General features: G+C 38.7%; 1 protein-coding gene and 2 long non-coding RNA genes across 3 annotated transcripts; all 3 read left to right on the top strand.

Moving 5' to 3' along the window:
• Positions 1–40,942: 40,942 nt before the first annotated feature.
• On the top strand, positions 40,943–51,683 carry LOC120892708 (uncharacterized). Its single transcript, XR_013423591.1, has 5 exons — positions 40,943–42,782; positions 48,619–48,664; positions 49,428–49,553; positions 51,026–51,366; positions 51,540–51,683. It is a non-coding gene; the product is annotated as an uncharacterized LOC120892708 (long non-coding RNA).
• A 14,181-nt stretch (positions 51,684–65,864) lies between these two features.
• On the top strand, positions 65,865–97,542 carry LOC120892921 (uncharacterized). Its single transcript, XR_013423839.1, has 5 exons — positions 65,865–69,969; positions 73,574–73,633; positions 74,951–75,111; positions 88,193–88,257; positions 96,683–97,542. It is a non-coding gene; the product is annotated as an uncharacterized LOC120892921 (long non-coding RNA).
• Positions 97,543–102,287: 4,745 nt separating this feature from the next.
• Slc30a8 (solute carrier family 30 member 8) lies at positions 102,288–140,397 on the top strand. Its single transcript, XM_005316214.3, has 8 exons — positions 102,288–102,422; positions 113,223–113,422; positions 121,610–121,756; positions 125,777–125,930; positions 130,040–130,190; positions 131,799–131,904; positions 137,902–138,036; positions 139,379–140,397. Exons 1-8 carry the CDS (start codon positions 102,352–102,354, stop codon positions 139,522–139,524), a joined length of 1,110 nt encoding a protein of 369 aa, XP_005316271.1. The 5' UTR covers positions 102,288–102,351; the 3' UTR covers positions 139,525–140,397.
• The last annotated feature ends 3,782 nt before the right edge of the window (positions 140,398–144,179 follow it).

Genomic DNA, 144,179 nt, shown 5'->3' with positions numbered 1-144,179 from the left:
TACATATTGGAAAAATTATATCCCTTGCACACCGAAGCATGATATAAAATACATTTTGAGTGAGTAGGTAATGAATGAATGATCTGCTCATGAGTTAACAGTGCTGTTCTCTCTCCAGTGATAGTAGCTGTGCTGTTGTCCCTCCAGCCAGTCAGAGAGGAGCAGCAGAAGCCCACATACCTTCTCGTTTCATTCATGTTCTCTTGCCCCATATTTTTCTTTGACCCAGGGCTGATTCATCATATGAATCCCAGGCAGAAAATCTTGTTGCCTTCTGTAGGAACCTCAGCTCTTGAAATCTCTCACACAGTCTTCCCTGTAAGGCTTTATGAGCCATTGGTAGCTGCCTGAACTTCTGGTGGTCTTGCAGCTAGTCCAATTTCAGGCAAAGATGCTACTATGCCACATGCCTGATGGATGTTCTTCTTGGGAAAAAAAAATGAATGACCTCAGGATTAAGGTTACACAGATAGCATGAGGCTCTGTGCAGTCTCTGGCCTTTTAGAATCTCCTCCTTTAGGCAAAAGCCATCCAGAATGTTTCCTTTCCTTTGCTGGGTTATGGCACATTTGTTCTTAGCATGGGCTGTACTTAGGAGTTATAATGGCACTGCAGGAGCCGAACGGGGAGAGAACTGCATGTCCCCTTCACAGCACAGAACAAAGTGTTCATTCAGTGAATCTTGTTGATTGCAATCTCCTGGCTGACTTTTGTGGGCTTCAGTTATAATTAACTTCCATATATTTTATTGGGATTAGTGACTTGTCAGCATTTTTTGGAACTTAGTACTAGGCATTGAATGTAATAACACTATTTATCTTCCATGTGGGCACATTTTAGGGTGATAGATAAAGATAAGTCAAGAGCACCCACACAATTTCATGAAACTTCCATTTGTTTTCTGCTTTTAAAAAGCGTGGGGCAGGATTTTTTTTTCTTCTTTTGCGCAGCAGAAATGGCAAAGAGAAATGCTTAATGGAACGCAAGTATGCCCTTAAGAAATTCTTGTGTAAGAGTTTTTAGATCAATGCTCAAAGTAATCCCACGCTCCCAGAAACTGACCTTCCTCTCCCTGTACATGATATCCAATCCCATAGGCAGAACCAGGTTTATTAACTCCTTTCACTTGGCAGTGATTCACTGAAGTACAGAGAGCAAAAACACTGAGATGGAGTAGCACAAGTTTGGTTCTAGGCCCTCCTAAATGTGCAATCTTAAGACAAGTCACTTTATCTCTGATTCTTAGCTCCCTTACCTGCAGGATGAGGGTCGGGAAATGGCTAACACACACACACACACACTCACACACACACACACACACACACACACACACTTGCCACCTGCCAGCCCCATATGCTAGGTGATCTGGATATTCTATCTTGCTTAATCCTCATGGAGTGAATGCAGTGAGATGTTACCATTTAAGAATGAGGAACCAACGTCCCATCTACCTTTCCACGTTAGGGTCTGTAAACAAGTCAGGATGGCGCCTGGCATTTTGCCAGAGGGAGTGGTTTGTGAAGTAACGCCAGAGAGCCATTAAGTGTGGAGATTCCTTATTGGTTGACTGCTGTATCTAGTTTATGTTAATTAAGATACGCTGTGTGTAATGTATATATACCCCTCCTGTCCTACAATAAACGGCTCCCACTCCTGCTGTATCAATGTAACACAAGTTGCTCGTCACCTCCCAGTTATTTTGCTGCAACTGGACTGCGGCATTTCCATACTATTTTCTATCTTCTATCTAGTGCTCAAAAGGCCACCACAACTTATTTTTCAGTTTCTTTCCACAAATCAAGCTCTTTCTTGCCCCAGGCTTTGTATTTGCAATTCTTTCTGCCTAGAAAATTCATCCTGGAGATGTTTGCTTTGGGAATCTATTCAAATGTCAACCTGTCAGAGAAGTCCAGATAAACTAATTATTTTGCTTATGTTTTTGTTTGCTTCTCTGGGAATTGTTTGGCTCTCCCTAAGAGACTTTAGTTTACTGTGATGTACTGGTGACTCACCGAGTGCTACTCTCTTATTAGGTACCCAGTAAATTGATATGGAACAAAGAAATCAATGCTGGAATTTTAAAAAAAGACCCAGAAATCCCGTATAGGTCCTGAGTCAAATACTAACCTTTACATCTCAGTCTCTCTATGATTACTACTGACTCTTGCTATTTAATTATTTTTTTTCCTAGTCCCTGGGATTGAACTCAAAGATGCTTAACCACTGAGCTATATCCTCAGCTCTTTTTTATTTTTTATTTTGGGACAGGGTCTCACTAAGTTGCTTAGAGCCTCCCTAAGTTGCTGAGGATGGCTTTGAATCTGTGATTCTTCTGCCTCAGCCTCCTGAGCTGCTGGGATTACACCACCACACCTGGCTGACTTTGTTTTAAGAACAAGATAAAATTCTCATTTCTTAATTTCTGAATAGGGGTTTCCCTCCATTCTAACATGCACCTGCCACTCTACTCTGCTTGCTACTACTTTTCTTAGGATAAAGTGTAACTACAAAATAGAGTGGGCTCTGTGGAGTTACACAGGACTTGGGTTAAATCCTATTTCTTTCAGGAGCAGTGGGACCTTGGATATGTCACACAAGCTCTCTGAGTCTAAGCTCCTTCATGTAAAAAATACTTTAAAGATTATCCTGAGTTTAGTTAAGATGTTTGAAAAGAAATTAAAACAGTTTGTCAAGCTGGTTTTTTTTTTCCTCCCACAAACTTACCTTTCTTGGAAATCAGTTCCGGTGTCACAGGATGTTAGCTAGTTATCATTTGATTTATTGGTCTTGCAGGAAATAAAAAGTAGAGGAAGAGAAGAAAGAATTTGATTTTAGATAAGACTGTCAGGGTCTCTTTGAGGGCAAGGATTTTTATCTTATTTCATATCACAATCACTGATACTTGGTAGGTTGTTAGTTGGTACAAAAATTAAAATTAAGATGAGAAAGTTATATAACGATACAAAAATCCAGCAGAAAATTTCAGATCTTTTACATAATGAGCCACTTAGGCCACTGCCCTGAAATAGGATTACAACAAATATTTCATGAAATGGTTGGGAAAAAAATGCTCCGAATCACAGACATGGCACAGCTGCCCCCAGTTATCAGGAACAGCCTCTGGATTACAAAGTGTTGCTGGATAGTGAGTGTCTGGAAATCGCAATTAGAAACAAGGGCCTGTTTACTGCTTTCCCAGGTTTCCTGACACCATGGATCTCTGCATTTTCCCAATGGTCAGTTTCTTATTGATGTATATTAGTACCAAATTAGAAAGGCAACTTTGAAGAGGAAGATCTTTTTCTCAAAGTGGAAAAAAATAGTTCTTTCAAAATCGAATGTGCAAAAACATAGTTTCTGATCCTCTCAATCTTTTCCTCTTACTCTAAATCAGCAGATGGAAGCACTACATATGACGTGATATATATATATATATATATATATATGTGTGTGTGTGTGTGTGTGTGTGTGTGTGTATGTGTGTGTGTGTTTTCTTGTACATATATGAAGAAAAATACATATGATGTGTGTCTATAAATAATAACAAATATCATTAATAGACAAAGGCTATCAAATCTTTCCAAACAGCAATAGTAAAGGATATTGTTAAGGACAAGCTTACTGTAAAAACATCAGGACTAGTTTTTATTTGCTATAGTGACAAATTACTTCCCAGTGAGTAAATAATGTCAGGATTATTTTATTTTATACCAGATAGCCTATTGGAGAAGGAATCAGTACTGCTGGTGATCTCAATGCTTAAATGCATTAATTTAGAGGTACTGCATAGCAAGGCCAAGGAAGGGCAAAGTGCTATTTAGCACATTTTCCAGATGGGAATGGTACCCCTTGCCCATGGTCCTGAGATTCCCCTTTTGTACAAGGTGGCTGCATTGGGTCTGCCGGGACTGCTCACACTTTCTCCATTTATTCACAGGTAATGCCATTTCAATGATTCACCTCTCTTAATATCGTGAACTTTCTGTTGGTTAAAGGACAAAGTGTCTACCTTTTAAATTAATTTAAAAAATTATTATCTTAATTGTACATATTTATGGGGTACATTGTAGTAATTCCAGATGTGTACCGGATGTGTAATGGCCAAATCAGGGTAGTTAGCACTGAGATCTCCTTTAACATCTTTGAAAGAATTTTTTTGGATAGCATAATAATCGTTCACATTTATAAAGTGCAGTGTGATATTTTAGTACATGCATATGTTATGTAATGATCAGATTAGGGTAATTAATGTTTCTATCTCTTTATCATTACTCTGTTTGATACTCAGATCTTGCAAGTATCCCAAGAAATGTGGGACTCTAAACTGGTAAACTTTTCACCAACCAGTTGTGGCATTTAAATGCTTTTAATACATAGACTGTTTTTAAAATATATGTATGTATATATTCATTAATGGTAATAAAGATCAAAGCCAGGGCCTTGCTAGGCAAGAACTATACCACTGAGCTATATCTCCAGTCCTTAGCCTTTTAATTTTTCTTTTAAAGGAGAATTACAAATGTGGGTAGAAATTCAATTTCAGCACCAAATCTTCCAGTTTAGAACAATAGAGAAAATCCCTCAAAGGAAAGACAACCACAGGAACTATTTGGTTTAAATAATTTTGACTTGCTCTGAAAACTAAGTGAAAGCTTTTGCATTCAGCAGTCCATAATCCTTGCACCCCCACATCACCCAGGTGCTGTAGTGTGAATCGGTACTTCTACATTTTCTTGGCTCACTGTGATGGCTAATGAAGCAGTTTCTCTCACATAGAAAACAAATAGCTAATGTAATGGAAAGATAATTATAAACAAGTAAATTATTGGAATTGAACAGAAAACCAATTTTAAAACACAGTTTTAGTTCTGTACAAAGTTTTCTTATTTGTTGGGAGTCATCTAACACTGTGAACAGATTTGAAATAATCAAGTCCAATGTCAGTGTATTTGACATTGAAGAAAAAAATCACTCTTTGAGCAGTCACTTGGAAACCAATTACTAGACCAGATAAAGGGAGGATTTTCCAAATGCAGTGCAGGACATAAAGTATAGAGGTTGCTAATGATGGCTCTTGAACTGGAAAACAGGTGCCTCATTTCTAAATTTGATAAAATTGAACACTCATTTTAAAAAAAATTAATAAGGGCAGGTCTTAGGCATTTTCAGAGAACAAGAAGTTCCCTGCAGATTATAGCCCTAAGAATAGCTAGAACAACAGTAGTAATGAATGAAGAAGTGACCCTGAGTCATTCACTTTTTGGTCAGAGGAAATGACACACTAGTAAATTGCTATGACTCTATAGGTTTTTCAAATGTTTGGCAAACCAGAGCCATACAATGCCATCATGGCAGGCACTTTTTGCTTTTGTAAAAACAACAAGACTCTATTCCTAATGAAATAGGAATGTGCAATGTATTTGCTCCGCATGTGCAATGTATTCATGTATTCAGGTATCCAGTGCTCTCTGCTCTTTGTTGTTAACCAGGCATGTCTCCTACTGCTCAATTATGGTTCCCCTGACCTATTTATGTTGCCTCTCATCTTTCTCTTTGTGTCAATTTCATATTATTTCCAATGTTCTTACCAGTTCCCTTTTGAGTGAAGCTAAGGCGCAATCGATATCTGAACTTGATCTCGTTGGTCCATCTTCCTCTGTATCATCCCTTAAGGAATAAACTTCTGCCTGGCAACAGTTGTTAAAGATGACAGATTTTTGAGGAAAAATCTTTAAGCTGTGTCAGAATCATCTTCATTTTTCTAAATTTAAATTCTCCTGAGGATGGAGATTGGTTAAGGTAGGTTTAGCTTTGCCTGAACTATTGAGATGGTCTGGAATGTAAATCTTTGGAAAGTCTGAGGACTTGAATGGCAAACACTGATGTAATATACTTGAAATGCTATGAGCCAATAAGAGACTACCCTTATTAAAAGCCTGAGTTCTGTCTCCTCTTTTCAGGAATATCCCCCAAGAAGTATGGAAGAATATTATTGTAAGGATGTATGTTTATCAACTGAGAACTTCTTAGAAAATTTTCAAGAGAAGTAATCTATTTGAGACTCTATATAGAACCTGAAATCATAGTGTTTTTTTTTTCTTTCCAAACTTACTAACAAAGTTCTAAATCGTCTCAGGATTTTGGTAATAAAGATTTTGAGGAGCAACCCAAGTGTTTTGCAAGAGAAAACGGAACTACTATGTGTAGTTTTTCCTAGGGATCAAATCAGTTTGAAACGTAAGCCTCTTATCAAGAATAATATGCTACATTTATAAATGCTTACTACATGCTTGGTCCTATGTTAATAAATGTACAATAATTACATTTTGGTCATGTAATCCTCTCAAAACCCTACAGGAAAATGTTACCAGGCTCATTTTAAAGGTAAGGACATTGTTGCTTATACAGAAACAGTTGTTACCCAGGGCAATTCCATTTCCAAACTCATATGCTTGCACTCTAAGCTGTAGGGTTCTCTAGGATTTTGACAAATGAACTTTAAATTTAAAGAAATGCCATTCTGAGGCCTTAATATCTTTTAAATGATGCCTCCAGAAGTAAGTCATACATTCCTGCATATGCTTCATGCTGATGCAAAGCCAGTGTGGGCCACTGATACCCCAAATTACCCTCACTGATGAGGAGCAGACTATTCTCCAAGGAGATGCCACATACCAGCAGGTTTCCTTCATTTCTGGTTGGTAATAAAATAAGCATTTCCTTTTCAGTATCACCACCTCATATTTACCTTTACGCTATTTATTATTTCTAGATATACTTAGATACTTAAGAATTCCATAATTAAGTCCTACTACTGTGCACTCTTAAACTTTGATCATAGCACCCTAAGGTCATCTCGTGGATGTATTCATATTTATGATTTGTGATGTAGCTGAAAGTCTCTTTCAAGGTCAGATTTTTTTTGTTTGTTTTATGTTTGATAAACCCCTCTCTCTACTACATGCCATAGCAATTTGTACCCATGCTTCTTAGCACCCTTGATTATTTGCTTACCATCTGTTTTTTCAGCTAGATCTGGAGTTCTCTGATTACTGACATCAGGTTATATAATCAGTGCACACTGCTAAGCACAAGGCAGGAAGTTAATATATTTTTGCCAAAAGAATAGCAAGTCTGATAAAAAAATACTTTATGAAGATGGTGAAATTGTAGTTGTTTTAGTTGCTTCTAAAAACCAGTTGACTTATTTGACCTTACACTATTTCTTACATGTACTAACATATACTAAACACCCAACATATGCATGTGTTTGTCACAGAGCAGCGTTATCAGAGTTTCTAAAACTCCAGAGCTCTTTAGAAAGATGTATTCATCTCCTAGATGTTTATGACAGTCTTGCTCTTGTGGGCTTCCTTCAAAAGAGCATCCTGCTATAGTTAACATTGGAGAAGCCCTTTCACCCAGGATGATATTGGCAGAAAGAGGTCACAGAAAGAGAGGGAGTGGAGCTCCCTGGAGATGTATTAAAATTAAAGGTGGCATGGATCAGCTGCATGAGAAACAATTTGGTACTTTCTCAAAAAGCTAAATATAGAATGATCATGTGACTCAGCGTTTCTATTCCTAGGTGTATATCCAAGAAAACTGAAAACAGGTACTCAAAAAACCATATGGACAAGCATTGTCAAAATAGCCCAAAGATGGAAATAGCCCAAATTTCCGTCAATGACTAAAGCAGAAGTTGTGGTATATTCATGCAATGAACTATTCTTTCCAGCCATGAAAGGGGAGTTAAGTTCTGTTACATTCTAAAACATGGATGAACACCAGAAACATTTTTCCAAGTGAAAGAAATTAGATGCAAAATGTCACATACTCTATGAATTCATTTATAGCCAATATTCAGAATAGGTAACTGTAGAGATAGAAAGATGGTTGGTAGTTGCCAGAGAGTATACAGAGAGTTGAAATGGGGAGCTATAGCTTAATGAGTATGGGGTTTCTTTTAGTGATACTAAAGTGTTTTGGGAATAGATGGAGGTAGTTGTTATACAACATTGTGAATATACTAAATGCAGCCTAATTGTTTGCTTCAAAAAGGTAATTTTATGTTGTATGAATTTTGCATCGATTAAAAGAAATAAAGTGGGGTTGGGGTTAAAACAAAGTATGAGAGGAGGTCAAAGCTATAGGATGGACTTGATGAGCTACCACTGGTCTTGAAGATCTAGGAAAGCCAGAAGCAAAGAATCAGGAAAGCCCCAGACTGGAATAGCCTGGAAGCCAATTGTACCCTAGAGGCTCTAGAAAGGAAGGCAGCTTTGCAACACCTAGAGTTCAGCCTAGTGAGACCATGTTGGACTTCTGTCCTACAGAAATGTAAGTGAACACATTTGTAATTTTCCAAACTAAAACAAGGTAACAAAATATGCATCAGCCCCATTGCTGAAAAGAACTTCAGAAGTCTTCTAGTGCAAATGTGATAAAAATAGGGGTGAGGAGGAGGTCATGACTTTTCATGGTCACACAGCTAGTTGTCCTAAATACTCCAGAAACAGTGTTTCCTTCTGGAAATAAAGACATGAAGGGACAAACATTAAGTGAAGTCATTGTCCTCATTTTATGAAAGAAAGGGTGTATTCAGTGGGATTAAGTAGCTGGACCCACATCTCCACTGTGGATTTTAGTTTTAAAATACTTAAAAGAATCAATATGATGCATGCATGTGAACTACAATTTAAAGATAGCATTGTAGAGGATAGAAGGGTTTATGATAGCGATCATCACTTTCCAATACGCTCCACATCTGGTCCTGCTCCAGAGCATTTTCCATTTCCTTTATAAGCTATTTCTGGTGAAACTTAAATTTTAACAAATACTGTTAATGTAGGTTGATATTTAACAATTGATTATATAGTTCTTTTTAAGATAGGAACTAGTATTTTCCCCAATTTATGGGTGGGGAAACTGAGACATGGAGACATTGGGTTTGCCTAACATAGCTTACCTAGAAGGTGCTGGAGGTAGATTTGAGCCCAAACTGTCAAGCTTTGGTTTCATCTCCTTGACTGCTATACCAGGCTACTCAGGCATTAATTTTGTTTTATAAGAGAGGATATGAAATCTATGGGGCTAAATAATATCCCCAAATTTGCAGCAGAGGTGAGATTTGAGCCTAATTGGCTCTGAGGCCCTAGTGCTTTCTGTTAAATTGTTCTGACTTCAAAAGGAGCTGTCCACGGAATGACTAGAACCCCTCACTGTCTTAATTCTGCTTGGGAAGGGAGAGAGAGGGAGGAGAAGGAAGGAGAGGGGATGGGGAATGAGTGTGTGAGCAGATTGAGAGTAATAACTTACTAGCACATCAAATACGAAAAGTTATTTTTTTAATGTCAGGAAAACAGGCTTTATTTGTATAATCTTTATATAACTTTTTTTTTGCCATCACAAAAACTAAATTTTCTTTTATTCTTCCTTTTAAAAAAATGGTAGGTTTTTTTTGGCAGGCAACAATCTGTTTAGCTGCCCTTTAACTAATATGCTGTGGTTTTCCTGGAAGGCTGATGCACAAAATGTTTCAAGCATTCTTTGTAGCTTTGACTCACAGACCTGAATCCTGGAGCTACAGTTTCCCATCTCCCCATATTAACTTTGCCTCTTTGTGGAAACACTGACTTGAGGCTAAAATTTCCCTTATTGCTAGCCTCCTTGCTATAGATCAAAGACTTTGAGATGTTGTGTCACCCTAGTGATGCTGCAAAATTGTCCATAGGTTGGGGGTAAAATGCAGAGTCAGGGGCAAGTGAGCATGGAACAAAAAGGCCAGCAGGTGTGCCAGCACACCCACCCTAAGCCCCTTTGCCAGTGACCTTGTGGGTATTTCCACAAAAGTTTGTGGGAAGAAAGTATTCTATTGAGAAAAAACTCCTACCATAGGGGACATAGGAGAACAGGTAGGACTGAAGGAATAGGCCTAAGAAGGGAGTGAAATGAAAACACTACATGGAAGAATGAGAACATAAAGCATATGCATTTAAAAGTGTCTAAATGGGATTATTCCTCAGCTGCAGAAAGATTCTAGAAACTGACCACCCATAAAGCTGATGAGGGGAAACTCCATTTTAGCCTGTGCTATTCTGTAGTTGGAGGCAGAACTGTGCTGGTGAGAGTTTGGACGAGAAAGTTAGGAAAGAAAAAGATCAATGGATTAAATAGAATAAAACCAAAGTCTTCCTTTTGGGGAAGTAGCTCCTTAATAATTGAATTCACTGTGGACTCAGGTGAAGTTCCAGAATGCTCAATAGAAATCCAAATTGCATTTTGTCTGGAGCACTGAAGTGACAGCAGAGCTAGACTGCCATCCTGAGGCGGAGAGCTAGGACATCGGGTTGGATTGTCTGTGGAGTTTCTGTAGCCCAATATGGCACCAAATGTGCTATCCAAGTCCCCTTAAGCTGCTTTCGTTTTCTAAACAGTAATTTCATAATTTTTTTCTTGAAAACCAACACAGGTACATGATACAACAACGTGGGCGATCCAGAAGAGTTTACATGACAAATCAGGGCTCTGTTTCAGCCCCTTAATTTCCCTTCCCAGAGGAAATCATCGTTTGTAGTTTGTTGTACATCTTCTAAAGGAGATTCTATGCATTTGCTCTAAGTTTTGTGTGTCTATATTACTCTGTAGCCATGGATGATGTCTCCTGCTCTATGTCTTGATTTCTTTTCAGTGGAGCAGTGGATCTTAGAGATGGTTCCCTTCTTTTTCTTGATTGCATAGTCTTTATTGGATAAACACACTAGAACTCATTTAATCATTCCTATACAAATGCAATTTGCTTTCAGTACTTTGTGATCACAGACGATGCTGCCATGAGGATCTATGTCCATAGATTGTTGTGCACATGGGCATAGCTGGTAAGGAAAATTCTTAGAAGTGGGAAATGTTAAAAGGCACATGAATTTAAATTTGTAATGGGTGTGGCAAAGTTGTGCTATGGAAAGTGGAGTGAAGTGATTCTCCTGTCCCCCCATGCCTGAGAATGTCCGATGCAACCCTTCCTTTGACAACCTAAGCTACTTTGCCCTAATCAACTGGAATGATTTTTCTGCATTTGTCAACACATTTTTTTTTCCTGTGCAGCTGATAAGATAACTTTAAACTACAGGAGGTCTTTGCCTTGGTGGTTTGGAAGGACCTCCAAGGAAGGATTAGAAATCACTCCTCTATTTGAGGACCTCTGTGTGTGATTGTTGAGGGTGAAAGGATGAAGGAAGGGCATCCCAGCTGAAATAGCAGTGGCACATGTACAAGTGCCAAAGCAGGAGAGGGGTGGAGAGTGAAGCAGGAGAGCTCATGGGGGATCTTGCTTCTCACCTGGAGCTCTAAGAATAAAGGGAGATTTATGCTTTTACTATTCAGTCTTGTGCAAATAAGGTGTGCCAGACCAACTGCTCAATACTAGGTTAGAAAAAGCAAGATACATTTCTTTTGGCCCTTATTTTACATTCACATCTTTTAAAATTTATCTTAGGACTTATTTTCTGGACAACAGTGCTGTGCTTTGGTATATCTGAAAGAGAGAAATAGTGGGGGAAGGGAGAGAGAGAGATGGAATTTTCGTAGTATGTATTTTTATTTTTGTTTTTCACATGAGATAAAAATACCCTAGTGGGTAAATATGTGTTATCTGCCCCACGACTCTTTACATCTACACATTCTATGAAGCTCAATTTCCATTTGGCTCATAAATCAATTTTGACACCTAAGGCCATATATACCTTAGACAGACTTGTAATATAATAGTCCTTCCCTTGGACCCCCCAACTGAGCCGTCATCTCCATGAAGACAAGGGAGGGCATTACTGGGACCTTTGTGACGTTGTCTACCCAACTACACCCTGATGATGGTGAGGCTTATATTCCTCAGGGGAGGCTAAAGGACCAAGCCTTTGCTATGCTTTTGCATTTTCTTTGTTTTTTTATGACCAGTATGTAAACAGTAAGTATTTAGTAACCACACATAGCTTTTTAAGTGTCAGAGATGCAGGGCATGGTCTCCAATGCCATTTTGTTTGAATTTTGAATTTTTCTGACCTCTGGAAATTTCTCTGGACCTTTTTCCACACTGGGGAGAATGCTTCCTGTAGGTAATGATGGTAGTGTGTTTATAATGCCATCTGAAATTCAGGGTTTTACTCTTTTCCCCCATCGAATGCAGCTTGTCTATGCATGCTTGCCCAGGGAGATTATCCATACAGATGCAGTGTCCTTTCCAATCACTGTGACATGCGGAGCTTGTGTCTTCAGAGGTCATTTTCCTGAGAGCTGGTGACTAATTCAGAACACAGAGGCGCTCTTAGATATCTTCTTGTACAAGAGAAGGAGGCAATTTGTGACCTAACAAGAGGGTTAACACCAGCTGGTCATAGTTTAGTGAGTTTAATTACTGGAATTTCTATATAATATCACCCCAAATGACATCTGGGTTGGAACTGAACATGAGATTCCTTCTGGGTGAGCAAAATACAACAGGCCATGCCAAGCTCTGCTCTGCCTAATCCCTGTGCTGATGCACACGGGCTGCAGTGACATTTCTGGGACTGATTTGTACTTTGCTAAGATGAGCTTTTTATTAAAATTGCAAGATAAAATTGGCATTAGCTACTTTTAACAAGGAAGCAAAATGTACAGTTGGAATGTAAGAATGAAAAATGCTTAAGTAAAAAGATCAAAGAATTTCTTCTCATTCTCAGGGTTAAGAAATATCTGTTTTACCCTTTAGTAAATACTGGAACAAAATGAAATGAAAGGAGAGAGATTTTCACAAACATGGTGAATCAGGTTAATTTCAGATTTATTTTAATGAAATCAAATGGGAGCACTGACTGAATTGCAGGAAGCCCCTAGGGAAATGAACTCTTGGGGCTTTCTGAAATTCAAGGATTCAAGGGGAATGAGCTCTTTATTTCAAATCGACATCCATGGACCAGCCTCCTCGGCATCATCTGGAAGCTTGTTAGAAATGCAGAGTCTTAGGCCCCATATACACAAGTGCATAATGAGAATCTGCATGCAGCAAGTCCCCCAAGGGACCTCTATGCACAGCAAATTAAGAATTGTCAGCCCATAAGGCTGTATTTCTGTATAAGGTGTTCTCTTGCAGAGTAACCAAGGACCAGAGTTGTCTAAGTGACTTAAACTGAGGGCCAGATTTGAGACGTTTCCAGCCACATAGAGAGGAACGCACAGATGCATGCCAGATTCCACGGTGCCAAACTGAACAGTGTGCCATTTGCTCTGACTGTTTTATTGCCCTGAAACTATGCACTTGGCTTTTTGTGAGGCTTCCAAATCACAGTGGATCCACAGAAAAAATAAATAATATAAAGTTTTCTGAGGCTCCTGGCAGCTGAGGGAATTTCTATCAGGGCTTGGGTTGAGTTGGAAGTGAATGAGAAAGGAATTCTCAGCACTCTTAAAAGCTTCATCACCTTGGCTGGTTGAGAGGAATTTGTATGTGATGGAGTCTAGCATCGGCTCTTAAGAGTTTCTGACTGCCTAATGGATGAGAGCCTAAGTATTTTGAGCAAAGGACTTTGCATATTATTTGCTATCCGTCTTAAATCTTGTGGGTATAGTGAGAATTGAGTTGCTTCTGCCATTTCCAATAAGATGTATTTCAGGTTGTACCTTCATCCTAGCCCCACCCCCACCCTTTTAGTATTTTCATTCTGGTCGTAGACAGCTAAAATATTGGCCAATGAAAGAAAACAGATTTCCCAATGAATTGTTCTACACTATGAAAAAATGAGATTAGAGGGATGCCTAAACTAATTTCAGGTTATTACAGTCTTCATTTCCAGCCTAATTCTCTGTAGTTTCACTCCTGGTTTATGGACAGAAATTTAAAGTCAGTACATTTTATCATCTGTATCATTTAGCCTCCCCCCCGCCCCCCCGCCCCTTTGACTGAAGCATTGCAATGTCCTCTTTAATTTCCATGAGAATGAATTTCACCTTTTATGACATTCAAAGATGATTATTGTGTCTTTATGAAAAATGATGTAACCTGATAGTAGCAATAAAATAACAATATTTTAATGCCAACAAATAGAGAACCATATCAGTCATCTTTCAGCTTTTCTGATTTTGCTTTGGAAACCAGAGTAAACCATAAGGATTTTAATTTGTGAGCTTGGCAGAAGCATAGTCATAGCCCTTTACATCTTCCTTTGGTCGAATGCTCAGGAAATGGAGCATACTTGACTACCCCACTGGTAGGCAGGATTATTTGGCAAATGCCTAAATCAGATGGGATCTTGCAGACTCTCATGCCCCTGTTTGTTGGGTGGGGAATCAAGGGGGAGTGTACTATCAGGTGCTATCTGGTCTGAATCCACAGAATCCAAGGTTGCTTTGCCACTTACTTTTAAAGTCCTATTTTGTCACCTGCTTGGAAACATTAAATCCGTATTAAAATGTTAGCTCAAAGTCCTCTTTGGGTCAAGAAAAGGCCTGGGGCCTCTTGGATGCATAGGTACTTTTTCTTGTGATAAGGCTGCTGAGACTTGGAATAGGCTAAATAACAGATGTTCGGGGTATTAATTCAGGTTAATAATCAGTCAGTTAATAGGAAGGTCTACTCTACGTGAATCCATTTAAAGAATGTTTATTTTATTCCTGGAATCATCAGAAGCCCTGTAGGATATCACAAATTTATAACACAAAGCTTTCTTTGATGAGTTTTTTTTTTGTTTGGGAGAATAAATTTATGCATAGGAAATAACTAAAGAACAAGCAAAGTGTATATTTTATATTTCCAGTTAGCATAGAGTCTGTTTTCTGGGATCCTAGCATGATCCATCTTTTCTAGTCTTGATTTTGATTTCAGAAATCACAGTCACTGGGTACAGACTCTCAGGGCTGTCAGCTTTTAGATGTGGGGCATCTGAATAGGCTTCAGTGGTCTAGGGAAGTGTCTCAACAGAGGACTTGAGTCAGTGTGTGAGACTAAGTGGAAATCGCATGGACATACAGACACCAGGGAGTCACCCTAAGTCAGGAAGTCAGAATGAGTCACGGAAGTGAGAGAAGATTGGCATACATCTGGGAAATTGAAGGACATATGTGACAGAAAAAGAGTACCAACAGGTCATAAAGGCATTGGATTTGCTTAAGGCCAGATTTAAGGATAACTTGACTGCTAAGTAGGGGTATATGCAGTTGGTCCTGTAAGCTTTGATACCCAGACATTTTTTCCTCTACAGAAAGACACGATACAGTTGATGATGTGACACATTCCCATGAGTTACTCAGATACGCACAGTTCTCTCCATTTTCTATTGTGTCTCAAAAATAGTAGATTGAATCCATAGTTTTGTTATATGAAAAGGTAAGCTCACAAATTTCAGTATGTTTACTTAGTTTACCCCCTACCCCATGCTGTGGGTAAACTAAGTCAGATGGACTGCCCTTGGGGGTTTTATATTATTTTGGGGGACATTCATGGCCTGATCAACTGATAGTTATTAAGTAGTGTTGGAAGGACTGAAATGATGAAAGTTTAGGGTATTATGGGAGCCATGTGAGGGCCACTTCAACCGGACTTGTCCTTGGCTGTGGACAAGTCTGTCCAAAAGAAGTGATAGTAGATTGAGAACTGAAGGATGTAGTGCATCTCAGAAGCGAAGAAATAGGCAAGAGTGCTCTTGTCAGGGATGGCAGATGCACTAAGGCCTGGGTACTGTAGGGAGCCTTGGCCAAAGATTCACCCTTGTTTTGGGATTGCTGTCAAAAGCAATAGGGACTAGGTATGGAAAAATGACAGGAAAAGCAATAATCTTGTTTATTTCTTGACCAAATTACTGAATATACATTTGATACAGTTTGTCCTTATTAGGTGACGTTATTACCTAAAAAGGCGTCATTAAGAATCCATACAGTAATGGGATCTGGAAGCCAGAGGACACATTTCTGAGCTTTTTAGATATGCCAACCAGTCCCAAGCTGATGGTAACAACAGATGATTCTTGTTCAATAAACCAACAATTTGGTTTGGAAGAGAAGGCTAGAGCATCCCCAGGGGAGGACTGCGCCCCTGCAGCGAGTCGGCGGGTAAACTAGCACAAGCATTGCTTCTGAGAGCAAATACTGAGAATGGTTTTCAGAGAACAGGTTTGTCTTTGGGGTATAATTATTTGGCCCACTTAATGGAAGACTCAAGCAGTTCAACCCTTGAAAAATAGGACTCTCTCCTCTTTTTAGCAGAGCTTGAACAAAAGGAAACTTAAAATCAATTAGAGGGAAAGAGGAAACCTATTTCTGTACCTTTTGGAGACAAAAGATGAAACACAATTGGTTAAAATTCAGTGGAATAAAAATCTTTTGGTGGGTGGGGGGAAGAACGGCTGCGCTCCAGAGCCTCACCTTCAAACGCAGGCCTGTACTGCCATCTAGTGGTGAGAAGGCTCCCATCGCCCAGGACCAGCTGCTGATTGTGTCTGCCTCATGGTTCCTTGGTTTCAGTGACATGCATTAAATTACTATTTATCATTATCAGTATTGTTGACATTATTATTATTAAACAAATGATTCTTAAATACGAGGATCCAACAGGGAATTAACACTTCGTGATCTGCCAGGAATTAATTTCCCTATTGACAGTATTCAGGATTTTTGTACTCTTCGTCTGCCTCCTATTTGAAAAAGCAAAATTTCATCCTTCTGGCAATATGACTAGGAGCCAGCCTGGCACTGATGGAGCCACAATTTGACCTTTTAAGCATGTTGAGTTGGAGGGTATTTATCTGGGCCATTAAGCTTATTCTTCCCTAAAAGGAAGTACCTTGTGTTTTTATCAGAGGAACTTCCCTCCTTGGGGCAGTTTTTACAGCCCGAATGCAGGAAAATGTAGAATGTTCTAGAAATAAAGTTACATATTCTATTTGTCTTCTGACCGGACTCATGTTTTACTGTCTCCCTCTTATATTTGAAAGTTTTTCAACAATCCAACAAATTGCCTTTATTTAATTAAATAATTAATGGTTTGCCTATTTGATATTAATCAAAGAGGCCCTGAACTGCCAATTCTGATTACTTGGTGAAAAACTCAGCCAGGCTGGGTTTTGCAGCTCAGAGTGGAGAGATGTGATGCGCTGGCACTCAAACAGTCTCTTCATGGGTAAGTACTCAGTGTTTGCTGGTCTTTGCAAATATTGAAAACAGGCCACACCGGCTCCGGCTCCCATCTCTGAAGGACCAACTTGGAGTGTCTGACCTAGATGGGTTGAGTTTAGGTGACTGCAGCGTAGTAAGAGCATGACATACACTCTGCTCTCTGCAGCAGTTATTTTAAAACACATCCAATGCAGAGCTGTGGAACTAATAAACATCCCGAGACAAGCCGTCTGTTTGCTTCACGTTGGGACACTAACGTGAACCTGAACTTACAGACCTCTTCAGACAGCTGCTGGCTCCGCCCCTGCCATCATCTCTTTCTGCCTCTGCTTCTTTCTCCTTCTTCAAGGAGAAAGCTTGGGTGGACTCTCCCACCTCCCCTTGCTCCCTCCCTTCTAAGTTGACAGAGGAAAATAATCCACAGACTTAAAGCTGGCTTATGCCAGGCTGTCAACATCCCTGTGACTGATGATGCTATGTGAGAAAGTCTTAGGAAGGGGCAGAAGGCAAAGGAAGACATTTCCAGAGCTGCACAGGGCAGAATGGCAGGGAGAGGCTATGAAGGTGCCTCTCCAAGTCCTGTCTGAGGCTGAGCAGGTTGAAGAGGAAGAAGCCATTTCAGACTTTAGCTTGCCAGTTTATCCTGGACTCCAGGGCTAATGCTGTCTGGGCAGATGCTGCTCAGAATTAAAGGGGTGACCCCTGGATGAGCTATTTGATGAGTCTTCCATTATTTCTCTAAGTATCTCTTTCACCATTAGGGCCACTCATGATCTCATCTCTTTCTCTAAAGCCTTGATCAATGCACATGTATAATTTGGGAGCATACAAGTTAAGCTCTCATTGCAAAGAGTCCAGATAGGAAGTGCCTAGCACAGGCTAGGTGGTCAATAATTGTTTAACTTAATAAACAAATTAAAGAATGGATGCCTGAATAAGTGGCGGAACAAATCATTGATCATGTTAGTCAATCAGGAGAGAGAATTAACATTTGCCAAGTGCCTTATCAGACTCCTCTGTTTCCATCCAAGTTCTCAATTAAAAACGGGGTATTGTGAGGACCTGCTCTGAGACATGAAATCAGAGCCAAAAGCTCAGGAATTGACAGACAGCAGTGTCCTTCTCTCAAGGTCTTTCTCTTTTCTCAGGTCTGCCGTGTTCTCTTTCTGCAGGAGCCTTTCTCAATCTCCCCTCTTTGTGTTTTCTGCCTGTTCATAAGTTACGCCTGCTGTGATTTTAGCTTGCACAGCACCAAAGCAGCCATTAGCTTCCTGTTACTTTCTCCTATCATTAATTATTCCAGCCTCCCCTTTTTCTAAGTCTACATTACAGATATCCGATTTGGTTCAGTGACTATGTTGGTTTCACTCTTGTGGATGAATGAGAGGTGGGATCCCAGGTCACAAACATGACATTTATGGAGCAGGGACCACAGGGACACAGTTTTCCTTTGGAGGAGATGTGAGAAGATGGGTCTAGAAGCATGTCTGAATGTCAGATTCTGGTAAAAATGCTCTCTGATGACCGCATTTAATCCTCACAATGGTCTTCTGAGGGTAGCAGAGTGCTGTTTGTTTTGTAGGTGAGGAAGCCAAGGTTCAGGTGTGGTGGAGAAACTTGCTTGAGTGGCAGGTCCTGGATTTGATCCAAAGCTCAAATTATATTCCTGATTTCTCTCCAAATTTGGGGGAGTGGGATGTAAATGGTACTAGTAAAAATGCTTTTGGATCCAGCTCCTGATGCAGGAGGTTTGAAAGCTGAGAGTCTCTCTGAGGATTATTATTTGGTACAGTTTCAGGGTGATTGACATCAACTCCCAGGTCCCACATGTTGGATGACCTTGGGCAGTACTCTGTGAGGTCTTTCATTACCATCACAGCTCAGAAGTCAAAAGAGTCAGGATCTGAGAGTGGATCTGCTGGGAACAGATCTTTTTTGACTTTGGTCAGTCATTCTTTTCCCCAAGAATGGTCAAATTGCATTTGTTCAGTGTGATTGACCAGGGTGGAAAGAATTGGATGTGTTTATGAGATTTCAGGTCAACAAACCCAGTCACTGGATGACTATTGGAACAAGGATTGGAGGGTAGGAGACCTGGGCCGTTGAGGAGAGAGGACTAGAATAGTATTAAGATATTTCCTTTGCTCAAATTTCTCTCCTATATCCCTGACATTTTATTTCAAGTGCTTTATTTTCCATAATTGTTCAAAAACGCACCTTTATGTTCTTACAGTGTCAAACACTCTGAGCTTCCCATCTTTTTATTCAGCACCTTCATCTATTACCAGATCTGACTGATTGAGATAATTTTCAACACCTTTAAAACAACCTAACCTCATTTTCCCTAATTTTCTTTATCTGATGGTTAGTTAGATGGTTCAATATATTGCATCTATTTGAAAAACAACATTGACCATTATGTCCCTCCTGCCTGGCAAAGTGCGTGGCCTGTGTGCTCAACAAATATGTGTTGAATGGGAGATACAGTAAGTCTCCGGCTGAAAAATATGATGTTCACTGCTAACAAGAAGATGTCGTGTTAATCAGCCTTGTCCTATTTCCTATCAGATTGAAAGTCTTGGTTCTGATTTCTTTGTGGGGTGGGCATGGGAACAGCAAACAAGGACATATGTTTGATTACAACTAGTTGCCTTCACTGGCCACAAGTAAATTCCCACCAGTGTTGACATAACTGAAATATTTAAAAGGGAGTTTTAGAAGCATATGCCTTAATTTAACATAAGGGAGATTTCTTGTATTAATATTAACTTCATATCATTTTAGGTTGGGTTCAATAAGATTAAAATGAGGGCTTTGTAAACTACCCAAATGTGAGGTGTTAACAATATCAGTAATAAGGACTGCCCCAACGAGGGAGATTTGGGAGTGTGTAGGATTCTTTTTTTGGTAGTCTTCAAAATATGTAGAGACATATTTTTATCCTATCTACCTTGCGTCTGCTTCTAATGGTGTCCTAGTTTTCTTGGTGGTTATTTCATAATTTTACCTACATGGCAGCCACTAGTAACTTATAAACTTCTCTCACTAATGCTGTGAAGCAGGTGCATAAATAGTTATGGAAGCATATCAAAAGCTTGTTTGACTTTCTCAAGGTTGCAGACAGCATGCTCTGCTGCCTCTCAGATGCAAGGCTGCCATCTAGGTGATGATAATATCTGAATACGCTTGCAGTCAAACCTTTCAAAGACTGCTTTTCCATCCAGAGAGGTCCAGCTACAATCGTTGCAATTTGGACGCTACGTAGTCTCACTCATCATTTTTAGAGCCCTCAGGAATACATCAGTCATGTGGAAGCTTTGAAAATGCTTTTACAAGCTGCCATCTTCTCTACCTACGGCCTGACGTGCATTCCCAAGTGGACTCTGTGCCCTTTCCCTTCTGAAAACCCTGAACAAATCCTCTGAACCACTGCACGGAATGATAGATCTCTGTTTCATAATAATCAAGAACCCATCTGCCCTGTTAGAAACCGGTTTCCACAGAAGTGAGAGCTGATGTATAGCTGCTCATGAGAATGGCCCAAGGTGATTAAGAAGAGTCAGGCCATTGTCAATCACAGACGTGGCATTGTGTGGCAGACCCCACAAGCTACCTCCCTTGATCTGAGAAGCAATCTTCATAATATATCAGGATCCCTCATGTGGGATCAATATAAAGTGTTTGAAGTGCTCCTCATATGTGTCCTTTTTATTTTTTATTTTTTTTGGTTCTATATTGTTTTGTTCAGCCTGTCTGAACTAAAAAAGAGTGAAAATGTCAGGACCTTGCACAAATTGCACTGACTTGACCCTCAGAAGGCAACAGCATGCTCTCTTCCACATCATTACTTTTTATTACACTTCCTGCCTCATCTCTGCCAAGGAGTGAGACAGGAAGTACAGTGTAGGGCTTGTCCCCCGACCGAATGACCCTGCTTTGTCATGTCTCTGTGTGTTCATCATCCTCTCAAGTACTTGAGCAGGTTCAATGATGAATTTGCTCTCAAGACAGCAGTGGCCTTGATGGTGGCCAGTGGCTTCTAGGGCCAAGATGCAATGGACCATGCAGATGAAGGACAGAGAGAGCTTGGATTAGTAGAGATCCGTGCAGGATTCTTCTCCTCCACCAATGACTTCTTCCTAAAGGATTAACAAAGAATAAAAATGGGGTTATTTGAGTTTTACTTTCCCTCCCACACACTTCTTAGGAAGTCTAACAAAGCCACAGGTTTAAAAGGGAAATAGAAAGGGGTTTAGTGGACAGGCTTGTAAGACACAAAGCTAGTCCATCTCTGCAGATGGTTGGTGGTATGATCTCAGGTGAGTTGCCTACATTCATTTTTTTTTTCCAGTAAAATGGAACCAACATCACTGCTGATTTGTATTCCAATACCAACTGATAATGGTGTATGAAAGATTCTGAGTCTTAAGAGTCAGAATTCTTTCCGAACACATGACTCTCAATGTGTTCAAGAGTATAATCCAAAAAGACAATGTGATTTAAAATTAGAAAGAGAATATGGCCTAAGATTTCCAGAATGAAGCAGGGATCAAGAAGAATAGGCTGATTATGAAGTTAACTTGATTTTAGTACAGTTTTGTAATTTTCTTAAACATGTACTGACTCATTGGGACAATGGTTCTCTGGGGCATGTTTTTGAAACTTATAGGGGTTGTTTTGGTTATTACAATAGTCAGGGAAGCTTGGTAGATTGGGGCAGGGATGCTAGAAATCCTTTGAGGTGTAGGGTTGTTCTGCCAAAAATGGATTGTTCTATACTTACTTACCTTTTGAATGTCCATCTAGGAATGTTTTGAATGGAAAAGATATATGTATCATTATCTAAGTCCAGAAATGAACTAAATTTGGAGTGAGTATATTACTTTAATATATACTGAATTTTTAAAGAATGCAATTGCTGTTTACCTTGAGAGGTTATCACGTTTTTGTCTAACTCAGAACACCATCAGGGTATGCTCCTCTCAGAAAACAACGTCACCAATAGCAACAACACTCCTGTTGTGTGAGTTGCCAATATTATAGACGTGTGGGTCAGCTGGACTGCAGCCGTGGGACTCTACATGGAGGTACATGCTTCTGCTTATTTCGTTTTATCTCTCAGTATTATCATGGCCCAGCTTTTACTTTGCAAAGTGCAAATGGTTTTTATCACAAATTACTTTCTTTTTTATTTCCTTGTATATTATATATAAGCCATTTTATTGATTTTTTAAAAACATTATGTGTGCAGATAGATTCTAGTGCCTCTGAAGTTCATTTCAGGATAATAAAAGATATGTGAATTCCCTTTTTTTTTTCCTAGTGGGCATTTGTGCTCAGTAGAACTTCTTCTTCACCTACCAGGATTTTGCTCCCTTAAATCAATATTCTTTTCCTATAACCTGGCTTCCTTCTATCCTGATCCATTCAGAGAATCATGTCTGCACACAGTGGTCTTTCCTTTATCTGCATTTTTACTTTCTGTGGTTTCTGTTGCCTGTAGTCAGTTGTGGTCTGAAAACAATGAATAGGAAAGTCGGGACATAAACACTTCATGAGTTTTAAATTACCATTCTGAGTAGCTTGATGAAATCTAAGTGCAATCCTGCTCTGTCCTGCCCTGGATTTGGATCATCCTTTGTCCATGCTGTATATACTACCACTGCAGTTCTTTCATGCAGTTGGGAGAAATAGAGAAACCTGGACAAATTATCAGTACTCAGAGAAGGGAAGGAAATCTTTTAGGGTTTCAGAAGTGTTCAGTGCTAGATCCATAGTTGGAAGCTAAGCCAACATGCTCTTTTCATTATGTTGCACTGAAGATGCACACACACACACACACACACACACATACACATGTATGTGTATATATATAATATTATATATATGATACTATTTAATAAACAGTAATAGCTAACACTGAATGGGCACTTACTGTATACCAGATAGGTGACTACATCTTTTACATATATCATCTAATTTAACTTTGTGGAGTTGGAACCTCATTTTGTTGCTGGGGTAACTGATAAAATCAAATAACAAAAGTTCTTCATAGTGCTTAGTTTGTCTTCATTCATATGCATACAGACAGGAGAACATCAAAATTTCTACCTTGCTGCACTAAACAGCATTTGACAAATTTCTAGCTGTGACTAATGACAATTTTCTCCCTATTTAATCATGGGGAGACTGGAATAACAGTGGGGGAGGGTTAAAATTGCTAGAGATATACAAAATATTATTTGGATGTGAAGTATTCCAGAAAAATGGTAAAAGATTGCAGAGGATAAGGGAAATAGAGTTTTATCCCAGAGCTAACCACAGTCAGAGGAGTCTATTTTCAGTAGTCTGACAGGAAGCTTTAGATACCAAAATCTCATGTGGATTCTGCAAAGCATTTTATCAGAGCCCTGTAACGCAGACTACATTTTTGTGACTTAACTCTCTGATTCTCTCAGAATATTTTGATGAGGCTTCTGGTAATAAAAGGGCAAACCTTGATCTCCAGCTCAAAGACTTTGCAGTTCAGTAGCTGTGAGACTGTGCCAGCTATTGAACCTCACTGGACCTTAATTTGGCCATCTGTGAAATGGGGTGGATAAAATTGAACTATAGAATCACTTTGGCTATAATGAGCTTCAGTCAGCGCTTGGAAATGCCCAGTTACCAGTCCCTCTCCAGGGAGCAGAGCCCAGAAAGCTAACACAGAGGCTCAGAGCTTATAATTTTCAGATAGGGCTGGTGGGTGATCATTTCCTTCTACTTGGTCTGCTCTCTAATTGCAAAAAAGATGACAGAGTAGAAAAACTGTGGGATGAACCCAAAGGTTCTACAATAGGGATAAAAAATCTTGCTTATATGCTTGGGGAGCGACCAGTTTGAATTTGCAATGCCCTTACTCTTACATTACAGCTACTGAGGCAAATCTTAAATTGGGTCCCCTAAAGACACCTGCCATTGTGGGGCCACATAGCATTTCTTCTAATATCAGCAACAGAAATCACAGGACCAGCAGGGTCCCCTCTCCACTCCATTTAGATTGTCATTTTGATTTAGGTTCTAAAAATCACTTAAAATCTGCTTTCATTGTTTGCTATTTTTTTTTCAATTAGTATTTCTTCTGTATATGGTGGGTATTCCCTAAAGCAATCATCAGTATAGTTCCAGTAAAACAAAATCTGTTGGGGTCATTTGAGTACCCACAGGAAATGATGAAATAGTGGAAAAAATGTGAATGATCACTAACAATGAATGTTTGTGTAGAGAATGTCCTTCAGTATACATTTCCTTCAGTAAGAACACATTTTTGGAGGAAGGAACATTAATGTATTAGGAAACAAAGTAGAGGAATCCTACATGTATTTGTTGGTTATTAAACTGTGTATCAGCTAGTGTTATAGAATCCACCTATATAAATTCTAATATCCTCCCATGTTGACTTCCTAGTTGTATCTTAAATTTTCCTTAGGATAGGTAGAAGATCAGATTTTCCTTTTTCCTGTAGGTATTACTTGAAATTTATCAAATGGACTGGAGAATATGAACAAACACAATTCAGTTGAAAGCTTATTTTTATTTACTGCATATTTATAGTTCATGCGTACCTGAAAAGACTGGTGCCTGCCCTTAGGGCCTAACATAATCCAAGTTAGATGGGTAAGAAAGTTCAAGCATAAGATACCCAAAAGGAGGAGGTCATTCAATCTTAGGTGATGTGGAGACAATGAAAGTAATGGACGGAAGGGAAGTCCCTGCAGCCCGTTCAATAGCTGAGGGTGAGGGGTAGGGCTCGAGAAGTACAGGCTTTCAATCCAAGTCTGATTGGAGGCAAATGAAGTTCAAGTACAAATCTCTGGCAAGAGAAAAGATGAAGGATCAAAATGGGAAAAGCAATCTCTTTTAAGGTCTCAGCCAAAAATAGAAGGCTAGGAGATTTTAGCAACCACTCTACTTTTCTCAATGTGTTGATAGCAGTCAGATCATCCAGGGAGACATAGATTAAAGCAATCAAGAGTTTAATTAAAGAATCTCTTGGGCATGAAAAAAGGATCACACCATCTCCATCCTTCCCACTCCCAGAAGCACATGTACACACCTGGCCCTGACACTCAAAATCCATTCATTTAGTTCTAAACATGTTCAAATATTTTTCCTTATTGAAAGAATGTTACTGGTCTCTATGGACTAATAGTGCATTTTCCTTAATAGGTTATTGGATATCGCTAAGGTCTTTATTGGTTAGATCTCCTTTCCTGACTTGACCTTTAGACATTTATATTTATAAAATTGTGCTGTTTATACTCCTTCACACAAACTTTCCATTAATAAGTGGTGTACAGGATTTTCTAGAAGAACTAGAAAATCAGCAGGATATATATTTCTATATGTATGAATACATATATACATATATGTATATGTGACTATAAAGAGGGGATTCATTCGATTTGCTCACATGATCAGAAGCTGGATAGCCCTACAATTGCTATCTGCAGGATGGAGAACTGGAGGAACAAATAAGTGCTAGTCCAAGAAGTTGGAGCCTCAGATGAAAAAGATGGGGCCTCAGTGAAGCACCGAAGGCCTGGACACTCCCTGGGGAATTTCTGGCTAGAGTCCTCTTTGGAAGAGTAGAGAAGCTGGAGTCTGATATCCTCAGGTGATCACAGTGGCCATCCGATTACCTATCTGAGAAAAATGGTACCTGGTGCAGGTTGCCTTCCTGGTTCCTCCACCTGCCCTTCCTCCAGTCCATTAGACAGCACCACACACATTCAGGGTGGGTCTCCTTCCAGTCTTCCTCCCTGTTTATTTTCACATCTCTGAGAGCACCCTCCTTGACACACCTAGAAATTTTTTAATTCACTCAAGGGGATAATCCAGATTAACCATCACATGTGGGTCGATTCCTTATAACACGGCGAGAGCATGGTCTTGGGAAGCCTATTTTTGGAAAACTATCTTGCATACTTGAATGTTTTCTTTGTAAATAAGATCATTCCCCAAAGCTCTGTACATGTCAGGCAGGAACAGCGGGGACCTAAGGAAAAGGAAAAGGACTCACTTCCTGAACAACAACGAACCTTCCACTACACTCTGAAGAGCTACAACTCCAAATGCAAGGTGTGCATAATAAATGGGTCAGAGAAGCTCCCCAATTCTTAGCTTGTGTCAAGAAAAAAGACTCTGAAGGTAAGACCCAAGCAGAGGAAGAGGAAGTTAGAGACTCAGATAATCAGCATGTTCATCACGGTGTTCTGACTGTTCTGACTCAGGGATTCCATGGTAGTGAGCTGGAAAGAAAGCAAGATACGTTTCAAGAAGCGAGTTCTCTCTTGTGAGAAGTTCATTTATCCTACATAGATCCAACCAGCTATATCTATAACTCTGTTCCTTTGGGGGTCGGCTTCAGATTTCTGCTCATACTACAACCATGTTTTCACTTCATGATGTAACATCCGATGAAAGAGAAAAACATTAACACCATTTAGAGGAGACCTTCAGGTCCAAAGTGTTTCTGGAATAATTTCTCCCAATCTCTTCCCCGGCCACTTCACTGTCATCCAGCATGATGGTGTCCAGTGGGCACTCACACTGCTGTTTCTACCAGTGCTGGCTTTCCATCAAGGCACAGGGGGCTCTGAGGAGGAAAGGCTTGTGGACAGTCAGGTTCTGTGTTGGGCTGCCTAACACTTCCAGTCCCTGTTGGAGGGCCCACGCTTATCCTGGGCTTCCCTTCTCTAAGGAGCACTGTCCTGAGTCCAAGGTGCTGGGGAGGTCTCAGGAGCCACAGGCATAGCCTTTTTCTCTCTCTCTCACTCCTTCCTTCTTTGCTCCTTCTTTTCCCTGTCTCCATTTCTCCCTCCCTCTTTCTTTTTCTTTTCCCCGCTTTCTCCTTTATACTAAAACTAAGCTCCACTGTTTTCTCTTACTCTTTTTGCTCACCTGTGAAAAATTACAGTCCAAGGATGAGGCTTAGTAGAGAAGAAAGCCCAGATAGTCAATGTGGACTCGAGTTTCACTATTAACACTGGTGTGTTCTTGTGTGATTTCAAGCACAAGTCATATCAACTTTGAGCTATAGAATCTCACCTGTAGAATTAGGCTGACACATGTCTTAGTCCATTTGAGCTGCTGTAACAAAAATACCAAAAACTGAATAGCTCATGCACAACAGAAGTTAATTGCTCAGAGTTCTGGAGAATGACAAGTCTAAGATGAAAGTGCGGGTGAGGGTCTGCTTCTTATCTCATGCACCGTGCCTCCTCATTGCATCTCCGCATGGTGGAAAGGGAATCAAGTTCTCCTGGGGCTACTTTAAAAAATTATTTATGTTGTTAATTTTTAAATTATTTAAAACCTCTCAATTAACAAACGAAGTTGTCTATTTGAAGTCGGGTGCCATGACAGCTCACTATTCATATACATTGCATAATGGTTATCACAAATCAAGGAACACATCTGCTATCACCTGTGCTGCACATTTGTTAGATCCCCAGAACTTGTTTATCTTATAACTGAAAGTTTGTACCCTTTGATCAACATCTTCCCATTTCACCTACACCTCAGTCCCTGGTGACAATGACAAAACATTACTTCCTGATTCTTTTTAAGATTCCACATCTAAATAAAATCAAACCGTGATGGTCTTTTTGTGCTTACCTTGGTCCACTCACCCTTATATCCTCCTGGTTCATCCATGGTGTAAATGTCAGCACTTATTTCTTTTATGGCCAACTATTATTCCATCATGTGCCCATAAACACTTTATTTTTGATCTATTTATCTATCAACAAACACTTAGGTTGACTCCATATCTTAGTGATTGTGAATAATACTGCAATAAACATGAGAGCACAGATGTCTCTTTGACATATTGATTTCATTTCCTTTGGATCTATACACAGAGGTGGAATTGGTGGATTGAATTGTGATTCTATTTTTAATTATTTGAAGAACCTCCAGACTGTTTTCAACAATGATGATACCAGTTTAGACTCCTAGACTTGTTTTCTCATCTTTTTAATACTAGACATCCTCTCAGATGTGAGGTAGAATCTCATCAAAATAATATCATGATTTTGATTGATAATTCTCCGATGATTTGTGATGTTGACATATCTGTTGTGTTTTCTTGGCAAAAATGTCTCTTCAAGTCCTTTGCTCATTTTAAAAATCAGGTTATTTTTGTTTGTATTTGTTACTGAATTGTGAGTTTCATATACATTTTTGTATATCAACTTATCAGATATATGATTTACAAATTTCTCTCCCATTCTTTACATTGCCCTTTGATTTTGCTGATCTTTTTTGTTTTATTAGACCACTTGTTTATTTTTGCTTTTCCCCCCTTATACTTTTGGTATTATATATATAAAAAATCATTGTCAAGGCCAATGCCAGTTAATCTCATCCATGAGGCCAGACCCAAGAGTCACACCTCCTAAGATGATCCCCTTGGTGTTGGAATTTCAACGTTTGAATGGGGGAGGGGAGAAACACTGAGGCCATGTCAGCACTGTAACAGAAGTTGGCAGACTATGTGCATGGGCCAGTCCAGCCTGCCACCTAGTTATGTATGGCTTATAAAATTGGAACTTTTTTACATTCTTAACTTGTTGAACAAAAAGGCAGAAGAATGATATTTTGTGACACATAAAATTATATGATACATAAATATCAGTGTCCACAAATGCATTTTATCAGAACAGAGACATGTGCATTTTTTTAAAAAAATTGCCTATGGCTGATTTTGTAATATACAATCAGAATTGAGTGGTTAGTACAAAGACTCTATGACACACAGAGTCTAAAACAATTATTTCTTCATCTTTTATAGAAAAGAAAATTGCTAACCTCTCTCTTACACTTTCTTTATTGAACTTAAAAGAAAAATAATAAAGATAAAAGTCTCCAAAATCTGGGAATGACACCTGCACACATCAGAATGTTGTAGTTGTGAGAAATCATTACTATTATTGATATTTTTATATTGGAGTCACGTTTTTGGGAGCCTGAATATCAAATGGTATGACTAGCTCATCCCTAAACAGGTTGAATCTTCAGAACTTTCACTGATTGTATGAAGGCATTATTAATTGAAAGAGGACCAGAGAAAAGGACAGTTGTTATTAACGTAGTTTCAGTGAAATCTGATATTTCTTCTCCATCAAAAATGTAGGTGAGTTCTGGTTTGAGGCATCTTTTTGTAACAGTGCATGTTAACAGAAAGTACAAAATGATAAGCTGCATTGATCAGAAAGGCAAAAGAAAACATCTGCTCATTGACTGAGTTTTGTCCAAACACAAAATCCTGGCTTAAAATACAAAAAAGCAAATTGCTTAGCAAGAATCCATGGACCATCTATGAGTTATATAGTAATGAACTATGGAAAGATAAATGCAATTGGTAGGCCTTATCTTGGAAAATCCTATTTGTTTTGGGGAAATTTATAGTTCTTGTACCCCTTTCCATGAATAACATGTCTGCTTACACTTCCAGCTCTCTTGAATTCTTCTCCATCACATGATTTTGTTGGATGATAGAGAGTAGTGGAGCATACATCTCAGAAGACAGGTTGCAGTTCATTTGGAAACTTACTTGAGTGGCAGGATGAAGAGTTTGTGGTTCATTCCAAAGACAGTGAAGCATTTTAAAGTTTTATAGCTGGGTGGGGGTGGACAGGAAGATTGGGGCTGTGTTCCAGGATGATGAATCTGCTAGTTGTGTGTGGGATGGACTAGGGTGGGTGAAGGAATAGAGATCAAAGGACTGGTTTCCCCAATAGGCTAGGAAAAGAGCTATGGAATTTTGAACTAGTGTGGGGTCAGAGGACTGGGAAGGAGGTCATGGACTTGAGTCAGGAGAAGCAATAGGTGAAATGTGGGAGTTGATGATGTATTTTGAGCCTGAGATGCAGTTAATGGAAGCAGGAAGTTAGGAAGGAGGAGTTGGTTTAGGAAAGAGATGTTGAGTTGAACATGGCCACAGGACATGCAGGTTGGGGGGTTCAAAACCCAGCTGAAGATGCTTTTCCAGACACTAGGAGCTCATAAAGAATATGGAAAAGGAGAAGTAGTTCTACTCTGATGTAGATTAGGGTTCTGTCCTGAGCTGAGAGGCCAATAGCAAGAGAGAAAGAAAGAGGGTTGGAGCCATCTAGAAAGTCAGAGAAATTTTTAGAGTTTCATCTGATTAAACCTGGGAACACGGGAGTGGGGTTAGTAGGAAAGAGAAATAGTGGAGGAAAGGATGGCATGGGAGTGGTGTGAAGACCTCGAGGCCAACGGGATGGTTCAGCAGAGGGACACAGCACAGCCCCAACACAGATGCAGGAAACAAAGCCAATATGTAGTAAATATTGCAATAAAAATTTCATTACCTGGTAGCTTATCAGTGTTCCAGAGAGAAGTAAATAATGTTCTCCCAGTGTGGTCTATAAAAGTGTTTTTCCCCATTTCCCTGCTCCAGAGACAATTTGGCTTTCCTAAATCTGATTAGACTTAAATCCCCTGTCAACTCAGTTAGCTCTTTGTTTAATCACACATGTTTTCTAAGCCACAAAAAAAAGTGTGGAGAGAAGTGCTCTCAAGAAAATATTCTGTTCCCTCTATCAAACTCCCAGGTATTTTATAGCAGGTCTATTTTCCCCAGGTAACTCTGCCTCTCATCTCTTTATATTCTGTCATCTTAGTTCAGAATATAGTTTGGAAACAAACATCTTTCAGTAAACTTCATGTTCACATTTCTTTCTCTACTCTTTCCTTTTTATTTTTCCCTTTCCCTATTTTTGAGCAATAATTGGGGCTTTCTGGGTCTTGAAAGAATTAGAAGCCTTCTTTGGTGTGACTACTTCCCAGAGTTTTACTCAGCAAACCTTCTCTTTTGCTCAGACTCAAAACTAGTGTGTTTTGTTATTAGTCAATAGATGGGCAGCAGAAATTGATGAGCCTTCTGGTCAATTAAATCAGATCATGTTTCCCATGATTGAATTTTCTTTTTCAGTGCTTCTCACTAGAACTGTAGCTTGTTTTTTTTCAGTGATAAAGGTCTGAATAGCAAAATCTGGAACAATCTCACTTTCCATCATTCATTTGCATCTGCATATGTTGAGAGGATTAGGATATGCACCCACGCATGTGTGCCCTCCCGCCCAATGTGCATGTGCTCATGCATGCATGATACAGCTGGCAATATGTGGGCAAACCTAGCAGGATTAGTTTTCTCATAGTTTCCTTATAACTGATAAATGGTGCATTAAAGAAGATTCACAGACTGAGTTTTTGCCTCTTTATGTGTACTCAGAAAACAAGTCCTATAAATACAAACATGTTAAAAATAAAGATCATCATAGACAAAGTAATTGAGCAGTTCATAAAATATATCCAAGGCATTTTCCAATTTTAAGATGGAAATAACTTTTTTTCTATGTTTAAATAATATTAATATATTAAAAAGTCCTATAAACCATTTTCCAGATTATAATGACCAACATAATCCTCTATAAGTTGTAAACTCAAATCTGGGATCTCCAACCTGTGGGTGGCCAGGGGCACAAACAGGCTTGGTAGAGACCTGGGTATGAGTTCAGCCACCAGCTTTGTTTGTGATCATCAACAAGTGGCCTTTAATTTGTGTGATTCTTGAGAGTCATTCCAGGAGGGCTGAGCATGGAATCATGTGAGATAGGCATCTAAGAGGGGCAAGAGGAGACTCAAATGAGGACAAGGCCTGAAGGTGGAGCAGAAAGACCAGATGGATATCACAGACGGGAAGAGGAAAGTCAGACACAGGCTGTCAGGAGGAGTCTGCAGAACCAAACTTCTGGCCCTACCAAGAAGACACAAAGTCCCACTGTACCATGGAGTCTCTAAGGCCATGCCTCTCATAATTGTGAGGCAGCAAAATCAAAGAACACATGAAATTCTTTTATACTGGAGTCACATTTATGGGAGTCTGAAGATCCAAAAGCATGACTAACTTTCCCTAAATGGCTTGAATTTGTAGACATTTCATTGACCGAATGGATGACAGTTAGTTGAAATTTACACCTCCCATCCATACTTCCAAGGTCAGATCTGAGTGCTTGGTATGGAGTACAAGGATGGCATAGAAGGCTGGAGCATCCACCAGCACCTGGTGATGTGATTACTGTGTTAGGGTGTGGCATTGTTAAGAACAGGATCAACTCTCTTTTTCGATCTTGCTCCAATCTGCCTTCGCACTTTCCCCATGTGCTTGAAACTATTAAGATGTGCCCTAGAAATAGCAGTTGATAAAGTGGAAGAGAGAAGGTGGTTTTGGAAAGAGCTGGATCTTCCACAAAGCTATCCAAGCCAGATCAAGCAGGTAGTTTTTGAGCATAAACCTGGGTCTGGATTAATAAACTCAGAGATAGTTGCAGGCTAAGACCAGTAAAAAGCATGGAGTTAGTGGAACGGTGGCGGGAAGAGCATGGAAAAAGAATCTGTGTTCAGAGTGGCCCTATGATGCAGCCATGAGGCCTTGGTCAGAAGTAGGAATCAGTGGAGAGAGGTGAAGCAGCATTCATGTGATGTTCAGAGTCTGGTGAGACATAAGAGGTGACTGGGTAATATTGTCCATCTGTCTAACTCTGGCATAGTCTTTTTGATAGCTATGATCTCTTTCCAGACTTGAAATATGGCTTTTGTTCACAGTGCTGGTGTTTGAGGTAGTTTAAAGCCCCTTTGGCAGAAATAATCTTTTCCTGATTGAGGTCCTCACTTTACACAGATTCCTTCCATTTGCACAGTATGAGACCTCTCTTCTGTAACACCACAAGAGGTCTTCAGGCAGCAGCTGTTCATGACATAATGCTTAATGATTTTATGCCCAATAATGTGAGTTCGTGAGAAGCAGTTAGAGACCACACAATCCAGAAAGTAATCAGGAGTAGAGCTTCCCATCAATAGACAAATCCATAAATATTTATTCTTGGCAGAGATGCTTTGGGCGGCTGCTCACCGTCTTTCCAAAATGCTTCCTTTTCTCAGCTTACTTAATTACATTAGGGAGAAAGTCTCGTTTGTTTTTCTTTAGCAGTTTCTAAATCTCCCTTTTATCAGGAAAGTTATGGTCCAGGCAGAGCTGGATTAAGGGTGGGTCAGCCAAGGGCTTCCCTTTGGCCGCCATTTATAAAGGGATGTGAAAATACCATGGGAATAAATCAGAAATGTATGTGCCTTTTCTATCCAGGACCCCACATGTGACTTCTTATCAAACAGGCAAAATACAAACCAGGCCAACTGCTTCCAAAGAAGGCAACAACTTCCAATGCAAAGCAAAGCCACCCTCGACAGCACCAGCCATTCTTGATGCAAACACAAGGGTAACTGGGAAAATTTATGGGAAATATTAAATAGTGTGTTTCTGATTCCCATTCTCCTGAGCCTTATTCCTTGGAAAACAGTTGACATTACAGAAAGTGGGACAGAAAATTCTACCTTGGAAATAAGAAGAAAATAATATAGAGAAAATTTTGATTTGGAAAAAAAGAGACATTAGGAATCTTACCTCCTTCACCTCATTTCAAAAGCCAAAGGGAATGGAAGTTAGGCCAGACAGGGGTTGAGACACATGTGCCCGACCTCCCCTTCCAGCAGGTCCAAAAGAAGAGCTCTTTCATTTTTTTTTTCATTATAAATGTCAGAGGAGAGACCACTTTTTGTGGTCTCCCACACCAACTGGCATAGGATAAAGCCCTTGATATAGAGTGTTTATGCAGACAGGGCTCCATCTCCACATGCTGGAAGGTGCAGAGACATTCTTGTGTGTTCTTCAGAGGGATGTTGGAAGCAGCTGACAGAGCTTGAGGAGCTTACTAGGAGGGACATCTCTGGGATGTGGTGGTGACCCTCATGCTCAGGAGTACTGAGCAGACCCTTCTGCCTAGGGCTCTTCAGGAGATTATGGTGGGATCTCATGGCATTCACAGTAGCAGCAAGAATGTGAACAGAGAGCCTACAGAATGGGAGAAAATCTTTACCACCAGCACCTCAGATAGAGCATCAAAGTCCAGGATATACAAAGATCTCAAAAAACGTAACAAAAACAAAACAACCCAATAAATAAACAGGCTAAGGAACTGAATGGGCACTTCCCAGAAGAAATACAATCAGTCAATAAATATATGAAAAAAATGTTCAACATCTCTAGCAATTAGAGAATTGCAAATCAAAACTACACTGAGATTCTGTTTCACTCCAGTCAGAATGGCAATCATCAAGAATATAAGCAACAATAAATGTTGACAAGGATGTGGGGGAAAAGGTTCACTAATACATTGCTGGTGGGACTGCAAATTGGTACAAACACTCTGGAAAGCATTATGGAGAGTCCTCAGAAAAACTGGAATGGAACCACCATTTGACTGTGTTATCCCACTCCTTGGTTTATACCCAGAGGACTTAAAATAAGCACACTACAGTGATGGAGCCACATCAATGTTTACAGCAGCTCAGTTTACAAGAGCTAAACTATGGAACCAATGTAGGTACCCTTCAACAGATGAATGGATAAAGAAAATGTGATATATATACACAATAGAATATTACTCAGCCATAAAGAAGTATGAGATTATGGCATTTCCTGGTAAATGCATGGAACTGTAAACTATCATGCTAGGTGAAATAAGCCAAACACAAAAAAAACAAAGACCAAATGTTCTCTCTGATTTGCAGATGCTAACCCACAATAAGGGAAGGGAAAAATAGGAGTTCATTGGACAAGAAAAAAAGGAATGAAGGGAAGGGAGGGGGGATTGGAATAGGAAAGCAGCAAAATGAGTTGGTCATGTCTTTCGAATCCTCATATAGAAATACACAACCAATGTAATTCCACGTCATGTACAACCACAATAATGGGATTCTAATTGGAACAAGTTATACTTATTCTATGTATGTATAATATTTCAAAATCTACTCTACTGTCATATAAAAATTTAAATAAGTGTATATATATTATATATATATGTATATAAATGCAATATTTATGCATGGGATCTGTGGTAGAGGCTGAAGAACAAGTCCCATGGAAAGTAGTGCTTACAATTATCAATACAACTCGGGCTGGCAGAGGATGGCTGGCTAGCCTTCAGGAAAACTGAGATAACTAGGAATTTTGCCACTGACAAGTCCTGTTGCCCTATTCTGCACTGTTCCCTTCCTCCATACTTCACTTGGCTTCCCTTGTGTTAGTGAAACATAGAACGTAGAACACAGGAAGGTTTTATCTTGGGCCTCAGAGGATTATCCCCTCTCCATCTCGCTGACCTGGGGGATTCTCAATCTCAGCCTCAGATTGGATGGAACAGCGCTGTGGGCAAAGACCCAGGCAAACCAAGATGGGGCAGTGACCGAGAAGGCGAGGGCCTTCCGTCTCTGTGCTGTTGCTCTCATAGTCCTGGTCAACGAGGACCTGGAGAAAGCTCTGCTGCTTTTGGGATTGGTCCAATCAGGGCTCTCACTCTATCCATTGTTTGTTGTTTCTCTGTCTTCTCTTCCTCAAAGGTTCAGAGATTTTTGAATTTCCAGGCAAGATGGGTTATAAATCACTCTACCCTGGAACTTGAGATACTGCTAGGTTACTGTTGTAGGCATCTGCCATTTTTACCACCCAACAGCTCCTGGTGACAGAAAGATGACCTCCCCCTGAGAAATCACTCTGACTTCACTTTTGCTCTGCTTTTGTGCGCATGCGCTATAGATGGGGCCCATCCAAATGTCACAACTGGCTGAATACGGGTCACGTGACCTAGTTGCTGACACTGAGGCCCAGTGAAGATCGTGCTAGGGCTTCTAGGAAAGATACACAAGTTGTTGTTGTTTTTACTTTTGGGACTTTTACCAGTAAGGAATATGTTGGTTTGGACTTTTGGGGTCATCCTGTTGAGTCTCAGAGGGAAGACAATGAGTTGGAAAGGCAGAGCTCAGGTACAAAGAGCAACCAGGCCTGGATGACAACTTTTGAGCTCCCATATCCAGTCGTAGCTGGGAATATTCTCTTCTGGATTTTAGTCCTAGGAATCAGTCAGGGCTTTTCTGTCTTTCCTGTTTGGGCCAGTTGTAGAGCTGTTTTTATTCTTTATTTTGTTTTTGAATGATTTCTTATCACCATCTAACCATTTTTCTGTGATTTTGTAAAAAAGATTTAATCTCTCTGGGTCTCAATGTTCATTCATTCCGTACATAAAACTCTCATACACACCAACACACACCACTCACACCACTATGTTCAGGTCACTTGCAATAGGAAGGGGACAGCACGTGTGAGTCCCTCTCAGCTACCCCAGCTTCAGCCTCCACAGGTTTCATTGATTGGGTGGTAGTCTCATCCTCAGATCAGTCACTGTGGCTGGGAGAATGGGATATTCTAATTGAGTGGTCAGATTGTGTGACTTCTACAGGCCATTCTAATTCTATCCCGTCTACACTGGGAAATAAGTTGGATTTCAAGTTTAACAAGAGACCATCCTAACACTACGGATGAGCAAGTCTACAGGATCCAGACTGGCCATGCAATCTGGAGGACTCATGTTTCTTTGGTAACCCTGTGAAAATGGATGGCAGAGAGTAAGGTCTTATTGAAACTCTTCAGTCTTTTGATGATACTTAGAAAATGCTAAGGAATCATTCTCTAACTTTTAGGGACCATAAATGGATAGTAAAATAGTATTATTGAGGACTTTATTCTGAGCTTCTCATTTCTTTCATAACCCATCATAGGAAAGAAAGAAGCTGTACATTGTCCTTGTCATACCAAATGGCCCTTGGAAAATGACGCTTTACTGAGAAGTGAGGGGTTTCACAATTGAAGGCAATTTGAGATTGCTAAATTTCACCAGATAATGGAATATTCTAAATCGAGTACAGTGGTGAAGAGAACGGTAGAAAAATCTACCTACTGTTTTCAAGCAGATCAGAAATATCCTGTACTTATATAAGACTTTGAACAGATTTATTTTTTTATATAGAGGTGAAAAAAGATGTTGAAAGCCATTCCTAATGAAAATCAATCTTTTTGTTCTATTATGCATTGATGAAAGAAGTTTCAGGATCATTAGAATGATTGAAGTCTGAATTCTTTTTAATGAATATTACATTTCTACCCATTAAGAGGAAGCAGCGCAGCAAGGCAGACTCGAACCCAGTTTTCACTCCCTGTAGTGTTTCCATCAGGGGTTCCAGGAATCAACTCCTCTGAGCCTGTCTGCTCTACGAGGATGGATGCTTCACTATCAAAACATAGTGCCGGGCAAAATAAAAGCAAGAGATGCCTTTAGATCCAAATAGACATGCTCAAAGCAAATAAAGGGGGTGACTTATCTTAAACAAGATTGAAGAATCATGCTGTGATGATATGTTTGTCACCACACCTGTTGCCCATGTCAGCATTTTGACACTGAAATGTTGTCTTCATCCTCTCAGTTTTTCGTTCCCACCTCAACCAGGGAAGCTGCCTCCTCCAGGTGTCTATGTCTTTATCCTCCATATGTTCCCATCTCAAGGGGCAAGGTTCCCTCCTCCACATGTCTATGATGTGTTTCCACCACCGCTAGTGACACTACTTTGCTTCCAACTGCTTAGAACAAAGCCTGGTCTTCCTTCTTGGTTCTTCCCCCCACCCCCTCTCTCAACTTTTACCCTCTTTCCAAGATTTATCCAATATTCCTTGGATATATCCTTTATTTACCATTCATTTTGCTAGTTTCCTAGCTCAGCAAATTAGAAAACTTTTATGGTTTTGCATACTGTTTGAATGTCTTTTTACTTTTTTAATTTTATTATAGAGAAATGTGAACTCATTATTTAAAAAAAAAACAAGAGACCATACACAAGAAAACTATGTAGAATAGTTATAATCCCATCTATATTTCAGTTCCTTATAAAAAAGGAATTAGAAGTGAGAGTATAAAAAGCAAACAAAACTGCTTAGAGCTATATAAAGTTTTACAAAATCATCTCATGGTGTACCAAAATTAGATTCTGGGGATATTCTTTCAACTAAAGTGTTATTTCAGCAATTATCAAGCATCACCTTGCAGAACATTCAGCATATTCTAAGAGCTTAGTCAATCCTTGTCTGATTTAAAAACAAATGTTGAAAATGTTATCACCAAAAGTCAATGTGCAATAGAAAAGTATACCTTAGGGCTCTTGAGGTCAATGGACCTCAATTTAGAGGTATACCCCAATTTAGAAACTATATCTAAGGGCTCTTGAGGTCAATGGACCCCATAAAAGTAACATTTATGGAGTTCCAGAGAAGAGTACAGTGGAGACTCAGGTTAACCTATTAAAGTTTTAAATCAATGTTTCTTATCTTCATCTGTTGGCAAATAAATATGATTTCTTTGCAATTTGGAAGGCCAATTTTGAATTTAGCATTCTTAAATTCTTTAAACTTTTCTAGAATATGATAGTGCTCTGGAACCCACAGACCTCCCTCTTTGTCTCCCTAGAGCAGCTGAGTCCTCTGTCCTGGGGTGGGCATTCTGGCAGTGACAGCATATCCCAAAGAAGCCCACACATGCCCTGGAAGTGGGATGTTCTTTAGTTGTGATGTGGTTTCTACTTATGCTGTATTAATTACCCTTTCCTCTCAGAAATGAATACACCTTGACTTTTTATCAACTTTCATATGATTCTTTTACATTAAAATTCATTTTTTTCACTTTTTCTAGGAGGGAAATTTCATGGTCTAGTGTCTCCTACATGAAGCGGAAATCTACTGGCGATACAGATACGTATCTGGTGTGTCTTATGATGTCAGTATTTCTTAATGATTGATGAGAAAACTGCTCCAAAATCTAGTAGCTCAGACAATAAGAACCAACTTTTTCTCATGCATCCATGAATTGCATGTAAAGATTCACTTCTGATTTTGCCTTTGCTTTGTCATGTGGCTTTATTCAGGGAGATGGTGATGGGGTTGGATGGTCCAAGAAGGACCTGGCTGTTGATGCTGATTGCTGAGTGAGGCACAGCACCCCTCCACATGGCCTCAGGACCAGCATACTAGCCCTCAGCTTCCTCAGGGGGCTAGACCAGGGCAGAATCCCAGAGAACAAAATCAGAAGCTGCAACATCTCCTCAATCCAACTCCAACATTTTCATTGCATCACATCCACCACATTCTATTTATTGGTCAAAGACAGCCCAGATTTAAGGTATGGGGAAATAGACTTCACTTCTAAATGGGAGTAATTGCAAAAATCTGTGACCCTGTTTTTCCAATCTGCTATAGGACCTTCGTTTCTTTCTCTGCTCACCCAAAGAGTAGATTATTAAAAAGTATCAATCAGCTAGATGGTTACAGAAAATTAGCTTCTGATCTTCAATCTATATTTCTGTCTTCCTTAAGTTTAAAATAGCTCCTGTCAGATGTCAGTGATGAGTTACGTAAAAATTATAATTTAATAGTTATGAAACAATAAGGACTTCTAAGCTTCTAAATTTTTAAAAATGGAACTCCATCTATAAATTGATGCTTTGAATACTCAAAAAGCATAATGATCGAAAGCAAATTGTGACAAAATGACAACTATACCTACTAGAGAATAAGTTGGTATCATAACATCTTATTTAAAGTATTTCTTCTACAAAAAAGAATCAGGAAAAGGCGTATTTCAATTCCTCAGAGGAGAGATGGTGAAATTTAAAAATATGTTTAACATTACTATTAATGAAAAAAATGCAAAATAAAATATAGGATAGATGGTTTGGGCTATCTAGAGTGAATTCAACTATTTGTCCATAATATACATTTAAAAAAATATTAACACACGATTTTTTTATGGATTGCGATATTTATGGTTGAATTTTATTTTTATTTTTTCACATTTTTATTTGAAGTAAGAACAAATTATAGTACATGATAAAAAATACAAAGATTTTTAAAAAGCAACTCTTTTTTTTACCTGAAATTGAGCTGATAGGCATCTCAGCATTGCTCATACCACATTAACACTTTGTCTATGTTCCTGTACAAGGAAATACATTTTATCATTTGTACTTCATAGTTCTTTGCTGTGCCTGGTTAGTCACTACCATCCTGATTTTACCTATTAAGAAACAGAAGCTCAGAGAATGAAAGTGATTTACCCAACTTCATAGCTGGTATACAAGTCAGGGTTCTCCAGAGAAACAGAAATGATAGGATACATAGAGGAAGAGAGAGAGATTTATTATGAAGACTTGGCTCCCATGATCAGGGAGGCTGTGAAGCTTCCAGTCTGCTGTCTGTAGGTAGGCTGGAGGCCTGGGCAGTGGGCTCCAACAGAAATCCCAAGGCCTGAGAACCAGGGGAACCCCGTGTGAAAGTCCCAGGGTGAGTCTGAGATTCTGAAGCACGAGGTGTCTGAACAGGAGCAGATGGCTATCTCACCTAGCTCAAAATGAGAATTGCCATCCCTCTACCTTTTTGTTCTACATAGGCTCCGAATGGATTGGATGATGCTCACCCACACCGATGAGGGAGATCTTATGTGTTCTACTCACCTCTTCTAGAAACACCTTCACAGACTCACTCAGAGAGAATACTTTACCAGCTAACTGTTCATCTTTTGGCCCAGTCAAGTCAACACATAAAATGGATCATCACGTGAGAATTGGAATCTAGATTTTCTAACTCATGTTCAGTTCTTTTCTGCAGTGTGAATGTTGTATGGATGCTTGAATTTTTATATTTGACTTAAAATATTTAAATTAGAATACTTTCTATCAGAAAAATAAACACACCCATTTAGAAAATGTAGATACAGTGAATGATTTTTTAAAAAGTCTATACCCAATAACACTGATAATTAGAATGTGCTTGTATTTATTTCTTTTTGTATTTTCCAGGGGATAATATTTCTTCCTTAATACTGAACAGTTATTTAATCAAAGATAAAATTCACCAGACCATCATAATCAGATTACCCAACTGATTATGTTCCTCACTTATTGTAAGTTCTTTCCTGACTCTTCTTCACAATGTCCTAATCTTTCTTACACAGTATTTTCCCCAGATGTTTTATTAAACCATCTATATGAGCTATTTTGTCAGTCTCTATATTAAGGGAATATAAAAAAAGAAGCCCCACTGAGAAAATACCAATAAACCAATAGCAATTACCCCCCCCACGAAAGAAAAAAAAAAAAACACTGCTCAAACCTCAAATTCTGCTTTTTGAAGGATACAGAGGTCCTTCTGATAAATTTTTAGGATTAGCAATTCAAATCCTCATTTAATGTATCTGAACTCCAGGGTCCTTGTGCATATAAAATTCCCATTAAATTTAATAGTATCTTTGGATATAAAATATATGGTGTCAGACATTTATGTGTGATGTGAGAGTACTGTTGTGTCTGGAGCTTTATTTCAGTTGCTGAAATTGCTTGATATCTTTTGATTTCTGGATCATTTTGATGCTTTCCAATAGCCACCATTGTGGCTCTACTTGAAAAGTTTCATTTTGCACTTTTAGAAGTGGATACCTTTCTGCACAGTTGAGTGCACACTACTTCCAAGACAGCACTTTTGTTAGTAGCATTGCTTGCATTTCCTTCTCTGGTTCCTGCAATACTTCTTTCTATTCCACAAATAGTTCTATTTTTTTTTTGCCTTTAAATAGGCTACCATTCTTTTAAAAATTTTTTCTGAAGTACTTTTTGTCTCCTTCAAATACCATTTTTTACTTGACATATCCCAAACTCTTTCCCTCTGGAAAATTAACAACCTTTGATTTATAAGTTTGAATCAGTTTCTCATAAGACTTATAAAAAACTTAGCAAATGTCCCTTAGTATTTATAGTCGTTTGGCTCTAGGACCCCACAGGTACCAAAATATGCATATACTCAAACTCTCATATAAAATATAGCATTTTCAAATAACTTATGAACATCCTCATGTATTCTTTAAGCCATCTCTAGATTGCTGTCATACTTCATACAATGTAAATGCTGTGAAAATATTTGTTGTATGTACTGATGAGAGAACAACAAAAAGTAAGTACATGTAATGAGCAGACGTACTGTGTGTGAGTGTGTGTGTGTGTGTGTGTGTGTGTGTGTGTGTGAGTACACCAGGGATTGCACCCAGGGGCGCTTAACCATTGAGCCACATCCCTAGCCCTTTTTAATATTTTATTTAGAGACAGGGTCTTGCTGAATTGCCTAGGATCTTGCTAAATTGCTGAGGCTGGCTTTGGATTTGGGATGCTCCAGCTACAGCATTGCCTGACTAGATGCAATTTTTGTTTTTACTGTTTTTGACCCGTGGTTGGTTAAATCCCTAAATGAGGAGCCCATGGACACGGAGGCCGACTGAGCTCTGGTCTGAGTCACTTGGATCAAAAGCCCCAATGGTACAGCGTATGGTGTTGTTCTTAGGTGATTTTTGGCTGCCCGAGTTTTATGTCAGCCTTCCCTGACCAGCCCCAAGGGTTCATATGTAGGGTCCAGCAGTCGACTCCTCCTGTCTGCTCTGTGTGTTTATGAATTATAAATGGTGATGGACAACTTCATTCTTGCCACAGGAGAGCGGGCAAAGGGCAGCACAGTGCTGGTTAATTGAGAGGCTCGCCTTTTCCCTGTGACAGGAGGTGGGAGATTCTGATGTGAAGCAGGCACATTTCACTGGAAGGTAAGAACCTCCCACAGTACTTTCAGAATAAGGAGCACGCACATTTGTGTGCATCTAAGTTGTGATGTTCTTAGTGAAATGGAGAAAGTGGATTTTGTTTCTGAGAGATAAGGCATTCTCAGATTTGAGAGCACACTATTTCTAAACTCTGTGGCCCTTCTCCTGGACTTTGTATGCAGTGATTTCCTTATGAGTCAACATAAAATAATAGAAAGGACACACTGATTTTGCTGTCTGAGGATCTGAGCTCTAGTGTGGACTCGTGGATTTGGGCAAGTTTTAACCTGCCTGGTCCTTAGTGTTTTTATCTATGAAAATGAAAGTATCCATTTTGAACTGACTACCAATGTAACATTTTTATGGTAAGTGTTCTTTGAAAATGGCTTCTGCTATGCAAATGAGATGGATCATTATTCCAGTGGGCACTGGTGTCAGAGCCATCTCTATCAGTCAGATGGTGGCTATCTTCAGGTCTGTCACACTCTCTTTTGACCTCATGGAACCTGTATTTGCAACTACCCGCTTAACATCTCCAATGTAACTAGAGGCACATTCAATTTGAAATGTCTTAAATGATTCTCATTATCCTCTGAAACTGTTCTTTCTCCTCTCTTATAGTTAATGCCACAGTGATATTCTTCATAGCTTAAGACAGAAATCTGAGGAATCTCCTCTACTCTCATTCATATCCCACAAATGAGTCTCAAGACCCATGTACCTGCTTCTATAACATCCCACAAGACTCCATCTCTTCCTCTCCATTATCATCTGTGTCCTAGGTTAGAGTCCTTGTCATTGTGGAAGAACCCGCTTTATGCTTTAGAATACATATTTTGGAATTATGCATTAGTATTCTTTTCAATGTCTACATTGGAAGAAAATCAACAAGTTTGGCAAGTAATCCATAGATAGTGGAAAAGTTACAGAAAGAAGTCAGTGTGCATTACAAATACAGTGAGTAAACCCAATTTTAAAATAGCAACCCTAATCTAACAAGTGCAAATTCCTATAACAAACATATAATAAGTCAATATATATAAGCACAGGCATGTAAAACAAGCTTGCCATTATCTTGAAATTGAAGATTATGTTCCATAAAAGAAAACTTACAAATCTTTGAATCTAGAAAGCAAAATATTCTTAGAAACCCTTGTCCCACTTTTAGCCAACTTCCCAGACCTCAATTTTTTATAATATCAATTTATGGAATAGTATAGATTTAATTGTTCAGTATACCTGACTAGTTCTCTTTATTTATCATGCTTTTAAGGGAATCGATTGGCAAATGTTTCCAACTGTTTTGTATTTTGATGACAAAACATGATGTCTAGTCTCAGGACTTTGCAATCTCAAGGGCTTTTCCACCAACAGCTTTCCTTCCACTTGAGAGTTCTTACAAAGTGTTATTGTGATATGTGCTCTGAGGTTTCAATGGCAATTTTAATGGAGTTTGAATCAAAGTTTGGTTGGGTTTATGGCTTTCTATTTCTGCATAATCTTTTTAAATAGACTATTAAAATAGCTTTCTTACTGGTTTCCTCATCTTAAGCTTCACCTTCCTTCAAATCATTCCCCATCGTGACACCAGTGGTCTTTCTAATATGCAAATACTATTTAGTCACTTCAGTGCCATCAATTCCCAGGGGCACCCTGGCTTCAGAAATTGTAAACTATGAAAGATGTACATCATACAGGCAATGCTGTAAATGATTTTTCTCCTTAGTTGTTTCCCTTACTCATATTTGTTTGCTTCAAAGACCACAGGACTTACAGTACACCAAAGTGCAAGCATAAAATCTTAGCCTAGTATACGAGTTTTCCAATGAGCTGGTCTCTCTTGTGTCATGTCTATCGACCCTCTTCCCTGATTGTTGGACTGGCCTTTCTTGTGTTCCAGTCTTTTAAACAACCATATGGATTGTGTCTCTGTTCTTTACCTAGAATTCCCTCTTGCACTGCCTTCTCTGATAAACTCCTGCTCCTTCCATCTTTCCTCCTTTTGTTCTTTCTGAATTAAAAACGAAATATTTTGGAATAATTTCAGACTTTAAAAAGTTACAAAATAGTACAAAAAATTTCTGTATCCCCTTCATCTAGAGTGACCTGGCTTTCCAGGTGCTAGTCAATGTTATTGTAAAGGTATGAAAGCACAGTTTATCCCAAGCATTTCCTGTCAAAGCATCCAGTTAACACCATCTTTCGAACATCTCTAGTCAAATGAATGTCTCAAGAGAAGGAATAAGTATTTTTTTTTGTATTTATTGAAAAAGATGAGCTACTTTTTTTTTCTTTTGGAAGGCAAGAAAACCCAAAGTAATCAGATATAAAATTGGTTCCTCTGCGTTTTCTTGGCTTCAAAAGTTTAAACTACAGTGAATTCTGAAAAATGCGGTTACTTATCAAGAGGAGTGAAGAAAATTGCAAAGCCATCTCTCTTAGTCATCATACCACATGAGGTTTCTATTCCTCCAACACACACCTATTTCAGCTCTCAAGTTTGGATTTAGTTACTTCTTCTTTACTTCTCTCTTTCTATCAAACTACTATGTCACACTGTCTTTTAATTATTATTTATTGGTTTCACTAGACTCTGATCTCTTTGAGAAGATTCGTTATTTGTCTTTTTTTGGCAGCACCTATTATGCTGCCTACCAAGTGTAGAAATTTCATGATATTTATTTGGAAGGGACATTTTGGCATTGAAAAAAGAGGGAAGTCTTCTTGTGCCATCTCTTGGTTGGGTAGATTCTGTTGCTCCAAATCTTCTTGGCTGACATAAGTAATTGTAAAAGTTTCAGAGAATTGCTGGGGTGTTTTTGAACTCCATCAAGTGATTAGCACATGTAGCATTAAAAAGAACTTCTGTCCACCCCCCAAAAAATCCTGAAACGCCGGCAGTTGTCTCTGTTGGAGACTGGGACTATCTAAACTATGAACTCTAGGAGGTTAAGGCATAGGTGTGTTTCATCTGTGGTTTTTGAATTCTTTCTGTTTGAGACTTTTTTCTTAATTAATCCCAAATTTTTAACCAGCGAGGCAAACTTTAAAACTCTACATAAAATAATAAATAATTAATAAAAGGAAGTAAAAATTAAGGTTTTTTTTAACAGAAAAATTTTAAAAACTAAATGGGAGAAACAACATGTTTCCTTTTCCATCAACTCTCTCTGAGACTAAGCATCTAGCATGAAGTTCTCTCCCTGGAACACCGTCCCAAGCGGGTCCTGTCTGAAGTCTCACTTGCTTGGCCAAGTATTGGCCACTGGTGGTCTCTTTACTCTGTAAATATCAGGTCTCTGTGTCTCCCAGGGAGCTTGTTAAAAATACCAAGGCCAGGGGCCTGGCTCACAGTGCCAAAGAGAAAACCTTAGATGAACATTTCAGTGCTTCTGCACTCCAGGTTTCTGATTCTTCCCATCTTTCTAAAGAGAAGAAGAAGAATATCTTAGGGTGACTTGATAGTACATCTCTGTGCCTGTTTTCTGTAACCATAGAACATACTTTTTCAACTAAACAGTTTTGGTGTCTCTTTCCTTTCACTTCTTAACTTTCTTAGTAAGTATGAACACAATTTATGTTCAGTTCTTATCAATTTGATTAATGCTCTGTTGCTCTTGGCCTCTGATTTTGGTTATACTATGAGTCTATCGTCTTGAGTGACAGATAACAATAGAAGAATAGAAGAAAACTACTTTATTTCATCATTTTTGAGATGCACAGCTTTTGAATCTTAAGATCTCCAAAGCTGGAATGCATCTTTTCAATTAGTAGCATTTCATAACCTCTTAGGCGTGGCTACAGTAGCACAGTGGTTGGCAAAGCTCAAATACGCATTCAAAGTGTCAGCATAAAACCTGCTGAATGGCTGTCATCAGAATGGGAAAAGCAATCCTGGAGATAGGAGTAGATTCCTCTTTTAACTGCTAAAACCCATTTGTTTTTTTCAGCGTATCTGTGATCTCACAGCCAGAGCCTAAGAAGACTACCTCTACATAATTGTAAAACCATGTTATAAGACCAAAGTACACGTTTTTGTGATATTATAGGTGTTAGGAAATGTTTCATCACCAACTTCCTCATGAGCACTTTTCTGGGTACAAAGAATGATTCCATGTGCAAGAACATGGATATCACTAACTTCAACTGGAAACGTAATGAAGGTTGAGTTTTAAGGAAGTTCTAGAAATACCTTAGTCAATTTATTCCATTTGTATTTTCCTTTTTAAGTTTTTATTGGTGTATTATAATGACCTGTAATAGTGGATTCATCATGCCCTATTCCTACATGCACGCAACAGAGATTGATCCTATCCTTTCCCAGTACCATCCCTTCCCCTCCGTTTCTCTTTTTATGCATACACAAGATAATTGATGAGGACAACTTATGTTTAAGATGTGTATACATCTTTCAATGAATATAAAAATTTCCAGTGATAAGAAGATCTTACGTTAATTAGCCACATTTTTTTTTCTTTCTTTCTTAGTGGTAACAATGTAATGGAGTTTCTTAGCCTGGGTCAACCATGTATTTCTTGGAATGAGTTCTGACAATGCTGGTGTTTACTGCTTGCTCGGTATGTGCCAGACACCCTCCTAAGCAGGTCACGTGTATTAACTCATTTAATTCTCATAAGCCCTATGAGATAAGTGCTTTCTATTCTTATTTTACAGACAATAAATGAAGTTAGAGATGAGACTCTGACTTTGGGCAACTTTACAGATTTTTAACTCCAGGACTTTCTCTTCTGTGACACTTGGTTTCTCATGTGCAAAACGGGCATCATAAAGTCCACCTCAAAGGACTGTTGTGAAGATTAAATTAGTTGTAGCACATGAAAAGGGCTTAAAGAAGACTGCAGTTCAACAAGTTAGAAATTCTCTTTTCTTCATTAATGGAAATAGCAACATAATAGTCAAGTCGCTACACAACTTCTATTATTCTCTTCTACAACAGGATCTTGATTTTGTTCAGATATCTAATACCTCTGCCAGTGGCCTGTGTTCCTTAGGGTCACCTAACTGATCAGAACTCTATCAGTGGTCTTTGATTTATTTTTCAGCTCATGATACTGTTCCTCAGGAACCCAAGGCTCAGCCAATCAGATAACCATAAACCTCTAATGATAAGGAAGTAGCATGGGCATTTGATCCAATAGGATGAAGATAGTTGTGGGAGCTGCTGGGAAAGAATATAGATAAATATATAGCTTCTCTTCTGAATGTTGTGGAGTTTAGCACTGCATCAACCATTTTGCCACCAGCTTGAGGACAAAGCTGGTACATAGTTAGGGACAGAACTAAGAGGGCTACAGAGGAATAGAGAAAAAGTCAACTCTGCAACCCAGTCCTACTTTGATTTCCAGGTGTCAGGCCAATCTAATTCCTTGTTATTTAGATGGCCTTGAGTCAAAATTTCTTTTGTCTGTATCAGAAAGCATCCTACCAGAATAACTAATTCCAATTATTTTGCTCTTTCCTGCTCCCGGTATTGTTCTAGACATCTTTATACATTATATGCATCTTTGCTGCCCTACTATATTTATTTTAAAGCTGAGAAATATAGGTCAAAGGCACAGAATCAGAAAGTGGCACAGACAAAGTGTGAACTTAAAAGTTCCTTTTCTTTTTGTTTTACAGTGAACTTAACCATATATTCTTGTTCCACTGGTACCCGGTACAATTTTATAAAACTTGTTAACATTTTGTTCATTGTAGCCCTATTTTGTGTGAGAAATATCTGCCTGTTTTTGCTTCAATAGTTAATCTAGTTTAAGTATATCTACTTCAACATCTTCCTCCGAACTCACTACTTCTCTCTTCCTTCTGCCCCCAACAGAACTATTTGCATCTCGGTGAAAGTGATTCCTCCTGCACTCAGGCAGGTAAAGAGTGGAATGGTCCAGGGGAGGAGAAATCTCTGAGGTACAGGTCTGGTGCTAACTCTGAGGCACAATGGGAGTGGTAGACAGGGTTGCTTAACAAATGTTGCAGACTGGGTGGCTTAAATAATGGAAATGCATTCTTCATGATTCTCTGGAAGTCCAAGGTTAAAGTATCTGCAAACTTCCTCCCCACCCTCCCCCGCTTGCCCCAGGCCTTTCCTTGGCTTATAAAATGACCATCTTCCCAACTCTGTCCTCTCTTGGCATTTCTCTGTGTGCAGGCATTTTTGCTGTTTCTTTCTCTTCTTGTGAGGACATGAAGATGCCAGTTAGATTGGATTACAGCCCTCCCTAATGGTCTCATTGAACTTTAATTATGTCTCTAAAGGCTCGATCTCCAAATGCCCTCACCTTGGGGTTAGGGGTCTAACATGAATTCTGGGGGAACATAATTCAGTTCATAATAATGGGGCACAGTGGGGCCCTGGTGAACTGGAGACCCATGGCCCACCCTTCTAAAGAGGGCCCCCATGACTGGCCGCAAGGAAGGAGGGCCCAGCATGGTCAGGTCTGACTTTTCAGTTTACACTTGGAATACAGATTTTTAAGTGAAATATTTTACTTTAAAAAAAAATGGTACCTAATTAACAAAATAGATCTGTGGCTGGATGCCCGTCTGTGAACTGGGGATTAAATAGGCAGTAACTCTAGATTTACAATGATGGCTTCTCCTTTTATCATTTTCTTCTCTTGCCACCTCTAGGTACTATTTTGCTGGCTGTACTCAGAGAATATTTGAGTTGGACTCAAGTGGTAGCCTAGCCCCAGTGAGCCATGGGTCAGAGGTCACTCAGTTGTCAAGAGTCGTCTCCAGAGTCCCTGAATTAAAGTGAGTCGAGTTTTAAGAAGTCAGCTGTTCTTCAACAGACTTATAAACTGTAATCAGTTCCACTTAGATGGAAACATATAGTTATATTTAAGGAATCAATAGCCTCAGTCAATTATTAAAGTAGGTTAATAGCTACTGAGTGTCCAAGGACTAATGCCATGTATGCAGTGATCCATACCCTGCCTTAATTATAATTGGTCTAGGTTCTTAAAGCACAGGGCACTGTCTAGATGAAGTATGCAATGACTCCCTAATGATGAAAAGTAATGTGTATATACAGGGACAGTGAGAAAGAGCCAAGTGATTAAAAGAGAAAGAAAAAAATAGCTGACCAGAGAAAACGTACTTTCAAAGAATTTTAAAGATGAAAGTGTATCTGCTTAATTTTATTCCAGTTTAGTGGTCTTGGGCTATAGGGTTTTCAAGTACTAGACATTCAACCAGCTAGGTTTTAGGGAGAACCATCTGGGATATCCAACAAGATGTAGTTTGGCAGGTGTCTTAGGCAAGAATGTTTATTGTGATGTTGTGAAGTATGAGAGTAGGCAATTTAAAAAGAACTGAATGCCATGTAATAGGACCTATTAGAATAATGTGAAGTTTAGGACTATGAATTAATGAGAGAATTGATGAAGGGAACCCTGGGAGACACTATGGTATAAGGTAAGGGCTCCATCAGCAATAGGGGATGAGCCTTTTATGTTTATTTTATTGATTGATTGATCGATTTTTTTGTTTGCTTGTTTCTTTGAACTGGGTCATAAAATGAAAAGAAAATAACTTCCTTTACTTGATGCACAGAGAAGATCTCAGAAGAAAGATCCAGTCTTGCAGTTGGGAGAAAAGGAGCTTCATATATTTTCCAGAAAATCAGAGGCAGAAACCAGATAGGTTATTACGAAGTCACTGGGTACAAAGTACAAAACCTCACGTGTACCAAGACCTGACAGCAGGGTAAACACCACTAGACCTGAAAATGAAAGCAAAAAAAAAAGGCATATGTCTCTCCCACCTGAAGGCAGTAAAATGTATGTACACCTGCCCTGTTCCCTTTGTCGTGGGTGCTGTGTGTGCTACCCAGTCTGCGATTAAGGAGACTGTCATTCCTCTGGCTGCTGGTAGAAGTCTTTGCTGAAAGGTCTCAGCTGAGTTGCTTCCAGGAGTTGTTCTCAGTAGAAGAAAACAACTACCCCAAAGTCATGCCCTCTGTCTGGAGTCAGTTCTGTCAAATGACTGGTTGAAGTTAAGATAATAAAGACATAGGCCTCTTACGTTAAGGTGAAGCAACTGTGAAAAACTACTATGACCCCAGAACACCCTGTCACTCTGGCCAAGACGTTGGTTGTTAGCGCATCACAGTTCAACAATTCTCTGTGCAATTCATTCCGCTCTCTCCCTCGCAGATATCCCTTCTGAGTTCACTTCCCAATAACCTTCCTGCACACAAGCCTTCATCTCCATCTGTTTTCCAGGTAGCCTGATCTGAGACACTCTTCTTCCTGCTGTTTAGAAAGGTAAGTGTTCCAGGCCTTGTAGCTATGAAATGGCAGAGACCATTCATCTGGGTCAGTGAATGGAAAGAGCAGACCTGCAGTCGGCATCTGAACCAGTGAGAAATAAACCTTTACTGTGTGGAGACACTGAGATTTGGAGCACGACCTAATCCACCTGGACTACCAAACGCACCGAGTGTCGCTCATGCTGTTGGTCCCCCTGGGGAGCTGATGCCTGCAGCACGGGTCTCGTCTTCAGGCCACTTTCAAAATGACTCCACTGGGCTTTGTCAGCCCCAAGATAAGAGCTCAGAGATTAAGTAAGACACTCTTTATACACTCAGTTCTGTCCTAAAATGTAATGTGTTTTTGACTGTAGTTTTATCTGAGAATTACATAATGGATCTATTTAATAAATGAGACCACTTAAGGCCAATGGAGTGTAATAGGCCTCCCTTTTTTTTTCTTGTTCTATGCTGTGTTGTGTCCCCAGATCTATTGATGTGGGAGGACAAGAGAAGAAGAGGAGAGGATTAGAAAAATTGGCCTCCTTATGACTCATGCTTGTGGAGTCTGGCACTGAGAGTTTTTCCCCTAAGTAATCTGCAAGGAGACCTCTGGAGCCCTATTTGCCAGATAGGAGATTGTGTAAGTTTTCTCTAAATTTCTTCATAGTACTGAACAGAGATTCCTGAGCAGTACAGGTGGGAATTTGTGATTTTTTAATATCAAATTTGACTATGTATTACATAAGAGAAGAAATAGGAGATATATATATAGTCTTATTAGAGTGTTAGACGGGGATGTATACTTCTCTGCTTTGCCCCAGTAGGTAGCGCTAATCCCCTTTAACAGCCCCTTGCTCACACCAAGCTGCATTCTCTAGAAATTCCATTTCTTCCCCTTTGGAAAGCATTACCTTTTGTAAGTAGAAGTTTTGGCTCCTTTGGTCCTTTGTTCCTCCTTTGTGTTTTTAAACCCCTGAATTTTAGACGTTTTGTAGGTGTGAATGCCCACAGTGGGCAGGTGGGAGGCTCCAGCCCCTAAGCAGATCCTCTGATGCCTGTGCAGTCTCCCCCTGAGAGGCTTATAACTGGCCTCCATGTGAAATGTTTAAAATCAAGCACTTTTTGCACAGGAATAATGATGAAGGCATCGTTCTCCTGTGAGTACAACTTGGACTCCACTCCTTGTGAAATAACAACCCTGGAATTAGGAAGCATTTGATTCTTTTCTGATGACATTGTAAAGGTTTTTTTTTGTTTGTTTGTTTGTTTTTAATCAGGCACAGTGACTGTCAGCTATTGAAGTAAGTGCTCCCAACTCAAGTTGATTATTTTTTTACGCTCAATTTTTTTCCTTTGATGAGATTTGGAGGAATTCATCGTGTTTCAAGAACAGATATGCACAGAGAAAGAGAAACAAATTTGGCTACCCAATCTTCATTTTTCCCTTGGCTCTTTAATAAGTGCAGAAAAAAATTAAGGTCTGTTTACTGAGAAGTTGCAATGTACCAAGGAGTTTATATATCTTCTATTATTAAATGGTAATGACGACCCTGTTTAAAGATGGGGAAAACCCAAAGTTTCATTAATTTTTTTTTAAAGATCACACTGTTATTACTAGTACTCAAAACAGCAGGGATTTAAACTTGGGACTCTCTCTCCTCGTATCCAACCCTTTTCATCATTATACCCATTAGTCTCTCTGTAATGAATTTCAAAATTATCGCAATTGCTCATCCTCTAGAAATTTCCTTGTTGATGTCTACTATAATTAGAATTCCAGGTTGTTTGTGAATGCTAAAATGTATCATTAGAGTTACTCAAATCGGAAGCAACCCACTCTAGAAGAATCTCCAGAATGTCATAAGACAGATGAATGTATATAGACAGTGGTTTGAGAGAAAAAATGTGAACGTTCTACCCAGAAAGATATCAACATCATAATAACTTCCATTTATTAAGCTCTTATTATGTGACTGGGACTGTGCCAAGGAGTTCTGATGAATTTTCTCATTTAATTCTCAAGACAACCCTAGCAGGCAAAAACTATTATCATTTCCATTTTATACATAGTAAACTAAGACTTGCAGCATTTAATTATCTTGTCCAAAGTCATATAGCTAATGAGTGATCTGGTGTCGTCTGATTATCTTCCATTAACCATAGAAACTTGTGTGGAATAACTGTACAAGGAGTTCAAAGGGAATTTAAAAGTTCTTATTGGATACACAAGAAAGAAAATGAAGGTATTTGTTGGACAAGTAAGAAGAACAAAGTAATTCCAGGAGAGTCCAAGTGTTTTGGATAATGGTAGATGGATAAATGGAGCAGTCTGGAACTGCGCTCTCTTCCTTGCACAATGTGCACTATATTTCATGTCAAAAATTAGAAATTAAGTATAAGCAGATGCTCCATTTCATGAACAGAGATTTTTGTTGGATGGATGTGTCTGTTAAAGTTGACTCTTGTCTGTGTGACAACCCAGGCCATCTCAGAATCTCCCTGGGAACTGGTCACTGAAATTGCCCAGCAAGGGTAGACCCTTAGCCCTGGTGAGAGAAGATGAAGGCTCCCCCTAGTGCTCTACTGCACAACATACCCTAGTTCTTAAACAGAGGGTCAGGAGAGGAAATAAGGACTATACTACTTGTAATATTTGTGTCACTGAACTCCATTAATGGGTCTCTGCTTTAAAAGTTTAGGAATGCATAACTTGATCACTTACAATGTGTTAGTCAACTATGGTTAAAATGACATTATATAAAAACCCATCTCAAAATATAACTGCCTTCCAACAATAAACTCCTTATTTCTAGCCCCGGCATCTGTGAATTGGCTGAGGTTTAACTGGTCGAGATTGGGCTAAATTAGGCTGAACTTCAAGTTGTAGATTTGGGTCTAGATTGGCTCCATGGTCCAGAAGCCATCTGAGCATATACTTCCCAATGGAGAAAGGAGGTAGAAGCACAACCAGGACAAGTTAAATGATGCAAACCCACTTTAAATTCCTATTTATGTCACATCTGCTACCATTGTGTTGGCCAAGGCTAGTCACAAGACCCAGTTTAAAGTCCAGCCGTTGGAAAATATATTACCTACCATGAAGGCATGGAAACATTGTGAGAACTTGGAAACCATCTAGTTAAATTTAACATTTAAAAGATGGGTTGGGGAGAAAATAAATTATCAAGATGAGTGCTGAGAGATGTAATTGAAATCTACCTTGGATACAAGTCAGTTGTTCCTACCAACTTTATTTTTTTCTTGACTACTAGCTGGTGTCTACATAGAAGTTTCACAGGCAGTGTGACCCTCAGAGTCAGTATTTAACTTGACAGTATTCGCACCTGTTGGAAAATCTATTCCAATATAGAAACATTGAGTTATAATGGAATTTCTCAGAAGTGCAGTCCATCCAGGGATTAGACAAGAAGGAGAAAAGCATGTAATTGGGCATTTATCCTTGTCCAAAATCTAGGAAGCTGTGTTGTGCTGACTCAAATAGGGAGTCAGCAGTAATAATTCACATTAGGAAGAAATGAGAGCCATTTTGTAGAGAGTCAGAAACTTGAAACTCAAGGATGAATTAAAATAAAAAACAGATGGTAGTCAGCAATAGCATTTGCAAGTGTGGACACTGGTGATCACAAAGGTATACTAGGAAAGCACATTTTCTGTCTTGGGAGATGTTTTTTTCTTCCTTAACCTTAATTTGGGGTGTCTCAAAATCTTTTATTTGTTGGGCCATTCTTCCCTCTTTCTATTCCAAGCAACTCCAGCTAAAACTGCATACTACCTTCCTCATACTACCTTCAAGTTGGTTTTATTTTTTTCTAATCTTCTCTATTTTCTCTGGATTATTCCCACATCTTATTTGTCCTGGTATATTTGATATTCTTCATTGAATTTCTGAAGCTGTGATCATGGAATATTTTCATTCAGGGACTACTGACCTACTTCATTATATGATATACTTTGGAATTAATGTTTAATGATACTTTTCTCTGGCTCAATGTCAACTGCAGTTTCTCAGAGTAAGTAGCTCATCTTCCCACATTTCTTTGGGACACTCTATTCCTCCTTTTTATTGTCTCCTAGTTGCAATTTTAAAAAATGTTTTCTGTGTTTTTTAGTCTTACTTAAAATTTATTAAATTATAACTTCTATTTTCTATTTCTTCCTGTGTACTTAACTCATCCTGATGGGAAAGTGGGGGGAGAGAATTGGGAAGTGGGGGGAGAAAGCGGGGAGAGGGAGAGAGAGAGAGAGAGAGAGGTGAAAAAAGTTAATGTGTAGACATGTAGAATGGGAAAGAAAGGGAGGAAGAACAGGTAAAGGATGGTTGTATGGAAGGAGGGAGAGAGGAGGGGAAGAGGAAAGGAGGGAGAGAGAGAAGGAATGGTGGAAGAAAGAGAAATAAACAGAGAATTATAAGGCAGAGAGGAAGAAAGTCAAGAAAAACTTAGGTATGTGAGAGAAATTGTGTGTGTAAGAGAAACTGCATAGCAGGCCCTGACTACATAGGCCCTTGGTATCTAAAAGATTCCCTGTAGAGACCCCTAGACCCCTTGATTGTCATGTGTGAAACATATAATCGGAAGGGAAATTGTAAGGGGAACAGAAAAAATGAGCCCAGAAATTGGAAGAAATTTTGAAAAATTCACAAATTTTGTGAGCATTGGACATGACATAGTTACCCTAGTTGGTTTTTTCTCCCTTATTCCTTGAATCCAGTATCGTTAGACATCTCCTAAGTTACAACATTCCAATCATGAATATTTATGACTCAAATATCTGCTAAGAGCTACCACTCAGTAAATATTCCATCACTGCCACTCAAGTGCCAACAGTGAAAAACAGTCAACTCTCGCATCTGTAAACTAGATTTGCCAGTTACAGCTGCCACATCACGAGAAGCTTATAAACTCAGATGTCTAAGGCAAATTTTGTTCCTGTCTGCTATCTACTGAAAAGAGAATACAGATATTTGCTTAATAAATTTCAGAATGCTTCCACTATCTCCAGGCAATCCACTCCTTTTTCTAGATGCCCAGTGTGCCTGTAGACCCTACAAATGATTTCACAGGTGGTGTTAGGTCCTGTCCAGGAGTCTGGATGTTGGAAGCAGAGCTCACGTTTATCTTGCCGTAGTAGGTGGATTCCAGCAACTTCGCCCAGCATGGAGGGCAACACATGGATGGATCCGATGCCATCCCAGGTAGTGACTGGGCAGCCTCTCTCCAGGGAGCCATTGGTCTTGCTCCCAAATTCACTGAACATAAACATATTCTTATTTTATTAGTCTTCACCATGTATTTCACCTTATTGCTCTCTTCCTGCAGTTTCTTCCTTGGCTTCTGGGACACAAGTAGACGTCTGTTTCCTTTTTATATTTCTTCATGTTCTCTCAGATTTGCATCCATTCCACTGCATTTGTGGTGTTACTCCATCTTCACTTTACAATATCTGCAGGTGAGTTTCTTCTAATTTTCTGGCATTAACATATATGAAACTACAGCATCTTTATAATTTTCTAGCACAAAATTTCACAGATCACAACTTATGTAATCAATTGACTCATTGGATATCTCAGTGTGGATTTCCCTTAGTAATCTTGCTACCATGTTCCTAACTGAATTTTCCTTCTCTTGTTTCCTCAAGAATGATCCTTTTGTTTGTGATGATGATGATGTGTTAGATTCTTAGATCAGCAAATGTTGCTATTATTGATTAGTTGCCCAGATCTGAATCTGACTCCTATTTGCTTCACATCCTAATACCCAAGCAGCCAGAAATCCTTATATCTCTTCTTTTTAAGTGTCCCTCAAACATTTTCCCTTCTTTCCATTCTCACCACAGCTTCCATAGGAGGCCATTATTTCTGATAAGAATCCGGAGTACAGCAAGGTTCAACTAGCATCTGCATATACTAGCTTTCTGTATTCCATACTCGACTCTGAAGCCAGAATGAGCTTCCTGCTCACTTCCTGCTCAATCAGATCATTTCTCCTTCCTCCTTCCAACCTTTCAAGGGTTGTACATTTCCCTTTATGTAAGGGCCAGTCCCTCTGGTGAGATGTATGCACCTCTACTCTGCCTCACTCCTGCTCACTTCTTGGGGCACATCTTTCACCTCTCTTTTTCTGTACCCACAGGCTGGCCATGCTTCTCTCTCTCTCTCTCTCTCTCTCTCTCTCTCTCTCTCTCTCTCTCTCTCTTCTGGACATGTCTTGTTTCTTTTTGCACTTGGGATTTTGCTCTTGTTCCTTCTGCATGGAATAATCTTGATAACTCCCAATACACATTTTATGACTAAATTTATCAACACCTCTAAGTAGTCTTGTCCTCATTTCTTCATTCATTCACACACTTGCTAAATATTTATTAAGGACTCACACCATGCTAGGAGCTTGTCTTGGTCAGTCTGGGATGCTATAACAACTCACGTAGATTGGGTAGCTTTTAAACAACTCAATCTCTGACAGTTATGGTGGCAAAAAAGTCCTAGCTCAAAGCACTGGCATACTGTGTCTGGTGAGGTCTCACTTTCTAATTCATAGATGGTCATCTTTTTGCTGCATCTTTACAGGATGGAGAGGTCAGAAAGCTCCTGGGGTCTCTTTATAATGACACTAATCCCATTCTCTAGGGCCTTTCTAGGGAGTGTGCATGGAGTGGTGGTGGAGTTCAGGCAATAAAGCTTCCTTTTTGACAAGTGCTTTGTGGCGGCTCAGTGATTTGTGCCCAGCCAGACGGCGGCAGGGCCTGCTCTCATAATCTAATCACACCCAAAACTCTACCTTCTAATTCTATCAGTCACATTCAGAGTTAGGATTTTAATATATGAATTTAGTGATACACAAATAATATTTTTAATAGTAGAGATACTAAATGTCTGAGCACTGGGCTTGGTGGTGGCCCCTAAGATGTCTCATAGCACCCAAACTTAACTGTGTATACTTGTCATGTTGTATTGTATTTGCCCTTTATCTAAATGTTCCCTCTGCCTTGAGTACTCTCCAGAAAAAAACTAATTTCTTTCTTATTTATTATTTTTGTTGCAACACCAAGCTTAGTGCCAAGTAGCTTCTGAAAATATTTCTGTACTGAATGTGAATAGACCATTTCTTCTTCACTCCTAGAACACAGAAACATGTAGAATATGTTCACAATTAATATGAAAATGTATTTTTTTTTCTTTTCTATTTTTTCAGTGAGGCTGTTAGGGGCCTGTTCATCTCAGCATGAGCCTGAACACCTGCCCCTGAGGTAAACTGTGGCAATTCTTCCTGCTCCTCTTGGTGTGACTTCTCTAGCATTGAAGTGTCCAAGACACAGAAAGCCAAAGCCCTCTTCATATACCCCATGTCTTACTGTAGTTGATCTTGAAAGAGGCACGGCCAAAGGCAGCTTCAGGGCGAGGGCATGAGTAATTGTGCCCATCAACAATGGCAATATGGTCTCCTGCACAGAATTTCTCTTATACTTTTCAGAAGCCTTTTATTTGATTTTGCTAAATATCCTGGTTCCCAGGGAAAAAGCCTGATTCACAGCCAGATTTCAGTTTCTATCCTGTCTCCTCGGCTGATCTTGGCATTGTACCAGCAAGCATATGGTAAAACTCAATAAATATTTGTGTATTGAATTATCTTGGTGGTAAGGGAAAGGAACCCTGCAGAGCCACACAAAGCCACATGGGTCAGGAGCTTTGTTCATCTTTAATTGGTTTAGAACCCTTGGGACTAGACATAGGGTGGATACACACTGGCTAAAAAAAATCACCTCTTTCACTTCTGTGTTTCTCTCATTGTCTTTTTTTCCTCTCTACCTCTCACCACACAGACAAATCTTAAAAGTTAATAATATGAAGGTATTTCTATGTGCTATGTGAAACAGTTCAGTTGACTTAGACTTTGGTGGCAGTTTCGGGTGGTTCAGGTGCTCACACACTGTGTGCTGAAGAGTGTGAGTGAATGCACGCAGGGTTCTCACCATGATTCTCAGACAAGCTATGGTGTTCAAAGAAACATGAAAGAGGAAGGAATCCCACCATGTCTTTCCCCATTTACTGTCCTGTATTAGTCAATCGCTTATGGTGAAAATGGTGACATGGAAAGATTGAAGAAGGTGACATGGAAAGATTGAAGAAGAGAGGGTAATTCTTTTTTTTTTTTTTTTTTTTTGTGGTGCTGGGGATTGAACCCGGGGCCTTGTGCATACGAGGTAAGCATTCTACCAACAGAGCTATATCCCCAGCCCATCTTTTTTTTTTTTTTTTTTTAAATTTTCAGTTTCCTTACACATCCTTCATCACCAGTGAGCTGAGGGGAAATGGAATTGCAATAAGAAGTGAAATAAAACATTGAGCTAGTTTGGGGCAGTGTTTTTATTAGTGTAGTAAGAGTGGAATACTTGTATGAGTTATGAAAGAAGAATTGTGTGATTTCAGTGATTCCTCCGATGAGCTAACTGCTCTTCTATTTGCATTTAACTGTCATTGCATGATTTAAATAGTAAAAGTCATGCTAATAATTTCACTGTTTATTTTTCTTTACTTAGAAGACACTGAACAGCAAATTAAAATACACAATGAATGACAAGGTGAAACTGAAGACATGGGAGGAAGAGAGAGCTTTATATCTCTAGACTTTAACTTCTCCCGTTTTTCTTGGTGTTTTAAACAAGAAGAACCATTTTCATTTTGCAGTGGGTCCAGAAAATTAGGTAGTGGGCCCTCACTGCCAGATTGAGGTTGTGAACACTCATTCATTTGATGAATACAAACTTGGTACTCATTAGCACTCAGGTCTAAGGAGATAGGTTAGATAAAGAAGGAAAGATGCAATTACAGTGTAGAAAATATGAAGCTGAACTTGGAGAGGGGCCCTTAAGGTGATATTCTGGTATCTGGGAGGCCCAGAGGTAGGGCTTCCATGGACACTGCCCAAGCATGGCTTCAGTATAACATCTCTAGCATTGAAGTGCATACTCTTTGCTTGAGACTGGGAGGAGAGACAACTTACTGGAACAATCCGCATTTTTCACAAGCTTTGTGGCTTATTCTGGGTTCTTCTCTGCTCTTAGTATTGCTTATATTCCCCTGTGTTAGCTAGAAGAGTTAGCAGCAAGGTTTTGTCCCTTCTGGTTCCTTCTAATCTATCCTTTCCAGAGGCCAATAGAATTAAGCCCTAACAACCAGGGTCTTTAAAAAGACAGACTCTGCTACCTTGAGCTTGTAGACACATTTATCTTTCCAGTTGGTCATGAGATAAGGCGCTCTCACAGCCCAGGTATCCTCCTTCTCTTTGAATGACAGTAGCTCGTGACAACTGTCTGTAACTCCTCTTAGACTATGACTTGACTGGAACTTCAGCAGTTTATTTAAAAGCAAAATCCAGGGAGTTGAGATGGGGTTTGAAGCTTCAACCAAAAAGACAAATGCTCCCACGTTTGCTCCTGGTTCTTGTCAACTCTTTCTCTTCCCTTCTTCTCAGTGGTCTCTACCTGCCAAAGTAGCTGCATCACATAAAGGAACTTGTATCCTATTGCCTTATATACTTCTGAGGTGTGGTCATTGCTGGTGGTGGTGGGGGGAGTCTATTTTTTATTTGTTCAACTATTCTCTCATTAAAATAATGGTTAGTAACACTAGGAACTAAAATTTGAGGACTGTATTTTTTTTATTAGAAAAAATGTTTTTATTTTTTTCTGAAAATGGCACTTTATGGCATATATTTATTATTCATTCTGCCCTCCTCATCTCCCAAACCCTGTTAATCACAAAGTGAATTAAACAAAAAGCAACATGAACCTTGTACAAATGCCATTCCTTGGGATAGTGAGATGATCAAAGCTTCTCAATAAGGCTTTTATAAAACCCAGGGCCTCATTCATTCATTTAGTCACATAGGCAGTATTTACTGGGGGTCCTCGACTTGCTAGGCAGGAAGGAGGGTACTTGATGTGAAGTTGCAACAGGTTTGGGTTTCATGGAGCTCCAGCTCAGAGTCTAGAGGGAGAAGCACGATTTTTCAACTGATCATGAACTCATACATTTGCAACCTGAGCTTGTTCCTATGAGATAAAACCCTGTATGTATCATCAAAAGAACAGGAAGTCGGACACAGTTTGAAAAAGAGTTTGGGGACATCTTTTTCCTGAGTCTGCTGAGCTGAAGTGCCGAGCTGTTGTAGAGAGAGCAAGCGCTCCTGTGTTCACGTTTCCTTGCTGGTGTTCTTGGCCTCACTCTTTCATTAGCTCCGTCAGCCAGTTCCTGTGGGCAGAGTGGTGGCAAGGGAATCTGAAAAGGAGAAAGGGCTGTCTTGTTGCCATAGTCTCTCTTTTGCACTGTTGGGTTGGGCTTTTCCTCTCTGGGGGTGTGACTGAGGAGTACTCACCTGCCCTGCAGCAGTGGTAGGTTTAGGGGAGGCATCCCATGCCGTCATCCATGTGTGTGACAGACATTACAATTCAATAGAGGTCTGTGTTCTTGTTGCACTTAGACAAATGAGTCGTACAGAATGTCTAGGTTGCTTCTAAATGGTTGGTATCTTGCCATCCCATCTTTCATATTTCTGCCTTGCTTGGTAAGTGGAACACAATTGGTTCCATCTCAGATTATATAAATTTAAAAATTATATAATATATAGGTTTGGGACAAACGAATACTTCTGATGCTTTGGTGCTGATCCTGATTCAAGATTTTTACTTTTAAATTAAGGAAGTTTCTTCTCCCAGATTTGCACATCAGGCTAAGCCACAATTCTGACCTTCTTGGAGCTCATTCACAAATAAGTTGCTAAATGAATAGTGTCAACTATTTAGAGTACTATTTGGCACATACTTGGTAAAGAAATAACAACTACCATTTTGAACCCTCTTCACTATTGTAGCATTATTATAAAAGAAAGGTCATCACTGTCAGGAAGTCTAGTGGGGACCATGGGTGGAAGGGCTGTGCAAGATGAGGGAGGGGTACATTGCGCTGTGAGTACTGTCAGGTGTTTCTGAGGATTATTTCAACTCCATATTCCACTTGTCCTTGAAGCTTGTAGTTCTCTTACCTCATTCTCATACACAGACCCACAGAGTCCTGAGTCATCTGTCCCTCTTTGCTTTATTAGTGTGCCTTTGGGAGCTGGAAATGCTAAGAAGTCTGATGGTTCCTGTCTCTTGGGAGCTCATATGGTAATAAGGAGGCAGAGAAGTTAAAAAAAAAATGAACAGAGTCAACCCCACACTTCCCTTCATGAATTCTCAGTCTACAAAAGGAAGGAAACTATTAAATAATACTTAATAATAAAAGTATTAAATTTAAAAATTATATAATATTGATGAAGCAAAGTAAAAGAGAGGAAGAGAGGGAAAAATATTGAGATCTAATTTAAAATTAGGGAATCTGGTCCACAATGACCTCTCTGGAAAAGAAGGATTTAAGTTGAGAATGGCCTAATCTTTGTATAAACATGCTTTGTGGGAAGAGGTTTTTTAATCCAGATATTTCAATAATTTTACCAAATATAAGGCTATAAATATGCTTGCTGATCAATCAGGACAACTCAGAAAACCCATGTTACAGTTTAAATATGAGCTGTCCCCACAAAAATCTCATGTGTTAGACAATTAAAGAATTTTCAGAAATGATTAGATTTTTGAGAGTTGTAGCCTAACCAGAGAGTTGTAACCTAATCTGGGCAGTAACTAGGACTAACTGTAGGTGTAAGGTGTAGTTGGAGGAAGTAGGTCACTAGGGATATGCCTTTGGGGTTTATATTTTGTCCTTGATGAGTGGAGTTCTCTCTGCTTCCTGACTCTTGTGTCCTGAGATGCTTTCCTCTACCATGCCCTTCTACCATCATGTTCTGCCTCATCTTTGGCCCAGAGCCATGAAGTTGGCCAACCTCTGAATCTGTGAGCCCCAGGTAAACTTTACCTCCTCTAGTTGATCTTGTCAGGTATTTTGGTCACAGTGATTGTCCAGCTAGGTGGAAGAATGGGAATGTTGAAACACTCCACTCAAAACCTCTGATATAGTATCATTTCTTCTGTCCTACTTTAACCAGACTGTCCAGAGAGAGTGTGACTTCCTGCTCTCTGCAAATGTGTGTCAGGGATAGACTGCTGCCGGATATACTACAGGAATGTTAAATGCTCAATAACACTCTTTGAGAAGAGTTAATGGCATATAATAACCAAAAAAGAAATAGAGTGGCTATGTATTTGATATATAATTTTGATTTTATGTCCCAACTTCTGTTGGGATCCACATATATCTTCAATTGCTGAAGGCTTTTATTGTCACCTCTAAGTCTCATTGCTTGGATATAATAGATGTTCAATTATGGCTCATCTCTTTTAATTCTGCTTTTTATTCATTTCCACACATTTCTCTTCCTACCTTCAAATGATCACTTAGAGATCTGGTGAGTGGCGAGGAACCTACAGAGCCATCCAGCCCAAGGTGTTATGAATTGTGTTTTGAGCCTTCTCAGGGATCCATGGAGGACCATCAAGGGGATGAGTAGATAGATGGATGGACTGAGTAATCCTCAACTGCAAAGCCCAGTGGTGCCATTTTTGTACAATGAATTCATCTGAGGGTATAAATGTTTTTTTAAAATGTCCCCTGATAATTATGTTTAAATACCACAAAGAGTTCTCTTTGTTTTCTGGAAGAACAAGCTGATCACCGGAGAGTACTGTTGGGCTCAGGGCTGCATGGAATGCAGAGTCACACCTGCGTGTGGGTCTCTAGGCTCACAGTCCAACACCCGTGGAGCTCTGTTCTCAAAATGTTCTGCCTCTGGCTTTCACTTCTTCTCAGGGAAAGCTACCTTTCTAGTGAAATTTTGCCCTGGGAACATCACGGTTAAGAATTTCTGATTCTATTCATTTAGGATTAGATGCTCACAGTTGGCTGGATTCCCTAAAACACTGCTGAACACAGAAATAATTGAGAAATGCTTCCAGACATAAAATGACAAAGTATGGGCCAAGTTGAAGTTGAGATTCGGCTCAGAAAAAGTGCAGCACACAACCTGGGGAGAGGATATCTACAACAGACACTAAGTGGGTGAGACAAATCCTGGAAAGCTCCCTGCAAGACTGGTAGGGGAGGAGTGGGCAGAAAAGCAGATTTGATTTTGTAATGGTATCTAGTAACAGAAAATAAACAGACTGCTTGGGATGGGGCACAAAAATTATGGAGTCACAGCATGTGGAGAAGATTGTCCTTCTGTTCTTTGGTAATACTGTTTTTAGAGAAAAACCGATTCCATTTTGTAGCTCAGCAGCAGAAGGATAGAGATGAATTGAAGGAGGCTCTGAGCAGAGGAATGAATGAGATAGATAATTGGCTTCTGGGGGAAGAGGTGATAACGGATAATGCTGTTGAGGGACTATCATAATAGTTTCCCATTACAATGCTAGAAACCAGAGACACCAAGTGGGGAGTGAAATTACTTGGGTGCACAGAGATTTAGTGGGAAACCATTGCATATGGTTAAGGATATCAGAAAATACATAAAACTGGAGGGAAACTTCTAGCAGAGAATCAATTTATCAGCAAACTGAGTCACAATGCTAGAAGCAGGAGCAACTTAATATAAAGTATAAGATATGTATCTTTTCTCATAAACTTTCAGCTATGGAATGCTGACAGCCAAATACCACCCCCTCTTCTTGAACAATCTTTGTTCTCTCCTGCCGGTCTTTGCCCCCGCTGTTCCTTTTTCTAGATTAGTCATTATTCATCTCCCCCCCCTCCAGTATCTTTGAATGGCTGGCTTCATATTATTCAGGTCTCCTGTTTTCCCTACAATGTCACCTCCCCCTGTTTCAAAATGAGGCTTTTTTTTTTTTATTTATTGAATTTTAGAGGTCTTGCTAAGGAAGTTGGTGCCTTTGCCAATATGTTGGAGTTTTAACCCCACATTTTCTTCTAGCAGTTGCAAAGTTTATGGTCTAATTCCTAGTCAATGGGTGGGATGGCATCCTATTAAAAAGTTTCTGCACAACAAAGGAAACAATTAAGATAGTGAAGAGAGAGCCTATAGAACGGGAGAGAATCTTTGCCAGCTACACCTCCAACAGTGGATTAATATCCAGAAATATATAAAGAACTCAAAAAACCTTATCCCAATAAAACAAATGACCCAATTAATAACGGGCAGAAGACCCTAAATAGTCATTCCCCCAAAGAAGAAATACAAATGGCCAACAAATATACAAAAAAATGTTCGACATCTCTAGTAATTAGGGAAATGCAAATCAAAGCTACATTGAGATTTTATCTCATTCTAATTAGAATAGCAATCATCAAGAATCCAAATAATAAAAGCTGGAGAGGACATGGGTAAAAAGGTAGATCATATATTGTTGGTGGGATGGCAAATTAGTACAACCACTTTGGAAAGCATCATGGAGATTCCTCAAAAGACTAGGAATGGAACCACCCAGCTACCCCACTCTTGGTACTTACCCAAGAACTAAAATCAGTGTACTATAGAGATACAGGCTCATCCGTGTTTATAGCTGTGCATTCACAATTGAAATGTTATGAACCAGCCCAGGTGCTTGTGAACAGATGAAATGGATAAAGAAAATGTGACACATACACACAATGAGGTTTTATGCACTCATATAGAAGAATAAAATTATGGCATTTTCTGGCAAATGGATGGAACTAGAGAACATCATGCCAAGTGAAATAAAACTCAGAAATTTAAGGGTTGGATGTTTTCTCTCATAATGTAGAAGCTATAGCAAAATGACGGGAAAGGGAGGGAGGGAGGGAGGGAGGAATTCTACAAAAAGAGAAAAGAGATCGGTAGAGTAGAGGAAAGGGAACAGGAGAAGGGGAAAGGGAGAAAAAAAAGGAAGTACTGGGAATTGAAATGGAACAAATTATAATCCATAAATATATATTATGTTAAAATGAACCACACTATTATGTATACCTATAATTCCCTAGTAAAAACATTTTTAAAAATTCTGAAACAAATACGGCATTTGAATGTTTAGTAATTTGAGAAATCACACCATTCCTTGCTGTAGAATCCAAGCCCCCAGTTTCTAAACTGCTTTACTCAATAAGAAATAGACCTTTCAATTAAAGAAAATATAGTTTACTTGATATCATAGCAGGGGGAGAAATAATAACTTCCCATTTTAAGTCTAGGAAAAGTCAAACAAGATGTAAGAGAAGACCTGGTGACCACAGTGATTATTTGGACTGTCTTAAAGAAGGCTTCATGATGAAAATAGATGGAAACTCATAAGAGAATGTAAGATAGACAGACTTTGTATAAACTTTGCAAAATAATTGTAAATAGGATTCCTGCTAGCTAGTTATCATCACTTTTTTCCAGCTTTTGTTTTATGTTTTATTTGTTCTTTTTACATATACATGACAGTAGAGTATTTTGACATACATACACAGGGAGTATAACTTATTCTAATTAGGATCCCTTTCTTGATGTGGATTTTCACTGATGGTGTATTCATATGTGAACACAGGAAAGTTATGTCATATTCATTCTGTCTTTCCTATTCCCTTTCCCTCCTTCTCCTTCATTCTGCTTTGTCTAATCCAGTGAACTTCTATTCTTCTCCTCCCCACTCGTGTTGTGTGTTAGCATCCACATATTAAAGAGAACATTTGATCTTGGTTTTTTTTTAGGTTGGCTGATTTCACTTACCAACAAATGTCATAATTTCATTATTCTATAGGGATGAGTAATATTACATTGTGTATATACATCACATTTTCTTTATCCATTTATCTGTTGAAGGGCACTAGAAAACTTTTAGAATCATAAATGAATTCAGCAAAGTAGCAGGATGTAAAATCAACACCCATAAATCAATTGCATTTCTATACACCAATGATCAATCAGCTGAAAGAGAAATTAGAAAAACTATCCCATTCACAACAGCCTCAAAAAAAATAGTTGAGAATCAATTTAACTAAAGGTGTTAAAGATCTCTATGATGAAACTTTAGAACACTATAGAAAGAAATTGAAGAAAACCTTAGAAGATGGAAAGGTCTCCCATGTTCTTGGATAGGCAGAAATAATATTATCAAAATGGCCATACTACCAAAAGTCCTATATATATTGAATGTAATTCCTATTAAAATCCCAATGATATTTTTCATAGAAATAGTAAAAGCAGTCCTAAAATTCATTTGGAAGGATAAAAGGATCAGAATAGCCAAAGCAATTCTTAATGAGAAAAGTGATGCAGGAGGCATCACAAAACCAGACCTTAAATTATACTACAGAGCTATAATAACAACAACCACAAAAAAAGCATGGCATTCACATCAAAATAGACATAAAGACCAATAGTAGACCTTAAATTCAATACATTGCTATACTAACAAACAAAAGCATGGTATTCACACCAAAACAGATATGAAGATAAATGGAATTGAATAGAAAACATAGAGGAAAAACCCACATAAATACAGGTATCTCATTCTAAACAAAGGCACTATAAACATACATTGGAGGAAAGATAGTCTCATCAACAAATGGTGCTGGGAAAACTGGAAATCCATATGTAGCAGAATGAAATTTAATTATCATCAATCTTATGAGTAATGAATCTTACTTCCCAACTAAAGCTCCTATTAATAAACTAATAAATCAGAATACTGTATCATCAAAGGAGATTATTTTTATTATTTGGTTTGGAACCAACATTGAAGTAAGTGCTTTCATGCTTAGTCTCATCTAATCTTGACTGCAACCTCGTACTGTTTTTATATGTCCATTTTATAGATGAGAGGGGGCTGTGGTTTGGAGAGATTGAATGGCTTCCTGAAGGTCACACTCCTAGTAAATAATGGAAACAAGATATGATTTGGTCAATGTAAAGGCAATATACTCATCAGAAAAACCCTACAGGCTTTCAGTGCATATTGGCAATCATTTTGTAAGAATATAAAATAATTATTATTTATTATTTGCTTACTCTATCTGAGCTATTCTACTATAGATTTTTATGTACTTATGGGATTCTTTATACAGACATTATCTATACTTGCATAGTTTTAGTGGGTGGGTATTGTCACCAGTTAATAGATAAGGAATTAAAGGATGTAGGCTGAGTGTCTTAGTGGGAAAGATACAGGTGAGTTGTGCTCTTTCAATTGTCTCTCCTTCCCTCATAAACAATATTTTTAGCATCTTTCTGCAGGTGGAGGGAGTCCAGATCTTATTCTCTAAGCACATTCTCACTTTCTTCCCCAACTCCTCTTTGAAGCTTTCAGTCCTCAACATAGAAATGCCCTCACCCTAGAGTTTCATGCTTTCCTCCGACTGTCCCACCAGGCAGGCAATGGGACATTTATTTGTACTGGAAGCAAGAAGCTGTTTTGGGCACTGGGGGCACTTGGGGATACTCTATGGTGAGCATATAAGTGGGTCCTGAAATAGTGTTGCTTCTGTTCTTATAATTGTGAAGTCCATTTCTTCTGCTTTAGAGTTTAGTCAAATCTCTAAAATCTAAAACTGCTCATGCCTTTTCATGGTAGATGCGCACTATCAAGATTTGTATAAGGAATGATTGAAGAAACCTAACCCAGATTAGGCTTGTTTTTCTATTTCTCTAGATGGAGTAATTTAGGTAATTTCATTAAATTGTTACAGGTGCCATTTTACAGTCTTCTAATGCATCAATGATAACTGTCTTCTGAGCCCCTCTTAATGGCTATTAGGTTATTTTGTGTAATTTCCCAGAATGAGGCTAATCCTTTATATATATCAAAAAACTGAAAGAGTGGATAATCAAAGAGTGCATAGAAGAATGGTGAGTGAAAGGTAAGTATTGCTGTAAGTTCTTGAATATTAGACTTTAAATAAACTCTCCTTTAAATTAAAAGATATTATTTTAACCTCCTTCCCTACCTTCAAACTCATATGCTTATAGGACAGAAAGATATGAAAAATGTGTGCTTACTTTGGTGGACACTTCGAGTAGAGGGTATACATCTTTCTAAAGCTTCATAATTGAATTTGATCTCACAGACCAAAATATGATCCACGAATTAGGGGTTCAGCAGAGAAATAATTTGGGGTTCTTGCACACAATATCTCCCTCTGAGAGCATCTCAGGGTGCATTAATACAAATTTAAGTCCAATAGAAAAGTCAAGAAAGCCACTCAACTCAAAATTATCTCAGGTATATTTACAAAATTCCCATTACCAGCCATTGAACACACTTAGGAAAAATGCAATTTTAGAGTGATAGATTTTGAAAAAAACATTTCCCTTTATTTGGATATATGCTATCTGTGAACACAGGCTTGCTATATTGTGTCCTACCTAGATACTACGTCATGGTTGAGTTGTGGGATTTCAGACTGGATCCCAATTTAAGATTAAATCATTAACATTAAAAAAAAATTCTTCTAACTATTGTAGTCATATGTATACCTGTCTCCAAAGGATTCATGCAAACCCCTTCAGCCTGTGTCTCTTGTTGACTCTGTTTTCATATCCCATGGTATGAAATGATTTTTTATTTTAATTCATTTGTTTTAAATTTATCTGTTTGTGTCTAAGGAGCATTTTTTTAAATAAAATAAACGAGTTGCCTAAATAATCTATCATTATTTAAATTTTCATTATGGAATACATTTATTTCTTTTATTGATTTTTTGCCTTATAAGAAAGATGGATTATTAGGCTTTTATTTAGCTCTTTCCCTTTTACCACCCAGGTAACTTTAGGTGCTGTATTAGTTTTCCAGATTTACTATAGAAGATCAGTACAAATAGGGTGGCTTAAAGTAACAGACACTTATTTTGTCACAGTTCTGGAATTCAGAAGCCTGAAGTCCAGCTGTTAGCAGAACCATGCTCCAGCTGAAAACTGAAGAATCCTTCCTTGCTCCTTCCAGCTTCTGAAGGTTACTGGCTTCCTTGCATTCCTTTGTCTGTGGCAACCTCGTTCCTATTTCACCTCCATGTTTGCATGGTCATTTTCTGTGTGTGTCTGGATGTCCTCATGTCCAAATAGCGGTAAAAATTCCATTTCCACACAGGATGCATTTTCAGTTCCAAGTCGATCTGAATTTTGGAGACACACCATTTAATCAAGCATAGTCTACTATCTGGCTCCCAAAAGTTCATGTTCCTGTGTGCAAAATACATTCACTCCAACATGACATTCTGAAGTCCTAACCATTCCAACATCAATTGTAAAATAAACAAAAATCATTAAACAGCATTAACCAAAAAAGTTCAAAATTTCATCTAAATCAAATATGGGGGAGACTTTGGGTATGGTCTCTCCTGGGATAAAATTTCTCTCAATTTTTTTACAGAAAACAAATGATCTGCTTCTAGAATATAATTATAGGACAAGCATAGGGTAGAAATTATCAATTCAAAAAAGAGAATTTGGAAGGAAAAAAGAAGTCATGAATCCCCAGCACGTTTGCAACCCAAAAGGCAGGTTCCATTTGTTGGTTAATGCTCTTCTGCTGGGGTTGAGGCATCAGCTGTTTCTTCTTGGCCCACAAGAGTGGCAGCTCTAGCCCCTCAGGCTATGTCTCTGCTCAAAAAGTCTTCTTTAGTTTTGCTTGAAATGTGTCACACTTAGGAGCTTGATTAGCGTTTTCTGCCTGTGGAATCCCAGAAGTCCCATAGCCTTCCCTTCTCTCCATTCCATCTAAGCTGCAGTTTTGAGCAGTGTAACCTTGCCCATCTCTGGGGATATCAAAGAGACTGTGCCATTAGATATAAAGTCTTTCCACAGACCTTCCCTGGATAACCCATCTCTATTTCTGAATTTTGCTGAGATCATTGATGGGATGCATAAATCATATGCTGAAATGCTCCAGCTAAAGGTTGGCTAGCCGTAGCCTGGGTGTTCTTTTTAGAACATGCTGTCTCATGCTTTGCAATATGGAGAGGCTGAGAATGTTCCCCACCATCAAGTTCTGCTTCCTTTTTTTGTTTAAAAATTCCTTTTAAAATTCATCTGTTTTCTTTCCCAATTTACTAGGAGAAACAAGACCACACCTCCTACACCTAGCTTGGAAATCTCATTGAAATATTCAACTTCATTGCTTACAAGTTGTACTTTCCACCCAATAGCAGAACAAAATTTTGTCAGGTTTCCTGCAACTTCATAACAAAGTTCTTCTTTTCTCTAGTTTCCAACAACATGTTCTTCATGTCTGTCTGAGACCTCACCAGTAGCATTTCATGTTCATATTTCTAAAAATATTCTATTCACGACAATACATATGTTCTCTAATACAATAGAAGCTTTATTGTCCTCACTTCTTTCTGACTTCTCATTAGAGTCATCTTGGAAGTCCTGATTTCTACCATGTTTCATCAAAGATCTTGGATCTATCAGAGCCTAGTTTTCCACCTCAAACCTCTTCCACCCTCCTCCCATGACTCAATTCCAAAGTCATTTCCACATTTTTAGCTTTTTTTGTTTTGTTTTGCTTTGTTTTGGTGTAGCACCTCACTTCCTAGTACCCAAATCTCTTAATCAGTGAAGATTCTCGAGAGAAACAAAACGAATAGAACATACACACACATACACATACATACACACATACATATATGGATATGTATTTTTTTAAATTTATTTTAAGGATTTAGTTTATGTGATTGTGAAGTGTGGCAAATCTGGAATCTACAGGGCAGGCCAGTAAGTTGGAAATAGGCAGGAGTTCTATGTTGTAGTTTTGAGGCAGAATTTCATCTTGTCTGATAAATCAGCTTTTTGATCTTAAGGCCTTTCAAATGATTGGATAAGGCCTATCCAATGTTATTGAGGTAATTTTCTTCACTTAATAGATGTTAACACATGTACAAAACACATTCACAGCAACTCCTAGGTTACTGTTTGATTTAATAGCTGGGTGCTATAGTCTATTCAGGTTGACACATTAAATTGACCATTACAGCTGTTTGTCTCTACTTCTTTTCCACTTTCAACTTACTTCTCAAGAAACTGCAGAGTCAATTATACGTAATAGTCCATGTGTAACTTCACAACATTGCCAAGAATAGAAGAGAATTTTCATTCTCAATACTGAACATAATTTTTCAGATTGTTTTTTGGTTGTAGCTCTTTGTTGGACTGGTATTAGTAATAAGTTTTTTTTTTTAATCTCTTATTTTATCACTTAACTCATCTAACAAACATTTATATACTTCTAGAGAGTGACAATAGTCTTTAAAAATCAGTGCTTTCTGCAAAAAATAGAAATGTTCTGTAATCTGCCCTGCTGATTAGCCACATGTGCATATTAAACACTAGAAGTATGGCTAGAGAGACTGAGGAATTATATATTCATTTTCACTTAATTTTAATTAATTTAGATTTACATTTAAATACCCAAATGAGACTATATGGGTCAATGTAGCTCTGAATTATTGAATTTCTTTTACTAACATAGAAAAAAAAATTAATTCTGATTTAGTGAATGTTAGAGAGAGAGGAGATTTTATCAGCTGAGTTCTTTTGTAGATGAGAGTTAGAGATAAGCTGAGTTCTTAAAGGTCAGAGCCATGAGCAGAGTGCAGGATGCAGAACTTGGATTGGCTGACTCTCAATCCAGTCTTATTCTCTCAGCCTGTACTACATCCCCATCTAATTAGATCATTTGATTTTCCACTTGAAATCCCCAGCTCACTACAATTGACTGTAATTAACAAATGCCTCTAAAAATTGAACTCAACCATGCACGTGGTTTCAGAATGATTACATGTTGCCTGCGCCATGGCAGAAGGATCTGGCACTTTCTCCTTCAGAAGTCAGTTGACTTATGACACACCTGTCAGCCCCGTTTGGTGCCAACATTTCCAGTCATGCACAATCCCCCACAGGCAGGAAGAAGACCAATTTATCTGCATAGCACTTAGTCATCAGGATTGATGGAAAATGTCACCCAGACCACAAGAGGCAATTTTTACCGTAGCACCTTTCTTGATCAATCTCTAAGTGAGAGAAACAGCGAGAAGAGCATCCTATGAGTTTCTCACAGAGCCATTGATCTACTCTCTTATACTATGAATTTCTCTCTGTTCATTTCCACTGTGCAAAACAAACAGATTTCTATTGGCAATACACTTTTGCCAGGAAGCTGTCCTTGTCAAAAGGAGCTTAAGACTATTTTGCAGTTAGCAAACATAGGATGCCATATCGACTTTCATTTAATTTAATATCAACATATAAAATATAGACCATGAAGCCCTCAGAGGGAAGTTTGCCTTTGCTCTTTTTAGATAAAGCAAATTTAAGAAATAAGGGCAATCAGTTGCTGTATGAAATGGAGCTGTGTCTTGCAATGCACATTGAATTTGAGGAGCAGATGGAAAGTGTCTGAGATGAGAACGATGGAATAATATAATTTCAAACATGCTTCACCAACAACAGATTTTCTGTCACACTGATCAATTATTGAAGATGAAATTCTTATACCCGCTAGAAATGAAGATTGTTATTTAATGGAAGGGGATGATACTATCTATCTCTTGGTGCAGACGTTCAATCCACTCTCCGTGATTGACACAACGATCCAACTTCCATCGCTCCTATGAGAGGTGAGTCATCCACCCATTGCTATCAGAGAATCAAATTTAGATGGGATATTTGAGCCATCAGCACAACTCTCCCAAATCTGCTCAGCTGAAAAAATGCCAATAACTAACATTGAAAAATCTGTGGGATAAAGATAAGCCATTATAAAATCAACTCCAATTCAAAGACAGTAATTTGAGGTTGGGATAATTATTTTTACTTTGCTCTTATGGAAAACTTTCTTACGTTATAACAAGTGCAGCAAAATCAAATCAATCCAAACATCATCTCCGTCATTCTCATCATGTCTGCCATTCTCTCATAAATCAGCTTGCTCTGAGACATATAATTAGTGATGCATAAGGTCCCTAGTTTGGGGGGAAAGCACTTCTAGGGGAGTCTATTCTTCACTCTGTATCAGCTTGTTTTACATTTGTGGAATTTTGATGAATAAATAGTATTTTCCCCATAATCAGCCATAGGGTACCAGTGGGGGTAATTAAAACATTTAAAATAATCATCAGCTGTATGAATAAAATATCAGCCATCTCCTAACAACTTTTCATATTTTAAATTTTTATTAAAGCTAATAAGAGTTCTGCCTGTGCAAGAACTGCTGGATGAGAAATCTGTGGGAGAAGCCAATATGTATTTAAACAAGTAACTAAAGTCGCATGTTCCCAGCTGGCAGAATAAGCAGGATGGTGTTTAGTGATATCTAACAGTGACCATAGCAGGTCTAGTATACTATATTCGGACTCTCTCAGTTTAATTTGTACACAAACTCTTTCCAGAAATGACTCCAAAGAGTAAATTTCTAGTGCTGCTCTCCAGACACATCTCAAAGAAGATGACTTTAGCGTCCAACTTGAACTGACGAATGGAAAATGGTCTCTTTCTTATTGTCTCATGACATTCTCACAACCAGGTCAAAACAAGTCCCTTAGACTTCAAAACAAGTCACCCTTATCCCTCTTTCATAAAAGATGAAGCCAAACTATGTTGCCTGTCTTACCCACATAGCTTCCTAGTGACAGAGATAGGATTCCAAAAATTGCTGGGACCACTGGGGTCTGATGGATAAGCCTGGAGCTCTGGGCTTTTGTTCTGATGGTCCACTCTACAAGAAGGCCAGCCAATTCCCAGGAGACAGAACAGCATTTCTAAGAGTTGAGCAGCATGGAATCTACAGCATCCTCTTCTATTCTGCTAACATATCATTATCGAGGACCTCCTGTGTATGATCCTATGGGCTGCCGTTTTATTTGAGGATCTCACAAACCTAAATTTCTGTTTTCAGTGTTATTATATAATTGAAAATTTTGTTTTTACTTTTTCAGTTTTGCTCCTGGGCAGGCCCTGTCCACGAGGTGGCATCCTGTGGCTCTAGCCTTCATTACCCTTAAGAGAAGATGGCTCCACTCATGGCTCCTGCAAAAGTCCTGAGGTTGAGTTCTCCTGGACTGATGTGCATCATGTGGACACATTTGAACCAGTCTTGGTGATCAGAGGGATTGAACACACGGGCGGGCCAGGCCTCTGGCGTGTGCCTCACCTTAAAGGCAGGGTGGGTGGGAACAGTCCCAGGAAGAGTTCATTAGAATAGGGAAGGAATGATTTCTCCAAAAAGGAAGGTGTTATTATGATAAAGATGGAAGTAACATGGGCAGGCAATAGCCATCCTTAGAGGTAAGTGACAATGATTGGTATTTCATGAATGAGAAAACTGAGGCCCAGAGAGCTAAGTAACTCCAGAAGAAGGAAGTGATAATTGTGGGGACAAAGCCCTTAACTTATAGCTCCCGAGAACATTCTCCCAGACATCCATCACATCCCTGATCACAGGTGAGAAAGGAGCATTCCCGTCTCCTTTTAAACCTGTCCACTGCAAATAGGAGAAAGCAAAAGCATTATGCAACTAGATTTTGTAAACTCCCAGAGGTACTGAATATTTTGGCTAGAGAGTTGTTTGTTCACTGGTGTCTAATGAATGCACCTTACCTGACAATGCTGAAACACTATTTAAATACAGCATTTGCATTTTATGTGTGCTGAGGATGCACTGGCGCTAAGCTGAAGAATTGCTATCTTAAAAGACTTCCTGGGCTTTTTTCAGTTTTATCTCTCAAGGTAAAAACGCCTTAACAAATAGCCTTACTGCTGTTAAGGACAAATCCCAAGAATTCTAAGAAACTCTGTTTAGGGAATGATCTAAGAGAAATGATCACCCTGGAAGCAGGAAATGGCTTCTGAGAAGAGCCAGCTCAGCACTTGGAGTGATGAAGACACTTAGGATTACCTTTCTTCTCTGACTCTCCCAAGCCCTCTCTGTGTTGAAAAATGAAACTGAAATGCTAAGCAGAATTTCAGAATTGTTTTTTTTTAAAATCTCCATTACACCTTGTAAAATAGGTTTAACTGGTAAGATTATTAGAATTAAACCGTGTTGATTTGCACCCTCCCTAAGAAAATGACAGATGATAAGACTGCTATGGACATTTGGAGTGGGCTCCTGACAGAGATGTGGAGGCATGTGCAAATTCTTTTCACTCCTCTGAATTTTATGATTTGGCAACTTTGTTTCTTTTTACAATTTCCATCAAATAGGTGAAAATGGTAGTCTCACCTCCATGCATTCTGTCACTTTTAAAAATTCTGATTGACAGAGCTGAAGACTTCTTTCCAGTCCCGTGGGTATGAGTGCCAAAGAGATAAAATAAGCAGGGACAGTGACTTAAGGTTCCCATGTGTCATGGTGCCCTGGGTGGGGAATTCTGACCCAGAGAAGATCCTCTAAGGGGTGGCCACCAGACTTGCAGAGCAAGACTGTAAAAAATTGACTGGACGACAGGGCAGGTGTAGGGCATGTGTAGGGCACACAATGAAGCTTTGCTCTTAGGGGAAGAAGGTACACTGAGGTCCAGGGTGTCTGAGAGGATTGGGAAACTGGCAGAATATGGCGTCCATTCTTGGCAGAGCGGGAAGCAAGTAACTATGGGCACTGGTGTTGCATGTGTGTTTCTATATCCAAGTGCATTTCTGTATCTATCTCTCCGTCACTTTGCTTGATTATATGAGGAATAATCACAACCATAATGCTACTTCATACACCACCTCATTTAATCCTCACGGTAGCACTGGGGAATGATATAGGCAGATGCAGCAGGTCATTTTTCTCACTTTACAGATGAGGATGCTAAAGTTAGAAGATGTGAGGTGATTTGCCTGAAAACAGGCAAGCATTAATTGGAGGCAAGTCCTTGAAAATGTAGCCAGACCACACAGCACTGTGATTAATGGCTTAGACTCAGAAATCAAACCGGCATTTAATCCTGGTTCTTCCATAACTGTCATGTTATCCTGGGAAGCTACTTAATGCTGAGCCCCAGTTCAACTAAAAATGGAGTTGTGATAAAATGCACACTTCTAGTTGCTTATGATGATAAAATAGATAATGTATATAGTACAAATCCTGACAAAGTATTTTTTTTAGTTTTTTTGTTCTTTTTAGACATACATGACTGTAGAGTGTATTTTGTTATATTACACATACATAGAGTATAACTTATCCTAGTTAGAATCCCATTCTTGTATTTGTATATGATGTGGAATTTCACTGGTTATGTACTCATTTATAAACATAGGAAACTTATGTCCTATTCATTTTACTGTCTTTCATACTCTCATCCCTCTTCCCTTCCTTTCATTTCTCTTTGTCTAATCCAATGAACTTCTATCCACCCCTTATTGGATGTTAACTTCTACATATCAGAGAGAACATTTGGCTGTTGTTTTATTTGGGACTGGCTTATTCCACTTAACATGAGAGTCTCCTGTTCCATCCATTTATTGACAAATGCCATAATTTCATTCTTCTTTATGGCTAATATTCCATTGTACATATATACCACGTTTTCCTTATCCATTCATCTGTTGAAGGGCACCTAGGTTGGTTTCATAGCTTAGCTATTGTGAATTGAGCTGCTATAAACATTGAGGTGGCTGTGTCACTGTAGCATGCTGATTTTAAGTCTTTTGGGTATTTACCGAGAAGTGGGATAATTGGGTGAAATGGTGGTTCCATTCTTAGTTTTCTGAGGAATCTCCATACCACTTTCCAGAGTGGTTGTACTGATTTGCAGCCCCACCAGCAATGTGTGAGCCTACCTTTTCCCCCACGTCCTCGACAACACTTATTGTTACGTCTATTCTTGATAATTTCCATCGTGACTGGAGTGAGATGGAATCTCAGTGTAATTTTAATTTTCATTTCTCTGACTGCTAGAGATGTTGAACATTTTTTCATATATTTGTTAAACAAAGTGTTTATGCTAAACACTAGTAGCTAACATTATTGTTGTTAACCAGGCAGGTTACAAATAGAAGACCCACATTTAGGAAAGAGAGGGAACCAGTTGACAGAAATGGTGTTTCGGTTAGGATCTGAGTTTTGGAAACAAGAAGAAACCTTGATATCAGAATTCTGACAAAATGTAAGGTCAGATATTAGAAGCAGGTACCTCTTACTTGTCTGTTCATGGTCCCTTTCTTTTTGTAGTAATAGAAGCCCAAGTTTCCTTTGGGGAACTACTCTTCCAAACTGAATTCTTGGTTGCTATGTTTCAGTGGGGATCTGCTTTCCAGCGCAGGAGGAGGTGACCTACAGGCCTGGCTATTTAGAGCACCCTATTCCCTGCCTAATGTGATTAGCTGAGCTTCCAGCAAGTGGACTAAGCTAATCTAGAAGTGTTTGGGGACTTTTTAACAAATACTAGTCAAGGAGGCTCCGCCTTCCCATTGAGGCAGCTGAGCTACAACCACGTCAGTGTGGGGGACTGGAGGCCATCCTGCTGTCCCAAGAAGGCACCTTCCTGATGGTGAAGTTCATCTGGAAGAATGGGGACCCGAAGGAATGGGGGCCAGAGAGATGGAGGGAACCACGTAACCATTACATGGCTTGAGGCAGCTGAGTAGCAAACCAGCTTTGCTCCTGGTAGGAGTTTTTTTTTTTTTTTTTTTCTTCTTCCTCTTTATAACGAGAGAGTTTTATTCTCAAGTCTACAACATCTTTCTTGTTTCACAACTGGAAATGTCTAGATAACGAGGCCAAACTGTGTCTCTGGTGTGAGTCAAGTGGCCCCAGGAGGGTAAGACGAAGGCTGCAGAGATGAGAAAATAAGCAGCGGCCTCTGGTGTGTGTAAAGAAGGGAACGACTCCCCGTGCCTCTCTGCTTTTGCTATTATTTCCTCCCTCCCGAAGCTCACTTCCTGAAAGATTCAATGGCTGCTAGGAACAGGTCATGGTACCACCTCATGGGTTAGTTTATAAATGAGAGGAGACTTTATGTTTCCCAGAGACAGAGTCACAGTGCCAGGATGACTTACACTGGGGACCTCGTGGGATGGGATTCCTGGAAAATGAGTGGTTTTAATGTGGGTTACATTTTTCTATTTACCAACTGTTTAGATAATTTTAACTAAATTCTGTTGTACTCATTTCTTACTCTTAAGAAAGCCATGACTCAGTTCAGAATAATAAATATTTTGTTTAGATAAAACCCTTCATCCACTGCACAGTAGTGATGTGCAGACATAGGAGTTGATTTATATGAAAGAACCCTTGAGATTCAGCTGAGTGTCAAGGTCTTTACTGCGAGGAAGAAATCCCAGGCTCTAATTGCAGCAATGCTGGAGAAAACAGGAAAACTCAGACATCTTTTCCCAGAGCAAAAGCCAGAAAGTGGAGATTGGTTTACTTCACTGAGTTGGGTAAGAAACATTAGGGAGGCAAAGTCTCCAAAGCATAAAAAAGTATCTTGAAAACACTCATCATTTTACATATAGAGGCAAGAGTGTATTCTGATGGATGCAGTCACAAATAAAACATGTTATTATGGACTTAACAGATAGAACGGGGGGCCTCTGGGCTATGTCTCAAGGGCTCTCCGCTCCCCCGGTCCTTGGTTTTCATGAGTGTGAGCACAGGCCAATCTGTCTTTGTTTCATTGACTGCTGATTAGGTCATTAATTTGCTACTTGTTCACTGCAAATTTTACTATTTTATCAGCACTAGAGATACAAAGAGTGGGTCAAGCATGGTTGGTCTTTCATTAAGTCAACACATACTTTTTGAGCACCTACTATGTGCCAAGCTGTGGGATATAAAGATGGATTAGTTATGGTCAGTGCCCCCTATGGTCTTTTAAAAAATTGCTCTTTTATTGGCACCTAGTAATTCTACAGAATGGTGGGTTTCAGTGTAGCATACACTTAAAAACATAAACTGATGGGTTTCACTTCCAATACCTCCCCTCCTCTCGCCTCTTGGTCGCCTGCTTCCACCCTAATGATCTCCATTGTATTTTCATGACATCACTTTCCTCTTATTTTCTGCCTCTAGCCTCCGTATAGGAAAAAAAAAAAGATGCAATATTTTTCTTTCTGAGTGTGACTTATTTTGCTTAAAATTATGGTCTCTAGTTCCATCTATTTTTCTGCAAATGACAACATTTCATTCTTCTTTATGGCTGAATAAACTCTGTGTGGTATAAACACCACATTTTCCTTATCTATTCATCTCTTTATGGATTACTAGGCTAATTACATAACTTGGCTATTGTGAATTGCGCTGCTGTAGACATGGGTGTGAATGTCTCTCTAAAGAATGTTGATTTTAATCCTTTTAGATAATAAATACCAAGGAGTGGGAGAGCTGGGTCATATGGTGGTTCTATTTTGAGGTTTTTGAGGAGCCACCATAACTGACTTCCATAGGGACTGCACCAATTTACATTCCCACTAATGGTGTATAAGGGTTCATTTTCTTGCTATTCAAATTATGCAGTCACAAATAAAACATGTTATTATGTTATGCAAGGTGTTTGCTCCTGTAACAGGACCAGAAGCAAGGGGCATTTCCCACACACGGAATTGAAGACCCCACCCCAGCTGAATCAGAATTTCTATATAACAGGGATCTCCAGGCAATTTTTAGGCACATAAAAGTCCAAGAAGCCCAGCTCTAGGAAGCCTGATGTCATAGTGTGGTTTAGTAGAAAAGAAGGAAGTAATGTCCTAAAAGCCTGGCTGCTACAGGTGGCCAACTTTTATTCTGTTGCTTGGATGGAACTGAGGCAACTTACTTATCTACGTTGTGACTCGAGGTACTATCTTCAAAATACAGATCATAACATCTAACACTCCCTTTTCATGTGCTTTTGTGAAGCTCAGATGAGAAAATACCTGTAAAAGCATTCCAAGAGCAAGGTGTTTGCTCCTGTAACAGGTTTGGAGAAGTCTCTGTGCATCAGGCCTGGCTGCAGTGCCCAGGAATAGGGACTTGATTCTAACTGAAAAAATTTCCTGCATGTGTTTCTCTGTCACAGCATTCTTATCTCTACCATTCAGAGATGAAAATAACAGGCTTGTGAAGTACCAGCCTGCAATGAGACTCTTATGCTTTCTAGCTGTAGTATTCAGAAATTGTTGTAATCAGCACTTTATGTATTCATCTAATTTCAGTAAAACTCACAGAGGGCTTGACCACAGGGAAAACCTACTGGGTATAGCAGGCTTGGTTTCTGCCCTCCAGTAGAGCTTAATTTAGGATGGGATGGCACAGACAAAGTGATTATTCATGGTATAGTAATGTAGGTGCTCTGAGCTTGGTGCAGACAAAAGGCAAAAATATGGATAGATTTATAAAACAGAAAACCTGTATGTAAAACGAGAACATGACAGATTACTTAGAGACTACATTTTTTTTTTTTAAATCACTGCCCCTTTAGCAAACTTGCAGGGTAGGTGCAGGAGAAAACTCTCAGTAGGTCACTGGGAAAGTGACGACTGAACTCCAGATAGGAACAGATACCTCCTCTTAGCCAGGAAGGCAGAGAATTCAGACACATAGCAAGACTTAGGATCAGGAGTTCTTTTTCTCTCCCATGGTTTATAAGGTTTCTCCAGGAATATGCTAATTAGCTTATTTTAAAGCTCATTAAAATTTTTCCTACACCTAGGAAAAACTGTGAGATGTAGTTAGATTTGGGTTTGGGTGAGAAAAGCAGTGCCAATGTCCATCTGACAAGACTCATAGCTCAACCCAACATTGCTGTCTCATGCCCACCCTGCCCATCTTGCCCCTCTGAGTTGCTGTTCAGATTCTGCAACCCAGAGTTCAAACCTCAAGTGGGTATGCTCAGTGGGAAGCAATAATTTGGTGATGTCAGAGAGAGCAGAAATCAATCTGGAGGAATTAAGTTTTATTACTGAACACTTAAGCAGTGGGGTAGTCACCAGATTGAATTCCCCCATCAAAGGTTAAGTTGACCCTTGTCAGCTTTAAATCCCTAGCCCTCCCATTACACAGTGTTTTATTTAAAAAGTGAATTAATTGGCTTCTTAATGAGCTGGAGGCTTGCAATTTCCTCCTCATGCGGCAGATTCTCAGATATGTGAGACCTAGACACAGGTGGGGATGTGACAGAAAGCTGTCCTGTTGAGTACTGTGCTTTTTCAACCATAGAATATTTCACAGCTGTGCAAAAATGACCCTACTGGTCCCCAGGATGGTGGCCACAGAGGCCAGGGGGCAGCTCAGAAGTGAAAATGAGGAGATCTGAATTACATTTCAGGCTCTACAGGATAATTACCTTCTTTGTTTTTCTACAAGGAAAACCAACAAGTGGAGCTGCTCCAGTTAACATGTGATTAGGCAAAGTTGTAACTCGCTAAAGACGACCTTTTCTTCCCATCAGCCTCTGTTCCAATTCCCTTTGTTCCTTCTTGAGGTCCCAGCTCTGCCCCACATGACCTCTACCCTGGCTTGTCCTTGTGACATCCCCAAGTCCTTCACCAGGTTTGCATCTTATGCAATAGCAATAAGTATCCTCATTCCAATCACCCTTTCATAATTGGAGTGTTATGTCCCTCTAGAAGTAGTCTAGAGTAGGCAACCATGCTCTGTACTAGAATACAGACAAAAATGTTCCTTTCTTTGCCAGAGATTCGTTTTTTGGTGAGAGACACAGATGCCAAATGAATAAATGAATGAAACGGGTTTATTTACAGATGGTAATGGTTCAAGCAATTTGGGATTGAAGGTGGGGTAAAAGTTTGGAGCCAAAGTCTCTAGATACGTTGGGTAAATGCTTTTTGAGGCCACAGCATGGGAGCTGGGGCCTAATCAGTGGGACATGGCCAGCAGCAATGCAGAGATTTGACATTCGGGCAAATGAGTCCAAACAGGGGAGTCTTAGGTGCTAAGCCCTTGGTGGTCCCAGACTTTTAATACAGGAGGCGTTGGAGGGTAAACTGATAGAAAGGGGGTTTCAGAATTCGTCTGGTGACTGCATTTGCAGAGCAAGGACCATTGTTTTGTTTCTATTATGTGCTGATCATGGGCTTGTATTTTGAGCAGCTTGAGGAAAGTTTGTAGAGATTTTTAAGGAGGGGATTAAGAAATTGTTAACCAACTTTCCATATATTTCTTCTTGTAGAATTTGGTAAGAATTGGATGAAAATAAGGGCTACTGTTGTTGGAATTTGTTGTGCGAGGGGAGAGGTTCGGGATGCTCTGGGACCTGAAGAGTCCAGAAGCACTTACGTATACATGATGGCAAGAGTTTGCATTTTGTTCTGAGTAATGGGATGGAACTCAAGGGCTTTCATCAGAAGTGACATACTGATGAGTTCATCTTTTACTCAGATAAGGCACCTGGTTTATAGGTATCATCAGATTACAATTAAACTGGACTAGAATACTAATGTCCCATTTCCAACACTGATATCACAGACAACTGAAGTTCTGTATAATTACTTACAATTGCTGCAACTGCAAAAGGCATATGGGTAACTCCTGCCCACCAGGGCAATGGCTTAGATACAATGCAAAATAGAATAAAGGTCATTCCATGTGTCCTAACCGTAAATGCACCCTTTTCTAATTCTGTTCCCCCAAACCATACAGAGAATGCATGAGTTGCATAGTAGTAGGTGTTACTTTTAAGTCTGCCTTGATTTTTATTTAAAAGTTAGAAGTAGAATGTTTAATTACATTTTCTCCCAGTTGCCTCACAGGTAGGTAACCTCCAGGTCATTCTCTTTCTTCTTACCAACATTAAAATTCTCTTCTCAGTAACCATTGCAGTGAAACTGGAAATGTTCTGATGGTTTAATTTACATTCAAGTGTTCATTAGAGACAATGGCTTGCTGTTTATTTTCCAAGGAGCATTTGAACAGGAGCAGTGGTTTCAGCAGGAGGAACTCTTGGGACATGAGCAAGTTCAAGCAAAGGTCAGGACTGTGGGAAACCCAGGTTCAGTTGCCTTCCTAGGAACCTGAAGCCTCCATGTAGATCTTCATCTTCACAGTATTGTTTGCAGTCTTGATGTCTTAGGACACTGCTTTCTCTTCCTACCAGCATATGGCATCCATCTTCTTGCAAAGGAATGCCATGACATCCTAGAAAGGTTTCAGATGCAAAAAGCAAGGGCAAATCTTTTGTAGTTACCCCCATTTCTGTAATTCTAGAAAGGACCTATCTACCAAAGACTTTTTCACTCATATGAAGCCAAAGGGCTCCTCTACGTAACCCAGACACAACAACAACAATAAGAGCAGGTGTGTGTAGTGCTTTCTGACTCTGTTTCCATCACGTTATTCATATTAACTCATCTAATCTTTGAATCAAGCCTGTGTAGCAGGTACTATTACCATCTCCACCAATTTCATAAACCATAAAAAGAAAAATATAAAGGGAGTCATTTATGGTAAACTGACATACTTGTAAATATGTGGATAATTTGGAAGATCTGAATATGCAGAATCACCCCCAAAATAGCCTTAGCCGGATCCCATAGCATACAATGTATTAATCATTCAGCTCATTTTGCAAAATGTGCCAAAGGCTTCTACTGTTGGGGAGGAGGATGCCTTATCAGAAAAATTTATTCTTGTTTGAAAATGGAATAAAACTACAAAGAAGTTTTGACTTTTAATTACTGAACAGTGAAATAGAATTTCAGATGGGTCTTCCATATGCAATTTATTTTATCATGTTTTATGTTGCTTTATATATAGATGTCAGGAACCATGTCTCTAAATGAATTTGGTAGAACTTAAGGGAAGACTCACAGTCCTGGCCCCAAAGATGAAGGTCTGTCTTCATCTCAGCTGAAAACCAGTAGCATCTCAAGGACCAGTGTGATGAAAATTTCACTGAAACCTGAAATGATCAGAGATAGAAAGGCTTCTCAGACTCAGTATTTGTCCTCTGTGGTAAAATTACGAGTTAATGCTAATGGTGGGGTTTGTCTCTTCTTTCCCTTCTTGTGATATTAGCCTTTTGCTTATGAACATGACCAAGAATTCATTTGCTAGAAGCCACCAAAATTATATAATTGTTTTTAATCCCAACTTCGTAAAAACTTTAAATGGTTGCAAATTTAATTCAGAAACATTTTAGGTGATTTTTCCAGTTCAGATGCTAAACCCTTTCCTTTCTCTCTCTCTCTCTCTCTCTCTCTCTCTCTCTCTCTCTCTCTCTCTCTCTCTCCAAAAGTGGCGGGGGGGGGGGGAGAAAAACCTTACAAAACAACAGTTGTTCACAGATAAAATAAAAGCTACTGCCCATCTGTCATCATTGGTCTTTTAAAACCACAAATTGTCTTTTTAATTTCTCTTTAACTTTTGACATACAACTCAAAACAACTTTTCACAAGCAGGTTATATGTTTTTTTTTCTTTAATACTGTCTACAAACTCTAGAAGGAGATTGGATTAAATTGGAAGCACAGATGATGGATACTCTTAAAATAATTGCTGCCTTAGTAGTTCAACATGTGAGCTTTGCCATTTTATTTTACACTTTTAAGTGAACTAATCTAAATTAAAATCTTTGAAGATCAATAGCTCATTTTTTCTACACCACAGAGCATTCTTAATGCATTACCAGGGCAGATAAGTCATATTTTCAGAAACTGAAAGTCTATAGCAGCCTGATGTACATGTAGTGGAATATTTCACAGCAGTATATTTTTTTTGCACACATACATTGAAAAATACCAGCTATGCTAGGTGTAAATGTCTCATAACATAACTAATTCTTTCTCTCAGCACTCTTGAAAGATATCATTTTCTTTCAATGTGTAAAACTAATTCATCTACCTGGACTTTTATTATCTGAAGGACAATTTGAGTCATTTATCTTTTCATTGCTGTCAAGTGATGTTAAAATTTTGGTGACTTATAGAAAGAAAATAGCATAAACATTTCAGTGAATCTTGAGACTCAGGTAAAGTGTGGCATTGGAATTAAGGCAAATGTCCATGAACCTATGGGACAGACATAAAATCCATGGGGGTTTAGATTTGGTGGAAGTTAATCATAGGCAGTCCTCTTATTTGGCTTCCATGGCAAAGAATATAGAAGTTATAATTTCAAAAGAACAACTCCAAGTTTTGATTACCTATATCAGAAAGATATGGGGTCTAGGAAACTTTGCAGGTTGGTCCTACTTAAAGGCTAACAGAATCTTGAATATGATTTTGATAAACTATGAGAATAGCAGTTGAGAGTATTTCCTAAAGATAATCTGAAAGTTCCCCTGTATTCACAAAGCAACTCATAGCTTGAATTGTTGTTTCATACACCCATGTTTCATCCACTTGTAAGATATATGAGATCTGCTTGGGGCTGGAATTCTGTAGGGAATCTGCTTCTTTCCATCTTCATAATTTACACTGAATTTGGAAAGGAGAAAGAAAAGGAGAATCCTGGATGGTGCAGGGTTCTGGCTGCTTATGTATCCCTTCCATTGCCACATCCATTTTAGTCAAAGAGGAAACTGAGGGGAGAAGAAAAATACATTCTCTTAAAAATTATTCTGTCACCTTACTGTGACCGCCCATTATGGCCATTCTTCCTTTGCAATATCCAACTCTCCCAATCCTATGTCACACCATCTGGTCATAAGCATGGTAATTAAGTCCCAGTTTTATTCTGTGTGACTTCTACCATATAATCTTCCATATTGAAAATGCTTGAGTTTTGGGACATGGAAGAAGCTATAGTCTTGAAAAGGTACAGTATTAGGTTAAGATAAAATGTAGGTGTTTTAAATAAATGAATCCAGTAAAGTGCAGGACATAAAATCAATATGCAAAATCAGTTGCATTTTTATACACTAAAAATGACTATATGAGAAGGAAATTAGAAAAATATCTCATTTATAATAGCATTAAAAAATACAATGGGAATAAACTTAATGAAGAATGTAAAGGACATACTAAAAACAACAAAGCATTGAAAAAAGTAAATAAGACATAAATAAATGGGAAGACAACCTGTGGTCATGAATTGGCTGACTTAATATTGTTCAAATGTCCATATTACCTGAAGCAATCCCTCTGGAAATTCTACTGGTATTTTTTAATATATATAGAAAATTTAAAAAATCCTAAAATTCATATGGAACACAAAGGACCCAAATAACTAAAACAATCTTGAGGGAAAGAAAAACAAGAAGATGGAGGCATCAGAATTCCTGATTTCAAAACATGTTTTATAGCCAAAGTAATAAAAACAGTATGTACTGGCAAAAAGCAGACATCTATAATAATGAAACAGAAGAGAAATCCCAGAAATGAAGCCATGCACATACAGTAACCTATATTTGAAAGGATACAAAGAATACATCATGGGAAAAGGATACACTCTTCAATAAATAGAGTTGGGAAAAATTGATGAGCACATACAGAATAATGAAATTGGACCTTTATCTTATACACAAAATCCAACTCAAAATATATTCAAGGCCTAAATATAAGAATTGAAGCTGTAGATTACTAGAAGAAAATACAAGGGAAACTCTTCGTAATATTGATCTTGGCATTGATTTCTTGAATATGACACCAAAGGCATAGGCAACAAAACAAAAATTGAACAAACTAAACCACACAAATTGAAAATCCTCTGAATAATAAAGGACAATAGTCAACAGAATGAAAAGCGCACCTATGGTACTCCCTACTATCATCACATTGTTGATTGGGTTTGCAGATACGAACTTTGGGAAGAAACAGTCAAACTTGTAACACCTATTATATCCTACAATATAGATAAGTCTTAAGAACATCATGTTAAGTGAAATAACCTGGTCTCAAAATGACAACTACTGCATCATTCCACTTATATGATTTATCTAAAATAGATCCATAGAAGCAGAAAGTAGAGTAAGTTGCTAGGAGCTATGATTGGGGGGAAATGGTGCTATGGTTTGATTGGATGTTGTTTGTTCCTCAAAGGTTCTTCTATTGGAAACCAGGTCTCCTGGCTGGTGATGTTGAGAGGTGTTGGGAGCTTCAAGAGGTGGGGCCTAGTGGGGCTTGTTATTGTATCATTAGGAGTGTTGTCCTTGGAAGAGATTAAGGGAGTTTCTTATGGGGCTGTGAGTTTATTCCTGTGAGAGGTTGCTATGAAAGAGCAAAGTCCTGGACTTTGGCTTTGTGTCTCATCACATGATCCCTTTTCCACATGTGCCTCCACCATGATGTCACCCACCATGATGTCACCCACCATGATAGAAGCAGCTAGGGGGCCCCTCACCAGAGCTGGCAACATCCTGTTTGGACTATCAATCTCTAAAACAGTGAGTTAAATAGAATTTTTCTCTTCATAATTTATCTAGCCTCAGGTTTTTGTTATAGCAAATAGAAAACAGAGTAATACAAATTTCCATTTAAACTTAAACTTCCATTTAAGTAAAATGAATAAGTTCTAGAAGTCTGGTGTCCAATATTGTGCTTATACTTATCAATACTATCCACTTAAAAAACTTAAGGAGGTAGATATCATGTTATGTGTTCTTGCCAAAATGAAACAAAAAGATGAAATGTAAGGTGTTCTTAAAGTATCATCTATGATGTGTAGAATTTTACTGAAATCAAAACCAGGATATTAGAGTGATAATTTACAATTGACACTGTTTTACTGGATATTTACAGTCAAGCTAATTACTTATTAGTAACTAGAGCTTAGAAGCAATGATAACGGTGGATTTTGCATGGCCTATAGAAACTTACTGTAATTAGTTTACAGTAGGAATTTATATTAAGAGATCTACTTGCAGCTGTAATGGTTAGGCCTGACATCCTTAGTGATGTTAACATGTCTTGACAGCTTGTGGAGTGTTAAGCAATATTCTAGGCATGGTTCATATGTTGCATGTAATAATTACAACAATCCAGTACATTAGATATTATTACAATTGTCTACCTTTTGTACATCAGGAAATTAAACAAGACACTTTCCAAAGTTACCTACTCATAAATAGCAGAGTTCAGATTCAAGCCCAGGCCATCTTTCCCCAAGGTTTGTACTCTTAACCACAAGCATATGTCTCATTATTTAAACTCTACAGTTTCCAACAGCTGAACTCACCATCTAATGTGGCCTCAGACGATCCCATAGTTGAAGCAGACAATTTTAAACATGTTCACACTCTCATTTGGTTTTACCTGGGAATGGGCTCTACACCATACAGAAGATCTCCCTCATTGAGATCTGTTTCTTTTCTTGCAAGTAAGGATCTTATGGCCTCTTTTGTTTCCTTGTTGATCACCATGTGCTTTCTTTATTCTACAGAGTATGTCAGTCTCTGCTTTGCTTTCTGTTTTTGCTCCTCGTTTTAGAAATCCTTGAGTCAGTTGCTCCCCAAGTCACGGTAGAGCTTGTTGTGGTCTGTGACACTGAACTGGACATTCCCTGTACCATTAGACTATATACCCCAGTGGAAGGAATCCTGTTAGACTTATCAACCATTGCTGCTTCAGCACCAAGCATGTTGCTCAGCACAGAGTAGCATTCAGCCAATGTGCACTGAGTGAATTAATCCAAAGTTTCTCCACCCTAAGGAGGGCAGACCTCAGGCCAGTCTTCATTTCCCTCACCTACACTATTTGCTCTTTGCCACTGGGAAATTAAACAGCCTCTTCTGGGTCCAAGTTTTAATATATAACAACAGACAGGCTGTGCCAACATTTAAACTTTCTCATTTACTCAGATGACACAGACTAAAGGTGTATTCCCTGACCAGAAGAGTTCATGTTTTAAAAATGTGACCTCGCTGATTTGATGCAATGCATAAAGAGACTTCAGAATAAGACTGATGGATGACATTTGCATAAACAGGCTATCAATATTAAAATAACATGATGGAAACTTTAAATGTAACATTAATTAGAAACCTGAACTAATTTCATTATTAGCCATTTATACCCTTGGAACATGATCACATTTCTTGAAGTACTGAAATGAAAGTTTATTTGGCATTCTTTTGTGTGCAGCATAATGTGACGATTTCAAAACATAAAGCAATATTTTATTTTAAAATTTGTACTTTGTTTTTAAAACACATTTCACATTGCCATTTTTATAGCTTTATTCAGGTATAATTTACATACAACAAAAGTTCCCTTGTTTTAAGGGTACAATCCAATGATTTTTAGTAAATTCACAGAATTGTGCAGTATCACCACATTATAATTTTAGAACATAAGGCTTCACATACAAGGTTCTTACTTACCTTAATTTCTCAATTCATTAATGGGCCACAGAAAGGACCCTGAGATATTAGGTATCACTGATGAGGAAATTGAACAAAGAACTTTCATTTGGTATTGGCTGGTACAACTAGCTGTGAAACCTCCAATCTCACACCTGTTGGGTGCACATCTTCATTATATTCTTGACAAGCAAGTGCCTGGTTAATTTCAACTTGATAGAAAATGTTCAAGGTAGAGGCAAAGCCATGGAAGGATAGGGATGGGTGTAAGACCAACTGGTTCTCATGAGCACATTTCCCCACAATGGTGTCTTTGCAGGCACTGAGACTCACAGAGAACGTTGTCAGAGGATAGACCTGATTTGAATACTCACTTCCCTTACAGTAAGGTCTGGTCTAAGAGGGAATTGCCACAAGATGAGCAGAGAAAAGGATTATGCTAATCTTTTACCATAAAAATATCATATTAGTTAGGAGAGGCTAGTTTATGATGCAAAAAACAAACAAGCCACAGATCTCAGATGCTTACATCAATAAAGATTTGCTCTCTCTCATGTTAGGTCAGTGGAGAGACTGATGATTCATTGATATCATTCAGGTACCCAGGCTGATGCTGACTCAGTTTCTACTTATAGCAAGGGGGTCTCAAATTGATATTTAAATACCTCAACCAGAAAGTAATTTATGTGACTTTCATTTCTAAAACCACTGGGCAGAATTAGCACCATGATCATATCCAATTTCCAATCTCAAGGAGGCAGAAAATTTTTCCTGTGTTCATAAAGAAAAGAAAAAAAAAAGAATTGACAATCAGTAAATAATTGTAAAGATTTCCATATATGTAGCACTATTTAATGAAACGAGAAAAATAATAAATCGGGATAACAACATTCTAATGTCAGAATTGTTTTTAGTGAGAGAATTCTTCATTTGAGAAACTACCTTGATAGACATCTCAATGAGAGTTTTGAGAACTAACACACAGGGCCACAGAAGATTATCAAGAAATTATTCCAAGGATCTAAGTTTAAAATTTTGTTATGGCTTTTAGAGGGAGAAAAGAGAAGAAAATAAAAAGAATGAAGGAGTAGAAGTTGGCAAGATGGCAAGACTAAGATAAGCTGAGTGTGAACCTTAAATGTATTAATAAAAATGACTGAAATGCTTTTCCAAAATAGTGATGTCACATGGTTGCAATCTTACCCCTCATTGGTTTTTGCTCCCAGCCTTTGGTAAGTCAGCTTCATTCACCAACACACTGTGTGCATAGACTTCTGTTGTGAAGATATGAAGAAGAGTTTCTTTCTGGCACAATCTAATGCTAAATGAAGGTAACTTACATAGAATTGGACCCTGGAAGCAGGCAAATTCCTTCCTCTTCTGCCCCTTTTTATTCTCCATGAAAATTGCAAAGATATAGGAAAAGCAAGATTTCCACAGGCTCTGGAATTTAAGGTTAAAACCTGGTGTCTTGAGGAGCTAGGAGATCATTAAATGGTTTAATAAGACTACATCCAGGATTTTTATGAATTTTTTTTCTTTTCTTTTTAACTTCCCTGTGCTTTTTAAATTTTTTTACCATTCTTTCTATATTCATATGAATAGACAGCAGCCCAAATTTGCATGACTCTAATGTTGTCAGTGGAGGAGGAATCAGGCAATGATGCCACCAATTTCTATTTCTACTTTTGGAACCTCAGACAACGTGTGAATTTTGGGAATATTCTTTCAGTTTAAGGAAAAAAATCTATGAAATGCTTTGAATGGAAGTGTGCATGGGAAATATGCTATCATTGGGAGTGGCACTGGGGAGAATAAAGCTCTTTATCAGCAACTGTTCTTGAGGCTTAGAAAATCAATGTGGCCAGGCTGCTGGGAAATGAAAGCCCTCCCACTCCAGATTTTGCCAGGTGATTGTGCACTTTTTACTAATTTCAACTGCAATTATAAGGACGATAAAATGGAAAAATAAATATTTGTGCAATGACTGAGAAAAGACAATTAGTTTTGCACCAATGAGGAAAACTGCAGAACTTCTCGTGTCCTATAATATTGGCTTTCTCCACACGTATATTAAAATGTATGCTTACTGCACAAATGTACTTAGAAATTAAAGCAGCACAGTGTAAAGTAACAGAAATGAGACCACAAAACATCAGTATTTCAAGAAGAAAATAAATAAATAAGATCTGGTGTGTAATAATTTCTCTAGTAAATATCAGAGTTGTTGTTTTTGTTTTCCCAAAATTCATCCACTTCAACTATCTTCTCTCCTGAGCTGTCTCTTTCCTGCCTCAAGGTGAGCATGACTTTTGAGTAGGCAGTGCAATTTCAGGCTTAATATCCCTGACACTTCCAAATATTATTACTTTTTCAGAGACATGAAAGTCCTGTCTGGGTAGCCTTTTTCCCATGTTACTGGTCTTGACAACTGGAGCTGAAAGTACCTTTGATGATGATGATGATGATGATGATTACTTTGATATAACAGACCACTTGATGTATTAATTTTAATAGCTTTTATTTATTGATAAATGACTATGAGTTTTATATGTGATATTTACTTTGTCTAAATTATAGCATTTAATTTTTATAACAGAGAAATTAGGGTCAGAGAAAAATCTACTTATCCCCATTTTGCCGATAAAAAAAAAAAAAACAGGTTCAGAAAAATGACAATTCAGCTGGTGATGCTAAGTCAACCTGACTTCTTGGAAGTCTTTACTCTCAATCACCATGTAATACATTCTTAGCAGTATATTCCCTCCATCCATCATCAATCCATTCATTGATTCCTAAATATATATATATAAATACTATTCCCCCACGGTGTGCTAGATACTCTACAGGTACCAAGAACAGGTGATAACTAGTATGAAAAGAGCCCAAACTCTTGCCCATCAAGAGCTTAATTTTATATAGGGTAGATGAGAGACAAACAAGCAGACAAACAGAACCAGAGAAGACCTCAGAAAGAGCAATGAGGGCTCTGAAAAGAAGCAAAGTACAGAATGAGACAGAAATAGGGAGGTGGCCGAGATCCCGCTGCCCTTCACAGGGAGATCTGAGAAGGGTTCTGTGAGGAAGTGCTGTCTGGCAGGATGAGAAGACACCATCCAAGTGCACAGAAAGGCAACTGGTCCAGGCAGAGAAGGCATTCAGGGTCTAACAGGACCATTTATACATAACTAAAGCTCACTCTTTGGAGTGCTAATTTTAAAAACAAGGCAACCAATAGAAATCATCTACAATTAATGATACATTATATATATATATATCCTTTAGAAGCAAGGCCACTGGGGATGGGGCTGTAGCTTGGTGGTAGGGCACTTATCTAGCATGTACAAGGCATTGAACATGGGTTCAATCCCCAGCACCACAAATAAATAAATAAATAAATAAGAGGCTACCAGACATGTCCTTGGGTTTTTGTTAAATACACTGAGGTCACTGTTATATCCACACGTGCCATTTTAGCTCGGTAACTCTGAAGTCTAATTACTACATGCAACATATTTGTTTTTGAAACTTAAGAAAGCAAATCTCATGCAAAAGTTCTTTCTGGGAAAGTGATGGGCAACCCATACATCTAAGGAGTCTTTTCACATTTTTTAATGTCTTAGTTAAGTTTCTCTTTTGGTAGCCTTCCCATTTCCTCTCATCTGCTGAATAATAAGTTGCTGAGTGTTTGTAAACACCATGCTGAAGAGTAATAACTGAAACTCTGTATGCAAAAGAATCTGCAATGCAGAGCGACAGGATAATTTTGCCCTTAGGGTGTTGGAAGAGATATTATTTTTTTGTGCACTGTCATTACTCCCACAATTAAACTAATCCAGAAAGATTCACCTTCTTGTGACATTTCTCAGCAAGACAGGAAAATATTTGCATGCAAGTGACAAAGTAAATGATTCATTTAAAACATCTAACTGTTCAGAACAATAAGTTTCACTGTCTGTAATTCGGGGTCTAGAGAATGAGTTTTTATTTTAAACCACGAGAAACTACAAGATCATATGTGATGTGTAATATTGTTTTTGACTGACAGAGTCAGACCCAATAATCCAAGAAGAATCCTTTTCCTAATTTTCATTGTTGACACTGAGGGTGACTGGGAGAACAATATTCACTTTTGTTCTTCCTTATTTTTTGTCCAGGCTTTGCTAATAAATATTACAGAATTTAAGGATAAACTATTGGCAGTGCTGGTTTGCGGGTTTGTTATTGCTATGGCCTATCACCCACTACCAAGAGTATTGGTCTTCAAGGGCAGTTCTTTCTTGCATTATAAATTCTCAGAGAGCAGAAGTTACAGCTGTCTAAATTGCAAAAGCTCAGCATGGACTTGGAGCTTCATCATGAGACGTGGGGGTTGGGAGGAAGAGGAGGATGGAGCTGAGGTGGTAGTCATTGGGAGAGCACTGAGCTCAGTTGTCTCCCAAGGCTCCTTGCTCTCACCCTTTGCTTTTGTCCAGTGAAAAGCAACTTCTGTGCACTTCAGTCTTTTCCTTTGCTAGTAAACAAGATAGGAGGTGGGAAGTAGGGTTGTCCTTGCTAATTCACGGGGTGTTATGGAATAGCAGCCACAAGCATCAAACCTCCTTGTCCCAGGGGGTAGAGGACAGACCTGGAAGTCTCTCAGAAACAGCCACAGGAAAGAACATAACTTCATTATTGATGTTCCCTCAGCAGTCACAAGATAGTGGCCTTACCAAAAATCTGGCAAATTTGGTTTAAAAACATCTGTGTGTGTGTGTGTCCATAAATATACAAAGAATTTTGTAAAGATATTCAGAACAGTCTTTAAAAATTGACTTATTCCTGGATCCCAGGAAGAATCTTAAGAGGAGGACTTAATGTTCCTTGTCTACTTTCTTGAATTTTGAATATACTTTACCAAGCCTGCATTTTACTTGAAAAAATGTTCTTTAGCTAATATTTTTTTACTGACAGCATATTTTATTTATTTTATCAATAAATGGCTTATCAATCTTTAATGCAATAAAATATGTGGAAAGTGTTTTGCTTAGTCAGAAGGAGAAAGGAGATATTTTCTTGACGAGAGTCTTATTAGGATTTGACTTAGTAGCTAATGACCACGAGGACTAGAGTGGGATGTTCTGAAGCTTTTATTCTGCCCAGTCAGTCATGCAAGGGATGTATTTGGGCAGACAGTGAATCCATTATATCCAAACTTTAGGACTAAACAGCTTACCACTTTAAATAGAGGCCTGGTCTTTACCAAAAAGTTGAAGAAATGATGATTTACTAAAATGTGGATTAAAACAACTGTTCCTCATTTGTTGACAGCAACATCTTTAATAGTAAAGAATCACTGGGCTTGGTGGTGCATGCCTGTAATCCCAGTGGCTTGGGAGGCTAAGGCAGGAGGATTGCAAGTTCAAAACCAGCCTCAGAAAAATCAAGGCACTAAGCAACTCAGTGAGATCCTGTCTCTAAATAAAATACAAAATAGGGCTGGGGATATGACTTAGTGGTTGAGTGCTCCTGAGTCCAATCCCCAGTACCTCCCTTTCCCAAAATAGTGAAGATTCTAAGAATTGATGAAATTTTAGTATTCATTGAGATATTAAATTAACCATAGAATTGATTTCTATGTATGTTTCCTTCAACAGAAAAAGTTCAAGGGACCTCTGAGTTTACTATGTGAGCTTTCTTGGAAACTAACCTGTGACAAGGAAAGGCAGGTTATGCCAAATCCCATTCTAACCAACTCTATCATAAACTGCTTATGTTGGCTGTACTAATTTGCATTCCCTCCAACAACAGCAAAACTCACAATAGTCAAGTTGTGGAACCCACCTAGGTGTCGTCAACAGATAGATGGGTAAAGAACACAGTGGAGTTTTATTCAGCCATAAAAATGAATGAAATTATGTCGTTTGCAGGTAAATGGATAGAACTGGAGAACATCATGTTAATCTAAATAAGTCAGTCTGAGAAAGAGAAGCATCATATGTTTTCTCGCATATGGAGAAACTATAGGGAAAAAAGAAAGAAAAAAAGATCTCATTAAAGTGGAAAGTAGACCATTAGGGTAGAGAAAAAGGATGGGGGAAGGGAGGAGAGGAGGAAAGGGAGATACTGATGAGTGAAATAGGTCAAACTGAGTTGTATGTATATGTGAATGTGCCACAATGAAATCCTTTATTCTGTATAATTAATATGCACCAATAAAAGCTGTTCAAATTGTTTATCACATTGACTTATTTTGCATAAATAACACTTAAAATAGGATAACATTGTCATTGTGTCTTGGGGATTTTTTGTGGTAGCTTAATATGAACATTCATAATGATTAAAATGAAACTTTCATTTCTTGAATGATGAAGTATCCCATCTCTGGTGAAGACACAGAATAATATGACTCTGGATGTTCAAAGGGAATGTTATTCTAGGCACATGAAGCTTTTAAGAAATCTATTGCTAAATACAATATTTTCAACGAAGTTTTGTGTTTGCTCATGATTAAATATTTGTTCTCTTTCAGAGTTAACTGACTGCAAAGAAAACGCAAGCCCTGTCATCTGTTGCCTGGCCAACATCTGGGTGATTGGGTGGAGAGCTTAGGTTTGCACTAGGTAATATAACGCCTCACTTGTCTTCGTTGGATGCAAACTCAAAGAATCATGCTTTGCTGATGGTGGTGATTTACTACAATTGGATTAACAGCATTTTCAAATGTACACTCACTGGAAGCAAATTCACTAATATCAAAAGAAGACATGAATTAGTTGCAATGCCTTATGGTTGTGCTTCCAAGCAGAAAAGACAGCTGCTGTCCCTTGCTGCATTTTGGATTCCATGTGACAAGCAATGGCTCAGTCTTTCAAGGGGAAAACTCTGAGGAAGCTTTTGTCTTGTCTCAGGGACTATCTCTTGAGAGGCAGTCCTGTCAGCCAGGAGTCAAATAAATTCAGGCTTCGAGACTCAGAGGAGGAGATGAGCTGTGCATTTGCTCTCTTGGCATGCATCCTGGGCTCTCTGTGAAGATCTTTCTCCTTAAGACAAATTATGGGTCCCTAAGACCTTTCACTAAAGGAAACATTACTCATGCAAATTAAATAGTGCATTCTAGATGGGGTGAGAGGTCTCTATTACTAGTATTTTTTTTTTTTTAATTTAGGAACTTAGGCCTTGAGTTTTCAGTGAAGCTCTGTGCTATTTATAGACCATAGAGCTGGAATATTAGACACTATGCATTTGTCTACCTTTTGCATTCCAATGCTTTGTAATCACGGTTTAGGTCTTTGTAATCCTTGCCTGCTGATATAAATAAGAGAGACAGACGTTGTTATGAGATTGTGAACAAAACACTTTGTTGCATTAAAGTTTGTAAGACATATTCAACCATGTCTAGCCTGATGAGTGATTTTAAGGGTTAATTAGTTCAAATTTACAGAGTGCTTGGAAAAGAAAGTGTGGTATACAGAAACTAATTAATAAAATATACACTTCATAAACATGTCAACCATCTCACCCTAATCTTCCCCTCTCCAAAATATTGCTAGTTTATTTTTGTATTATGTATTTGCCTTTATGAGACCCAATAAAATATTTCTCTTATTGTTTCAATATCAATATTTTATCAAGTATTTCTTTTCTCAATAAATACAAATTGCATTTTTCTTGGAATATTTCTACAGCTCAATCTCTTTAAAAATAAAAATGGTAAAATGAAAGGTTATATAGTCCTCATTAATCAAGAAGAAAATAAAATCCGATGGCTTTCAGTCCATTTTCCAGTAATGTATGAAATATTGGAAATGGTTGGTGTTTTATATATGTTTACTTTAGATTTAAATGAAATTTTTATAATGCTGTCTAAAATACAACCCAATTAAATTTTCAATGTCTTTGTTTTCATATGTCTGAATAAAACATTTGAAAAACTTATTCTGTAGTAATACAACCACCTTGCTAAGGAAATTCTGCAGGAGTTGGAAATGGTATCTTTCTTGTCTGTATGGGGGTACATAAGTCTAGACTCTTTAGTAGAGGGTTGCTCTAGTTGAGTTTGAAATTCTTCCCCTGTTCTCCCAATGGCACTCTACTGGTAAGGGGGTGTTATGGACAGGCATAGAGCTATCATTTGAGAAAGTTGAATCCAGAGAATTTGAGAGAGCTACTTAAACCATGCAGCCAATGGCAGGTTAAAGTTCCCAGGACTTAGTTCCATTCATGGGTAATTATGGGTAATTCTTAGGTTTTTTGCCAAGACTGGGGACAATTTCTCAGAAGCAGCCAAGATAATTTACTTAGACATAGCAACACAGCTATGTAAAGGTGACTACAGGAGAGACTAGACTAAGACCAGTTTGTACATATCACCTCCTTTCTCTTCACAGGAACTCTGGAAGATGCTGTTACAGCTTCCATTTTATAGATGGGAAACTGAATAACTCAGAGGTCACTTCACTTATATCTAGGAAGTTGTCAAACCACAAAAATGGGAAAGAAGTAAATGGGATGAAAGTCCACATTGTTATTTTAAAACAGGCATACTTTGTGTCTCTTTTGATAAGAGTCGTGGGCAAACAGTGGCATCAAGAAACATTTTTGAAATGTGGGTTTAAGTTTTGGGAGCATGAATAGTAAGAACTTGGCACTCATGTCTAGGGATGATCACAGTCGCTTTGCATAAATACATACATCCTTTCTGCCAGTGAAATATAGAACAATGCTTAAGACACTTAGGCAAATCATTTTCACCCAAGTATTAGCTACTGTTTATAAAATCCTGTGAAGACACCGTTGCTGACAAGAGTTAGCACTGGGGAGCCAAACCGGTCCTTCCCTTATGTCAGTGATGTTCTTGTGGCTGACAGAATACTTATTCCTGGAGGTAACTGTTCTAAATTGTGCTTTTCCCCTTCCATTATTACAAACTTGTTATGGAGAGTGGGTGGGAAGGACAACCTGTAATTCAGGGTGGTTTGGAAACCAGTTGCCTAGGAAACTGAGATGAGCAGCATAATGCTCACCCAAACCAACTGTCAACAAGAGAGGGGATTTTCTGATTTGATCCAAGCTGCTTTCCAAATATATATATACCTTGTGCCTCTTGTGGAGCCTATAGTGTCGTTGGCCCTTGGTGAGCATGCGGGAGTGGGCCACAAGCTAGTGGATAGGAAATTTTTCATCAACTGTGCTGACAAAATATTTGGGAGGGGGCATTATGCTGCCCTTAAAATGAGTTTGTAAGAGGATAAGGTGATCAAGTGAAGAAGAATTTACATAGCATAACATACAGGCAGTTGGTGATCATAACTTATGTGCATCCACATTTATAGCAGCAATGCTTACCTTTTTTTTAACATAAAAGTTTCATTTGCTGCAATCCACTACTCCCTGCTCTTTCGCTACGCACACCAGATGCTTTGGTTTATAGTAATTATCTTCAAGAGTAGCACTTAGAGATTCATAAATCCTTGATGAAAATGGTATCTAATTTCTCAAAATTTTAAATGAAGCATATTTAATTTTTAATTTGGAATGCTATCATACATGTTCACACATATATTTTGTAAGTCTGTGTGTACATATTTTAGTTGAACCATTTTAAATTGCTGATATTAGAGACTGTGACAATAATAGCAATTTTGCATAGTTCAACTCATAAATACATAGAAGAAGTTATAGAAATAAGATTTTTAAAAGTTTTTTCCCCCAATTTTTCATGGATCTCCTAATCCCTCTTTCCCTTCTCTACTTCATACTTCCCTATATCCTGTCCTATCCTACCCTCACTCTCTTTTTGCCCCCCAGACAATCCACATTATGACCAACTATATAACTTCTACACTCATTGTTATAATTTGGGTCTGGAATGTTCCCCAAAGGCTAATGTGTTTAAGACTTTGATGCCCAATGCAACATTACTCAGAGATGGGGCTTTGGGTATGAGAGCTCTGATCTCATCAGTGGATTAATCCACTCAAGGATTCATAACTGAATGGATTATTGGGAGGCAGTGGAACCTACCTGGAGGGAGTAGGTCCTCGAGGGCTTACTCTTGGTGACTATGCTCGTCCCTGGCCCCTTCCTTTCTCTCTGTTTCTCTGCTATGTGAAGTGAACAGCCTTCTTCAGCCATGCCCTTCCACCATGATGTTCTGCCTCACTCAGGCTCAAAGCAATGAAGTCAGCCAACCATGAACTGAAGCCTCTGAAACTGAGCCAAATAAGGCTTTCCTTCTTTAAGTTGTTTTGTCAGGTACTTTTCACACTGATGGAAAGCTGATTCACACACTCACAGACTCAGATAAATATATGTCTATGTATCCATGTTCATACTAGTGACAAAAGCAGTGGTATGGAATCTCTGATTCCCAGATTGATTTGGGGGTTGGTTTGTTTTGCCTGTTATCTATAGCTAGATATTCTTTTTCCTACATATGAATATTGCTCCTCTTTCCTCTTTCCTCCTATCATTAATGGACTTCAGCCTGTTTTTTAAATATTCCCCTTATTGTTTTTTAACATTAATTCTCTTGAATTCTAATTCTCTTATATGTGCTAAAAACTACTTACAAATGTACCATTTCACACAAGTGGGTTCATTCTTATTTTCTGGTTTCCTAATTTTGCCTCCACAGCGTAACCTATTATTTTGCAAAGTTAAGGATAAGCACTTTGAGAAGGAAGTACTTTGGTTGGTCTTCTGTAAAAGACCCAAAATTTCATGCCATTTCCCTCAAGGACAGATGGCCTCCCCAGAGTTATTTCTCTGGTTCCCCACCATCAACAGAACGTTAAAAGTCAGTTAGGCAATAGGGCCATAGGATTACACCTGGTGATTTAGGTCACATGTGATGGTCTCTGAAGCCTTATGATTGGTAAGAGGTGCAGTTCCACCACAGAAGTGACAGGAGCTCTTACGTTCTTCCTCTTAGCCCAGGGCAGCTTCTCTTCTCACTGCCAACTTCCATTACGATTGAGCCCCATTCTTCTGATAGGGGATGCTATTTATCTTCTTAGGCCATGGTGAGAGATCTTCACTCAACAAGATGGGAAGTTTTCTGTGACACTGGGCCATAGGGTTATTCTGGGACTAAACCACTGTTTTCAACAGAGGGAGAAGGCAAGGAGGGCTCAGGGTCAGGGGCTCACTGCTTTTTCCATTCCGCCCTAACTTACCTCTCTATGCATCTGTGCAAGTCTGTGGTCACATACAAATACCTGCTGTTGACCTAGCGCTTGTCAGTGGGTTATAGCTCCCTCTCCTGTGTGGAAACGAAGTGTTTTGCAATGAAGTAGAATGTCCATTACCAGGAGCTGTGAATTGAAGGTCTCTTGGGAGCAGCTCAGAAAGCTCCGTTCCTGAGAGCTGTGACTGGTATGCCTGATAGGGTTTCCTGGGTGAGTCATTTATCCTCAGTAGCGTGGACCCTGGCCAGGGAGAACACGATTCACTCCAGTTCTCCTGTGAGTGAGGGATGTTATTTACTTGGAAGCAGAGTCTACCCTTCTTCTGCCTGTCAAAGGGTTTCAAAGCTGCCGTACCAGGAACAGGTTCAGCACACAGACTTCAGTAACTAGTGACCCTTGTCCTCCCCTTCAGTAGAAAAATTCCTAAATAGTCCTAGGGGAAAAGAAGCAAATCCTGACAACTGCTTGCAGATCATCTTAGAACTCAATCCCAGAAGAAGTGTTTTTAGGTAGGAGGAAAGAGTGAGGCAAAAAAAAAAAAAAAAAAAGGAAAATAAAACAAAAAAATCCCAGAGACTGGTGTACAGAAGGGTAGCTATTTGTAGCTCACTCAGGTGTGCTCTGAAGGTCAAATCCCTACATCAGCATTTAGCAGGAAACCCTTAAGCTTCTCTACCTTTTAGAAAGCACAATTTAATCTCTCCCTCCTCTCTCTCTCAAACACACACACACACACACACACACACACACACACACACACACTTCATATGATGCCACCTGCAAGTCTCCCAGGGAGGCAGTTTGTAGGGCCAGGTGATGTTCCAAGGAGGCTGTAATTTCATAAACCTACTAAGAAGATTGACGTGGGAGGCTCCTTAATTTAAGTCCTGGAAGGCTTTTTCTATTTTCTTTGGGAATTGTGTGAATAACTGCAGTGCGGCTTTGCGTCCAAAACTGGACAGTGAATCAAACAACAACGTCGACAACAACAGCTCTTATCCGGGCCACCATGGAGTTTCTTGAAAGAACTTCCCTGGTGAATGACAAAGCCCCTAAGATGTACGCCTTCACACTAGACAGGTAACAGACATCTCTGTCTGCTTCCTCACTTTCCATGCCTTAAATATTCAACAAATGCCCTGATGCTGTTGCTTCTGAGTGTTTTGCAACTTGGGGGCAATTGGGAACATTTAGAAGCAACTGATTGACTCATATAATACATACTCTGAAAAGTGCAATACTCTATATAGTTGATTTGATTCCTTAAATATCCATTAAGTGAATGAAGAAAACATTTTTAGTAAAGCATTTTTTTCTCTAGATTTTTTATTCTACAGAAAATAGACGTACAATCTAATATGTTTGATTTTCCTTCTCTCAATTACTCTCCAATTTTAGATCATAAAATGTATTAGTTATATTTAGAAACAATTAAGTCTTTACTACAATGGGGGAAATTATGGTTATATTGGTCATAAAATTAATTATTTTATATCAATAGATATGTTATAGCAAACATTGCAAAATTTAATGTTCTACAGTTTCAACTCCTTTTATTGACTCCCACAGAACTATATGCAATATATTTGTTCATTTTTTATACATATTCAACAAATATTGATTGGATATACCTGTGCTAAATTTTGGATGTATGATAGAAAAGAAAATATTCCTGGTCCTAGGTTTCTGTCCCCTTGAAACTTTAGAGTCTATTGTAGAATACACATAATAAAGGGTAAATTAAAAATAGCATGCTGGGGGCATTTGATGAGACTACATCAAGACAACCTAGGTCTTGGTTGAACTTCGGTTTCAGAGAACTTTTTTTTCCTCCAGAAGTTAACAGTCTAAATATTAGACAATAAAATGGAATTGGAGTAAGTTTGGGGGGCCCTGCATAGAATGCAGGATCAGAGAATGTATATCAGATTGAGACCATGGCACAGTAAAGAGAGAAACATATAAGAAAGAGATCTTGGTGTGTTTGGGAAGATCAATCAGAATGGGGACTTACGAGAAACACTCAGTATATACAAATAAATGAATTAACGTCTGAAATGAATTCACCTTGGGAACAGAATTTAAGAGAATACTTATTCATAAATAACATATGTAAACATGTAATGCTTTTGTTTGTTTCCTGGAACCAAATTAATATTATAAAGAATAGCAATATTTTGATAGCATCAAATATTTTAGTAACTGCAAAGCAATTTTTTTCTAAAGGACATTTATAAGTTTGCTTTTTAAAAAACTATATAACAAAGAATCTAGCACCTGTATTATCTCATATTGGAAGAGCTATTTCTTAGACAATAAGATGAGATGTAATTTATTTTGGTCATGAACACCAAAAACAAAGTCTTACGTTAAGTCAGGTAGAAATTTTGGGTGACAAATTTTTAACACTAAGGACATTGCTAACAGAGCATCTCTCTGTCATTGAAACCACAGTATTTCTTTTCTTGTTAAAATAGACTATTAGCACTCTGTGGCATGCACGTGCGCACACATACATACACACACACTCACACAGCCATTTATTGTTATAGTTCTCATTCACCTCATCAATGGGCATGGTTTTCAAGACATAGTATTTTTTGAAGTCATCTTTATTTGCTGGTCAAATAAAAAGATTAAATCTGGAGATGATTTACCCTGCTCCTTTTTTTTACTAGGTAGGCAATGAGTACCAGAGATAGCAAATGCTTTGTTTAAGGTCAGATGGTTCAGTCTGGCACAGCTGAGATGCAGACCCAGGCCTTCTGTTTGTCAGCCCAGGACTCCCCTTTCATCTGCACCTGCCCTCTGCATCCTTCACCTAGCTCCTCCTGAGGTCATGTACACCTCAGTTCCTCTGCTCATTTCCTTTCTATACCTCCTCCATTTCCTTTGTCATGTATTTTGCCCTGTCTCTATTTCATAAATGACTTTGTTCCTTCATATTCCTTCTCTTTTCTCCTCCCTTTCTTTTCTTCTACTCCTCACTAGATTGCTATTTAAAGTTTTACCTACTGTTAATTAATCTGGAGGAAACCTTGCCCTGTAATTCCACAAAGGGAGTGTTTCATGTATCTGTTGTTATCCAACAAACGATTCCCAAACATCGTGGCTTGAGCAACATTTCATTTTACTACTCATCATTCTGTAGTTTGGAATCTGTGTGGGACTCCATGTGGAATCTCTTGGCTTTGCCCGGGAGGCTGCATTCTACTGGTGTCTGAGCTGGGCAGCAAAGTCCAAGATGGCTCCACCTGCATGCCTGGGGTCTAGGTACTGGCCTTTGCCTATGGTCTTGTTCTTCTTCCCATGGCTTCTTTCTCTTTATGGTGACTCATTTTATCAGGTTAGCCTGGAATTCTTTATATGGCAGTGCAGGGTAGCAAGAAAGCAGCTGTGGACACTGATAGCTCTCAGATAGGCTAGGCCCAACCCTGGCAGAGCATCATTTTTGCCACCCTTAATGGATTAGAGCAAGTCTCAAGATTCAGATTCCAGAGGTGGGGCAAAAGATTCCAACTATTAATGGCATGTATAGATAGGATTAAAAGTCATTGGAGTTCATTTTATACACATTTTTACTACAAGAAATCTTAATAGTGGGCCCTGTAGGTACCATGACCACTATTGGGCACTCTTCACTTTCTTCTCAATTCCTGTTTCAGTAATGGGATTCATGGTAGCAAAATGATATTTGTGTAAAATTGACATACACAATTGATATGTTTTCTTGGCCCTGGGTGCCAAGAAAGCAATGCAGGGAAGCTAGGGCAGGGACAGCTGGTAGGGATAAACTGCTGGAATCTTTTCAACAATGATTTAACTGGTAAATATTCACATCATTTATCTGTCTTATTTATCTATCTTAAAGACATGCAGAAAATTGAATATTACTTATTCAAGAAAACCCACCAAGTCTCAGTGAGAAGTGAGTTAGGGCCATTTAAGTTGAGACCTGTCTATTACCTCCTCCCTTCCAAAAGTGCATGTGATGGTAGCTGTGCTTTGAATAGTTGTAGCCAAAAGACAGAGATACCTCTCCTCCCAGCTTCTAATTAAAGGCTATAGTTCATTCTTGCTGGAAAAAGCATTTTGAATCACTTATTGCTCCAGATTCATGTTTCAGAACCTCTATGCAACATGTACGTGGCAAAAAGGAAGAAGCTTCCCTTTCTTCACCCAACCCACACTCATAGGGTAAAATGTCTACTCAGTAAGGTTCAGAATACTCCTGTCCCAGCTTGCTCATAAAATAGAAATTCTGTTTTAGGCAGAACAAGCAAAGAACACCAGGGGTTAACATCTTCATTTAGCACTCTACTTACAGAGTTAAGTGTCACTCCAGGAGAACGAGGTCACTCTCCAACCCATCTGCTCTTGGTGAATGATGCAAAAATAAGGCACAAGAATAAAGAGCCATGTATCTTTCCATTAGATGATTGATGGTACACAAGTTGAAATAATATTGGAACAAAGAATAGGGATTTTCAAGCATAAGAGTGCTGCTATTGAAAACAACAAAGACTTTTCTGGTGAGCAATTATGAATAGGCTGATTGCTCCATTATAGTAACAATTAAAGGTAGAAGAGAGATATTTAACAGAAGTAGATAAGGTAGGACAAAGGTAAGAAGAGCCCTTCTGGACTTGGTGCTAACCTCAAAAGTTAGCCTCAAACACCCCTAAAATAGTCTGTTATTAACTAAATGTTTAAGTTCTCCCTAAATTCATATGTTTAAGCCTGAATGACCAATGGGGCTAAATTGGAGATGGGGCTCCTAAAGAATGGATTAAGGTTAAATAAGGTTGTAAGAGTGGGGCCTTCATCTGAGAAGATTAGTGTTCTTATAAGAAGAGAAACCAGAGAGATCATTTTTTTTCTCTCTGTGCATGTATACTGAGGAAAATCTCTGTTGAGAAGATAATCAAAAAGTAGATATCTATAAGCTATCAAGAGATACCTTCTGCAGAAATTGAATTTGCTAGTACCTTGATAATGAGGTTTCAGCATCCAGAACTTTGAGAAAATAAAATAAGTCACCCAATCTATGGTATTTTATTATAGAAGCTCAGGCTGACTAATGCAGGGCACAAATTTATTGGAACATTTTGTGTCTCAAGGCATTGTTGAAAACTGTGGAGTAGTCATCAAGCAATTAAAGAGGCCAAAATCTTAGAATAATACCAATATAGGCAGAGTAATCAGAAGCTTAATATTGAGGCCATAAAAAGAAGCAGTCAAAATGAACACAACCAAAATAGTTTTCATCCCCAAGGGATGAAAGAAGGATAAGTATGACCGCATGTGGCCAACAATGTATCTAAGAGGCATGACAACAGAGTCTGCACATAGAATAAAGCCAGATAAAATAGAGTCCACTATACTAGACAAGCCAAGTCACTAAACAAATAAACAAGTAAACAATAATAAAAAGTCAACAAGGAGGCTGGGATTGTGGCTCAGTGGTAGAGTACTTGCCTAGCATGTGAGAGGCACTGGGTTTGCTTCTCAGCACCACATATAAATAAATAAAATAAAGGTTCATTGACAACTAAAGAAAATGTTTTAAAAAAGCCAACAAGGAATCAGTATTCAGAATTACCACAACGTACTATATAAAATTTCCAGTTTTCAACAAAATTTCATGAGATGCAAAAAACAGGAAAGAACAACCTATATTTGGTAAAAAGCTAAGCAATAGAAACTGCCTTTAAGGAGACCCAGATATTAGACTTGGAATTCAATGATTTAAAACAAATATTATAAATACACTAAAACCATTAAAGGAAATGTTTAAGGAATTAAAGATAGATGTGATTACAATGTTACATCAAATGGAGGATATCAATTCATAGAATATATTAATTTAAAAAAATATATAAAAATGTAAATTCTAGGATTTACATGTATAATAAACGAAATTTTATAAAATTGATGAAGGGGCCTAACAGTAGAACTCTTCTACTGGCAGGATGCAACAGAGAAAAAGAATCAATAATCTTGAAAAAAGAGCAATAGATACTATGCAACAAAGAGAACAAAGAATAAAGATTGCAAAAAAGTTAGTATAAACTCAGGGAAATGTGGTATGGAATCTAACACATTAACATAAGCATAATAGGAATGCAAAAAGGAAAGTGAGAAAGGAAAAGAAAAATATTCAAAGAAATAATGGCTGAAAGCTTTTAAAATTGGGTTATGTCATAGTTTCTTACTACAAATCCAAACCATAGGTAACAACATAAAATTTATACAAATAGGAAAGCATTGAAATAAAATATTTCATTCTACAAATAATACCATCAAGAAAAATAATCCATGGGTTAGGAGAAAATATTTGTTAATTATCAGATTAAGGCTGTGTATCAGAATAAATAAAAGATTATTATAATTTAATATTTTAAAGATAAATAAATGAACTTAAAAATGTGTGAAGAATTCATATAGATATTATACATTTATTAAATAAATAAATGTATAATAAGCATGTTAAAATACATTAAATATGCTCAACATCAGTAGTCATCAGGGAAATAATAATCAAAATCACAGTGAGATAACTACTTCATAACCACTAGGATGTTTACACTAAAGAAAAAATAAAATAAAACAATAACAAGTGTTGGCAAGGATATGAAAAAATAGGAGTTCTCATATGTTGTGTGTGGGAATATAAAATGGTACAGTGCTTTGAAAGACAGTCTGGTAGTTTCACAAGGCGTTCAACATAGTTATGTTATGACACAAGAATTCCATCCCTAGGTATTTATTCAAGAGAAATAAATAACTTTCATAAAAATTTCATAGAAGTATTATTCATAATTATTCCCCTGAACCACCAAAGGAAACAATTAACAAATATATGAAATATTATATATACATTCCAGGGAGTATTACTTGGAAATAAAAATAACGAAATATTGATGTAGTGATTTGCTATATCATGGATGAACCATGAACACATTATGCTGAATGAAAGAAGCAATTCACTCCATTTATGTAAAATGCAAATGTATAAAGACAGAATGTAATTAGTGGTTGCCTGAAGAGATGAATGTCAGGAGACTGGAAAATTACTGCTAATGGATAAAGCGTTTCTTCTTTTGGGTGCTGACCATCCAACTCTGAATATGCTAAAAATCATCATGTTATATATATTAAATGGGTCAGTCCTTTGCATGGTAGGTGAATTTTATCTTAATAAAACTGCTAAAAGGTGGATGATTGGTTAATTTCCAGGATAAGAAGTTACATCTAATTATGTGAACATGTCTGTCCCCCTGTTTCCCCTAAACTACTACTTTCTCTCCTCAAACTTCTTCTTTCACATCACTCATTTATTTCACAAACATTAAGTGAGATAGAATCCCAACACATACGTAATGGACATCTACTATGTTTGAGAAAGGATTCTATGCTCTGAAAGTGCAGGATTATCTCAGGGCAGACAAGGAGAGTAGTTAAACAGGAGAGACAGAAACCAAGATACACTAAGGAATTATAGAAATGTTCTCTCCCACTGTGACATTTATTCTTCTTTAGGAATAGAGAGTCCATCTCCAATCTTGTTGTCACTGGAGTAAGCTAGAATAAAGAGTGCAGTCAAAGGGACAACCAAAAAAGTTTTGTTTTCTGATTATTCAAGGCTGTTTGAGCCAGCTTTTTCACTGCTGTGACTGAAAGAATTGTAGAGGAGGAAAAGTTTACTTGGAGACTCACGGTTTCAGAGGTCCCAGTCCATTGACAACCACCTCCATCCTTAGAGGCTTGAAGTGAGGCAGACAGAACATCACTACAGAAGAGTGTGGTGGAGAGAAGCAGCTCACATGATGATCAGAAAGCAGAGAGATCCCACTTTCCAGATATAAACTATGTACCCCAAAGGCTCGCCCCCAGTGCTCCACCTCCTCCAGCTGCATACTTCCTGCCTTCAGTTCCCACTCAGTTAATCCTATCATGGGATTAATTTGTTGATCAGATTAAGGTTCTCATAGCCCAAACACTTCACTTCTAAGTTTTTATGCTTTGACTCATACATGAGCTTTTGGGGGACCCCTCACATCCAAACTGTAATAAAGGCTTAATTATAAAAGTGCTTATTCCGAAAGTTGTTTTCAAATATACTTTATTCTTTTGGAAGAACAATGGCAATAATAAAATGCAGTTCCATTATTTAAGAACAACTTTAAAAAAATGTGCACTTATCTTGTTCCAGACACATTTGAAGTATTTATATGAACTAACTACATATCACAGCCACCCTAGATATGCTATCATGAAGAAATTAAAGCACAGAGAGGTTAAGTAATTATCCTACAGTTATAAGATTAGTGAATGGTAAGACTGGATGGGAGTTCATCTTAGGTGATGGGATGCCAGCACCCAAGTCCTCAGCCTCCACACTCCTGCCATCTACTTAACCCCATCTCAGGAATCTGTATGCCCATCTTCTTGATGCTCTAAATAGAAACTTATGAGACATCTTTAAGTCCCTCCCTTCTCTTGTTCCCTTTAACTGACATTGTAGATTAGCAAGACCTAAATATCTCCTAAATATCACTCAACTATGTATATTTTGAATTTTCATTGTCACCACATGGTCTGAACTGCCAGTGTCTGGACTGTAGTCATCTCCTAAAGGATCTTCATGGTTTGCCCCTCTATACTCCAGCCACCCAAGAAGTACCCTAAAGTGCTTTAGAAATGCAAACCACATAAAGGTACTTCCCTGCTCAAAATTTTCCATTTGGCCTCTTCCCACTTCCCTCTCTCTGCTTCCTGACCACCACAAGCAGAAAAGCATCATTCCATAACACCCTTCTGCCATGATTTTCTTCTTCATCTTGGGCCCAGAGCAAAGATGTTGGCTGAACATGACTGAATCTCTGAAACTATGAGCCAAAATAAACTTTTTCTTCTCTATGTTGTTCTTGATAGGTATTTTGGTCATAGTGATACAAAGGTGACCAATACAATGCTGTAGGAGTCAATGGTGTCTTTTCCTTTCTGTTCAAGCTAATCTTTTGAGCAAGAGAGTATCTTTCTTGCCTTTGTGCATCTGTACCAATGATACCCTCTTCTGGTGATATTTTTTGTTCACATAAATCTTCTGATCATCCTGTAACTTGCTGATAAGACATCACCTCTATAGAGGGGCCTTTCTTTACCTCTTCCTGTTGAGTAGCTATTGCATGGCAGTTGACCACAGATAACAACCGATAAAAACTGTGTAATATATTTCTAAAAGCTATTAGAAAGGATTTTGAATGTTTTCAACATAAAGAAATAATAAAAGTTTGAGGAGATAGTTATATTTAACCTGATTTAAACATTATGAAATGTATTCAAGTATCAAAATATCATGTTGGCCCAATAATATGAATAATTTTTTGTTTTAATTATAAGTTAAAATATATATTTAATTAAAAAACCAAGTGTCTTCCTCTTCACTCTCCCAGTCTCTGTCCATTATACATAGCCTCTGTTACCATTGATGCAGTTGCTGTTTGTCTCTATTTTCTGGATATAAACTCTTACATCAGAATCTTTGCTTGTTTCATAGGATACAGTATCATTAATCCCTCTGAGAGTGAGGGTGCATCTTAAGCATGCAACAAGAGTCATTGAATGAATGAATGAAGTGTTAGGAAATGCATGGTGAGATCAAGGCCTTTGTTGCCTCTTCTAACAGGAATAGTGATTTGAGGTTCTTGGGAGAAGTATTATGAAAATTAAAAAGCAGGTGTAGTTATATCGCATAGTCTCCATATATGGAATGAGAGAGTAAAACATAACATTGCCAACTCCATTTCAGAGATATAAAAGCAAAGGGCTTAACTTCTATCACCAAACAAAATAAAATAAAAAATAAAAATAAAAACATACCTAAGAGTATACAAATAAAGCTTCATTTTCTAAATCCTATTTAAACAGATTAATTCAGTTCAAGACTACTTGCATAAAATTTCTAATGTTTCTTTTATCTTTGCTCCTCTCTCTATCTTTTCTTCTTGATGCACTTCGGCCTATTATTCCTACTCTTCAAAGTTTTGACCACATTTGAATGCATGAGAATCTATTGGGTTTTATTCATTAATAGCAAATTCATATTTCATTTTTTGATGCCTCAGAGCATTTACTATTTTTATAACCCTTTAAAATAATACTTCTTAGAATTCCCATTGTTTTTTAGATCCAGAGCCTGTTCTGCATCTAGAGACATTTAGATCATGTTGCTTTAATGAAGTGATGAGGAATGTATTTTACCTTTGTTTTTTAACTTCTTGTGGGGTCATGGACCCTTTTGGGAACCACTGAAGACTGTGAGCTAGTGTCCCCCAATGAATACACACACAGACACATAGAAATATCATATCCAATGCTAAATCCAACCAGGCTGACTCCGATAGCTGAGAATAGGGTAAATTCTACCCAAAACCACGTGATTGCAACTCAGTGGATATGAATGACAGGATCACAGCAGGATCCTAACAGAGGATCCTGATTCCTAGTTCTACATAGTTACAATCTTATCAGTGTTAAATCTTCCATATCATTACTTTTAACTTTATATTTAATACAGAGTGTCATGTAAACTAAGTTCCTCCTTTCCTTCTCACTCCTACAGTTAGAGACCATGAATTCAAATCTAACCTACTGGTATGATTACCAGCAATTTTTCTCTTGGTTTTGTGCTTTTTTTGTGAGTCTAGATTTTCTATAATGAATATGTCTGCCTATCTATCTATCTATCTATCTATCTATCTATCTATTGCTTATTCATTCCAAAAATATGATATAATGTTAGAGACCACATAATAATAATCAGCTAAACTCAAACCATCAGGTTTTTAATGGTAATAAGCCAAATGAAATCACTTCTCAAGCAGAAGCTAATTTATTGCCCTGTTCTTTCTTTCTTTTTTCTTTCTCCTTCCTTCCTTCCTTCACTGACCCCCCTTCTTTTTTTCCTTTCAGATCTAGAACTGTGAGGTTCTTAATTCCAATAATCTCATTAATATTTTCAAATAAGTTTATTTTAAAATTTAAAAATCTTATTGGTTTAAGATCCTTAGACACTGACATCTTCATGAGTAAAAATGGGTTTTAGGCATACCGATACTGAGATAGGGAAGCAGCACATGGAATGGTAGAAGGACAATGGGTTGGCCTTTCTGCCCTATCGTTTCCTCACCATTGAACCTCCGCCAGTCACTTAACCTTTCTGAACCTTAGTTACTTCAGCTGAGAAATTCTGCAGTTGGATTAAATGCTCTCTACAATCTTTCTATTTATGAAATTCTAGGATTCCATGAGTGGCTCTAAGTCACACTTTATGCTCTGGCAGAACTGATACTCACTGCCTACTTTGAGAAGGGTGAGCAGGTTTCACTCTCAGCATGACGTTGATTGGTAGAGTTTGTCTACCAAATAGTGGTGGTAAGAAAGTTTTTGAAGGTCCCTACTACGGACTCAGAAGGACAAATAGTAACCCGGGCTGTCACGTGCCTGAATCCTCAGTCAAGCTCACATACACATAGCATGCAATGTCCCCTGGTAGATTTTATTATCGCCCAGTTCCAAGTGAAATAACTGGAGAAGTCTTGCATTAAAGTCGATCTTCCTCTTTTTTCTGCTCTTTGATGTCTCTTAATCATTGGTTGATATGGATAAGAAAATGTTTTCGCTGAAACATTGTGGATACAGAAGGGAATGCCTTGCTTGCTCCGAACCCTCGATACTTTCTTGTAGCGGGATCTGTGAACTAAAACTTCAGGGCTGGTTAGCAAACGTCCTAACAGCAGCTCTGAGAACAGCAGGGCTGCCTGCGAGGGGTTTGCAATGATGCTCACTTCTTGCTTCTGTCAAACCCAACCACAGTGCAGAACTCCAACAGAAACCTGTGAATAAAGATCAATGTCCTGGAGAGAAGCCAGAGGCACCTGAGGCAGGAGGCATTTATCACTGCCACAGCAACTCCAAGGCCACCGAGAGCAGGGTGAAGGAGCAAGCGCACGCCAAGTGGAAACTCTGCGCGGCCTCGGCGATATGCTTCATCTTCATGATTGCGGAGGTCGTGGGTGAGTACTGCCCGGGAATGCTCCCCCGGCTAACCCAGCAAACAAACGGAGTCCTGCATCATTAGGGGAGGGTTGCCTAAGTTCTTCCTTAAGGGTAAGATTTAATATTTTCTGCAAGAATAAACTAACAATATGCTTAGCACAGATAAGTTGGAAAATAGAAGAAGGCAAAACAAAATCATTATTTTAACCCATTTGAGTGTTAACCTCAATAACATTACCGAATATTTTGTGCAATATATTTTTTTATGCCTGGCTCACAGGTTGTTTCTTTTACATAATGGAGAGCATATTGAACGCCTTTCACTATGCTTTCACATACTGCTCCAACACATTTTTATGCCTGAACAATATTCTATAATATGCTCACTGTAATTTACATAACCATTTCTCTGTTGTTAGACACTTAGGGAGTTTTTTTCTTCCTTGTGGACAAGACTGCAATGAAAAATCTTGAATAAACTCTGCCTGCCTTTCTGTTAATCCTTTCAAAGCCGTTTCTTGAAGTAGAAATCATTTGTTGAAGGCCATTGTTTTAAATCAGCTTTTTCACTGCTGTGGCCAAAAGACCTGACAAGAATAGTGTAGAGGAGGGAAAGTTTATTTGGGGCCCATGGTTTCAGAGGTCTCAGACCACAGATGTTCAATTCATGGTCACTTGGAGCCATCCTTTCGTGGCTTTTCATGAGGCAGAACATCATGGAGGAGAGCACACTGCTTACCTCATGGCAGCTGGGAAGGAGAGAGGAGAGAAAGAGAGAGAATATGAATATGAACAAAATCCACTCTTCAAGGGCTTGCCTCCTGGGATCTATTTCCTCCATCTAGACTCCTCCCCACCAAAATTCTACCACCTCCCAACAGTCCATCAAATTATGAATTACTAATCCACTGATAAGGTTAGAACCCTCATGTTCCAATCACTGCCCAAAGGTACCCCCTTTGAACTTTACTGCCTGGGGAACTAAGCCTTCCACACATTAGCTCCTGGAATCAACATGAGATTCCAGATCCAAAGCATAGGTGTCTTTTACCTTTTAATTTTTGCTTTGCCTTCTTAAAGTTTTAAATTTTACATAGGTAGTATATAAAACTTCTCATTCTGATTTCTTTTACTATATTGATGTTTAATAGCCCTTCCCCTTTGATTGAGAAGATAAATGACATGTTTTAATAGTTGTTCAAATTTTAGCATTTAATTTTTAAATCAATGTGAAAGTAAAGTGGATTGAAAATTCTTTTTTTAAAATAACTAACAGTTCTTAGCCTAACTTATAGTAAAATAATTTTCCTCATTCATATTTGATTGTTTATTATCTATCAAACTTTTATAAATAATAAAGTATATATCTAAGGTCATTCGTTTCTAAGTTCCTATTCTCTCAATAACATAATTGATGTAGAATTTTTATATTATAAGATCTGTTGTATCCTCCTATTCTTAAGAGGAAAAAATAACAGCTATTTATTCCTGTTTGTTATTCTAATTAAACATGCATCATTTCTTTCAGTTCTCCCACAAATCTAATTATGATTTTATTGAATATAAGTTAATTTAAGAATACAAATATTAGTTGAATAATTAAAATTTAACTGTAGTTTTCTCTTTGTTGTTCTTTTCCTAGGTTTTTAAATTTTAAAATTATGTGTGCTAAAATGGAAAACAATTTTAATAATTTTCCATCCATAAAGAAACCAAACAACTTACAAAATATTATGGTTATCTCTTTCTTTTTAGATAACACCATATATATATGTATATATAAATATATGTATTTCATAACTGTGGACAATATTCAATTGCTCATGTAAGAAATGACAAAATGTAAATTAAGCTCCTCCTTTCCTTCTCACTCCTACAGTTAGAGACCATGAATTCAAATCTAACCTACCTAGAGTCAGAAGTATGTCAGTAGGGGAATGACACGGGTACTGACAATTATCTGGATTTTGAAGGTATTGATATTAAGCTAATTGTCCTAAAACATTGCTCTTATCATGTTATTACTGTCTTCAAAATTTTCCACGTGGCTTCGCTTCATCTAGTTCAGTGGTTCAGACTTTTCCCTGTTTCCGCAAACAGAGGGAATTTTGCTGAACACTGGCCTAAACTGATAAGGGTGCTTATAGCTGGAACAGACTGGTTTACAAGCTGCCACTGCGTTAGATCTTACTTGGCATACCCAAGTAAAAAGAAATCAATATATTGGAAAGCTCTGGCATCTAGAACAAAATGAAAAATTCTTTCTTTGGTTTCTCAGACATTCTACAATCTTTCTGCCAAACTGAAATATTAATTCTTACCCCATCCTTACCTGACTACTCTGTTTTAGTCAGGGCACGTATTCATTCTCTTCAAAATACCTATAGTACCTTGGAGTCCCAATAGCTTTTACTTTACTTGTTGTTGAATGCAAAAATCCTATTCTTATTCGCTACAGTAGTTAAAATCCTGGTCATAATTCAGGACTTCGATCCGCAGTTCACCTCCCCTCCAAAGCTGTTCTTGACCCTATTCGAGAAAGTAATTATTACTTTTCAGACCACTTTTGGGAATCCAGGAAGTCTTTCTGCAGGATGTAAGCTTTGAGAAAGCCCTGGGTAGAGACTGAAATGTGGACAAACAGAAGATAAGAAGTGTTTTCCAGATGGAAAGGCCTGAATAAACAGTACCCTATTTACTACTGTAGTCTAAGAGGTGATAAATATGAGGCCTTACCTTGAAAGATTTCTAGTGGATAGGTGGGAAAGAGGACAGGGAATGATGTGTTAGAAATGTGGGTGCCATTGTTTGAAGTGGACCAGCATTTCCAGTTTATCAAGCCTTCTCATCCCCTTTATTCTGGTTGTAATTCTGGTCCCTTTGGCTTGAGTACTTCTTGCTCACAGGAAGGACTGTGGGATGCCGAACTGGCTTAGTCAATCTCTGGGGCTTCATAAAGGAAGGCTGAGTAAAAACTCTCTGCCTTTCTTCTATGACCACTAAGCTAAAGATATAGAGACCTGGAGCTTCCAGAGACCCACCTTTCCCATGGAAAGGGAGAAAGTCTGTCCATTTTAGCACAGTTAAAGGTAACAACTGGAGACAGGGCAGAGTCCTAATGACATATTTTGAATCTTAAGAGATGGCTATATCTGATCTGATCCCACACAGATTTTTTTTCTCATTTAGGTGAGCCAATAATTATGATATCACTGTTGTTTAAGCGTGTTTGGATTAGCACCTATCTAAAGGCAGGGTTAAGTGCAGTAGTTACTGGAGGGTATAAACAGAATGGTAGTTGGAGGGTCAAGAAAAATTGAGGCCCAGCTAGGGAATGAAATTTATCCTATAAGCCTCAGGGAGACATTGACATTTAGAACCAGGAGAAGTAAGTCATTGAGCTGTGTTTAGGAAGATCACTTTCACAGGGTATAAAGCAGAAGGAAGAAAGAACTAAGAAGGGAAGGATTTGAGCATAATATGTCCACTCTTCATGGGCCTTTGAACTTTTTGAGTCAGGGCTGTTTTTGGTGACTTGTAAAATTCCTCACTGTAGAAAAGCCATAAGGAGGAGTTATGCTGCAGATGGAAACTCATATCTCTGAAAAGATGCACACCCAGACACTGAGAACTCAGAAAAAATAAGCTCAAGTATGTCATTGCTGGAAAAAAATGAGGATGGTCAGGGAGAGGCCTCAGAAGCAGGCCTATTCAGGGCTGAACAGGGTAGAGAAAACAAGAGATAACATGACAGGAATACAGAGCTGAGCGCATGCTGGGGAAGTTGATAAGTATCTGAGAGCAAAAAAATTTCTCACTTACTAAGAGAAAGATATAGCTGGGTGGGATGAGAAACAACATGCTTTTGGATAAGGGTACAGCCAGGGTGTCTCAGTGGCTCAGGTCACAAATATTTTTCAAGGTTCTTAAAAACTTAAGAAATGTTAAAACCTGGCTATAAAATCTGTGGTAGATTTTAAATACTTGTTAAACAATAACTCAATGAGATTTTGACATAGTATATTATATAGTACAGTAGAATACTTCTATCCATAAGATAATTAAGATAGATTTTAAAATGTCAATTAATAGTATGCAATGGTGTAGCCCAGTAATGGGACACAAGTTTAATGTTGTCAGATAAATAGTCACCTTTTACAGTCCTGTCAGTCCTTTTACAGTCACCTTTTACAGTCCTCTGTTCTCCATGGAAAATACTATGGGGACTATTATTAAGAGATTATCTATATTTTTCCCATGTACTGAGGCTTTATGTGAGGCTGAACTTAAAAGCAATAAACTTCTCAACTTGGCATAAGAAATTTCTAGGTAGCATAGCATTCAGACAGTAGCATGGATATTGCTGGCAGTTTTTAGTGACGTTTACTGTGCTAATCAGGAGCAGAAACAGCAGAAAGATTTGGAAAACTTGCAGTTTGGCTAGAAAACTGTGAGTACAACTGGCGTTAAAGAAGCTGTGATAATTAAAAAAAAGAAAAGAAAAAGAAAAGAATATAGCCACTAAAGAGATGCTGCTAAGTACTCTACCCAGAAAAAATAGAAAAGATGGCATGAGAGCATCTCAGGAATTGGGAAGACCACACCCTTCTCTGGATCAATAGTATAAAAGTAAAAGTTCCTTTGAGAAGAGACCAGTGGGACATACTGCTTATACAGGAGGGCCTAGGAAGGTGTATCACCCTGCTCAGCCATCCAGGCACCCAAAGGCTGCTGCAGAGGCTGCTGTAGCCAGACCAGGGGTTGGCTACTTCTCAAGGTGGCAGCAGACCTTGGCATCAACCAGGTGGTAGTGGTTCTTCAGGAATATAGGGTGCTGGACTTTGGGGGTCATGGAAATTTCCACCAAGATTTCAAAGGAAGGCTTGGGAGGCCAGGCAAAGTGTAGCAGAGTTGGAGTTCCTGCAGGATGCACCTGAGAGCAATGGGTGAAGTGAGAAGGATGCTGATGCTACAGTGGATACCGCTGAGATTAGGAGATGCCAGTACCATGGGATGTCTGCTGAGGATAACTGCAGGAATTGAGCAGAAATAAGCTGGGAAGGATACCACTGTGGGCCACAGCCAGCAAGACTATAGGAGAGAGCTATTCAAGCTCTGTGAAGAGAACATCATGATGCCACGTGCCCCAGATGCTGGATAAGGAACTATAGGCTTTGCTTTCCCAGCTAGATTTCAATCTTGTTTTGGTCCCATCTTTTCTTTTGATGCTCCTATTTCTCCCTTTTTGAATGGAAATGTTTATTCTGTGCTTTTATATATTGGATATATGTAACTTGCTTTTAATTTTTACAGGGACTCACACTGTCTCAGTGGAGGTGTTGGACTTGGACTTTGGGGAAATACAGAAACTGTTAGACTTTGAGGGAAAATGGACTAAATGTATTTTGTGTTGTGAGGTGGGCATAAGATTTGGGGGCCAAGGGCAAAATGTTGTGGTTTACATATGAGGTGAGACAATGCAAGAAAATTCAGAGGTAAAATTCCTCCCTTGCCTTGTTATAAGTGCACTGTTCTGCATGTCTTACTAAGAATTCCATAAATATGACTGCTACAGCCTTAGTTTATGCCTTTACCCTATTTTTCTGTGGCTTTTCCTGTAGCATTTTAACCTCTAGCTCATATCTCTGAAAAGTCTCTCCAGTCGAGAAGTTTAACCTAATCAGTGCATTAATTTCATTGATAGGGATTGACTGGGTGATCACTGCAGGTAGGTAGGGTATGGCTGGAGGAGGTATGTCATTGCGAGTGTGCCTTTGAGGTTTATATTTGGTCCCTGATGAGTGGGTATTCTCTGTTTCCTGATTGTTATGTCCTGATCTGCTTTCTTCTGTCATGCATTCTGCCTTGATGTTCTGCCTCAGGTTGGGCCCAGAGCAATGGAGCTGGCCATCTGTGGACTGAGACCTATGAAATCATGAATGACAAATAAACTTTTTCTCTTCTAAAATTGTTCTTTTCAAGTGTTTGATTCATAGTGGTAAAAACAAACAAACAAACAACAACAACAAAAAAAACAGACTAAAACATGTCTTGTCAAGAATTCCATAAATATGATTGCGACAGCCTTAGTTCATGCCTTTATCATATTTTTCTGTGGCTATTACTTTAACTTTTTAACCTCCTGCTCCTTAGCCCTTCAGTCATCTTCCATATTCCATATTTGTTGCAAAGATCTCTCCCAAATTTCAAGTGCAATCATGTAACAACCTTGGCTCAAAATCTGAAGTAGATCCTATTATCCCATTGAATAACATTCAACTTCTTTAGCATGACATATAGTACCCCACACAAGTATCCCTAACCTGCCTTTCAAGTCCCATTTATAGTCTTGCCAATACTTCATATCAACTAATTTCCACAAATATACCACATTCTTTCATCTCTGTATCTGTGTCCCTGTTCTTGTCTCTTCCTGAAAAATGCTTTTCTTCTTGCTAATGCTTATTTCTCTCTTCTGTCTAAAGTTCCTCAATATTTCAAGTGCTCTCTCATCTCCTGACTCTTTAGAAGGTCTTCAGTGCAATGTTAGATCACTGAAGGGAGGTGATTTATTTATCTTTGTGTACTCTGTCCCTGGTATCGTGCACAGTAAGGCCCAATAAATACTGGCTGGAAGATTGAATTAATTGTCAATAACCTCCCATGCTTTCAGGAGCAAGTGCAAGTGCACTCATAAACTTCGTCTTGCAAACAATTTGCTCTATTGGATTCAGCACTGGTTGTCCAGTTTTCTGGATGGTTCTCATAAGCAGCTCTGATTGTTGCAAAATGGTTCTCATTCCCAGGCTTTCATATTAACATGCTTCTTCCAAAGCAACACTTCTTTCTCATTGTCTCCTGACTCCGCACAGCCTGTTGAAGAATTCCTATAGGACCATCTCCTTGACTTAGACTACAATTTCTGTGCAGCACACAGAATCATCATCATTCATTGCTGAGATTGCAGCATGCTGCTTATCTGCATGGAGTCATTCTCCAGGCAAGAAATAATGCATTATTAACACAGCTTTATTATCAGGACCAAGTTTGGCAGATAGAGCAACATTAGAGGATAATTGGAAGGACAGCTGATTTGTTAGCAAAATGTTGCCTTTTGGCTAATGAATCATTCCGATTTTTGCACTGACAGCTCAGTAACAAGCTTGAAGACTACTTTGCTTCAGACCATTAAACTTTGACAAACCAGTTATTAAGTACAGCTAGAGCCAACGGTCTGTGGGGATTATTGCAATTATGAGCTATCTCTGTAATTTTTTTTAATCATTAGGCAAGACAAGGTGAGTCTGATGAGGGAGGGCCTGATGACTGACAGTCCCTTGCTTTGTAGTACACAAGGCAATAAACAGCTGCAGGAGGACTAATCAGTCAGCAAAAGCTCTTTGCTGGGAAGATGTAGTAAGAGCAATAAAGGTTATTGCTCTCAAATGACAAATCCTGTTCAGGAAGAGAAGGACAAGGCTTTCCTTTAATTTCTAGTTTGGAGGCTGAGGTCTTTTCAAAGGAGAATTAGAGGGGTAAAGAGGAAACATCCCAAATGGAGAGAAAAATCAAGGCTGGACTCGTGCTGGGAGTCTTGCTGGGCTCAATTCCTATGCTATTTTGAACTCTTGTGGCATTCAACATGCCCATTGGACAGTACCCGACCTTTTCCCATTCTGGTCCTCCCTATGTGTGAAAGGGATCTTGAACTCAGGTGGATAATAAAAAAACCATTTGAACAAAAAGAAGTGGCAAGGACTATGGTAAAACTACAAGTCGATTAATTATACATCTGTGGGCCAGATGGCAGCATCTGGTCTGCAGATAGAGGTCCAGGTCCTCAGCGGGCACTTTGAGACCCTTTGAATCTGCCTATACCCCACAAGCATCACCTTTCCATATTCCCCTTTTTAGAATCTGTATGCTCCAGTCTAACTGGGATGTTCTCCACATGTGCCCTACACTTCCCAATCTCAAATACTTTAATTTTCCCTTGAAATTCATTTTTTATGTAGTTGAATCGTATTGACTTTATGGGTCCATTTCTTTATCTGTCAAATTATGAAAAAGGAATAAATTAAAACAAGAGAAGATGCCTCTCTCTTCTAAAGTTGGGTGAGTCAGTAACATTTTTCATCAGCTATGGTTAGAACTGCTGTGAATCTAGCTGCATTCTGGGCCTTATGATGTTTTGCATTCCTTAGGTGGGCACATTGCTGGGAGTCTTGCTGTCGTCACGGATGCTGCCCACCTCTTAATTGACCTGACCAGTTTCCTGCTCAGTCTCTTTTCCTTGTGGTTGTCATCAAGGCCTCCCTCTAAGCGGCTGACGTTTGGGTGGCACCGAGCAGGTATAGTTCTTCACTTGAAAAAATAATAACCAAGTGGTGCTGCAGAGTCAAACTCAGGGTTAAAATGGAAGGTAAAGAGTGAAGCCTTGTTCAAAAGTCTCTTAGGGATACACATCTTTGTGCCCAGGATAAAATAGATATGGGAATGCATGCTGCTAATAGTAATTCAACTAACAACCAGATGAATGGTGCTACCTCTTGTTTTATGGGACAGTTGGAACACATGTGTCATTTTAGGAGCCACCCCAACACTAGGATCTCAGTGTATGTGACAATGATAATGCTATTCATTTAACTACTTGTATTCCTGGAAGAGAGGATTAAGCTAAAGTTTCTGCCATATTGCAGAACAAGACTCAGAGAGCCTAAGAGAGTTGCAGAGATTGAAGAATTTCTCCCTAGGAAGTCAGGAACACATCATGGGCCTTCCTGCTCACAGAAAGCATTGCTATGGTTTGAATGCTGCCTCCAAAATTCATGTTGCATTGTAATTGTCATTGTGACATTGTTAATAGGTGGAATCTTAAAGAGACGATTACGTCATGAGGGTTCTGCTCTTAGTAGTGGATTAATGCCTCAATTGCAGGAGAGGGTTCCTGATGTAAGGATGCGTTTGGCCCATTCTCTCTGTCTTGTGCCTGCTCTCTTGCCCTTCTGTTATCCTGTGATGCAGCATGGAGGCCCTTGCCTGATGCTGACACCTTGCTCTTTGGACTTCCCAGCCTCCAGAACTGTGAGAAATAAATCTCCTCTCATGATAAATCACCCAGTGCTTTTTGTTAGCAGGAAAAAAAATGCACTAAGACAGTCATCAGAGAATGCCTGAATATATTGCTCAGTCAGTCATCACCCACACAACAGAAGTAAAAAGAGGAGGAGGAGCAAGAAATGAAATTTCACTTTGGGGAGCTTTTTCTTCCACTGAGAGTAATTGCTTCCTTTTAGTGAGGAACTGGCCCGGCTCATGGCAAAGGTTTACTTTCTGGGACCTTCTAATTTTGGCTCATTTTTATAAATTCACCTACCATTTCTTTCTCCCCAACAACTGCAATTCTACTTCTCCTCCTCTGTCCTGGGAACCAAAAGTTACAGCTCCATGTTTTTTACATTGCTTGAGAAAATCAATATAAAGGAGAAGAGGGCAGAGCAAGGACACCCATGTTGCTAGCCTTCGCTGAAGTGTGCCGGTGGATGAGGACCACAACTCCTAGACTACAGACTACAGGTTTTCAAGTTTAGAGTGATAGGAAGTTCTAATTTCATATTAAACAATTTACCATTGCAGATATTTTGGGATTGCTTTCCCTTTATATTCAGAGAGAGATGAGATAATAAAAGCAATAAAGAGTTTGTCACCGTATGATCTGAGAATGCTTCCACCGTTCCTGGACAGAGCCACACTTGAAAACCATGAACCCATCATTTGTCTATATAATTTTTTGCATGTATTTCATTCTTACCAATTCCATTGATCAGAGCTGTTTTGTAAATGTAGGTTAGTTTGTAAACACAGGATGGACTCAGAAATTAGGTCATTAATGCCCTTTGTCAACGTGGCCATGGAAATCCATGAACGTTGATATGCCAGAAGACCAAGGCTGTTCAAAAGAACCCTCTGCTACGAGAGAAAATATTTAATCATTGAGTATAATATGGCTGTTGAGGACTTTAAATGTGGTGGTACAACTGAAGAATAAGAGTGGTTTTTATTTTAAACATTTTCATTTAAGTAGCCACACATGATGGATGGCTATCATGCTAAGTAGACATATTGGTGAGCCCATCCTAGTCCACCCACAAACTGGTCTGACCAACCTGATGGCCTTACTCATCTCATGGTTTTCTTAGCAATCATAGTACCATTTGTCAGTGGTTCCTGAGGTGCTTTTTAATTTAGTTTTATTTTAACTCGTTTCTTTTGGATTTCTGTCCTGTTGAGACCTGACTCTTGTTTCTTGATGTTTGGGCTTTACCATCCCAGCTCCTTGTCTCACTGTACCTCTCTGTTCCTGGCTTTAGAGTGAGACGTGCTCTATTTCCATATCCTGATTTGGATTCTTACAGATAGGATGTTTGCGACTTGATATCTCTGAATCCAATCTCTGTTTCTAGATAACCATAAATTCTTGAGTGTGGTCCTTATTAATTTCTGCAAAGGGAGTTTTAAATAGTCTGAGCCGACTAATAAAATAATAAATATCTTTTGAGTGTTTGCTATATGTCATATTGGTTTCTCAGAGTTCCCTTATCAAAGTGCTTCAAACTGGATGGCACAAATAAAAATTTTTCATCTCACAGTTCTGGAAAACAGAAAGCAAGGATCAAGACATCAGCAAGATTGGTTCCTTCCGACTGTGAGTGAAATCTTTTTCTCTGAGCTGCTGGGGTTCCTGGGTTTGTAGATCCCTGCTTTAATCTTTACATGTTATTTGTCCTGTGAGCATGTCTGTATCTAGATTTCCTCTTAGAATAGATATAACAGTCATATAGGATTATGGGACTACAATATGGCCTCATCTTAACTAATTATATCTCAAGGACCCTATTTCTAAGTTCACAGTATGAGGTACTAATAGTTAGCACTTCAATAGATGAGTTTTGGGGGGACACAATTCAACCCATAGCATATATGGCATTATGTTTTTAATATTTATTTTTTAGTTTAGGTGGATACAATATCTTTATTTTAATGCTATGTGGTGCTGAGGATCAAACGCAGTGCCTCATGCATGCTACCTGAATACTCTACCACTGAGTCACAACCCCAGCCCCATATATGGCATTATTTATAGATAAGGAAACTCAGGCTCAAATAGGTCAAGTGACTTGTACAAAGTCACATGGTCAGTCACTGACAGACCATCTGCATCTGATACTTGAACTCATGCCCTAAATACCTGCACCAGCATTCCCCATAGTATGAGAAAATATTACATGGATGGATGGATAGTAGATGATTTTTAACTGTCATATGGACAGTAATTACACATCCTAATATGCATCAGAAAACAAACCAGCACATCAAATTCATAATTTCATGGATAAATTTGTTTAGGAAGAAGCTGAGGGTGCAAAGTTGAATTTATTTGAAGAAAACGTGAAGTGACTAATGAGGCAGGTGGCATGTGAATATGGAAAAAGCCATAAAGGTTGTATGTAAATGACAGAGGTCTGGGAAATAATAGCTGCACACTGGGTAGCAGTGCTTTACCTCACCCAGACTACAGGGAACTGACATCTGAGATTAGTTTAAAGCAGGTAAGGATGACAGTATGGAATGTACCTGACCAGTGATTCACAGAATATTTCTAGACCCCAGTGGGTCTTTGGAATCCACTGAAGAGGCTGAGTTAAAGATCAGGGTAGGTGTGAAGCCATGCCTAAGTAAGCAAAGGTACTTTCCTCCGTGGGTAGATTGAACACTATCTTACCTTTAATATTAATGTAACTGTCTCCATTCTGATGCTTCTTTTCCTTGCAGTAGCTCTTAAAAGGCAGTTAGGGTGTTGATAAGGCTCTGAGCTCGCCTTTGTGTTTACAATATGTCGGGTTGGCAAATGAAACTCATTTTCATCAAGTACGATTTTATTTCACTAAAGGTGCCGGTACTGGCAAGTTGTAAATGTTTTATGGTAAAATTAAGAGTTTCTAAACACATTTTACTCGTTGTGTCTCATTATTTCATCCCCTAATAAGTTTCGATCATTTTAGCACCTGTTTAAATGAAAATCCCTGAGGAAAACAGTGAGGGCAGGCAGCAATTAATACGTTCTAAAGATGCTAAAATTGCTTAGAAATGTGGCTCATGATGAACTCAGACACTGGTGTTTTACGAATGCAACATTATAGTGCCTCATGTCAGCTCTAAAATCCACCCACACTTTTGCTTCATGAATCACTGAGTGAACTAGTTTGAAGCTTCTTTCTCTAGGGAGAAAAGCAATCTTATGACTCGAGTGTAAGTAGGTATTTTTTTGTGGGTCATTTGTGAGGAGTGTCCTTGTGTGTTTACATCCCTAGAGATCCTTGGTGCCCTGCTGTCCATCCTTTGCATCTGGGTGGTGACTGGTGTGCTGGTGTACCTAGCCTGTGAGCGCCTGCTGCACACCGACTACCAGATCCAGGCAACCGTGATGATCCTCGTTGCAGGCTGCGCAGTGGTGGCCAATATTATGTAAGTCGCCCCCATGCTAAGAGCCCATATGGTTTATCCTCAACCCTGTCTAGTTGAGGACTCTTTTGGAAACGCATCTACTTGTGAAGGTGATAACAGATCTGTCACCGTGTTCCAATGGCTCTAAAAGTGACATTAAGGCTATAGACTAAAAGAGATTTTAAATATTGGCTTCTATGACCTACCCATTTTGAAAGTTTCCACTGCACCGGAGACAGAGCCAGGATCTTTTGATACACATTATCTGGCTTAGGATTCACAGCACCCCAACTTCACTGATTAGGAAATTGCACTTCAGTGGATGAAATAGAGTGCCAGTTATGGAGAGTCAGTGTTTGAATCCAGAACCACAGACCCAGAATTGAGCTCCAAGCCATTCCGGGCATGTTGATAGTTCCATTGGGGATAATACTTTCTCCTCTTTAATTTTATTTTTTTTTGGCTGAAACAGATTATGAGTTCCCAGAAAGTTGAGTTAAAAGGCATCTTAGAGTTTATTCACTTCAATTATCCTTCTACTTTTTAATGCTCTTTTCCAATATCTCCATAAAATTGCCATTAGTTTTGTATATTATCACAGAACTAATAACAGGGAAGTTATTTTCCTCAAAACCAATATTTTTATCTTTGCTTCACTGTGCCTGCATGAAAATTCTTCAAGATAACGTTAGCTAGACTCTCCCTTTAGTTTCTACCCATTCTCTCATCCAGGCAACCTTAAATCAATCTTATCAGAAATGATGATTGAAAATCTCTTGCATATAGGTTTGCTCTTCCCAAAGTTGACTACTGGATTACACACAACAGTGGAGTTTGGATCCCAGGGTTTTGATACTTTTGAGTTAATTTCCCCCTTCTTACTTGATGATCTAATTCTAAAACTATCTATCCATCCATCCATCCATCCATTTATCTATCTACCAACAATCCACTACCTATCTACCTATCACCTGTAGAAGACAGAAAAATGACACTCCAAATATGCCCACATCCAAATCCCTGGAATTTCTGAACATGTCAATTTACATAGCAAAAATAATTCTGTAAATGTGAGTAGGACTCTGAGATGAGGAGATCATACTGAGTTTTCCACATGGTCGCATGTTGCCATGTGGGTCCTAAAATGAGGAAGGTAGAAGTTCAGAGAGAAGAGCAGATGCTACACTGCTACACTACTGGTGCTGACACCGAAGCTGGAGGGAGAGATCTGGGACCATGGGATAGAAGTGGCCTCTAGAAAACGGACAAGGCAAGAAAATAAATTCCTTCCCACAAATCTATCAGGAAGAATGCAGTCCTGCAACCCCACGTTAGACTTCTGATTCCCAGAACTAGAAGATAATAAATTTACATTGGTTTAAGGCATTAAGGGTTTGTGGGAATGTTACAGCATTAATAGAGGACTCATATACGGGTTGAACGTCCTAATCCCAAAACCCCAAATCTGAAATGTTCTAAATGCAGAAACTTCTTGAACACCAACATCTGCTCAAAGTTTCAGATTTTTGAGCATTTTGGATTTTCAGATTAGAGATGCTTAATTCATAAAGTGTATGCAAATATCCTAAGATATGACAAACTCAAAAAATCCAAAACGCTACTGGTGCCAAACATTTCTGGTATTCAACCACGACTACCTACTTGTCATCTAGCCATCTTGCAGTGCAGCTTGATACATGTCATGAGGTCAGTTTTTACATGGGAGTGAAGAAGACAGCGATGGAAGAATGGTGCTTTGAACAGAGGATTGTAAGAGAGGGCACAATGGAATCTCTGGAATTCAGGGACAAGCTGAGCACTTTAAGTTCGCAAATACTGCCTTGTGTCCCTAAGTCTTACATCCTGGGGCTGCGGTCCCCCACCTCTCAGTTCATGAACTATTGTTCGTCTCAGAGCTAAACGATCAACAGAATAATGTTTAATCTGCCATCACTAGCTAGATCCTCTCTCCTACCAGCTAACCTGAAACTGCATTTCACATTGGCACTGGAAGAAAGAGTGTGGGCAGATCAATTCAAATCTATCATTTTGAGGAGATAAATGCTCTAGAGCACATGTACTGCTGCCTGGGGGTCAATAACATCATCTTTGCATAAGGAGAACAATATGTCCTCAAGGCAGCAGGAAGAATGAAAGTATTAATAATTTCCCAAGAGTCATATGTCACATAGGTTGTGTCAATGCTACACAAAGATGAAGGATATTCCTAGCCAACTGCCACATCAATCTGGGACTTTAATGATGGAGTTCTACTTTCAAAATAGATACCATCCAAGTTTTCTTTTTTACTGTGACTGCTTTTGAACATTGACCTTAACCTTGCAAGTACTTTTCATTCTTAGAAAGACAAGGGAATTGAAAAGCCCTGCCTTCTTTGTGCAAACAGATAGTTATTTATGGATAAAGGTGCTGAGTGACTGTAATGTTTTCTCCAAGAACTGAGATCGCAGTTTGCAAATTCTGCAAGATATTGTAGTGATTGCATATGGAGAAATCAGAATTGCAATTTGCAAATAAATTTGGAATAAATCTATTCCTTGGGGACCCAAAATCCGGACAGAAAATTCTAGTAGAAGTGGTGAAGGGGTTCTGTGATGAAGGGTGTAGACAGAGCTTTAAGGCTATTGCAGGCTAATTTTTTTCTGCCTAAAATATTCCTTCCTTTCATAACCTTTTAAATTCAGCTCACTTGCTATATCTCTCTAAGTCAGGCTCCTCTGTTGGCATTATCCAAAGCAGCAATTCTTAGTAACCATATTATAATTAGAAATTTCCATTTGTGTTAGTTTGTGTGTGCAGGCACGTGTGTGTGTGTGTGTGTGTGTGTGTGTATGTGTGTAAAATCTTTGCTGTCTCTAACACAGTTAAAGCTGCACTAGGGAGGGACTGCATATATTTTTATTCACTATATAACTGAAGTATTTAATAGCACTTGGGGCATGAGTTCTTAAGAAAGTTTTACCTTTTTAAATAAAACAAGTAAAAGGGTGAATGACACTGTGATGATCATATATGGTAAATCTGGAAGAGTGTCTGTTAGCTGCCAGTCACATTGGGCTGTCTGACTTTGAATTGTAACTCATAGCTAAGATGTTTCTATCCAAACACAACAATCTGAAAACTGTGCCTTCTGTAATGATCACATTTTTGGCACACAGCAGTCATTCCACCTTGTGGTGATGGCTTAAGACTTAACAAACACTTTTACCTGCAAAAGACTATATATGTAGTGTCCCAAGCAATAAGAGATTTTTAAAAAGTCTTTATTCCAAAATGTTCCAAAAGGGTATTTGGCAAAACATTCCTTGTTGACCATCAGTGAAACAATTCTCTTTTTATTTCTAGTATAAACTTTGTGAATGTTATAGATAAATAGAATCAGTTGCATAATTTTTAGTGACTACTACTTTATCACCTTGACTTGGACAAGAGATGCTAACTTTGCAATACATTGTATATGTATGTGTGTGTGCACGCGTGATGTACATAACAAGTACTTTTACAATATATTAATGTATCTTTGCTTCTAGATAAATAACTGTATATACATACACAAAACACTCTCACCATATGCCATTAAGAAATTATTCAAATTTTAAATGCTCATAGAAATGAACAAAATTAAGTAAAATAAAAGTTTAAAAAAATCCCATGATGAGATTCATTCACTATTATTTTGTTTTATCCCTTTCCATTGCTTTTTGCATTTGAAACCAGTACATTAAATCAAGCTCTCCCAAGCTGAGCTTTAAGTATAAATCAGTGGCTGACATTTAGTAGATAATGAAATTTTTCCTTTTTATTGTAAAATGTTTGATTTTTATCAAAGAAATGTTGCTTTCCCATTTTAATGTGAAAGAGAATAACATTAGGTGGATGAATGAGAAAACTGAGGTAAATTTTTATAGTTTGTCCTTGAGTGAAAAATTTAAAACTCTTGTGATACACCTGTATTCAAACATAACTCCAAAATGATACATTGTAAAGCGTACTGTTTTTTTAACTACCTGCCATTTTGAATAATGCGTGCTATTGCCAGCTCCTTTGTTCTGCTGCCTAGGTTTGTAAGGGCTAATCTCACCTGTGCCAAGAACATTGTTGTCTTTCAGACTAGCTGTGGTTTTGCACCAGAGACACCTTGTCCACAATCACAACGAAGTACAAGCTAACGCCAGTGTCAGAGCAGCTTTTGTGCATGCCCTTGGAGATGTATTTCAGAGCATCAGTGTGTTAATCAGCGCTCTTATTATCTACTTTAAGGTGAGTGCATGTGCATGTACCCATATTGTAGTAATTACATGCATTAGCACAGAGGCTGACCCTCCAATATTGCAAATACCAACAACCTTATCTGAGTTTACGATACAAACTGCTTTGTGAGATTAAAACAAACACTCAAAGCCTGAAACCTGAGTCTTTCCCAAATTTCTAAGAACTATGTCTTTAACTATTGGGCTGCCAATCTTTCAAAAAAGCAGTTCCTTTCGCCATGCCATTAAGGTAGACAACAATGAAACTATTAATACCTTAGAGTTCTTAGGTCGTAAGCAACAGAAAAGATCTCTGACTCATTTAAGAAAAAATAAATAAATAAACACGTGTATTGGCTGAGATCTATTGACCGTATTTCAGGACGGAAATCAAGGTAGAAATATGGGCAAGTTTTGGTATCTAAATTTCATAAATAATAATAACTTCTGTCTCAGGCACCATGCTAAAATAAATGTGACTTGACCAAGTTTTTTCTTCCTGCTCTTGTCGCTGCTGAGGATTTATATTTCTTGGAAGGTGAGTCCAGTCGACCCTAGTTTGGGTCCTGTGCCTGCCACCTGGTTGGGGAAGATTAAGCACCTGATGATTCACCTGTCCTACCAATATTGCTCATAAGCAGAAGGGTTTGGTTCCCCCAAAGCAGGATTCTAATTCAAGAACCCTCTCACCCTGAACAAATAAATATGCTCTGCAGATTGCTATCTGTTAATATCAAGAATGAACAGGGGTGGGTAAGGGAGGGTGGGGAGGGAAAAAGAAGGAAGGAAGCTTTTAGCTCTTACCTTTTGCATCATGATGGTCCAATTTGCAGGGACTCTTTACTGTCTTTCCTAAGATATAAAAATATGTAAGCAAAATCACAGACATATATGAATTTGAGAAAATGTTCCTTGAAAACTTCAAGACTAAGGCAGAAATATTTTAAACTTGGAAGAATTAGTTGAGTTTGAGAGACCCTTTACAAAGGTTAGGTTGATGCTGAGTTTCTTAGAGAGTGGAGCCTGGACTTGCCTGTGGCATTGAATTTCATCAAGGGAAGAACAGTAGGTGTTTTACTCCGAAGTTATGGGATCCAGTAGAGAGAGAGAGAGAGAGCAGGAGTGACACCTTTGCTTAGACCCTTAGGGCTGTGACACAGATACCTATCTCAGAGTATGTGTAATAGAGGAGAAGGAAAGAAAGAGTCTAACCCCAGGACACCAAGACCAAGGGCTGGTTGCACTTGGGACAAATGCAACCTCTCAGTAAATGATATCCTTTCTTGTCCTCATCATAATTAAGGCTGAACAGTCATTGCACATTGTGGGCATCTTTGTGCTTGTTTTTACACATATAGAGAATTTAAATCAGACCTCATAAGAATGTCTTTCACTTTCATTTTCGAATAGTCTCTACTCTTTGGTCACTGGTAATTTAGAGCTGAAAGGACAGATTGAGTCTTCAGGAAGGACATCTTGCCTTTGTGTTGGATGTCAAGTGTCAGGGGGACAAATGTGTGACTGGGAAAGACGGGAACAGGGAACTGCAGCTATTTTATTAATCAAGCTTTCTCCAAGAGAAATATGAATTCAGTTAACCAAAATTGCTGTTTTTTAGCCAGACTACAAAGTAGCTGACCCAATCTGCACATTTATCTTCTCCATTCTGGTGCTGGCCAGCACTGTCATGATCTTAAAGGACTTCTTCATCTTACTTATGGAAGGTAGGAGAGATCTCATGATTATTCCTAAGATCAATGCTTTTGTCCCCTATGATCACACAAGGGGATGGCTGCAAGGTGTGCTCACTATTAATTTGTATTATGGAAAAATTTATAAAGCTGATAAGGAATTTTTTGTGAACATGAACATTTGATTTTTATTTATATGGGAACAGATAAAAAGTGGCTTCTACTTGTATCTCGAGCAACTGTTAAATATCCCACATCATAAATATGGTCAGTGTTTTCGCTGCTGTGACTAACAGATCTGACCAGAACAACTTATAGAGAAGGAAAGTTTATTTGAGGGCTCATGGGTTCAGAGGTCTTAGTCCATAGAAGGCCGGCTCCATTCCTCTGGGCTCTAAGAGAGGCTGAACATCATGGCAGAAAAGGGTGGCAGAGGGAGGCAGCTCACATTGTAATCAGAAAGTAGACAGACTCCACTTGCCAGATAAAAATATATATACCCCAAAGCCACACCCCAATTCCCACCTCCTCCAGCCACACCCTACCACTTCAGTTACCACTCAGTTAATCCCTACCAAGGGATTAAATCACTGATTGGGTTAAGACTCTTACAACCCAATTCTTTTGCCTCTGAACCTTTTTGTACTGTCTGTCTCACATGTGAGCTTTTGGGAGACACCTCACATCCAAACCATAACAGTAAGTATAAACATTACCAGTGGAGAAAGATATTGCCAAAATATAATTATATTCCTAATGATACCTGGAGAAGACTTAAGAAAGACAATAAAAATCTACCTCTCAGGCAACATTATATCTGAACATTTATGTCTGATTGTGGTTTGAAGTACAAGAACACCAGGGTGACTTATTTGTCAAGTGCTTACTGAGCTCTGACTGCTGGATCATGTGCTCAAAACTAGAGCTACAGAGATGAGCTGAGATGAGACTTGTTTCTGTCTTCAAGAGTGAAACTTTAGTGAGAGGAGAAAGAGATAATTCAAATAATTACTCAGAAATGGAATTGAAGTGCTACTGAGAAATGACGTGGGAATTTGAACAGCTGGGGGAGAGAGACAGGGGGTCCCCGGGGTGTGCTGAAGAGGTGATGTTTTTTGACTTGCTCTCCCCCTGGTAGGATCTCATGCTAATTAACCTCATTCAACATAGCCAGAGTCTAGTCCTGATGACTCTTCTGGCTGGTCTAGCTCCTGGGGTCTTCTAATTAGTCAGGAAGTGATGAAATGCCTTCACTGTCAAGAAATTTTTCGTATGACTAAAGCTTACTGGCCACCTCTCCTGACATTATGCATTTTGCTGATTTTCTTTTCCTTTGGCAAAAGTAGTTGAAGAACTGCTAGTTTTCGCCCTTTCCAGGCTACATCTTTACTGGCAGTTAGGTTGGAGAGAGATTGTGCAATTGAAAAGGTAGAATTGCAGAGACCTCAGTTCAAATTCTAGCCATGAAAGTTTCGAGCACTTAAGTTCAGGCTTAATTCTGAACTTCAGTTTTCACTTTGTAGTGTTGTTGAGAGGATTAGATGGATCTATGGCATCATTTCTGGAACACAGTGGGAACTGGATATGTACAACCTCTTAGCTAGCTTTTTAGTTTGACTAGAATATAGGAACTATAAAGCTAGGTTGTGGAAATGAACCCTATACTGCATATTATTCTCACATCAAGAAAGTCCCAATTCTTGGCCACAAGCTGTGTCCATAGACCTGGTCAGTCATTGATACTAATGACCTCCAAAGAGCTAGAAAAGAGAGTCTTGATCAGAATAAATTTACCTTTGTCACTGGAAAAACTATTTGATACTAGGTGAAATGGGGAGAGCTACTGACTCACAGTGATGTTATCTTAGTGTACAAGTTGAGTAGCCATTATCCAAAATACTTGGGACTAAAGTGTTTCAGGCTTTAGAATTTATTTTTAACATTTGCATAATGAGAATATCTTGGAGATGGAACTCAAGTCTAAATGTAAAATTCACTAATGTTTCACACACACCTTGTGCACACAGCCTGAGGTAATCCTATGCAATAGTTTTAGTGCTCCTGCATTTTGACTGAGACCCATTCTTGTGACCTCATGTTGGTTCTGAAAAAATTTTGGATTTTGGAGGATTTCAGGTTTTGGGTTTTAGTTAGGGAAGTTCAATGTACTAAAGTAAATTAGAGGCATAAGTTTCTTGATTATATTTGCAAGGTGATTTATCATCATTACATTGACAGTTTGTAATGAACATAGATGATGTCATATTTTCTATTCTACTTATTAGAAAAACAGACATTACAGAGGATTTTGCTTAAAAAATCTTGATAGACTGAGCCAGCAGTTATCAAACTTTGGAGGCATCAAAATTACTTAGAGGTGTTATTGAAGTGCAGATCACTGGGCCCAAACCCACAGCTCTTGGGTCAGTAGGTCTTGTGTGTGAGAAGGGGCTGAAAGAGCAAGAATATGAATTTCTGCCAAGATGTTGATGCTACTGGTCCCAGCACCATACTTTGAGATTCCTCCATGAGGAGAAGGATGATGATAGCTCTGGGAATTATCTGGAAATCTCAATCAGATCTGGAGGTTTGCATCATATCAACTATCCGGATAATTAAAAGTATCCAAAACAAAAAGAACTTTTCTTTTTGTCCAGCTCATTTTGAGTCATGGTAGACCAAGTCCCAGAGTGCAGTCACCTTCAGTAACACTATTGAGTGCACATTTAAGAATTCTACTTGGGGCTGGGGATGTGGCTCAAGTGGTAGCGCGCTCACCTGGCATGCGTGCGGCCTGGGTTCGATCCTCAGCACCACATACCAACAAAGATGTTGTGTCCGCCAAATACTAAAAAATAAATATTGAAATTCTCTCTTTCTCTCTCTCTCTCACTCTCTCTTTAAAAAAAAAAAAAAAGAATTCTACTCCTAGTGGGCACCGTCATTATTGGCAGATAGTGCTATGACACTAAAATGGATAATGGAGATGAACATTCACTACCCATTTTCTAAACTGAGTAACAAATGAACTTTTTGGCTTTGAACTTGAGAATATTTGGTCTGTCAAATCACAGGTGCCTCTATTTTCGTTCCTGAGGGCCAAGTACTAAGCTTCAGCAATTGTCACTATTATGGAAATTACTGACTTACAGAAAGATCAGAGAAAAACTGAAGTACAGTTTAAGATGATTGTTTTCCACCCCTCCTATCTCAGAAAAACTCTTCCCTGGAAATTATCTCTCTTAAATTTTTAAAGGAACAGTACAGAGTCTGGGCTAACTTAGCTAATTAATGAAAATGGCAGGTAACTCTTTACTGGAAGACACCTAATTTTTTAGATTAGTTCAATATAAAATAATTCCATACCTGGTAAAATTTTAAAATAATACAGAAAAGTATAAAATAATAAATTGTTTCCCCATATTTCCACCTCTAAATTCTCAATCCTGTGCTTCAGGGGTCACTTCTATTAATAAGTAAACATACATTCATACATCTTTCCCAAAACATTCATTCATTTGCTTGCCTTTTTTAAAAATAAAATATGAGATTAAATGATGTTATTTATTTGTTCTATATCTTGCCCTCCTTCACTTGGAGATATTTCATATTACCACATAAACAATACCCCATTTTTTTCATATCTGCAATTACTCCACTGTATGAATGAATGTTTTTCCTTACAGTCGGCATTACAAACAATGTTGTGGTTACCACTACTATATGTGCATGTTTTTAACACTTTGTATCAGTGGAATAGTTCACAGAACTAGTATTTTTGTTTCAAAGTTATATGTATTTTAAAATTGGATAGATTGGCTACTTTTACCCAAGATACCACATCAATTTCTTTGCTATTAACAGCATGTGCAAACACCTTTTCACATCCTCATCATCACTGAGTATTATCAAACTAGTGATTCTTTTCTCATTTGACAATTGAAGCATTATATATTATTTATTTCATATGTAATTCTTTAATTATTATGGCATTGAATGTTATTTTCAGTTATTTGTTAACTGAAATAATAGAAAGCCATGGAAGTTATCTTTTTAACATCTGTTTTGGATGTTTTCCTAGATACATTAATATTTTTTCAGACTTTTCCTCAATGAAAGAAGTTTCTAGGCTGTGCTGGAGCATCTGCATCATGAGGGATATGCCTTCTGCTTGACAACCTTATATCTTAGTATAAAATAAGTAATGGTGGCCTTTTGTTCTCCATAAAAGAAAAAAAGTAAATGTCAAATTATAATGACATCCTGACTTCAAGGGTCCTAGATGACAACAGGTCTTCACAGAGTCACCTGAAACTCCCCCAAAAAGATGACACACACTAGTTCTAAGAATGAAATTTTTGATTCCTTTGCCTAAACTCTTACCTTCGCTTGACATGTCAATGCTCAGAGATTCTTAAATCTTGAAAAAGGTAGGTTAGGATTCCTTATTTGTTTAAAGAGGTGGGTTTGGGCTCTAAATGCTCATGATAATTGTCTGATAAGTATTTTAAGAGACTTATATCCAGGCTCCAGAGAACTAGATTTAATTGTCTGGGGAGCCTTGATATATTTTAACATACAGCAAGACTGAAAAACATGTGAGGTCATGCTACTCAGGGACTCACAGGTGTTAGTGTCATGGTTCTTAATCTCACCTGTGTAAAAGACTCACCTGATGAGCACTGAGGTTGGGTCTCCTCCCCAGAGAGCTGATTTCATGGGTCTTGGGAGTAACCTTGTCATCAGGATTTCTAAACCGTGCCAGCAATTTTGATGTGCACACAAGGTTCAGAACCACCCGAAGATCTGGGGGTTTCAGAACCTCACCCATGGAGCTTTCCATTAGGGGGCCCAGAACAGAGCCAAATCTTTATTATTTTTAACAAACACCTCAGGTGTTTGCATTGTGCATTATATAGAGTTGAAATAGAGGCTACAAATGAATCATTCTTAGACATATATTCTACAGATCCTCTTTGAGTCATCTTTAGCTGACAGGGATTTTACTTAACATAAGATTTTACCATTGTTGTGCTGGTTGAATTGGTATTTTTCCAAAAATTTTTTTTGGGGGAGAAAGTTTTTCCAGAAATTTTTTTTTCAAAAAAAAAAAAATTCTTACATTGAGTTGATTTCTGTTTTCCTATTCCAACCAACCATCATTTCTGTTTCTCTCTCTGAAGTTAGCCAGAGAAACTGTCCTTACAGATTCATGTTCTGTCACCTTCTATATGACAGGTCTTGCAACATTTGAAAAAAGTGATCACACATCTCTTGGCCTTCTCTTCTCCAAATTAGAGACACCCAGTTCCTTTGCCCAAAAGAAGAGCTGATTGACTGCCAGATTTCCCACCTTCCTGTATTCCCCACGTGGTTTCTTTAGACACAAAGATGACAGTCAAACTATTCCATTTTCTGACCCAGCCATTGAATGCAGACTAATGTAGTAAACTAATGGAAACTTTACAAATCAAATAATAAGATGGTATTACAATGTTAGGTTCCTCTATTAGCACAGTCCATTGAGTGACCTGGTAGATAACCAATATTTTTATAGTTTTACAATTTACAAAGACCCGATATCTCTTGAAGGGTTCTTCAGAGAACTCTGTGATCTATAAATTGTTCTTATCATCCCTATTTTACTACAAATATGCTGAGGATCAGAGAAGCTTCATAATTGGAGTAAATTCACAATAGTTGTAGGCAGGATGCTAACTCAGGATTCATTGAATATCAAATCCCACGTCGCTTCATTTTGCTTTCCAGAGTGCACAAGGATAATTAGGAAAAGCACAATTAGTTTAATAATATACTAAGGATGATTACTGTTGTTGATTGTTGCATAGTAAATCCTGCAAGGATTCTGCCTGTGAACTTCTGATTGATGGTAAACCTTTGGAAATAGTCGTATTTGTAAACATTTGAAGTAGGAAGCCAGAAAAGGGGAGGGCAAGTTGGCGAGAGCTTGGCAGCACAGTTAGCCATCTCCACCAGTTGAGTAACGACGCCTCCCGCTCCTTCCATCAGGTGTACCAAAGGGCCTGAATTACAATGTTGTGAAAGAGCTCATCCTGGCAGTCGATGGCGTTGTCTCTGTGCACAGCCTGCACATCTGGTCTCTAACAACGAACCAAGTGATCCTCTCTGTTCATGTTGCCACAGGTCAGTGAGTTTTGTAAACTCCCCTAGGCAAGATTCCATCCTTGTCCTGAAAAGTCAGTAATTTCTCTTCTTTTCTGAGGGCTGACCTTAGTATCCATGGCCTGTCAAAACAGCTGTTGAGTGGTTTGTACTTTGAAAACCCATCCGTTTATAGTGGTTGTCACAGCAACCATGATACCAATGGCATTCTCCAGGCTGATTGCAGTGCAATACAAAGACCCAAAATGCCTGCCCAACTTCAAGGCCTTGGACTCTGAAAACTCCATTTCCACCTGTTTGGCTTGGTGTCTGACCACGAAAAATACAGAAAAGAATTTAGCAGTAAATCTTGATCGAATCTCTGCTGTGTGTAAGATGCTCTGCTCAGTGCAGATGTTAGAGGAAGAGACTGAGGCCCCAACCATAAAATTCAAACAAGCTAACAGATGTGCTGGGAGAATTAGGGAAGGTCCTTCCCTGGATGGTTGGAGATTCTGTGACCATGTGAGACGATTCTCAGGACATTATACTAACAGCTACTTTTCTTTTTTAAAGCAGAAGGTGATTGTGTCTCTGAAATGTCTCAGAGCTGGGAGAAATAGGAAGTGGGAGGTCTTTCACTGCCTCAGGAGAGAGCTTAGGCCAAGGATGATGAGTTAGGCTGCTAAAATATAGCTCAAGAAGTTACTTAGTGGCAGAGGGACAGGGACACCAGTGACCGTCATTTGAGGGCTATACTTCTCAGCCCTTCTCATCTTCTCTGAGGGGCTCAGATCTGGCTTCGGGGAATTTACAGCATTCTCTACACCCATATTTCACTGCAAATGAAAGAATATAGTAAACAATCAGGTTACCGGGGAAGGGACTTTATAGCCTCCTGATACCATTTGGGACAGGAAAAAAGATGGCAGTGGGGGTAGCTGCTCTAAGAGAGGTCTGTGGGGAGCTCTGAATGCTTCCTGCTTCCTGTCACTTGCCTTGATATAAATTCTAATTAAATCCAAAACTGCAACTCAGAGATCCCTGGGGGCTGGTGAGCAGGACTGTGTAAGAAATCACAGTTCTATCTTGGCTCTTGCAGGGTTTGTCTCCCCTCCATACTCAGTTCCTGGGAGTGCCAGGCTCCAGAGGTAACTATGGGCAGGAAGAGTTCCCATAGTGACAGGGCACTTTGCTGCACTTGAATGTCCCCTGCCTTGTCTGTGTGAACATAGCAGAGTCAAAGTGGCTTCCTCTGAGTGCTCTGCCTATGCTGCCCAGCTCCCCACCCCCCAGGCCCAAGACAAAGCATTTGAAGCTGAAGTCTTAGCCATGGCTCCTGTGTGTAATCAATGCTAATCTCACCCTGGTTCTTTATCAACAGCAGCCAGCCGGGACAGCCAGATTGTCCGGAGAGGAATTGCTAGAGCTCTCAGCAATAGCTTTCCTGTGCATGCACTCACGATTCAGGTGGAGTCTCCAGTCGACCAGGACCCTGCCTGCCTTTTCTGTGAAGACCCCCGGGACTAGTTCAGTCACACTGTCAGCTTCCTCTGTTTGATAGACCACAACATGCTGCTAGGCAACTTCTGAAACATCAGAAATAAGCAACCAAAGGAAGAATTTTGAGAAAGTCATGATACAGTGTAATGCACGTTTTATTCTGAAGATGCATATAGATCCATCCGTCAATTGGCTTATATACTCACCAGTAGCAGAGTTCAATTATAGGAAGGGTGTAAAGGTTATTCTTAACTGGCACCAAGATAACAGCTGTTTGTAACCATCGGCAATAAAAGTTTTACCTCCCTCCAATAAAGCATCCTGAAAATGAGTAGGTAAATATGAATTGAAGAAAGTCTTATCTCTTCAGTGGAAGAGACAAATAGCCACAAAATTCCCCCCAAACCTCAGGGGTAAAAGGGAATCTAGAGTCATTAGAATTTGATTTGTCCACCATCCTTAGCTAAGGTGACCTGGGCAAACATCTTCTTCTCCCATCAACATCACAACTAAATGGGGTAGAAATTCCCTCTGTTAGTCTTGGATACAAATTATGTCGTTATGTGTCTGAAAATGTTGAATTGTATTTTACTTTTCTGCATAGAAGTCCTGGGCAAAAGAAAAATTGTGAAATTACTGCTTTTTGAATGTTTTCATGTAGTATGACTTAATAATGCAAGAAAATGAGGAGACACAGAGAGGGAGAGTACTTGCCCAGGTCACATGGAAGGTAATTTGGTTAAGAATTAAGATCATAACTTTGAGATTTTGAAAAATATTGATGGAGTGCTAACTATCATTCAATTATTATATGAACTATTTAGATATATATGTCCATTGTTAATTTTTTCCTAACAATAACTTCGACAAATTGGAATAAATGCCATTATTGTATTAAAAAGACACAAGACTCAAAAATGTTAAGCAACTTGCCAATGTTATTTATGCATTCATTCAAAAAATAGTTTTTCTATGCTTGCTATGAACTGAGACATTGGTGAATGTCTTAGTCTGTTTGCTATTGCTATAACTAAATTACACAGACTGGGTAGTTTATAAAGATAAGAGGTATATATGATTCATGGCTCTGAAGGCAGGGAAGTTTGAAGTCGGGTGAGTACATATGGTGAGATCCTTCTGCTGGCAGGAGCTCTCTGCAGAGTCCCAAGCCAATAGAGGGCATCCACAAGGGAGAGGTGATGAGCCTCCTAGCTCAGCTCTCTTCTCCTCTTAAAAAGTCATAGTCCCATTAGATTAGGGTTCCACATGTCTGGTCTCATTTTAACCTTAATTATCTCCCAAAAGTTTCACCTCTAAATACCACGGTTGGATTAAGATCTCACAAGAAGGATTCAACTTCAACAAGAGTTTTGTGGGGACTGTTCAAACATAGCTGTGACTTTTGCCCTCAAAGAATTCTTTTTCTTTTGTGGGGGAGATAGTCATTGCATGGATAAACACACCCAGGAGCATATTACAGGGAGCAGCGATGATATGAAAGAAGAGAGAATTATGTAGATGGAGGAAAGTCAACAGTTTCTCTGAGGAAATAGCATCTAAATTGAGAGCTGAATAAAAAATGTAGGTACTATTAAAGTCAATTATAAGAGGAAACAAGTTCTAGAAGAAGAAATATATGAATAGACCCCCTGAAGAACTTGGTGCATTTGTGTACCTGAGAAAGGCCCTTGTAGCCAAGGGTACACTAGAGAAGTAGAGTGAGTTAAAAAAACATGAAGGACATGAAGCAGGAGAGATAAGTAAGGCCAGGTCAGAAAGTGGCTGGATCTATTTTGTCCTAAAGCCCATCCATACTTTCTTCGAACACTTTTTTTCTGTTTTTGTTTTGTTTTGTTTCTGACCTATAAATCAATGCCAACAATTAGTCATCGCTTCAGAAGTGGGTGAAAAAATGTGTATGATTGTACATTCTTCAAAAGGATGGGATAAATACAATGTTAAATGTACAAGCAAAGGGATGACAATGTTTCCTTTATGTGTCCTGTCCATCACTGAATGTGATTCACAGGTAGCACTGGACTTGACCCTGTGCTGTTCACAGGTAGCACTGGACTTGACCCTGTGTACACAACAAGTCTGGCTAAAGCAAGAGGTCACCTGAAGGAATTGGAAAGGTCATGAGCTGACCTTCCAAAAGGCCTTGATCCCTAGATTTTGGGTTATATCATTAGCATCAGGGCTCTGAAATAGAGGAGATGGAGTGGAATGGGTGGAATCTAAAACTACGGTGGAGGAATAAACTTGACAGAGAATTAGAAAACACAGTTTCCATCCCTTTCTTCTTCCCCCCCCCCATGTGTCTACCCTTAAATTGATTCTCAGTTTCTCTGGGCTTCAGATTCTTCCTTTGAAAACAGGGATCCCATTTTCACCAGAGGATTTTGGTCAGAATTACATGGGATAATAAACACAAAGAACAAGATTCTTTGTGTGGTAAATATTGAGTGCTCAGTAAGTGGTCCCTTCAGTCTGGGGCTTCTCAATCTCAGCACTCCTCCTTTTGGGGTCTGGATTTTTGTTGTGGCGGCTGCTCTGAGCATAACAGGAAGCTCAGCAACATCCCTGGGCCCTACCCACCAGCTACCAGTTATGCTCCCACCCCTAGCTGTAACAACCAAACAGATGCACAGACACACAGAGAGACTTCTGGGCTACAGGAAGAATGTGGGGTTGCTTTGATGGTAGAAATTTGGAACTTGAATGACAAGAACCAGAGCACAAGAAGAGGCAACTTTGGACTGATGCATAGGCGTGGTCACTGAGGATCCATGACATTAGGGTGACAGCCATGTTGGAGGTCTCTAGAGAGACCAAGAACAGAGCATTCCAGACAGAGAAAGGCTGGGCACAAGGCACATGTACATTTATTCTGCTAGTTTTTAATTTGAAAAGTGAAATACAGATGACAAAGGAAACACTCAAACGTGTGACTTTTAAAAGTATGTGATTCTTCGTGTGTGTGTGTGTGTGTGGTGCTGGGTATTGAATCCAAGGCTGTGTGCTTGGGGAGGTGTGGGTAAGCACTCTACCAACTGAGCTATACCCCCAGTCCTAAAAGTATATAATTTTTTGATGTAAAGTTTTTTGAGTTTTTTTTTTTTTATCCTGGATATTAAGGCTCTGAGAAGCAGGTGGCAAAGATCCTCTCCCATTCTGTAGGTTCTCTCTTCGTGCTTTTTTTTTTTTTTTTCTGTGCAGAAGCTTTTTAATTTGATTCTCCCTCACTTATTGATTTTTGGTTTAATTTCCTGCATTTTAAGAGTCTTGTTAAGTAAATGGGCAAAATAACTAAACAGACACTTCTCAAAAAGAAGAGATAAAAACAGCCAACAAACATGAACAAATGTTCAACGTCTCTAGAAATTAGAGAAATGCAAATCAAAACTACCTTGAGATTTCATCTCACACCAGTCAGAAAGGCAATTATAAAGAATACAAATAATAATAAGCATTGGCAAGGATGTGGGGGGAAGGTACACTCATACATTGTTGGGACTAAAAACTAGTGTGACCACTCTGAAAAAGGAGCATGGAGATTCTTCAAACTCTAGGAATGAAACCACCATATGATCCAGCTACCCACTCCTCAGTATGTATCCTAAAGATCTAAAATCAGTATACTGTAGAGATATAGCCAATCAATGTTTATAGTAACACAATTCACACTAGCCAAGATGCGGAACCAACCTAGGTACCCTTCAACAGATGAATGATAAAGAAAATGTGGTGCATACACACAACTGAGTATTACTCATCCATAAAGAAGAATGAACTATGGCATTTGCTGTTAAATGGATGGAACTAGAGACTATTATGCTAAGCAAAATAAGACCCCAAAAGTCAAAAGTCAAATGTTTTCTCTGACATGTGGAAGCTAGTCCAAAATAGGGTGTGGGGGAAAAAAACAGAGAAAGGGGAAAAAAAAAAAAGGTGGTGTGTGTGTGTGTGTGTGTGAAATTCCACTGTGGACTAGAAGAAGGGTTTGAGGGGGCAGGAGAAGGTGGCAGGAGAAGGGAAGAACAGTGGAATGATTCTGACCTAACTTTCTTATATACATAGATGAATATACCACAGTGAATCTCACCATCAAGTATATCTGCAAGACATTAACTAACTAAATAACTAACTAAATCAGTAAATAACAGAGAGATCAGTAGAGTGGAGGGAAGGGAAGAGAGAGAGGGAGAAGGAAGGGGAAAGGGAATGGACTTGGGACTGAATTTTAGAGCAAATTATCTTCCTTGCTTTTGTAAGTATGTCAAAATGAATCCCAATGTCATGGATAGCTAAAAAGAACCAAAAGAAAAGAAAAATATATGTGATTTTTGCAACTTTATGGTGAGAACAGAAGTCATGTCTTGGATGATTTTTGCACCATCATCAGCCTCTAGCAGGATGCTGGAGACCTAGCAGTCATTAATAATGGTCAAAGCAATGACTCTGAGGCTACCGGTGAGTCGTGTCATTATTTTTCATTTACATTGTGTTTTTCTAAAATTTCGAGGCCAAGAAAACATTGACTTTGACAGAGGAGGTCACATCTGTGCCACTTTGGCAAATCAGTCAGTGATGTCGAAGAGTCTACTTAGCATTCTGCTGACAACTCGCCCTGCTGGGCCGAGACAAATAGTCCCCCACCTCAATGAGCACGTTCAGACAAC

Source organism: Ictidomys tridecemlineatus, chromosome 7, assembly GCF_052094955.1.
Source record: "Ictidomys tridecemlineatus isolate mIctTri1 chromosome 7, mIctTri1.hap1, whole genome shotgun sequence".
Taxonomy (NCBI): domain Eukaryota; kingdom Metazoa; phylum Chordata; class Mammalia; order Rodentia; family Sciuridae; genus Ictidomys; species Ictidomys tridecemlineatus.
Note: the sequence above shows the minus strand (reverse complement) of the source record. Positions and strands in the feature narration are given on the sequence as shown.

Coding starts and splice junctions, on each gene's coding strand:
- Slc30a8 (XM_005316214.3), top strand. CDS start 102,352: ATGGAGTTTCTTGAAAGAACTTCCCTGGTGAATGACAAAGCCCCTAAG. Junction 102,423..113,222: donor TACGCCTTCACACTAGACAG/GTAACAGACATC, acceptor ACCCAACCACAG/TGCAGAACTCCAACAGAAAC. Junction 121,757..125,776: donor GTTTGGGTGGCACCGAGCAG/GTATAGTTCTTC, acceptor TTACATCCCTAG/AGATCCTTGGTGCCCTGCTG.